This window comes from Amphiura filiformis, chromosome 8 (assembly GCF_039555335.1).
Source record: "Amphiura filiformis chromosome 8, Afil_fr2py, whole genome shotgun sequence".
NCBI classification, from domain to species: Eukaryota; Metazoa; Echinodermata; class Ophiuroidea; order Amphilepidida; family Amphiuridae; genus Amphiura; species Amphiura filiformis.
Genome location: NC_092635.1, coordinates 55,538,957 through 55,683,135, shown reverse-complemented (window position 1 = coordinate 55,683,135; position 144,179 = coordinate 55,538,957). Strand labels below are relative to the sequence as shown.

At 36.2% G+C, this 144,179-nt stretch overlaps 4 protein-coding genes and 2 pseudogenes across 4 annotated transcripts in view; 3 read left to right on the top strand and 3 right to left on the bottom strand.

Annotated features, from left to right (window-relative positions):
- LOC140159614 (membrane frizzled-related protein-like) overlaps positions 1–1,791 on the bottom strand; it is a 9,092-nt gene extending 7,301 nt beyond the window's left edge. Inside the window, exon 1 of the mRNA XM_072183107.1 lies at positions 1,766–1,791. Coding sequence (XP_072039208.1) covers positions 1,766–1,791 — 26 coding nt within the window. The remainder of the gene's footprint in view (positions 1–1,765) is intronic.
- A 25,894-nt stretch (positions 1,792–27,685) lies between these two features.
- On the top strand, positions 27,686–45,854 carry LOC140158312 (uncharacterized). The gene is made up of 8 exons (XM_072181414.1): positions 27,686–27,793; positions 34,537–34,694; positions 35,428–35,609; positions 38,363–38,566; positions 39,087–39,223; positions 40,681–40,841; positions 42,543–42,660; positions 45,586–45,854. Exons 1-8 carry the CDS (start codon positions 27,788–27,790, stop codon positions 45,844–45,846), a joined length of 1,227 nt encoding a protein of 408 aa, XP_072037515.1. The 5' UTR covers positions 27,686–27,787; the 3' UTR covers positions 45,847–45,854.
- A 25,980-nt stretch (positions 45,855–71,834) lies between these two features.
- On the bottom strand, positions 71,835–103,631 carry LOC140159245 (stomatin-like protein stl-1). The gene is made up of 9 exons (XM_072182654.1): positions 103,459–103,631; positions 82,810–82,959; positions 81,750–81,849; positions 81,151–81,209; positions 79,161–79,293; positions 77,466–77,618; positions 76,244–76,422; positions 74,767–74,895; positions 71,835–72,619 (listed from the first exon to the last, which is right to left on the bottom strand). Exons 1-9 carry the CDS (start codon positions 103,492–103,494, stop codon positions 72,416–72,418), a joined length of 1,143 nt encoding a protein of 380 aa, XP_072038755.1. The 5' UTR covers positions 103,495–103,631; the 3' UTR covers positions 71,835–72,415.
- LOC140159243 (dynein light chain 2, cytoplasmic pseudogene) lies at positions 92,063–98,549 on the top strand (annotated as a pseudogene).
- A 64-nt stretch (positions 103,632–103,695) lies between the features above and the next one.
- Positions 103,696–125,209, top strand: LOC140159244 (dynein axonemal assembly factor 4-like). Its single transcript, XM_072182653.1, has 11 exons — positions 103,696–103,919; positions 113,494–113,644; positions 114,520–114,653; positions 117,053–117,194; positions 118,439–118,507; positions 119,048–119,181; positions 119,970–120,070; positions 120,757–120,837; positions 121,687–121,759; positions 122,541–122,646; positions 123,039–125,209. Exons 1-11 carry the CDS (start codon positions 103,797–103,799, stop codon positions 123,149–123,151), a joined length of 1,227 nt encoding a protein of 408 aa, XP_072038754.1. The 5' UTR covers positions 103,696–103,796; the 3' UTR covers positions 123,152–125,209.
- Positions 125,210–127,065: 1,856 nt separating this feature from the next.
- LOC140159612 (uncharacterized) lies at positions 127,066–128,230 on the bottom strand (annotated as a pseudogene).
- Positions 128,231–144,179: the final 15,949 nt, after the last annotated feature.

Here is a 144,179-nt window from a genome sequence, read left to right as displayed (position 1 = left end):
GAAATCCTTTAAAAGATTTGTAATTCAATACGTCATTCTAAAAGACCCTTCAATTGCAAAATATTTACTTCCAGTAAAGATTACCCAAAATTCGCATTATAAGAACACTCAATAATGTCCACCAAATACTTCAAACTTACGGCAATTAAACTCGTCACTACCATCAAGACAATGAAAAGTATCATCACATCTTAATGACTGGTCCACACAACCTGTCAGCCGTACGCACCAAAAATCAGCGTTGTCACAAGAATCTGGTATATGTTGAAAAAATATAATTGTTTGATCGACAAATTATGCTCATGGTTATCAATTAGCGCCATATTACCATTCACTGTTGTTTGATGGTATGTAAACTGGAGTCATTTTTAAGAAAAGGTGAACACTGATGGCGCTTTTTATATTTAATCATGTTTTCATCTTTGCAAGGGGTTAACTGGTATAATGGTATTAAAAGAATTCCAAATAACAAGGGAGCTTTCAAAAACCAATATCTGTGATTAAATTAAAAATATATGTAAATAGCGCCCTCAATTTCCACACAAATATACAGTTTATATAGCTATTGGTATTGTCCTGGTCTAAAATTGAACATTATATAATGGTTTGTTAGAAAATTTAATAAATGATCACAACAAACAGCCGTGCATTTTATTGATCACGAAGTGGCAAGTTACATATTCATGGAAATCAGGGGGTCAAAGTAGAAAGAAGCATTCTCGTTGCGTTGCGACCCCTATTGAATTCTATTAACACCTTATTTCGAATAATAACACAAAAGAATACACTAATCGTTGGTCCTGTTAGTATCTTGATTCACTGTGGATTGACTCGACTCAGCCAAGTACAATACAGCTTGGTTGATTTCAATCTAGTATGGCCTAAGATACTAACATGACTAATAGGCAACTAAAAGTGTATATTTGCTGATTATTGTTCTTTGGGTAATACAAAATAAGATTCGGGTGGGTGTCAAATTGTCATCCCTGACAAATTCAGAGAAATTCAAGGACAAATATTATATAAGGTACATGTCCAAAACTGCTCAAATTGTGTTCAAACCCATACCAAAATATTCCTCTGGTCACTAAAATTCAGAAAACGTATAGTTTGCTGCTAGTCATCACAATTTTAGTTTTGAAAAGAGTTCTTCTCATATCAGTGAATTGAAATTGAATAAATCAAGCGCTATTCTATAATAATAGAAATTCTATTTCAATCCTAGTCCTATACTGAGCCAACCATTTCTAACACTACAAAGGGGAGAGGTTGTTGATATATTTTTGTTCTATATTCAAACGTCATTATTGTTATAGCATATGGGTATCCTCCATCCCAAATAAACACAAACAGGCCATGAAAATTTGATATCGCTATGACGTCATAATGTGCGCGCCCTCGCAAAATTGGTCAATTCTGGCCATGTAAAAAATGTATAGGTAAAATACAATTTTGCCATAAAATCACACTAACATACGAATATTCTGCTGAATATGAAAGAAAATATATATTTTATCCTTATTAATTACTAAAAATGAGCGCAAAGGATGGGTCTACATTTAGCCCAAGTCATTTGGGTGTTAATACAATCGTTTTAATATTGTGGACTTTGTACAACTCCTCGGCGTTTTCGTTACTACATTACATGCCCTGACATTTTTCTCATTCTTTTTGATGTCTTGAAAAGACACCGGTCACGTGTAAGTACTTTCGATGCTCTTCCCCGGCTCTTATTTCCAAGGAACTTAAAGGAAGTTAAACTTACCGCAGTTCTTTGTTATATTCAGACATTCCGGATAATTTCTGCACGTGATAACATTTCCTTGGCAAGTGTCTCCAGAACTGCAAATAAGCTCATTATCAGCGTTGTCACCGCATACAACTGAAAACCATCAATAACTATTGTTTGGGGAATGCTGTACTGATTTACTATGAAATTACATAATGATAAATTAGGTTGTACATTAAAGCTATAATTTAGACAAGCCAACAAATACTAATTGTCTTGATTCCGTCTTGTTTCTGAATAAAAATCAATTAATATTGAAAGATAAAAAATACTCTAAATATTAACAATTATCTATGTGTCAAACGCTGATGACGAAGAATGGATTCTCTGAAATTATTACCAGTTTTATGAAAAGGTATGAACAAATTATAAGTTCATCGTCTAATTTTAACATTGTACAATTATCAAATATTATATGAATGTTTATGAGTATAATGGTAAGAATAATTTCATGTGGTGAAATATGGACTGTTCCATTCAACGAGGCTTCACCTCCGACTCGTGTAAATATTCTTTCTATTCAACGAATAAAAACATTCAATATTTGTTTTATATTATTATATACTCATATACAAAGTCCTTTTCTTACACTTTTTAAATCACCAGGAAAACAAAATAGATTAAAAAAAAAATATAAACTGCATTTATTTTACTGTTTTTAGAAGCAACACCCACACCTATAATTAGCGAATCCAGTTGGTCACCGCGCCCCTGCCGCGTGCGATTGACCCGCAGGCTCGCTTTTGTCAGCGCAATGGAAAATTGAACTTATTTTAACAGAATACTTTTCAGGGCTGGTGAGGCACATCCGTCATCTGTATGGAAGTGTCCCTGGGTACAGACATTCTATTAGTGTGTTATAAGACTTTAACTCAGTGTCGTTCCATTAACTAAAGACTTCCCTTACCATCGCGTTGAATACGCGTGATAGTGGCGTGAAAACCGCTGAAAACTTTCAATTCATTACTCAAAAACTGAATCCATATTTGGCTTTCCTGAATAACCACGACAGAACCAGGTGAAATGAAGGACGAATAGCGAAATAAGATGGTTTCTTCCGAGATGTCGTCTCCGTGCCCAACCGTTAAGTTATCGTTTACGATATACGTAAAATCGTGTTCGGTGACGAAGTGGTGTATTTGGATGACGAAACTCCCCGTCTTGTTATCGGAGGAATCAAGTAACCAAATATAATCTGCGTTATCGGGATAGAATGCGGGGAAATTTGGAGAAGATATGTTGAATACATCTCCGTAGTTCATGTGTTCTTTTTGTATCACAGAGCCTAGATAAATAAAACGAAACGAAACAAACAAGACATTATGGTGAGAATAAACGTCCATGATCGTCACAAAATCAAATCTTCAAATAATTACATTTTCAAATTCCTTTCCCTGTACTTACATCTTCATTGGTGCTATTAAAAACATAAAAGAACGAATGATATGGATGCACACATGGATGAATGGTCGTGTTTGGTGGAATTTGTTTATTTTATTTAAGTAACATGTAAACATCTCAAAAAAGTATTTACCCCCTTTAAATAATGGCCATTATCAAAAACGGTTTATTGTAAATTGCGGTGGAAGCAGAATTAATTTCTGCTCATTTTGACACCTCATTTGATACGATAGCCCAGAAAACAATAAAACGCCGGTCAATTTAATGTAGTGAGGTCCAGATTTGAAAGTTGCACTTACAACAATACAAAAACACTAAGATATCATTACACAGATTTCCTTCCATTACACTGAATACAAATCAATAGAATTTACTGCAACTTTCAAATCTTGGGTTACATTGATTTAATGTACGATGTGACGTCAATATTTAGTCAACTTGCTACAAGTGAGGTGTCAAAATGTGCAGAAATAAATTCTGCTTCCAACGCATTTTACAGATTCGCAATACAATAGTCCGTTTTTGAATTATGACCATTATTTAAAGGGGTTAATTTCTTTTTTTGAGATGTTTATATGTATACATGTAGGAAAGAATGAACTTTGCAACGATTTCTCATTATTATTAAACCACCGTTCCCGCCACTGTTACGCTTACGCTTTCAAAATAATAAAAGTTACATTATCATACTAATGATACTTTAATTATTTGTCAAAATATTGAAGACAGTTTGACGGCTGTTATGTATAGATGTAATTATTGTTATTGCTATGCTATCGCTATATCTCGCCCAACATCTAACTGTTTTTCGTTTAGATTACGTCTCCGCATTTTGATAAAGAATATGCTGAATTGATTCGATAGCAAATATTTAACTGATGAGGAAGCAACCCATGATATTTTGTTATAGAAAAATCGTGGTCAAACAATTAGATATGCTACGAATGCTACAACAAAAATTAGGGAATGAAAACGGCAAGAATCAATTAATTCTGGAAAAAAAGAAATCACTCAATACCAAATTGCTTTGTTACAACACGTAATTATCCAGAAAGGTCCAAAAATAATTTAAAACACTTATTATGAAGTGAAAGCAGTAGGAGGTATCGTATAAGGGAAAAAATGAAATATTTTTTTAATTTGTCCTAAGAAATGTATATCTAAGTTTGTACTTGGTGAAAAAAAGGATGTTAATTTGTCAATGTTATGTTACGTGGCACACAGGGGTTGGGTTTGTAGGATCTAATGGCAAGTTTCCTGTTAAATCAGTTTATCAGATCTACCTATATATGTCACCATAGTCACAATACATCACTCTGTATTTCTTTATTTTAACCCCATTCGATGTTGTGTCACATGCATTTATGTGTTTAAATTTGTTAGGATAAGGATAATGAACTGAGTGCAATGCATTCGTCAAGATAATCGCACGCGCCGTGGAGTTATTGCATTTAGCTCGAGAGCCGATAGGCTCAAGAGCTAATGCAATAACTCCATGGCAAGTCTGATTATCTTGACGAATGCATTTGCACGAGTACATTATCCGTCATACACTTTGAGAGTAGGCCTATTAAAACAATAGGCAATATTAATTGCTGCATTCATTATATTAGTTTTAATATTAGGAAAATATCTTACATTTTAAAAAACACCGTTAGGACATTGACCAGCTACGTAGCATTTAACTGGTAAAGAAAATCAATCTAATCAAGTTAGCTATCAATGGTATCGATTGCGCCATACGTCATACTTTAGTAACTTATTCACGCATGGTTTGTAACCAATTGACTTTATGTTGTGATCATTTAGAGCACTGATTCACCTGGAAACGATCGATTTAGATGTCCGACTAGTACTACGGTGAATATCAACTGGACTTTATAGCTCTATAATTTGAACTTTAAAATCTACTTACATGTATATTAAAACACACGACATTGGGATTTAACAATTTGTTCAGTATTATCATAGGCCTTCAAACACATGTGTTTGAAGGCCTATGGTATTATAAAGCATGATCATGATATTATGCGCTAGTGTGTGTTTCCAGGCCCGGCTATGTTATTTTTTAGATATAGGCCTACATGTATTTCATTTGTAAAATGCTGAACATTTTGCAATGGTGTCATCTTGTATAATTATGATCCACCTGTTTTTGGCCCTTTTAATTAATAGAAGCTCGATTATTCTCATTTGATGTTTGATTTATTTGAGGTCATTAATCATAATTTATGACAATGATCTTTGCACGAGCAATTGCCCAATAGGGTGCAACTCTACTAGTCTTATTACAAGACTGCCCTACCCCAATCCTAAACCCTAACCCTAAACTCCGTAAACGAGGACTGGACTCAAGTCTAGCGAGTTGCACCCTATTTGGTAATTGTACCCTATTATAGAACACCGTTTGTAACTATACCATTTTAACACCACAGAATGTATATTCGTACTTTTTGATGGTATATATATCGAACAGACAATTTTATAGTTATGTGACCTCTGTGTCGAAAGCGCCACCTAACTCTACTAGGCCCTATATGGTTATGTGAAAGTAGTATTTCTAGTATTTGAGCGTGCACGTATTATCTAGAATCTATTGTTTAGCGTGCAGGTTTTAGATAATGCATTGTTTAGCGTGCAGGTTTATATAATTTGGGCTGTGAAGGGTAGTTCGCGAAAATAATGCACGGGAGAAGAATACATAACGATGAATAGAAACGGGCACTAGAAGTGTATTATGACATACTTCCATCGTTTTGGGTCTATCCTTTGGTTCCCTGCTGGTCAGTTGGAAAATAATTTTCTACTTTTTACATATACATCACTGCATAACAGAAACTATTCTTTTTCTGACAAAGAATTCTTTTCCTGACTCCATGATGCTAGACAAACAATTTGGTCCAAGTACAATTTGGCACAAAAATCGAAGCAACTATATATTTAGACGCCCTGTACAACTTTGCAAATTGACCCTGGCCCCTTTTATTTTAGGCACAATGGCAAACATAACTAGAGCAGCTGTGCTTCAAGAAGCACGAATATCAGGTGTCAGCTTTGTATGATATGCATGATAATTATTGTTGATGATATTTAATGTGGACAAGTGCAAGAAATGGAAGGATGTTTTTGACTTTTCCGTGCTCCCTTCGTAGCAAGGATGACATGCACCAAGTTAAAGGGTCTATTTCAACATTTCACCTTTGGTGCACGCTTTGCATTTTTTGTGGAATAAAAATTTTGTGTATGTCAGAGATATTGACATGCCTGTACTGAACGGAGTTGAGCACTTTTCGACCGATAGCTTGAGTGATGTATAAACGGAACTTTGTTATATTAGCCACATCTCTTATATTGGGTAATATTAATGAATGGGAAATTTAGCGAGCGTGTGAACACGACTATAAGGTACTTTGTAGAGATTGGGCTGCTGCGTGGTGTGGTGTCGTATTGGTGTATGTGGTGCATGGTGTTTGTGTCACAATTTCTGTGGGTGGGGGTGTGTGTGTGTGGGGGGTGGGGGGAATTGTGTGCTGGAACAATTTTCTATATGACTGGCTGTTTCTTGTGTTTTACAATGGGTAGTTGGTTTAGTTTATTTGTAATGTTTACACGTGTCCCAACTTACACCTAAATGGAATCTGCAAAATGTGTTGCATTTGTAGGAAACAGAGTAATTTTTGAATTAATGTCTTAATTACAACATTAAAATCCCATAGAATTCCACGTTAACCGGCCAAGATATAGTGCATTTTATTTTTTAAATTTTATAACATTGTTTTGATTTAAAATGGGCAGAAACCATTCTTGACAGTTATTACTCATAATACATTTCGTTATTTTTGGTAAACCAAATCCAAAATTAAACTTTGATGGAAATCGAACATTATAGCTATTAACTGACCTTAACTGATGATATTCATACCAGCATTTGTCACAGATGACACAAAGTCACAGGCCCAAATGGCATTAAATATATATATAATAATAAGACATAGGCCTATTATTACAATATAAAATGTATCAACCCGACATACAGTACTATTAGTAACACAATATTTTGCTATTATGTTAATGTTATGTTATGTTATGCTATGTTATGTCCAATATGTTACGCATTATGTGGTCACATATTATAGTATCTATATGATTTCATATTATTATAGGCCTATATTTGTTTTGTTTTTTTATTATTTCGTGTATATTAGAAATCTACCAAAAAAACGTTGACAACGTAAAGAAATCAGCAAGTTTAAAAAAACCCACCTCGGCTCACTTTTTGAAACTTGGTCCCATTTGTAAAAGGTACTGATTTAAACTTTATCATATTTATATCAATTTAAAACATTTCCAGAAGTGTTATGTATCTTTAATGTGCAGATGCGATATTAATTTATAAGCTTTCTGGAACGACCTGAAAGTTTATTATCTTGTTCTTGCATGATAAGCCAATATCTTTTTGTGTTTTGTTTTATAATAATCATGATTAATGATTGAATTAAACGAATAACAAGTAGGCTTGTTTGTAATCTTGTTGGAAACGCTGTATTCTGTTGAAATAAAATAAAAACACTGATTTGCTGTTGGTGTTCAAATGGGACCAAGTTTCAAAAAGTGAGCCGAGGTGGGTTTTTTAAACTTGCTGATTTCTTTACGTTGTCAACGTTTTTTGGTAGATTTCTTTTCTTTTTATGAATGTAGCCAAGCAGCTCCAAGCTTGGAAAGTCATCAGGTTACGAAGTGAACCATAAAACGAATAAAACGAAAAATGGATGTTTGAAGTTGCTATTCTTGATTCATGACAATAAATAATTAAACAAAACTTTATCAGTCGTTTATTTTTAAAACTTGCTCGTCACGCGTGACTGTAATGTTCAGAGGCGTACACAATGATCAATAAACATTTTAATATACTTTAATTATTCAAGGCTACGTAAATATGTAAAGAAAATGTAAATATGAACAACACACACCCAATGTTGACAATGCCAGAGAGACACACATAGAGTAAATCCGATTTAGGCCTACTTCATGTCGGAACTGGTAAATGCGCATATATTTAAGCCTATACTACGGAAGCGTCTAAATGCCCCAGATAATCGTGTTTTAATGTTTGTGGTTCTTTGTAGCCAATCTACTTGGCTATCCGAGTTTCGCGGTTTGTGGTTCTTTGTAGCCCTTCGGGGCAACCTAGTTGAATATTCCTATTAAGCGGCGGTTGTCGGCGATCTTTCGTGGTTTGTGGTTTTCATCAAGCCCTGCACTCTATCGGGAGCTAATTTATAGTTTAAGCTTGTTGAATATCCATATTTCGTGGTTTGTGGTTCTTTGTAGCCATGTGGGGCAATCTAGTTGCATATCCAAATTTCGCGGTTTGTGGTTCTTTATAGCCCTGCGGGGCAATCTAGTTGGTATCAATATTGAGCGGCAGTTGTTGTTGATCTTTCGCGGTTTGTGGTTCTTTATAATCGATAGGCCTGCGGGCAATCTAATTAGATATCCAAATTTCGCGGTTTGTGGCTCTTTGTAGCCCAGCGGGGCAATATAGTTGAATATCGTGGTTTGTGGTTTTAATTTCCCTCATCAAGCCCTGCCCTCTATCGGGAGCTAATTTATAGTCTAAGCTTGTTGGGTATCCGTATTTCGTGGTTTGTGATTCTTTATAATCGATAGGCCTGCGGGCAATCTAGTCTTTCGCGGTTTGTGGTTCTTTGTAATCTTTCGTGGTTTGTGGTTCTTTGTAGCCATGTGGGGCAATCTAGTTGCATATCCAAATTTCGCGGTTTGTGGTTCTTTATAGCCCTGCGGGGCAATCTAGTTGGTATCAATATTGAGCGGCAGTTGTTGTTGATCTTTCGCGGTTTGTGGTTCTTTATAATCGATAGGCCTGCGGGCAATCTAATTAGATATCCAAATTTCGCGGTTTGTGGCTCTTTGTAGCCCAGCGGGGCAATATAGTTGAATATCGTGTTTTGTGGTTTCAATTTCCCTCATCAAGTCCTGCTCTCTATCGGGAGCTAATTTGTAGTTTAAGCTTGTTGGATATCAATATTTCGTGGTTTGTGGTTCTTTGAAGCCCTGTGGGGCAATAGTTCCATATCCAAATTTCGCGGTTTGTGGTTCTTTATAGCCCTGCGGGGCAATCCACTTGGATATCAATATTGAGCGGCAGTTGTTGGCGATCTTTCGCGGTTTGTGGTCTTAATTTGTTGGATATCCATATTTCGCGGTTTGTAGTTCTTTATAATCGATAGGCCTGCGGGCAATCTGGTTGGATATCCAAATTTTGCGGTTTGTAGTTCTTTGTAGCCCTGCGGGGCAATCTAGTTGGATACCCCTATTAAGCGGCGGTTGTCGGCGATCTTTCGCGGTTTGTGATTTTAATTCCCTTATTAAGTCCTGCCCTGTATCGGGAGCTTAATCTATAGTTTAAGCTTGTTGGATATCCATATTTCGTGGAGTGTGATTCTTTGTAGCCCTGCGAGGCAACTTTGGATATCCAAATTTCAAGGTTTGTGGTTCTTTATAGCCCTGTGGGGAAATCTAGTTGGATATCAATATTCAGCGGCAGTTGTTGGCGATCTTTCGCGGTTTGTGATTTTAATTTATAATATTTATGTCAAATATAATTTCAGTCTGGGCTGTGAACAGAGCCACTAATAAATGTGTTTTAAATGACGAAGATGCCATGATAGTCAGGCATGGTGATAGCATCTGGATGGTGAAAGTAGGCCCTAGGCCTAGGCCTAAATGTGAATAAAAAATCAAACATGTTTGTTTGATGAAAAAAAATATAATATCACAATAGCAATGGATGTTCGAAATGGTGTTATTCTTGATTTACGACAATAAAATGATTAATAAAACATTTAAAAAAAAGTGGTGGGAAGTTTCGAACTTGAGCAAAAATTCATAAATGGATTAGAAGTCCATGGCTTTAACCACTTCGCCACGGGGACGTCCCGTTATTACGATGTGTGAAAGTGGCGTATTTATTAATATGAATATATGCTGTGGTCCGGAAAGAATAAAAGAATTGTGAAAAACTTGATTTTTTGGCGAATGGGGTCCAGAATTTGTATGTAGGGTATCCAGGAAAATGCCTGGGTATATTTGAAAGTGAATCTGAAAAATTAGTGCGACGGTGACAGCCATGTATGGCTGTAGCAGTGACGAAAGATTGTGGATATCAGTACAATTAGCTATGATTTGCCACTAATTTTGGCTATGAAATAGGCCTACCGCGTGAAATAAAGCAAGAATGTTTGTTTATCACAAATAATCGGATTGACTGTAAGATTGGTGTAACTTTTTGAAATAAAGAGTTATTAACATATGACACTTTGGACAGTAAATACGATTTAGTATGGTTTTAGATATACTTTGTACCCAACGAAAAATATCATAGAACAATAGCGTTTTGTTCCGTGTAAATATAGTCTCGCGGCGCATCTGTTTATTCTTCTTTATCAGTCGTTTTTTTAAAAACTTGCTGGTCATGCTACCGCTTGACTCTAATACGCCAATTTGGAACTCCTAATTTCAATTTGTTGATGAGAAGATCTTTCATTTGGTGTCAATTTATTACTAGTAATACAAACAATGTAGACTACCAGTAGCACTGTTTATAAATGTCAATTATTCCATAAGGAATTAGCCGCATTTATGAGGAACATTTACATGTTCTTTTTGCATGAATGCTTGAAAGGGACGACATTTTATTTTATATGAAAGGTTTAAAGAATTCCATTCCCCCAAATATATCGGGTAACCCTGCATTTAAGTTCAGCGGCTACTAATTAGGTAAAAGACGCTTTATAAATGTCGCTGTGTGTTATGCGGGTAGGGAGGGGTGCGTGTGTAGGATGCCCGGATCATCTCAAAGCTCCCATTTCATTATTTTTATTGATGATATCATGATACAAATACAATTTTCTCGCATAAGGATTCCTTTAGCAATGAATCGAGTAAAAGATTGAACTCTACTATTGAATAATACTAATAGCTAATGCACTGCACTAGAATAATTTTTGCCCAACCCTAATCCAAACCCTTGATAAAGCACATTTATTTGTAGACTGAGGATTAGATTGTAGTGATACAATATTATCGAAACAGAATGTTATAATAATACATTACCATACTAAGTCGGGTACCAAGAAGCATACTTACATGACACGATGCGAAGACAGGTCAACAAAAAACAAATATTTAGCGACACAAAACATCCCATGTTAATCGAAACAAGAAATGTCTTTAAAAAAGACAATGCCTCCAAGATACCAGTGGGCACCTTTTGTTATTAGTTAAGGAGACACTTATAATGCTAGCTTTAAGGTAACGCTATTGGATATAGATTTTGTCTGATTGAAATATGTGAGTCCATTCTCTCCTGATTACAAGACTGAAAATTTTATTTTAATCGGATATTCGGTTACCAAAATATATGGCCTGTCAAAATGGCGCGAAACCAAGAAGTTGGCAACAAATTTCTTTTATTTTTGATATGCAATGATGTCAGGTAGGCCTTATTTTCTAATTATATATGCAAGAATTGTACAAAGTAGAATGTTCAGATCGGCTACAAAATAAGATATAAAACGCATGAATGTTTTTTCCATGCAAATTTCCATTTGCATAATTAATTAGGGCCCTAATCAACTTTTCTAATAAGTGGCCCAAATTAATTATGCAAATTGAAATTTGCCAAAACGCAACCGTAATTTTGTAGTAGGTCTACAGTGTGTGTTCTACCCATGTACCATGCCTCGGTAGGCCTACTATAGCTCTTTTAATTGTATCTGAAATCTTTACTTTGCATAATTCATACATGTAATTAGAAAATCATCTGGCAACTGGACTTGTCAAAAATATAGAAAATAAAAAGAAAGTTGTTGCCAATTTTTTGTTTTGGGTTCGCACCATTTTGACAGGCCATATCTCCCGGGCCATATCTCAAGAACCGAATGTAATCTACAGGGCATAAGCTTTAACATATTATTTAAATAGAAAGAAAATCTAAATTTGTGCATTAGCCAATAGGGCCACGGTCACCTAAAGCCATCTTGCAATCTTGCAGATAATTCTGATGTATGAAAGAAGACCTTCAAACTTTCAGATATGAAGAGTTCCAGATGCAGGCAGCCGTTTCTGTTTTTTAAATGCATATATGCCTAAGTTGTATCAAGAGTCATTTCTCGTGGATTTTTTGACTGAAAATTACGATTGTAACGTTTCAGATTTTTTTAATGCTTGTTTATTATATTTTGTATTCAGGACTAAAATAATATTAATATTATTATATTTAGGGGGTCTTTTTATAGGTCATTACTCTTTTGTATGTGTAATTGAATAAAAATCAAAAACATTATTGTTTTGTTTTGTTTCCTTCATTTGTGCTTTGTCTTGCATCGAAAGGGCCAATATCAACACCTTGTTTGTAAGAAGTATTGTGTGCGGAAAGATGATTCTTGCATTTTATTTTTATTTTTATCTTAACAAACAAAAAGCAAATTTCTCAATCAAAGTCTTGAAACGGTCATGGGTATGCATGCAAAAATATTGCAACAGTACTCAGTAGAACATAAAACACAACCACGCATGGGAATTGGGGAAGCAAATACTTTAAAACGAATTATTCCGAATTATATCAACGCAATAAAATTGCAATACTTTAGTACATGTATTTGAACAGCAATGCCCGGGCAGCAATGAAGCCGGCCATAGGCGCGGCTAGGCGTATCATACCATACATTGCAGTTCAAATGCATCGGATCATGATTGTGGCCTAGTCGAGCCTAGCATGCATGCCAGTCGGTCTGCTGACTCGCCGTGGCACAAAAATACCTCCAATTTTGCACAAAACAATCCATGATGTCAAATTATCACATCCAAAGTGTCGCCATGAACGTCAGCTTCAACTTCTCCAGCCAAAGTTTTTGCATTAATAATCAGGTTTCATGTAATCATGAAATTAAACCTTGTTTGAGGTGTATTCCCATTGCCACAGCATAACGGTTTTCCAACTTGTCTTCAACGATAAAGCTGCTGATCACACCGAAGGCATTGAGGTGGTGTGGCTGCTGAAGAGCGCTGAGGCTACAACCTATAATTGAAGACCGAATTAAAAAAGACTAGTTTGCGTCTGACGTCATGACAAAGGCGCGCCGTGATTGGTTGCTGACCTGCGCAGTATGGCATTTTGGTCTGGTTTACAGGACGGCATACGCAAGCTAGTCTTTTTAATTCGGTCTTCAATTATACAACATATGAGTTTGAAAATATTCTAATGCATAATTCATTAACTTGATAGACCCACGCCATTGGCGCCACGTGCTAGGCGTTTCTAGAACCCTATAGAATAAGATTAATTTTAATGCTAATTTATTGCACATGCTGAGGAAGCGTGATTACCTTTTTGAACATTCGGAAATGGCGATAGGCGAATTTATGTATGGCGCAAAGAGGTGGGGGATATATATTGGGCTCTCGATATTGGGCGGAAATTAGAGTACTTGTCAGAATATAAATTTGTACAATCGGCCTACATGCCGCGCAATGTGCGGCATTTTAGGTGTAAATTTCAAAGCATACTACCTCCTGCGGAGGCAGAAAAAATCCATGTACAATTCAATCAGAAAATTGGATTTGTTGTTGAATACCGCGATAAAATGGAAATAACGAGTTGCACCCGACAAGCCATGCAATCTTTTATCATCATAGTCTCCGTCACAGCCAGTTCAGCTCAGTTCCTGCCGTTCCTAACCACATGAATTATGGGCTCGAGACTATTGTGCTCAATTGTCTGAGCCTTAGAGCATGCGCAAGATTTATGTTATTTTCGTAAATATTATGTTGTCGCTATCATCATCTGCTAGGCATTGCTGTGACGCTGTCTATACCTTTTTTTCTGTCAAACTAAAACTGCATTACCATGGAATTCAGTGAGAAATGTGAGATGTCAGAATGTACCTCAATGTGTCACTATATATATACACAGTCCTTTGCATTTATCATTCTGTTTATTAGCTTAACGGGTTTAGTCGACTGGTGAGTTTATCACGCACCCTGTCATACTTTTAACACATTGTTAATCAAACATTGTGTATTTTCAAGATCATATAAATATTTGAGTAATTGCATTAGCAAAAGGTAGCTTGAAACTTTACATGCATTAGCTGTATCCATCAACACCCGAACGTCTGACATCCGACTAAAGGAGTGGCCATATTCATAATCGATACTTAGGTGCTAACGGTCGATATAAGTATGGTGGTTCTGGAACCCCAAAGCTGAACCCTGGGCTTGAACCGGCTTTTGCATTTAGTAAAAGCATAGAATTTGTGGGTTTGGTAGTTAGTAAAAAATACTATGCCCCTTTAAGAAAAAGAAATGCGAATGCTCGATCCTTTATGATGAAAACTTGATGCCTAAAACAAAATTACGAATGCCCCTTTTACCAAAATGAGTCACATAATAAGTAAGTGACATTCACACTTGTATGCTGGACCAGAGTCCATAAAAACAAACAAAATAAAACCCAAAACGAATATGAATATTATAAAATAATATTAGCAATAACTGTCGGGAACGTTTTCAGGTCATTTTAAGCCAAAATAATCAGGTAAAATAAAAGAAAACCCAGTACTATCTCAACCGCTTAACTGTGGTGTTCTATGGATCTGTTTTGCTACAAGCGTTGTACCTTGGCTTAATCCATTTGGGTGTAAGTTGGGACACGTGTACATAAACATTACAAATAATGGCAACAAACGTTAACCAATTCATTTTAAAAAATCATACATCATCATGGCTTTTAATCAGTAGTGCCCGCGGGTGTGACGCTCGATTCCGCTCGATTTGTCTCTTCTTTTTTTAATTTCAATATCGTAAAAAGGTAACTATGTCTATGTGAATATTGTTGGATCAACAAAGTTACAGGCCATAGCATTTCTTGTGTCATTTTACCACAACAATCGTTGTTTGTGGTAGAATGACTTTCTTTATTAGTCTTTTATTGTGTTACAAGCTTAAAATAGGAAATAATATTAAAAATTTCAAGTAATATTGAATATTCTATACAAATAAACTGACGAATTAGATTATAGATTTGCCACTTTGTTGAACTCAGCGCTTGAAACAAAAATGTAAGTCTAGAGTGTACATGCCTATATGTATGATTGATTGTATGTGTTACTCACTAAAGTATTGTTAAACCATTCTTTTCTTTTGATTAAAAGACTTAGATATTGTTAACTTAATTAATCAGTGTGTTTTGTTGTGCATTCTGAAGTGAATTTGGGAAAAAGGTGTTTGGCCTTGATTAACAACTCGTAACAGTGTTTATGCAAGAGGAGAGTATGGGGTGTAAAATCCCCTGTTCTTCTCAAAGCTCGCATTTCATTACATCGCTGTTGATGATACTTTTTTTTTGTCTTTTGTATACTGTGACTATCAAGCATAAAGACTAGTTCAATCATTTCCATGATTATGCACTCTTTATTTTAACAACCAATCATTATACATAAAATAATAAAGAACAAGAGTAATATCTCAGCGTAATGCTCATAACTGGAACTGCAATAATGAAAGTAGGTATAATTTGCAGGGGTTTCACCTGCATCTTACCATAGACCATCGTATGCTTCCATGGGCTATGATCTTACGTTGTGAGCTACTGCCAACCGAGCAGCCGGTAGCCAAATTCTTGTTTCAAGCAATAATAGAATTACGGATTCGATCGACCTTTGATTGCGATGTTTTATTGAAAAACAATATTCAGCCTGTAGTCAGGCAAATAATGTGTTATGATTTTATTAGTAACTGGCATATAAAATACCAATTACAAAATGAAAGAACATGAGGTAGAGAAAAATGTTGTCATTGCAAACATTTCATAAAAAATAAAGTTCAACATTGAGTTTGATAAAATCAATAATAAAACTTTATTCTGCCAATATCGGAGTTTTTGTTTTGAAGAAAATTAAATTAAATAAATCCAGAATAGAACTATGCATGCGAGTATTTTGGGTGGGCTTTGGGGCGCAAGCCCCCCCCCGGGGTAAAAGCAGGGGGCGGTCAAAACGAAGAGGCGGTGGAAGAAGAAGGGGCGGCAAAAAAAGGGGGGAGGCGGAAGAAAAATGGGCGGAAAAAATGTGAAAGATTTTAAAAAATAGTGAAAAAATGGTACTATACATCAAAATATGTTGCTTTTAGGGCGCTAGCGCCTATAATCCTTTTTTTTTCTTTCTCTTCACTTTTTCAAACCACCGATAATAACGAAAAAAATTGGGGCAACCTTTTTGGGTTGTTGAGGAAGGGGCGGCAAAAATTGAATTTTCTTCAGCCCTGAAATATGGTTGGTCATAATAGATGAAAGAAAGAAACTAAAAACGACTATGGTCAATTAGATGTAGAGGCCTGTGAGGGATTCCAAATTCTGATGTTTCCCTTACAGGTTGCCTTCGATGGGCATGTGTCGAGGTGCTCGCTGTACAAAAGTTTCAATTTCCAATATAGAAGGGCCCCGCAGGGCAAGAAAGCAACAATGACCTTGACACCATGATAGAATATGCTACTTTGGTCAACTTTTACCCCATAATTTCCCTCGTTTTTGAGCCCTGGCCCCTATCGGGGGCTAATTGACAGTTTAAGTTTCTTGAGCTTTCTTGGATGTATACATATTTCGCGGTCAGTAGTTCTTTGAAGCCTTGCAGGGCAATCTAGTTGGATATCCAACTTGAGCGGTTATAGTGGTTCTATTCTTAACCTTTTTTTCTTTGTAGCCCTGCGTTGCAATCTAGTTGGATATCCAAATTTAGTGGTTAGTGGTTCACTCCAAGTATGTTCCAATATAGAAGGCCCCGCAGTGCAAGAAAGCCCAGTGACCTTGACACCATAGAAATGCGAGGACATCAAAATCATCCTCACTTTTTTTACTGTCCTCACATAGTACATAATAAGAATAATGCCCCCACTTATATTGATTTACAAATACAGGCATAAGTGCAAGGTTATGCATCTTACGTTGTTAATGTTGTGAGCAAACAGTACTTGGAGCCGAGCAGCGGTGTGGTAGCCAAATTCTCGTTTCAAGCAATAATAGCATTATGGATTGATCGTGTTTTGATTGCGATGTTTTATTGAAAAACAATATTCAGCATGATGTAGCCAGGCAAATAAATGCGTCTTGATTTTATTAGTAACTGGTATGTAAAATACCAATTATGAAAGAACACATGATGTAGATATCTCAAATGTTGTCATTGCAAACATAGCATAAAAATAAAGTTAAATGTTGATTTTGATAAAGTCGATAATAAAAATTTATTCTGCCAGTGCAGTATTGGGGTCTTTGATCATGTTGATTGAAAGAAAATTAAATAAAAGAAACCTGGAATAGAAATTGGACTATGTGCAGAAGATTTGCCGTGACATTCATACAAGAAGGAAAGCAATATATATTTCGTGAGTTTGAAACGGGTTATTTTTTCTGAGGTACCATACACATGATACAGTTGAGGCTTAACTGTTATTGCTGGCCACAGTATATCGAAGAAAGAAATTTAAAAAGACTATAGGCCATAGGTTTAAGTGGCAAGTTTTTCGTATCAAGGAAAACGGAAAAAGATTCACGGAAAAACAGTAGAACACGGAAAACCTTTCTCATTACATCACTTCCTTAGGGGAATTCCATTACATCATTTTTCCTTTACAACCTCAGGGGGTTTCCAAATATTCCAAATTAGATATGATTCAACTTGTTTTGCTCAATTTGAGAGGGGAATTCCCCCAAAGTGTCATCACTCATGTAACTTTGTAAACAAAGATAAATCATCAAATTAAATTACTGAGGGCACATCACACCCTCCCCCTTAAAAGAAGAAAGTTTGAATGTAATGAAAACGTTCTTAAATGTTTTCTTCTTTTACATCAACTTCAACATAATATTAACTTTGAGTGCTTAAACTCAATATACACAGTGACTACTTGTCACACAAGTTCCCTTTTAAAGAAATTTTTGTTTGTCAGTTTTTATGCAATTCTGGACATGGCATCAACCATTATATTGTCTTTTCCCTTAATATGTTTGATGTCCAGATTGTACTCTTGCAAGGTCAAACTCCACCTCACCAGTCTTTGGTTTTTGTTCTTCATCCTGTTGATGAAGGTGAGGGGATTGTGATCTGTGAAAACAAGCACCGGGTATACTGTGGTACCCAAATACACATCAAAATGTAGCAAGGCCAGACACTCCTTTTCAATTGTGGAGTAATTTCTCTGGTGCTTGTTGAATTTCCTTGAAAAGTAACATATAGGGTGGTCAATTTGATCTTCACCCTCTTGCATCACAACACCTCCACAGCCTATGTCACCGGCACAGGTGCAGTAAGTACTGGTGAACTCATGAGTATAGATTTGACTTTGTGAAAAGCAATTTCACACTGTTCTGACCAAATGAATTTTGCATCTTTCTTCAACAAATCAGTCAAAGGACTTGCTATCTCTGAAAAGTTTGGACAGAACTTTCTATAATAGCCAACCATTCCTAGAAATCTCATGAGTGCCTTCTTGTTTACAGGTGTGGGGTATTGCTCAATTGCTTCAACTTTGGCTTTGATAGGTTTCACCTGACCTTGACCTACAACATATCCTAAGTATGTGACTGTGGCATGGCAAAACTCACTTTTTACCAGATTGACTGTCAATTGTACTTCAGACAGCTTCTTAAACAATTGAGTTGTTCCATGTGTTGTTCCCAAGTTTGACTGTAAACAATCAAATCATCTACATATGCTTCACATCCCTCTATGTCTGCCACAATTTGATTTACCATTCTCTGAAATGTTGCTGGTGCATCTTTCAAACCGTATGGCATGACTTTGTATTGGTAAAGACCAAATGGTGTACAAAAAGCAGAAATCTCTTTGGCACGGTCTGTGAGTGGAACCTGCCAGTACCCTTTCAAAAGATCAAATTTGCTAACAAATTTTGCATTCCCAATTTTGTCTATGCAATCATCAATTCTTGGAATTGGGTACGAGTCTGTCTTTGAATGATTATTTGCAGCTCTCATGTCTGCGACCAATCTGTATGAACCATCAGGCTTGGGAACAAGTATACACGGTGAACTCCATTCACTACTACTTGGTTCTATGATATTGTAACGGGACCGAGCTTGCCCCTAATACTTTTGTAAACGACTGATGGAGAAGACTAACCTTCTAAACATACAAGTGGTAGCGTAGTATCAAAGACTAGAATTCTCCCCAAGATATGTTGAATCAGTGATGCATGAAATGAGAAGTAACAGGTAAAAATGAGACTTGACAATTCTGTTTTACATTTGCTTCTTTTGTTATATCTTGTATTGTTATTTTGCTTTCATATTTGTCTTATCACATCACAATTCATAAATACAAGTAAACACTGGTAAATACGCAATATCTGTTGTTGATCATGACGATATTTCCTTATTTCTCTGTTTTAAATCCAAATAAATTACCAATAAATGCTGCCGAACAGTACATACTATCTGCTTGAATAATCGAGAAGCATAAAAATACAATTTAATTAACAGAATCTCCCATCACATGACATAGTCATAGGTAGGCCAAGGCCTAGTAGGCCGACTACAGAGTATAGTATCCATGTCTGTACCCCTATACGAACTTGCCATGCAACAATGAATGCACACAAAATACAGTGCATAACTTTCCATTGGACTTGTGCATGTGTGCGGCAAGTCACTTGCACAATAGGCATAGGCGCTAGGCCAAAACACCGGAGTGCATAACCACCCGGGTGTTGCCAGTGCCACTATTGTGGTAGCCAAGCTGCCCCTAGCTCAATCTGAGCTCCAGAGTAGGGCGTATTTGCTTTGGTTGGCAGTGCTTACCTTCAAACTGAGTGAAGGTTTGGGTGGACTATTGTCCACCAAGCAATCTGATTAATTTGCGTCGTGCACGGCCTTTATATACTTTCCTGAACGCGTTCATGGAACCTTTGGCGGCTGCGTTCAAAGCGTAAGCTCCGTTACTATGGATATCGCGCAGTCACTCCGCGTCAGGCGCTCACTTTCGAAAAGATTTGAACATGACGAAATCAACAATTTAATAACTAGAACAATTGCTAAAGTGTTTTTAAATCAGGAATCAAACTGATGACCCCCTTTTTTTGACCATGTAAAACAGTAAAATACTCAAAAATATCTTAAAATTCTACATCCTTAAACAATTACATCTTAAATAATCCAAAGTTTGATCAACAAAAGTCGTTTTTAAGGAAATTTACAATTTTCAGGAAAACTTGTTTACGTGCCAGACGATTGATGGCCGGGAAGTTTCAAAATGGAAAATCTAAAATTCTGTAAACAACCGGGTAAACAACACAAGAAAAGCCTGAATTTTGCCCTGCATATTTACTCATAGACGGTATGTAATACCTTATTTTGTTCCTGACAAAATTATTTACACAATATTATAAGATCTCTGTACAACTTCTAGCAGAATAGTGAAATTTTGAAGCCAAATTCGAAGGTACGACATGACAAATTTCTCTGCCGTATTTTCAACCCACGGCAAAAACTGACGATCGACAGGTAAACAAATCCAAATATTTACAAAAATATACCTTGTGCAGAGCCATGCAATCATTTTTAAATGTATAATAACTATCAAAAACTACCACGAACACGTGAGCATCGTCACTGTTCTCTAAATATGAATTTGACAAGAGCTAAAATCGGCCATTGACAACACACGGGAGGTAAGCTTAAAAACAGGCCAAAAATCTGAAATCGCATTTTGGCTCTCCGTTTCAATATCATTGTCTAGCATATAATTGATCTCATTTTTGAGATGTTCCATTTTCAATGGATTGACTCTGTAAGGATGCTGCTTGATTGGTTTTGTATCACCAACATCTACATCATGAAATGCAGCATTTGTTCTACTTGGCGTATCAGGAAATATATTGTCAAATTGTGAATCAAATTTGCAATTTGACTTTGTTGATCTTGAGAAAGATGACCTACCTTTGAGTCCAAATTAGTGAGCACATCAGAATTGTTCAATTTTACATTATACTCTTTGTGCTCCAGCTCTTTATCCTGGTCAAATGTGACATCAGAATTGTCATCTTTACTCTTGTCTACATTGGCGATTTTGTCTACATCGGCATGTTTGTCTACATTATCAGCATGTTTTACTGTACACACAGGTTTTGGAATGCCACTGTCATTTCTTTCAGCTCTTGCGTCTACCAGGAGTCTTGATAATATAATCTACTTCACCCACTTTTGACTCTACCTCACATGGACCATGATATCTGGCTTGTAATGGGTGTCCTGGAATTGGAAACAGTACTAGAACTTTGTCACCTGGTTTGAACACTCTCTCTTTGGCATGTTTATCATACCACTGTTTCATTTTGGCCTGACCCTGTTTCAAGTTGTCTTTGGCGATATCAGTTGCTCTGTAAAGCCTATGCTTAAAATTGGAGACATAATCCAATAAATTGATATCTGATTTCTCATTGAGCCACTTTTCTTTCAACAACTTTAAGGGCCCGCGCACTGTGTGTCCAAACACTAACTCAAAAGGACTAAATCCCAAAGTTTCCTGAACAGCTTCCCTAGCAGCAAACAACAGCAATTAGTGTACTCCCTCATCCCAGTCCCTCTGAAATTCCAAACAGTATGTTCTGATCATGTTTTTCAAAGTTTGGTGGAACCTTTCTAGTGCACCTTTTGATTCTGGATGGTAAGCACTTGAGGTATACTGTTCTATACCTAATTGATACATGACCTGCTGAAATACTCCAGAAGTAAAGTTTGATCCTTGATCAGACTGTATGGACTTGGGTAGCCCCACAAATGTGAAGAACTTAGTTAAAGCTTTCACTATAGTCACTGCTTTAATATTTCTCAAGGGTATGGCTTCAAAGCGGGTTGACGCGCACATATAATAGTCAGAAGGTATTGATTACCTGACTTAGTCTTTGGTAGGGGGCCTACACAATCAATAATAACCCTACTAAATGGTACATCAAAGGCTGGAATTGGCTTTAATGGAGCAGGAGGTATTTTCTGATTTGGCTTCCCTACTACTTGGCATATGTGGCATGTTTTGCAATATTCAGAAACATCTTTTCTGAGAGTGGGCCACCAGAAATGTCTCAGAATTCTTTCATGAGTTTTCTTAACACCCAAATGCCCTGCCATGGGACTATCATGTGCTATGTTAATAACTTCAGTGTGGTAGACATTTGGTACCACAATTTGGTGCACTACCTTCCACTCTTCATCGGCAGCTGCATCAGGCGGGCGCCATTTTCTCATTAGCACATCATCTTGTTTGTAAAAACAGACAGAATTTTGTTCTACTTCTTCTAGGGTCAATGCCCTTTGATTGATTTCTTTGAGTTCTGGGTCATTTTGTTGCTCCATAATTAGCTTGTCATGACTTAATGAGTCTCTCAATGTTTCCCTAATTTGTTCATGCTCAGAGGCTGTGTCGTTTTGAGGGGTCTTTTTATCCCCTGGAGAAGGAAGTTTATCTTCTTTCTCATTCAACTTTGACACAAAAGTGGCTTCCAAATTGTAGCCTAAGTCATCAATTTGGTTGTCCTCAATTGTTTCTAATGAGGCCTTCTTACTCATTGCCCGTGTAACTGCACATGCAGGAAATATCTCCTTTTCCTCACTACTATCATACTTCCCCCCTGCCAAATCATTTCCTAGCAACATGGACCTCCCTTGACTGGCAACTCATGTCTAACTCCTATGGTTACCGGACCAGAAACCAGGTCAGATGTCAAGTTAATTTTGTGGAGAGGTACATTAAGTATTTCCATCCCAATACCCTGGATCAAAGCATTACCAGCTGAACTATCCTCATTAAAGGGCAAAGTTCCTTCCAGAATCATAGACCGTGCGCAACACGTATCTCGCACAATCTTAATGGGCTTTGGACTACCATTATCACCAAGTGATACTACTCCCTCTAACACAAATGGTTCAAATTCCTCACACACCTTGTCTGTGTCACCTCCCTTTTGTGGGAATTCTTGTTTTTTAATTTGACTGACTTGTTTCTTTGACTCAAGTGACACTGCACATCCTACAGAATTACTAGCAGTTTGCTGCTGTTTTTGTGCGTCTTGTTTGGCTTTTAAAGTCCGACACGTGGTCACTGTATGTCCTGGTTTCTTTATAGAAATTGCAAAATAATTGGGATTTAAATTCAGTCCCACCTGTTGGTCTGGTACCTGAACTCCATGGGGTCCCTCTACCACCAGCACTAGACCAGGATCTGTGATTAGACTGAGATCTCCCTTCTTGTGTACCACCCTGATTTGCTCTAGGTTGATTATGGCTGAACCTGTTTGAATAACTTCTGTTATGACTAAATCTACTCGCATTCAATTTGTGAGTTAAGCCATAGTCGTCCGCCATCGCCGCCAAAGCGTCACTTAGCGCCTTAATTTTGCTAGCGCTTTCATCCAAGTGGGTTTTAATGTCAGCGTGGACACATTTTTGAACTCTTCTATAAGAACCAATTGCTTGTTGGCCGATATCATCTTTGACTTCTTTTGAACCAAGCCACCTGTCAAACATTTGTTCTTTTTCTCTAGCAAATTCTACATGGGTTTGATCTGCTTGCTTTCTTGAATCTCTGAACTTTTGTCTGTATGCTTCAGGCACCAGTTCATAGGCCTTGAGAACTGCCTGTTTGACTTCATAATTATTACACTTCTCTATTGGTAGAGCTGAGTAAGTCTCCCTGGCCTTCCCTAAGTAGGGTCCAATGCTCTTTTTAGGCCATTTCAAATTTGTAGCTACCTTTTCAAAATGTTGAAAGTACTCGTCAACCTCTTTTTCTTTGAATTTAGGCACAAGCTTTACATACTTTGTAACATCAAATCCTGACTTTGACTTTGAGGAGAAACTTGATGAGTATTTGTCACCTAGTTTTGCTAACTTCTCTTGTTCAAGCTCAATTTCTTTTTCTTTCAAATGTGCTTCCATTTGTTTTTTTCCTTTTCTTCCATTTCCAATTTTTGGTGTTCAAGCGCCATCTTTTCGTGGCGTGCTTTGTCTTCCATTTCTAGTTTCTGTTTCTCCATATCTAATCTTTCTTGCTTTTCTTGTTTTTCATTTTCTAACTTGATAATTTCCAGTCTCTCTTTTTGGTCCATTTCTATTTCCATTTTCTTTTGGTCCATTTCCATTTTCTTCATTTCTAATTGAATTTCCAACTCTTTCAATTTAAATGCTGAGTCCCCACCAATTTCAGTTTCTACTTCAAGTTTCTCTTCCAAATAGGATTCATCAAAAATGTCCTCCCCGACCAAAACATCAATCAAGGCATTTTTGATTATTTGCTTTCTTGTAGCTTGCTTTACTTTCAAGTCATGTTTGGCAAATGCCAATAAATCAGGCTTCTTCAACTCATCAAAACTTCTCCCAATTTATAGTTTCAAGAAACTCTTCTGCTTTGAACTCTTCCACACTGTACTTTCACTTTCAAGACTCAGTATATTAATGTCAACTTTTTTACAGTGTATATCCCGGACGAGCCCCCAACTTTGTTACGAGTCGTACTTGACTCAAGGCCAAAATCACCTTTTACCCAAATTCACACGAATGCACAACACAACTACACTGATTGATTAAGCTAACAAAATCTAAGTCTTTAATTGAAAGCAAGTTATGATTGGTACAATATATGACAACAAATGTACATACACAATAATCAAATATAATCACTCTTTAACTATTTAGTACTTAGCCAGCATTCTTCTTCTTGGTGATCATAAAGTTCTTGCAATGTTCTGGACGACTGATGTAATATATCCTTATTCACTTGTCCTGCGAAAATCAGCGAAGTCCAGTGTACACTTGTATTTATAAATCCTTGCATATAAAATCCACACACGAAAATGGTGCTGCTTTCTCCCAAATACTAAACTCCTTGCGTCGTTCTCCAAACACGTTTATAACTCCTTGCACAGTTCTCCAAATACTAAACTCCTTGCGCAGTTCTCCAAATCTCTTTAACCCTTGCGCCGTTCTCCAATACTAAACTTGGTGCTATTTCCACCTTTCACACAATATCTTCAGGAAGCAGGACTGCGATGCAATTGTCCCCACTTATTTTGACAGTTGTGTTGCTCCTTTAACCAGACTTCAGCAAATCGGCAGAAGAATATATTTTCCTTTCTTGGAAGAAGTACGCTCTTTGACGTATTCTAGATCTTCTCCGACAACACTGGCAAATAGTAGTACTTTGACTACATAAAATATTTCTGGTTTGCAATTTCCTTTCTTTGAAGGAATTGGACTGTAAGCATATTAGCTAGCTAGCCCAGATCAACAATATAAACTGTGACAATAATTGTGTTACATTTTCTTATATATCAAGCAATGGGAAATCCCAAGTATTAATAGCCAAATGTGATCTTGGGAATTCCCAAGCCTTAATTATAACATTAACCTTTCTCATTACATCACTTCCTTAGGGGAATTTCATTACATCATTTTTCCTTTACAACCTCAGGGGGTTTCCAAATATTCCAAATTAGATATGATTCAACTTGTTTTGCTCAATTTGAGAGGGGAATTCCCCCAAAATGTCATCACTCATGTAACTTTGTAAACAAAGATAAATCATCAAATTAAATTACTGAGGGCACATCACAGTATGTAATAGAAAGAGCTGATGCAGTTCCATGACGTGATGAGATTAAAATAATTGAGACTAGAAATGTAAAAAAATGACTTGTGTATTTGAAAGATATAAAGATTCAGGACGTGGCGGGACTATCATAATTGTCGATAAAAATGCTAAATGTATAAATTATAATTATTATTCTGTATTAGGCCCGCCCTAAATGTTATCTTCAGTAGATAGCGAAAAAACCTGAAACATCAAAATTATATTAAAAGACTTTCCAAATTAATTGATACGTATTAATAATTGGATGACAAAAAAATATGCTAAATGCTAAATCTTTGGTACAGGCCTTCCACGGTATCTTCAGATCAGCAGATAGCAAAAAAATATGAATCACCCAAATTATACCAAAACAAATTCCTAAAACGCGTTCTGTGGTGCGCATTAATTAAGAAAATAGTGAATATTTAATTCTGCTATATAAAAAAAAGAGGCTAAAATGACGGCAGCTGATTCAAAAAAATGAAGTTCCACGACGTGATGAGGTTAAGATATAAATGCAAAAGGTGACATATAGTAAAAATATATTATGAAGATTCAGGACATGGCGGGGCTATCATTCATAATTATGCTAACCGTACATAGCTAGCCAACTCCCCGTGTTAATTGAACGGAGATTTGACCGAAAATATTGGTAACGGACCGCTCACTTCTGAAGGATGCCACAAAAAAACGGTACAAGCTACATTTAAAGTATTCTCTGAAATTCTAGAAAATATAGTTTTGTAACATGTCCTAAATTTTTAGCTAATTTGGGTGTTTGGAAGTATTCGCACTTTTGTGTTTTAGGAAGGATATGTAAACGACAGATAACACCAAAAAATATGAAGAAATTATTTCCAAACCGTGTTAAGTCAACAATCATTATGTTGCTCATTTTCAAGAATGCTGGTTAACAATAAGCAGACTATTGTCTCATTTCGTGAACAAAGGCCCACATACCATTGTTACCTTGCGTTTCCTTTATAATCGGTTACCCAACTGAAACTATGAGCTCATTGCGATATCGCACAGGTAAAACAAAAACATGTGTACAACCAGAGAAGATCTGGTTTAATCAGTTGAGCTGTTTTCAATGAGTGTTATCTTGGTTTAATAGCTTTTAATGGGGTTTAAGTCCTGCAAAGGTCGTGGTGAATTCTACTGTAAACATGAATGCATCATGGTTACATGAGATTCACGCCAACAGAGTCATATAGGCATATTAATAGCATACTGAGTTGAATAGACCAAATTGACGGCAACTGATAAAAACTCTCATACATCGGCAAAATGCCTCAGTTCCACCCAGCTCTTCACTTTATTTTCGGGATCAGCCCATACATAGGCTCCCGAGGCTCAGTCGCAAAATGTGAGATGAGAACCGGGGAATTTTCTACAAGGAAAAATTTTTTTAATCCATAGCCTAAATCATGTATAGAAGGGCTGCCGATGATCTTTTAAAATGAATTTGGTTTATTTTTTTTAACTGGCTTTTTAACAAAGGCACAGGGCGGGGGGATTTCTTTCGTTTTAGCTTATTATTTTGGCTTAAAATGGCTAGAAAAATTTCGTTTTACTAATATTATTTTATAATTATACATTTTGCCAAAGAAATTAAGAATAGGCCCGGAAATACGACGATACTCTCGAAGAGAGGAATGTACTCTACTCACCTGTAGAAGAAGAAGAAATATTTTTATTAATTGATAGCGACTGTATGCCGAGACTAACCTTTCTATTTTGCAGCTCGTGGTTTTGGTTTACAATCACAGCTCGTCATCAATCAGTTTTTGAACGTATTTTAAAATTTCAGAAGCAATTTAAGACTGAAATGTGCGTTTTTTGTTGAAGTTAAACTTAAAAAACGATATACAAGACATGCATGAAGGTTTGTAATTCTTAAAATTTAAAGAAACATATAACAAAGGGTTACACACTCATGATCACTGATTTATCAGCTGGTGATGTTCATGATATTTTTGTTTTGACTGTAAAAAGTGTAAGTGTACATTGTAAGCTTAAGGGGGTATTACACCCTTGGCCAATTTTGGGCCTATTTTTGCATTTTTATACGAACTGCGCTTTGCGTTTTGCGTGAAGATGCATGCTTTTGTGAATTTATGCGTGCGTAAGTTGGAACTTTATTGACTCGCGCAGTAACAAAAACCGAATAATTCCCGCCTAATAAGAGCCGATCATAGTATAGTAACTTAAGTAAGCTAAATTAAGTGGTACTACACCCCTCGCCCTGGCACCCCTGCCCAATTTTGTGCCTATTTTTGCATTTTTCTCAAAAATTATAGTGCATTGGTGACAAGTAAGATATGTATATTATAGGGGCAAGGACTACAACTACTGCACTGAAAATTCAGCAATTCAAGGCAAGTAGTATAGTAACTTATGGTCACGCGTCTTAGGCTAATGAAAGTCAATTCCCAGTTTCCCGTTACATTATTTTTCATGACTGTGTAGGTGACCATTTCATTATTCATTATTCATTATTTTATACCATTTCATTATTGCATCTGTTACAGGTGTAAACCAATAAATACCCATGTATACATGTGATAAATCACAGTTTGTAGTTTTACAGATGTAGTTTACAACCACATAAGGCCAAATAAAAAATAAAACATGTTTCACGTCCCCTCCCGCTTCCTTTTTTGAGGTTTCTTCATTTTTATTTTTATTTTTTGTTTTTCAGTTATAACTTTTCAAAAAATATGTCTAGGAAGTAGAGATGCTTTCTATAGACTTGCTAATATACAAGAAACACTTTTATAAGATTTTGTGATAGTTAGAGGGGGCCTATCTCTCAGAACAACAAATAAAAAGAGGCCTCCTCCTTTTTCCAGGCATTATTGTATATGCTAAAACAGCTCTAATTATGGGTATTTACAACGATTTTGCGATCAAAAATAAAAAGCCCCCTCTTTCTCCTTTTTTTCAAAAACCCGGATGTGAAACATGTTTTTGATTTTACTTGGCCTAAAGGTGATTGTAGCCTACAACTATTATCAAAAGTGTCACAATATTTTTTACGAGATGAGATCAGAGCAGATCAAAAACTGCGGACAGAGAATTGAGTAGGTATTCATTAATAATTCATTATTAACCATATACCGTATTGGTCCGAGTATAGTCCCACCCGTTTTTTATGTGAAAATTTTTCACAATTGGGGGTGGGATTATACTCAATTTCAAAAAAAAAAACATTTTTTTTTTTTTTAAGTTTATTTTTTCGGTGTTGGAGTGTCCCTGGACCTAGACCTAGATGCTAGGATCATTCATGGTTGACCTAAAAAAAAAAAAAAAATCCAAGATATTTTGTATTTTTAATATGAAAATTGATACTTTGTTTTCATGTCATACTCTATTAATGATTTCAAAATGCATTCAAATTCAATGCATTTTGAAATCATTACCAATAGAGTATGACATGAAAACAAATTATCAATTTTCATATTAAAATACAAAAATATCTTGAATTTTTTTTTTTTTAGGTCAACCAGGAATGATCCTAGCATCTAGGTCTAGGTCCAGGACACTCCAAAACCCAAAAAACTTATGAAAAAAAAAAACATTTTTTTTTTTTTTTTTTTTACAATTTCTGAATTTTTCTAAAAATGGGGAGGTGGGATTATACTCGAACGTGGGACTATACTCGGACGAATACGGTACTATGCTCCTACTGCAAAGAAAATCCCTGAAAATCAACAGAAAGAGATTTATGATATATTTAAAACCACAATTATTTATTTGTATGTTAAAGTTTGTTAGAATCAACATTTTATTCAAAATAATGAAATATTTGGCCAGCAATTGGTTTTGAGCGGAGTAGGGTAACAGGAAACTGGGTATCAACTTTCATTAGCCTTATGGTGGGACTACAAAATACCTGGTGGCGTTACATTTTTCTCTCCTCTTTCTGATTTAACTTGTTGTCACTAAGCTATTCTTGGTCCAATTGCATCAAGTTTGGGCTCATTATACAGCTTGATTATTCTCATTTTCAAATATGTTTCACAATTTGGAATTCAAATTCGTTTAATTAGTGAAAAATATTTAAATGTTAACGAAGGTAAACCTGGTGGATAAGTGGTAGAGGATAAGTGGTAGAGGAGTATGTACAATCTCTATGGCAAATGCTTTGAAGACATGATATCTTTTTGAATTTTAATTATATCATTGTCAAATTGTGTGCTATACTGTACATGCAAATCATACCTCAAATGAAAGCTTGTTTATTCATTATTCATATTCGGCTATTAATTTTATCTAATCGTGTTTACAAGAATTCACTGAGAACCGCAAGTCACAAGAACCACAATTTTTTTTATTCACTTACACACAAATGCCAAAATTTTCAATCACAACATGCGTTTTGGCTTTCAATTGTTGTATCTTGAGAATTATACACCCTAAGATAGAAAAAGTATACATTTTTGGACAGCTTTTTACCCCAGGAATCTAAATATGCAGTTAAAATAAATGTAGGATACACAATATATATTTTCAAAATTGTAATCAACATTTTGTGCATGAAGTTACGTGGTCGCATGTCATAAGTTGGGTATGCAAAAAGGGTGGAGGGATTACACTTTTCTGAAAATTGTGATACAAATTTGATTGGCTTTCCGTAACCCCATATCCTACAGCAGTGGTTGATACCTCATTTTAAGCCTAATTTTATACTCTTTCAATCTACTGAAGCATATAATTATACATTATTCAGTAAAAAAATCACATCAGTTGAAATGAAAAATGCCAGGGGTGGAGGAGCAGGCGGATGTGGAGCAGGCGGATGCGGGAGTGTGCAATAGGGCCTATGTGAAATTTCACATGTCAGCATGTCATAACTACTGGTTATTTTTTCAAATCTAGTGAGGGTTTGATATATTGACAGCTTTGAATGTTGAATTTGTACAACTAAAACAATTACTGACTACTTAAGGTGGTACTACACCCCCTGATAAATTTTGTGACTAATTTTGCATTTTTCTCAAAAAGTAACTACAAAATTACTACATTTTGTGTACACACTGGTAACAAAAGTTATGTATATTATTGGGGCAATCACTGAAATTTCAGTGATTCAAGACAAAGGGGTTCATTATATAAGTTAAAAAATGAGGTACATTCTAGCGGTACCTCTTTTATCATAAATAAAGTATACCGCTTGTCTCGAGTCACTGAAATTCCAGTGTAGTAACTTGATTCCTAATACTCCTATAATTTACATAACTTTTGTTACCAATGTGTTATTATTTTTTGAGAGAATGAGAGAAATAGTCACAAATTCATCAAGGGGTGTAGTACCACCTTAAATGGTTATAATGTTCCATTTTTTTAAAATTTTTAATGAAATCCTAGTTGAATTTCAGTATATTTAGCAACATGCTAATGTACATTTCTCTTCTTGATATTCATTTCCTTTTATAATAGAATAACCATCTCGCTAATTACTCGTAAAAAGGTCATTGACCTTCACAATGTAATTAACATACGTACAATTATTTTAAATAGTTCATTTGAAGCATTAATGTATTGAGACCATATCCTCCAAATCTGATGACATTCTTGCATAAAATAAACATTTTACAGTCATTTTTGTAATTGATGTCCGATTTGAGAAAAACGCATTTGAAAATTGAGATTTACATAGACACCTGTGTATTAATTAATTGGTAATTAAGCATTATCTCAAAAATTAAGCATGTGATAAGGTTAAAAATGGTGTTAATTATTAGATGTTGTCAATATACAACATATCCAAAAATACATTTTTTGTCATTTTTGACCATGTAATGGAAATTGTACCCAACTTATGACATGTGACCACGTATATTTTCGCACCCTGTATCACCACTTTGGTCAATCATAACATAGCAAAAGTATACATTTTATTAAAGCTCATAGTGTGGCCTGTCACAAAATTAGATTTCATTTGAGGTATTCCATACCAGTAGCAAATGCAATAAATAATCAATTTACTAGTAAAATTAAATTTTTTCATGATATCACCCTATATATTTTCTTACGCACCCTATATACCAACTTCAATTTTGCATAGTTGGATTCCTTGGAACATAAGCTTTCCAAAAATGTATAGTTTTGCTGGTGTGAGATGTATAGTTTTAGATATGTATCAATTTTAGTGAAAAGGAAGACAAACGATCAAAATCAGTGCTTGTAACGCAAATGTGCCCCACCATATGACACATGACCTTATTGATTTATTGATTAAATATCGGTTTTCCCTCATTTTTGAATGTAACTCCACAATTGTTGTCTGTGTTGAAATAAAATTTCCAGTGCAGTAGTTGTAGTCCTTGCCCCTATATAATATATATCTTACTTGTCACCAATGCACTATAATTTTTGAGAAAAATGCAAAAATAGGCACAAAATTGGGCAGGGGTGCCAGGGCGAGGGGTGTAGTACCCCTTAATTTAGCTTACTTAAGTTACTATACTATGATCGGCTCTTATTAGGCGGGAATTATTCGGTTTTTGTTACTGCGCAAGTCAATAAAGTTCCAACTTACGCACGCATAAATTCACAAAAGCATGCATCTTCACGCAAAACGCAAAGCGCAGTTCGTATAACTGCTGCGCCCAGCTGTGTGTACGCTGTTCTATTTCAATCCACGATGTTGCAAGTTGCAAGTTGAACCAAAATGAACTTGCACCAGCTATAGTTTTTGGCAAGGTTCTTCAGTGGTCTGGTCTGGTGATTTGGTTTGTGATTGTCACTGTTTACGTATAAAATATGGAAGTGGGGTTCTACTAAAAACTAGTACTAGTCCTATAATAATCATATATATATACAGTACCTATTCTGTTGGTCGGCATGACGTCACTTGTGATAGATAGCTTCTTCCCATTGGCAATGCCATTGGTCGCTTTTAACAAGATTTGGCCGTTCCATCTCGCCCCCTCGGACACGAAGGGCACACTTACCATTGCACTTAATGGGGCAAATCACAAAACATGTCATAAAATAAATGCCTCTTGATGAAACTATTCCAAATGTTCCATTTTTTATAGCGCATAAAATTATTTAGTTTACCATCAGTTTTATATTTTCCAATTGTGTATCATTTCACTCCAAATTGTGTGCCCAGTGCATGGACAGCCTTGTGGCCATAACTGCTTGCTTTCACTATCTCTTCCATAGGCACTCAGTGCACGATTTTTAGTGAAAATTGTAGCGAGCGTATTTTATTTTTTGGTTAAATGTTGTATGTTGTAACTTTAGGCCGAGGACACTGCACCTCACGCTCTGCGTTTAGCAGTGTCCTCATCCATCTCATTGACGTTTTTCATAAAAATAGTTGCTTTTTCCATTATATTATTGTATATAAAATACATCCTTATTGTAACTCATTGTATCATAATTATATTGTTGTATATGGATGGATGAAATAAATTGATTGATTGATTGAAAAGTTATAACTGAATTTAATAAAATAAAAAAACTGTGAAGTGGCTTAAAAGGAGAAAACGGAAGTGAACAAGAAACATGTTTTACTTTTTACTTGGCCTAATGCACAAAGTACATGGATAGGAAAATAATAACTGCCACATATGATCTGAGGAGAGTTCATACTTTTGAACGTAAATCTTGATATTATGCTGATCACTGTTTTACTTAGGCTCTGGCAGTGTCATTTTTGCGCCATTAATTATTCATGAGGTCTGCCAATTTTTCGTTGTCAAGTGACATCATTTTCAAGTAAGTCTATGTAAAGTTATTTTTTTCATTACTTCCTTGGTCTGTGCTGTGCACCAAGTGTACACAAGCAAAAACACAGAGGTGATAAACAATCATGCTGATTCGCTGATCAACGATCTTGACAATAAGATGGTTGATGCATTGGTCGTAGGCACGTAGAAGGGGGAGGAGACCTCTCACCTCGCCACTAAAACTAGAAGATTCTATGGAAGGATGTGGAAGAATAGACACCCCTACAAACAAAACATATTTCCTTAGCCAAGAGTGGGAAGGGGTTCTTCTGAGTATGGTCGCAGTTTATTAACACAGGGTGTCACCAATGTCCATTTGTGAGCATACCTACTTGCATATATACAGAGAAAAAATCCCTTTAGCCAATTTGTTTGCTCCCTTTCTTAATTTAATGAATTGTTACATATGGTTAGTTTATCTATATGGCCATGAGTTTGGAACTCGCATCTTTTGTGTACATCCTAACTTTTTAATGCATATACACCGTCAAAACTTTAAGTCAACATAAGTTCATAAATATTCACCCAACCATATAAAAAGTAGGTATTTTCTGAAGGGAAATTGTATGCGAATTGAAGGGAAATTGTATGCGAAATCTGTATATGCCATTTTAAAAAGTGTAGGAGCTAGTGTTTCAACTTAAAAGTTGTCAAGAATCAAAATGTCAAGAATCAAAAGTTGTCAAGAATCAAAATGTCCATGGATTTAAAACAAGTTTGACAGCTGATCAAAACAGCTGTCAAATGTTTACCTGGGAACCAAGGGAGAACAGTGCCAGTGCATTGATTGGTCACCCCAGGTTAAATAAGAAATAAATAAATAAATAAATAAATAAAAACATACTATTTTCACATTCAAGTTTGATGTTCTTGCACAATGCAGTTTCCAAATGTTGATACAATGTCTTCAAGTAAAACCGGATCAACTGGCCGTCGGAGACGATCAAGACGTCACATCACTCTGCCATCTGGAGAAGGGGCAGATAGCAGCCAAGATGAGTCATTGGAGGTGTTACAACCATTGGATGTGACTCAAATCAGGTACACTGAAATCAAACACTTGAAAGACATGCTCAGTGCAAACCATTTACAAATCACAAACATAATGATATGCCCATGCTTTGCAAACCATGCTGCTTTACAGATGCACATAAATACTCCACAAAAAGTAACTCAGCCATAAGCCCATTCGCTACTTGCACGGTTCCGCCATTATGCACTATGTGCGGGGAGAGCCTCGAACTGGCAGCATACATGAATGGGAATTGAACTAGTCATAACGTTCTGTGTAAGGTTACATAATTCTTCCTTTCATGTATGCTGCCAGTTCGAGGCTCTCCCCGCACATAGTGCATAATGGCGGAACTGCAAGTAGCTTAATAGCTTCAGAACTATTAAACACATTCACAAATGTTTTAACATAGAAAGAAAAAATAAAGATGGTTTATACACACACATATTAAAGAACAAAATCCATGACTTAAAGAACAAAATCCATGACTTTAAAGTTGCACTATAACATACATGTATTATGTACAACAATTAATGCATCATATGCATGGTTATTAAAATGCAAGCATTGTGGCATGTAAGATCCAACATTATCATTGCATTGAATTCAAATCAATACAATAGACTTAATATTACCCTTTTTTATCCTGTGCATCTCCAACCAGAGGGGTGTGTTATTGTTTCCCTTATTTGGAGTCTTAATGTTGAAAACTTCTATAAACTTGTGATATAAATCATAATTTTGTCCAATCTATAAAAACAGGGCCCAATTTGAGAAAACTCCTGGTAGACTACCCATTGCTATGACGCCAATGAGGACTCCAGCAAGGAATGGTAAAGTAACCGCCATTGATCCTCTACGAGACAGACTACAATCTGAAGATGATATCATCAATGGAGAGAAACAGATCAGTCCTGGATTGAAACAACTCAGGCAGACACCAGGTAAACATAATCTTTCCCCCAATTTTGAAGCTGGATAAAGTTGTACATTTAAATTACCGTACTCTTGCTTCTATTGAATAGTCGGGGACATGTTGTATTAGTATGCATTGCTAGCTGTTCAATAGAAGCAAAAGTAATTAAACATACAACTTTGAAACTCTTTGACCAAAAGACTTAAAAACCACTTAGAAATAACTTTTCTAGTTTCTTTAGTAGCAGTATTTCTGTGGTTTCCAATCATGAATAACAAGTAATTTAGGGTGTAATTTAAGGTTTTTTTCTTCACTTTGTAAGAAAAAAAAACCCCATTTTTTTGTTTTTGCATGTTTGAGGAAAATCACATTTTTTTTAAATCGAGGTGCCTTTTTTGGCTTCCAAAATCATGTTTTCCTTGGGAGCTTAAGGTAAACAGCTGACCACCAGAATCAGTGTCTCATAAATAGCCAGAAATTAATGTGCACTGTCATTTTTGGGCTATTCCAGTCAAAATCCATACCCCCCCTATGAAAGACATGACCTCAATCTTCCACACAGGGAATGTGAATTTCAAATGAGTTACCTGAATGGGCAACTCCATTTAAAGTCTACACCCGCTGATGTGCCAATTATAATCAACTTTATAATTCTAGATAATATCTCAATATTCCAAGCATTGCCAATTCACCCTGATGGTTTCCAAATGGAATCACCCATTCCTGTCCTAAATTTAAACTTAACTCCATATATGGGCAATATATTGCCTTTCTTACAGCATTGTTCAGTGCCTATGATTTATCAATATCCGTGATATAATGAGTACAGCCAATCAAAACAAAGATTTGATTTAGATCTCTTGGCAATTTTAAGTTTAATCCGCTTCTGCTCTACTGGCTATTCTTACCACGTCTCTGAGGTTACAGCCCACTAGTCCGAAGGCCCGCCAGTCCGAAGGTTCGCTAGTCCGAAGGTTCGCTAGTCCGAAGGTCCGCTAGTCCGAAGGTTCTCTATTCAATTCTAAATAAGGTCCGCTAGTCCGAATTTTTAACAAGGTTCGCTAGTCCGAATTTTAAATAAGGCTCGCTAGTCCGAATTATATATAAGGTTCGCTAGTCCGAATTTAAAATCATGTCCGCTAATTCAATTTGATTTAGGGTTCGCTAGTCCGAATTATAAATAAGGTTCGCTAGTCCGAATTTTAAATAAGGTCCGCTAGTCCGAATTTAAGAAAGAAAGAAAGAAAAAAAGAAAGAAAGAAAGAAAGAAAGGAAGGAAGGAAGGAAGGAAGGAAGAAAGGAAGAAAGAAAGAAAGAAGGAAAGAAAGAAAGAACTTGTTGTTGTTTTGAATTATTTCCATTACCATTGAGGCGATGGTGTATATTTGATTGCAATTTCATTCATTCTGCAAAACCTACATCAGTAATTTTTAAAAGGAATAAATATTCAAATACTTTAGAAAAACAGCATCTAGGCCTATACCATGTATACTTTTTGTGTCTTTAGAACATAAATATACAGTTTTCATCGATTTGGAAACTTATTGGGTTACTTGCATTGTTTCCTTTCTGAAAATGTATACTTTTATGTACTTGCCATCATTACTTTTAAAGAAACAATGCAAAACATGAACAATGTTGTGAACCTGTGTGCACAGGTAACACGCTATATTTGATCAAACACCTCCAATACATTTTGAGACCGGTGTATGGTGGCGCTGATCAGGTTCTTTAAAGAAAATTCAGACTAGCGGACCTTATTAAGAATTCGGACTAGCGGGCCTTATTTATCATTCAGACTAGCGAACCTTATATAAAATTCGGACTAGCGGACCTTATTTAAAATTCGGACTAGAGCACCTTTTTTTGATTCGGATTAGCGAACCTGATTAACAATTCGGGCTAGCGAACCTTTTAATAAATTCGGACTAGCGAACCTTCGGACTAGCGAACCTTCGGACTTTTTTTTTTCGGACTAGCAAACCTTTTTGCGAATTCGGACTAGCGACCGTCACGTCCTCCATTGAAATACGTGTTCGGACTAGTGAACCTTCGGACTAGCGAACCTTCGGACTAGCGGTCCTTCGGACTAGCGGGTACTCGCCGTCTCTGATTGGCTTAGCATGATATACTGTAATAGTGGTAATTTTCGCGAGGGTTTTATTTTCACAGATTTCACGAATGGATTCAGATTCAGATTAAATTTATTTCAAATTCGTGGCCCATAGGCCAAATTACATGAATTATTACATTTGCAATGTTTACATTAAAAGACATAAAAAATATACATGAAAACACCATAAAATTACTCAAAGAAATTAATTGCACTTGTTGAGGCAAAATCTCACAGTCACACAGCTCACACACTCCTACATCTTCTCCACACACACCTTACATACACACACACCCCTTACATACACTCACACCCGAACTATCAGCCCTCCATGTACACACCCCACACATACCACAGATGCACTAAAGAATTTAATTTAATAAAACAGCAATTAATAAATAACATAACAAAATATTGCACATAAATATTTGGACCAGCCAAATTATAAGGGACAAATTCAATGGAGTGCCATCCGCGAAATTAACACCTCGCGAATATGTATAATGTATTGCAAGTATAGGGCAAGACTAAGCAATCGCGAAAATAACAATGTCTCTCTCACTCCAATTCGCGAAAATAACTGTACGCGAAAATTACCACTTATACAGTAGTCCTCTTTGTAACCAATTTTATGTTTTTATGCAATAATTAATGATGGATCTTTACAGGTAGGGCTTTACAAAAACAAAAAATATTGGAGCAGAAATTTCATGCAGCTAAATCCAAAGTGAGCAGTGCAAATGTTGGGGGTGGCATCAGTGTTTGGCCCGAGATGGAAGATATGAGATTAACAAGCAAAGAAGTATGGGGACTGGTGTTGATTTGTATTGGTCTCACTGTTGGTGTTTATGTCGGCTTCCAGATCATTCATGGTGAGTATGCTATCAAAGGGGTGAGTAATCGTTGGGCAGGAAAAGCTTCCTATGTGTCATTGGCCCCTGAACATGTTTAAAGCAAAACTTTCTATGTAACCTCTTGAAAGTTTTGTTTTAAACATGTTCAAAGGCCACAAATACATAGGAGTTTTTCCTGTCCAACACCGGCATGCTATCAAAGGGATGGGATGGAGTTGCTGAAGGATGACATACTGGACTATTCCAGTTGAAATCCATGTACCCCCTATGGAAGACATGATCTTAATCTCCCACAAAGGGGTTGAAGATTTCAAATGGAGTCACCTATTCAGGTAACTCACTTGAAATCCACACTCCCTGTGTAGAAGATTTAGGTCATATATTCCATAGGGGGTGTATGGCTTTCAACTGGAATAGTCCAATAGTGAGTAAAACACAATTCACTTGGTTTTGTCAAGCAAAAATAAAAAAATGTATGATATTTTGAAGTTGTAGGATTTGTGTATTTATTGCTGTATTTTTGTCTTTTTGTAACCAGGTGCTCTCATGCTCCGTTTGGATCACTACAACCTTCTGTTGAAATCCTTCTCATCAAATCATGAAATAGACTCAAGAAATCAAGATAGTTTCAACACATCAGTACTACATTGGCATATGGAATTCACCAACCTCATGGTAAGCGGAACTCTATATCCAGTCAATCAGCAAGCCAATTGGCTATTTCTGTTGAAATCCATACACCCCCTATGGAACACATGGCTTAATCACCCACACAAGGGATGTAGATTTCAAATGGAGTTGCACATTCAGGGGAAACCCAACTGAAATTCACACTTCCTATGTGAAAGATTAAGGTCATGTCTTCCATAGGGGTGTGTGGATTTCAACTGGAATAGCCCAATAGATGCTAAGAGGGTGGGAATTCTGCCAGAAAATGCATATTCTTCTCTGAAGAGTGAAAGAAACTATTAAAAGGCACAGATTGATTTACCTTCCTGTTCCACAAGAAAAGTACTTTTAAGTCAAGTCTTTTTAGGTGCTATTTCCCTTTTAATCTGGACCAAATCCCCAGTGACTGGGTTTTGCCTCATCTTTCTTCTTCTTGTAGGGGTGCCATGTGTATGAATGTGTAATGTACAAATACGTTTCTCACATATTTAAAGGGGCACTCTGTGATCCACAGTCTAATCCCACCAATTTACTCCAAAAAAGTTTTCTTGCAAATTCTGTTGTTTGACGAAAGACATTGTCCAATTTGTATCAATTTGTATTTGCTGTGGATAGCCAATAATTACAACACAGTGACCTATGGAGCACAGCAATACATACAATTATGCATGATTCACAAATTCAATGTCTGAATCAACTGAAATTTTGGAAATAAGCATTTTTCTTGATTAGCTGTTGAACCATACTATGCTGCTCCAAGAAAGTATCCTTACACTTGGAAAAATAATCACAATTTCAAAACTGAACCATATTGGGGTAAATTTGTTTTTTTAATAGATTCTAATCCGGCACATTTTGACATCCCGTTGAATCCAATGTGACTTCAAGAAGCAAAGTTACAAGCATTTGATTCAAAAGTGACACACTGGCCTATTCAAAACTCCACAGACTAGACATCTGGTTTGAGAGTGGTAAATGGCTAATTTGTGTGTGCCTTTGATTTAAAACAAATTGAACAAAAGAAAACTGACTGAAACAAAAGAGCTGGCAAATAAAATGCAAGTTATAAAAAGTACAGAGAAGTAAAAACTGAAATAAATATTGCTTTAAATAAAGCTTCATTGAAGAAACTGTGTAGTCTCTTTGTTGCGCTTCTTTGAATCTTTTTGCGCCTCGTATAGGCCAATTTGTCACTTTTAAAACTGGACCTTCGTCTATTCAATTGCTTGTAACTTTACTTCTTGAGGTCACATTGGATTCAATGTGGTGTCATAATGTGTAGTATTAGATAGTGCATCTATTACAAAAACAAATTTATCCCAATATGGTTCAGTTTTGAAATTGTGATTATTTTTCCAAGTGTAAGGATACTTTCTTGGTGCAGTATATAAGAAAAGGATGCTAAAATCATAAAATATCCCTTGGGGTCATAATATGTCTTTTCTATGGCTATCATCTCACAGGATTCTATTCATCAAGATTTTGATGTTGATTGGTATGAAGTTCCGATGCAGTACCAGCTACTTGTGGTGCTCTATCTGGCTGGAATTGGAGTGCTGTTGTACTTTCTCATCGATAACATGTTTGCCAAAAATAAACTGACGCCTTGGAGAATCAAGAACTGGTAAGATGATAATGGGCTATTCAACTGAGCTCATACACCCCTATGGAAGACAAGACCTTAATCTCCCACACAAGGAGTGTGAATTTCAGATGGGATTACCTGAATGGATGACTCTATTTGAAATGTACATGGGTGTGTGTGAGATCAAAGTTATGTTTTCCATAGGGGGTGTATGGATTTCTGCTAGAATAACCCATTAAGGTAGAAACATCGGCTACGGTGTCATGCACAGATTTGGTTTAAAATGATACAGGATGTGTAGTTGGGTGAGAAAAACTTGCCTGCCAAGTTTTAATTTTTGCCAACAAAGCGTTTTTGAGTTATGCCATTTTTTATCATTAGAAAGCCCCATTGACTTTGCACATAAAGTGGTTTTGACACTAAGCCTCGCTCACTAAAATTGGTAAAAGTTTGAAAATGGATACTATGTTTAAATATTATTTTTCTCCTTTCTATCCCATTTATAGAACTGCTTTTTGGATCTTTTTATTACAAAAATGTTACCAAATAATATTAGTGACTTTTTTCCAATATATTGGTCAGTAATATAGGGATATTTGAAGGTAATGTTAGTACTTGCTCAAATTTTCTTGATTTGATCTAGAAACACTGAATGACCCAATTTCATAATTATTGTCTGAGCTAACCATAGGGCCAATTTTAACAAACAAGGTGTCATATGAAAGGTTATTAAATTTAGAAACTTTTCTCGCCAGCTTTTTTAATAAAGTGTTTCTATTTTAAGTTATGGGTGTTTCTAGATTTCCCTAATTTAAAAATAGAAAAAATGATTTTTCTCAAAAAATAAACACTTTATCCAAAAAATCTGGCGAGAGAATTTAGATATTAGGCTTATTAACCACCCCACAAACTATGGAGACCATATCACATTCCCTCTAGGCTAGCAATAATTATTAGTAGAAAAAATTAGGGAATTTTCAAAAAATAAAGAAAAACACAAGAATTGTTTAAATTTTCATGAAACATTAAAAATCAGTGGAGTAAAGACTTATCTTCAATTGGTTATATATTTGAAATGGATACATAATTCTGATTTGAAATAGTGGCTATTTTCCTGCATGGGTCTATTATCCGATGCTCCTACCTTAAGAACAAACAATTGAGTGATCAAATTAACACACAAACAAATATACACATCAATAAACAAACAAATTAAACACTTACATTGATCAAGTGAATCATTTCTGTTTTAGTTGGACATTTTAGTTAATTAACATGGGATAATGTTTTCAGAATATTTGTGGTATTTCTTAATCAGTATTATAAGTCGAAATGTTTGGATTTTTGTAATTCTCCTATATATAAAACAGTACTTTAGATGATTTATTACAACATTTCTAGGAGTGTTCCATTTATTTGTGAGTCAATGATAATGACAGTTTGTCAAGATACATATTTGACTATTGTTTGTTCTCAACTTTACAAAAATGTAGACAACTTAAAACAAGCACAGGGTAACAGACTCACTCTCTCAGTAACAGAGCCATGGGAATAAGCAGAGGGGCAGTGCCCCTCCAGAAAGCACCAACAACAAAAAATCAGCAAATTTTTAACAGATCATTTTTTACCTATAAAGAGCATTTACCCCCATTGGCCAACCTGCACAAGTACTGGATTATGTTCCTTTAGTTTGAACACCTGTTGCCACAATAATAACTCCAATGTTTTGCTTGATTCCAGGGTGTCCATATTAGTTGTGATAGGGTGCTGGAGTGTTCTAATTGTCGGACTTTTAGTGAAAGCACAGAGATTGGAATATCTGGTTGAAAGCAATGTCCACAGTCTTAGCAGGAAATTAGTAAGTACATGTATAGTTTCTTGCTGGAATTAGATAAGGGACAATGTATTTATTATAAACCAAGGCACAAAGTTGGAATATCATGATCATCTAGTAGCCAAGGCACAAAGATTGGAATACCATGGTCATCATGCTCACAATCTAACCCTAGAACTACGAAGGGGGTGTACCAACCCCCCTCAAGATTTTTTATCCGCCATAAAAAATGTGTGTGTTTACACCCAAACGACTTACTCATCGATCCATCCTTTGTGCTCATTTTACGGGGATAGAACTGGCCATCAAAAATGACCGGGGGAGGGGGTGAGGCCCACCATTGGTTTCTACAGTAAAATCAATGATATTTTGCTCTGGTAAAATTATTCCAAGAGCCACTGACTTCTACTAGTTAGGTTGAAATAGCCATTTCCTTTTATATTTAGGAAAAAATTCAGTGAAAATCGCATGTTCGTAGAATTTTATGCTGAAAAACAAATTTGCCTAGACTTTGGTATATAGCCAGAATTTCCCAACTTTGCATGGGCGCGCTCACATTATGACATCATAGCAACATTATGTGGGGAATGTTTGTATTTATTTTGGTATCACCGGATAGAGGAGACCCATAGCTCTTCATTGGTACCAAATATAACAGTATCTGACGTTTATAATTGAAAATTCGAGGGGAGTTGTAACAACTTTGTTGTAGTCCATGTTAGGCTAAAAAATCAGCTGATTGGCTTAATGTGATAAAAAATTAAGTTAGATAGGTCAGGATTCTCTGTGTTTGTAAAACACCACTATTGTTTTCAAATGCTAAATACACACAAGATATCATGAGATATTTAAAATGCATAGTGTATTGAAATTCTTGTTATCTTTAAACAGTCACCAACTACATGTACTTTATTCCACTTTTTGGGTTTTTTTGCGGCGTGCCGCACCCACCCTGTATTCTCTGACTATTGACCTACTTTTTCACATGCCGCAGTGTTGAGAAAATATTTGTGCCGGTTATATCCCAAACACCCACAGAGGTGATAGTTTACGGCGAGTTTTGTAATTATTACTTGATTTTGATATGTAAGTAATACGATAAAGTCGTCATAGGCAGTAATGTGTTTGTATTAAAAGAAATAACAAAAATAATTATTTAAGTAATAGAAATACTATTTGGAAATTGCAGATGTTTTTATTTGAACAGTACCAGTTCACCAGTTTTGCTAGTTTTCCTAATCTTTGGGCTAAATTAATAGCATCGTGAAAACCAAACAGTCAATTAATTTATGTCAACATTTCCTTGTTTGACATCGCATGCAAACATTATCTTATTTACATAATGGTTTTGACCTCGAGTCATGAGTGGTGATTCATTGTTTAGGCCAAGTAAAATAAATAACGTGTATATCGTCCCGCCCTCTCCGATTTTTGGAGATTTTCAAATATTTTAGTTATTTTTCCTATTTGCTTCCTTACTTTGTTTATAAAATTGTTGTGATGAAATGACATGTTTAGAAGTTCTTGGTTATCATTTATAAACACATTGCAAACACTTTCTTCAAGCTAGGGGTAGGGCTTTGGGGAAATAACAAAAATATTAGGGCCTCCCTGATTTTATGATGTGTTGACAAACATTTGCCATTGCAATTTTACACAGAAATGAATGGTAAAACAATAACACGATAACAAATAATAAGGACCTCCCTCACCAATTTTTGAAAAAGTCCGGACATATACATTTTTTTTTACTTGGCCTTAATTGGCATACTCCTCTAAATATTTTACCGCAAAGTCCTATGGTGGAGGGCTATTTTGTTGTGTAGTCCTACAAAGGTGGGTGACTAAAAAGTAGCCTGTTGGTACATGTTTTACCGTACAGTCCTATGGTGTGGGTTTTATTTTTTTATTTTGTTGTCCTAATACGATTACTCTTAGTTCGTTATTTATATAACTTCAAACACAAACCTTCTTAGTGATGTACCATTAGATTCTCAGGGTGGGGTAGGAAGTTTTTCAAAAAAAACAAAAAAACTTCACCCACTTCATGAGCAAAAAAAAAACTTTCCCCACCAACTATAAAAATAAAAAAAACTTTCCCCGACCCCAACTTCCTACCCCCCCTCTCAGTATCAAATGGTGCGTCCCTTAGTTTAATTCTTTCAATCAAAATTTCACTCCTCTGCTAATGATGACAAGTGATAATCGAAGTAATACTGCATATAGGCCAAAAACAAAAAATAAACATGTTTCACGCCCCTCCCTCCTTTTTGGAGGTTTCTTCAATTATATTTTTATATTTTGCAATTCAGTTATAACTTTTTAAAAATTATGTCTAGGGAGTTGAGATGCTTTCTATAGCCTTCTCAATATACAAGAAACAATTTGGAAGGTTTCGAGATCATTAGAGGGGGCCTACCCTCAGAACAACAAATAAAAAGAGGCCTCCTCCTTTTTGCAGGCATTATTGTGCACTCTAAAATAGCTCTAAATATGGGTATTTACATCGATTCTGCGATACAAAATAAAAAGGCCCCTCCTACTCCTTTTTTTCAAAAACCTGGACGTGAAACATGTTTTTTATTTTACTTGGACTTATCAATATGGAACTACACCTTTATCTTGACAATTCATTTGCTCGCCTCTATTCCTTTTAAAGGAATTTTTATTTATTGTGAACTTGACTTACTCATTCTTTCATTTCTCTTGACAATTTTTCATTTGCCCACCCTATTCCTTTTAAAGGAATTTTTATTAGAGCATAAACTGTATTTCAAATTTACACGAACTTTTTTGTCCCTCTTGATATAAATCAAAATATTCAGGGTTAGCAGTATATTTAGGGTAGGTCAGGTTAAGCCAGTCAAACAAGTATTTATTTAAGTATAAAAGGATATATATTGGTAAACACTTACGTCTATAGTATCTACCTTTTCTCTATCTCTCCAGAGTGACTTGGTTTTTGAGGACTTAGACCTGACAAAATATAACAACATACTTCTTCTATGGCGCACCTGCTGTCTGCCGCCTACAACTTTAGGAACACTTAGCATCATGGGTGTGTTCCAAGTGAGGGATGTGTCTTATTATGTACAGTACTACAGCTTGCCAGTGTTGACAGCATTATTGACACCTGTCATAAGACTTATAATAGCACTTAATGAAGTGTACGCTACACCGAAGCAGGCAAAGCTCAACATTTCCCAGTAGGATGTCAGCCTTATAACTCAACACCAAAGCTAAAAATGAACAGCTGCACTTTAAGATTATTAACTAATGTGTTCATGTATGGTACCACAAGTTGCGGATGGTAATATGTGACATGATCAAGGGGAATGAGTCAGATGTCGCTAATATTGTTTTTGAGATATTGGCAAAAACAGTGTTCAAATTCTTTTGTTTTATATTGTTTTTAGCCTTTGATAAATTGCTCATAACTTGTTAACCAGATGTGGGTGTGGTTTGATGGGGTTTGCATCAAAATGTATCATTCGTAAACTGCCAGAAAATGATGTAATAAACTTCTAATTGAAAATTGCCGACATGTGACTCATTGCCCTTGATCATGTCACATAATGGTTCATGAGTAGTAAACTATAATGTATTCATGTACTGTACCACAAGTTGCAGATGGTAATGTGCTTCATGAGTTGAGATACAGTTGCATTTTCTATTCAATTTTTCATTGACCCAATTTCAAAATAAGCTGAACAGTGCAGTGCACAGTGTTGACGACCTGTAAATAAATATTATTTTCCCTGCAATGAATCGCGTCTTAATACTCCGTTGGTGAGCGATGGGCGATTGGTATTTCACCGAACGCAAGAAAAGGAGCCCTATCTGATTGGCTAGAAACCGATCGCTAGATCGCTCAGTGATGAAGTACAAACTCAGATGTAGAGATGTATTCAATGCCATTTAAATCAATATTCTATTATTGACGCAAATAAAGAAAGTTCCATAGTGCCTCACTATGGTGCATTGTATTATAGATTTGTGATTTAAAATTCTATACAGCACGTGGATCTGAGCTGAATGGGCTTGGCTTGTTCTTTTCATATGATTACATTTCTCAAACAGTTGAATATATCATATTATTATTATTTATTATTTAAAATCATTTGCAGTAAAATATAAGTGTTTAAAGAAAACAGCAATTGCAGCTGAGTTTATTGAATTTCCAGCTAGTGTATTGAAAACAAAACCTGGGTTTTGCCTAACAACAAATCGAATTTTCTTGTAATGGCAACATCATATGGGCAGACCTGCCAACCTACAGAAGTCAGAAAGAGGGACATTGTGGCCAAAACCTTGTACATGTACACAAACCAGATACCGACAAATTCAAAGACTTGAGGTGTGCAATACATTCAAAATATAGGGAAGGTTTTGCAGGTCTAAATTTATCACAATAGACTAAAATGAATACTATAGCAAAATTTTAAAGTGAAATTTGCATCATTTTCTGCTGTTCTTTAATACATTGAATTTACCGTCACTGAAAATTTCAGAAAGCAGGACTGTCCCTCATTTTCACTTTGGAAAACCCCAAATGAGGGACAGTCCCTCAATATGAGGGACAGTTGGCAGGTCTGTATGGGGTACTGATCGTAAAAATGTGTATGAATGGAAACGCTGCGGTATCTCATATTGTGTAAGGGACACACCATTAGACTTCAAGGTGGGGGTTAGGAAAAAAACCACATGAGCAAAAAAAAACTTTCCCCACCAACACTAAAAAAAACCCTTCACCACTTAACTGTGTATAAATGCATGAAATTAAAAAAACAAAAACTTGGCGGCGGTGAAAAAAAGAAAATTTTCCCCCAATCCCAACTTCCAACCCTCCATTGAAGTAGCTGTTGAAGAACAAGTTGATTTGCCGTACTATCACAGCAATTTTTGATAGATATAGGGATGATGATGCTATGCAGTGTTGCTTATGCCTGTTATTGGACCCACAACAAATATGTTATGGCAAAGATGGTTGGTCTGCTGTCTGTCCGGAAGCACTTAAACCGCGTTCTCCAATGGATTGTGCCATATATAATATATGATTTCTGTCAAATTTTAATTTTATTCTTTGCTAAGTTTATGAAGTAATAATCATTAGTACTAGTATATAAATATTGACTGCTATGAGGGCGAGGTTAAAATTATAGGCCCAAGGTAATCAAAACCATGACTATGCCTCTAGCCGTAGCCGAGGGGCATATAGTCATGGTTTTGAGATCACCGCGGGTCTATAATTTTAACATGCCCCGAATAAAAAGCAGTCAATATTTGTTTTATATACCAAATCTTAAGATTCTTGTCATCTGTTTGGTTGACCGATTTTAAGAAGAGAAATTAATAGTTTCAATGCGAACGGCACAGATTACAATCTGCAATTTCCGCATAATTATAGCGTCCAAAAACATTAACGCATGCATAATATCGTTTTACACTTGGAACAAAGCACACACAGAACTATGCCATGGGAATAGTTACTTTTGCGGGCATAGTCAAAATTATGCCTGCGCTTTTAACCAATCAGATGGAGGGAATCTTTAGATGAGGTATATAATAACAACTTTCAGGACAACTGTCAGGAAGGTTTCAGATAATTTTAAGCTACATCTATGAGGTAAAATGAAAAAAAATGTTCTATGGAGCATTTTTTTAATAAGCAAAATTAATACATGTACAAGCACAATGAAATTAGGCTGATTCCAATAAGGTCTAAATTGGGACATATGTGTACAAATTACGAATATGCCAAAAAAGAAGTTTGAAGAAAATTCACCAAATTCATTTGAAAAGACAGTACTTTATGGCTTCAAGTAATTTGTTCTTACAAATTGCATGGGCAAACATGTGGGCCATGTGCTGTTAAAATATTTTTCCTTCATTATCTATCAAGAACAATAGAGGTTTCAATTAAACTAAATCTTGCGTTTAAGTTAAAGCCATATTGTAACATTTCCATAAAAAAAAGATTAGATCTCTTTTCCATAAAATGTTCGCTATTGTTAGATATGCCCCTTTTAATTTTGAGCTGAACAACTGAACCACTGATGACACAAATGCGTGCCACTCTGTCGGTTGTGCTATGGTACAATCAGTTGATGTGTGTATGACTGTTCTGCACGCCATGTACGTATTGTCTTATGAACATCGTATACGCATTCGAGGTACTCACAATAGCAAAACATATGTACCTTTGTCTCAAAATGCTAATCACTATTTTCAGTTCTTCATGGACATGTAAATACTGGGCTATTCCAGTTGAAATCCACACATCCCTAACATGCATGAACTTTATCTTCGGCCATACAGAGGTTGTAAATTTCAAATATAGAGTCACCCAGCCATATGATGTAACCCTATTTGAATTTCACACTCCCCAGTGTGGAAGATTATAATCTCATGTCTTTCATAGGACTCTATGGATTTCAACTGGAATAGCCCATTATAATGTTGAATAAACAAACATTGATAGCAGAAGGGACACAATACTTATTTACTTACTATTTTTGGACATAATTTATTGTCACATCACACAATGGGGGCCACCTTAATTACGAACTGTGTAATTCCAGTTATACTTTTGCTGGGATCACTGAATGGGAGAGGTCTGTTTTGGTCAAGGGGTAAAATTCTGAAGTTGGTCCACTTCCACCTTGAGTGAAAATTAGTGCACCGTATGTAATCCTGATATGATTCAAAATATGATGGAGGTCATTTCAAGGTCACCCAAATGTCAATGGGGTAGAATTTAAAAGGTTTTTCGCCAGCTCATTCGGAGCTGGTACCTGTTTCAGGTTTGGGGTCAGTTTACTCAAGAGATTATATTTTAGTGGTATTGGAATGATTTTTTTTTTTTACTTTTTGTGGTTAAATTTTTTTAAAAATATTTTAATTCGATTTGTTAGGAAAAGTAAGTATGTTTTGCCGTTTCAACGAACGAAAACGAGTGAGTATTACCAAAGTTATGTTTGAACTAATTAATTATGACTTTAAAAGTTTAAAGGCCTAAATGTAACAATAAAAGTTAATATATATAGCATCATATGTTCAGCAGAAGAACTTCTGACATCACCTATGATGTCATATCAGTGTCCTTGACCGGGGTCCTTACTCCTTGACCACTGAACAGCGTGATATCATGTTGATTACAGATCTATAGTATCAGAATCTCCATCATATCCCCGTATCATATCACAGATTCTCAACAATCTGTGATCATATGGACCATATTGATGTGAAAGTAGTTATCTATCATATCCTGTGTCGTTTTATGGATAAAAATGACTCAAAATGTTATTGAAATGGTTGTTATCATAAACATCAGTTTTGTCTTTTCAACGGGAAAAATCCGATGCAAAATAAAGTTTTTAGGGCCTAGCTATAATATGGGCATAATTTATGCATATAGTATTGAACAATGTACCCCATTTGACATGCACTTATAGATAAATAAATTGTCTTACTTTATTAATTTAATAACTTCTTTATTATAAATAAAATGACACATAACTATTTGATTCATAAAATTACATTCAACAAAATGATTGAAGAGGAAACACACAAGGCACTAGGCAGACTGTTATAGAATGGAGTATGTAAGATACCATGTCCATAGCTTCATGAGGAGTTTCCGACTAGCAATCAACATGATCAGCACATTCAGAAAAACACAGTTTAAGAGTGAAGATTGTAGTGAGTAACCAGTCCTTTATAAATGTGCTGGCCACTATCTATTATAATATAGTAGGCTTAAACTATACATTGCGAATTAATTAAGTTATTTTAAAATAAAATGTACATGTTAGTTAACTCAAACCGGCAGTGTATATATCGAAAGCAGTGAAATCGGACATTCCTAAGCGAAGATATTGAGTTCGTAAGTTCTGGTATTACAAAATTGGAAATTGAGATATCGTGGGTAAAAAGCTGAAAAGACAAAAAAAACAAACGACAACAACAACAACAACAACAACAAAACAAGCAGACCAGAACAATTTGGAGTACATGTAATGAATTAAAAGAGTTGACATGAGATTAGGAATTAATGTTTTCTGCTGTTTCAGTGTGCATGTTCTCATCGTTGATGGTTTGGTGGACTGTCATGTAGATGTAAGCGTGATCCTAAAAATGCCTTTCACATTGACCAAAACTAATTACAAGACCTCTTCTACATTGAGGCTGGCTTTCCCTTTTAAAGGGAATTTTTATTCTAATTTGAATGGAAATTAGTAAATGTGATGTTGATATGATTCAAAACATGGAGGTCATTTCAAGGTCAATTATTTTATCAGATTGTCATTAAACTTAGTGCCTACATTTTTCTCAAAAAAGACAAATTTGTTCGAAGTCACCAGATGTCATTTCAGGGTCGCGGCTGATTTTGTGGTTGTATAAGACTGCAACGTATCTATTTAAATTTTGCATACTAATTATGCAAGCTGCAAATAAACATATTTTAAACTAGAGCGGTTCTCGGGCTTCGCGGTTCTCTGCTTTGGTGGTTTGTTTTGGTACTGAATGGTACATGTGTTTGGGTGATCATTGATGGTGTTTGTGATTGATTGGTTTAGGTTGGGTGATGTATGTTTTGTTTCTGTTCAGAACCTTGTGGGGATTTGGCGAGTCGATGGGTGGGGGTAATTAGTTAAATGTTTGTAAGAAGGGAAAGTGAGAGGTTAGAGAGTTAAAATGAGGTAGACGGTAGAGGTTTGTAAAGGTTGAAGGGAAAACATAGGAGCATGGACACTTGGCCTGGTGAAATAGTTGTTGAATAGAAGTTGAATGTATAATGTTTGTTGATGAATGAGACTGATTTGACCGAATTAATTACACGTCTGTCTGCAGTGGATACTTTGAAGGAAGTGACGCCCGGGTTGCCAAAAGATTTCAGCCCGAATTGCGGGTCAAATAATCGAAAAGTCGCCCAATTTTTCTCTTTACCATTGGTTTCTATGGGACATGAAATGATCGGAAGTCGCGGGAGCCAATGTTGAAAAGTCGCCCAATTTTTTTCTTAACCATTGGTTTCTATGGGACAGGAAATTGTCAAAAGTCGCGGGGAAAATCTTCAAAAGTCGCCCAATTGGGCTACCAAATCGCGGGTTTGGCAATCCTCACTCACTGACGGGCGCATGTGACGCTTTCTTTGGCGTGGTGTAAACAAAAACATGGAATATAGCATAGGCGTGCGCAACATCATTTAAATTAATTATTATTTACCGATACAACATTGTAGGCGTTTCAATGTACAAAAACTTGTGTCATAGCGTTACGTAATCGCTATCATCATCATCAATTCGCTCAACACGATGAGTCATTCATCAAGTCAAGTACCAATTTCCTTGATGTGTTTATTATACAGGTTTGGGCAAAATCGATTTTTCTTTTATAATATCCCGTGGACGGCAATGCACAAAACGTACTACGCCATAATATAAATAAGGCTAAATAAAAATAAAATGATGTTTCCGGTAACATGCTCTGAAAAAATTGGGACGGAAGGAAGGAAAAAAAAATTATTTACACATACTGAAATTTCGATCCAATTTAACACTTGAAGGCTAGCCAATAGAAAAACAGTATGACTCGGGGTCTCAATCGCAAAAGCTCTTCTCATACTACACAAGTGTGTCGTACTGTGCAATATCATTTACCTACTCTCTGTCATTCACTGTTCTTGTCTATATATAAAAGCTTTTTCTGTTTGTGCAATTATAGAAAACTGCTACATACAATTTGGAAATTTATGCAATACAAAACACTAAACAGATAAAATAATATTTTGAAATGACCATAATTAGGGGTAGAAAAAGTAAGGAGTCCAAACTCCAAATGGACCCTCTTATCTTAAATCCAAAAAATAGAGGTCCATAACCAAACTTTTGGGATCCAAAAATAGTCAAATATAATATTAACTTGTAAACAGTTAATGACTTGAACGTGAAATCAATAAGTGTAAATCAAACCAATTTTTAAGTTTACCTGACTTGGGGATCAAATCTCGACAGAGGTTTCTTGCCAATACAACATTTTACTAATTTGACCTCAGATGACCCCTGGTGACCCCCAAATGACCTTACCAAAATATGGCTCTAAATGGTGACTGTATCCACCAAGTTTCATGCCCATATGACAGTTTTACTAATATGACCTCTGGTGACCCCAAAATGACCTTCAAAAATTTGGCTCTAAATGTTGACTGTACTAACCATGTTTCATGCCCATATGACAGTTTTAACTAATTTGACCTCAGATGATCTCTGGTGACCCCAAATGACCTTCAAAAATTTGGCTCTAAATGTAGACTGTATTAACCAAGTTTCATGCCCATATGACAGTTTTAACGAATTTGACCTCAGATGACCTCTGGTGACCCCAAATGATCTTCAAAAAATTTGGATCAAATGTAAACTGTACTTACCAAGTTTCACGTCCATATGACAGTTTTAACTAATTTGACCTCGGATGACATATGGTGACCCCGAAATGACCTTAAAAAATTTGGCTCTTAAATGTTCACTGTATTAACCAAGTTTCATGCCCATATAACAGTTTTATCTAATTTGACCTCAAATGACCTCTGGTGACCCGAAATGACCTTAAAAGAATTGGCTCTAAATGTTGACTGTCCTAACCAAGTTTCATGTCCATATGACAGTTTTAACTAATTTGACCTCTGGTGACCTCAAAATTACCTTCAACAAATTTGGCTCTAAATGTTGACTGTATTAACCAAGTTTCATGCCCATATGACAGTTTAACCTAATTGACCTCTGTTGACCCCGAAATGACCTTCAAAAAATGTGGCTCTAAATGTTGACTGTATTAACCAAGTTTCATGCCCATATGACAGTTTAACCTAATTTGACCTCAGATGACCTCTGTTGACCCCAGAAATGACCTTCAAAAAATTTGGCTCTAAATGTTGACTGTATTAACCAAGTTTCATGCCCATATGACAGTTTTAACTAATTTGACCTCAGATGACCTCTGGTGACCCCAAATGACCTTCAAAAAATTTGGCTCTAAATGTTGACTGTACTAACCAATTGTCATGCCCATATGTCAGTTTTTAATAATTTGACCTCAGATGACCTCTGGTGACCCCAAAATGACCTTCCAAAATTTTGGCTCTAAATATTGACTGTACCCACCAAGTATCATGCCAATGTGATGTGACAGTTTTTACTAATTTGACCTTTGGTGACCCCGAAATTACCCTCCACAAATTTGGCTCTAAATATTGAATCTACCCTATCAAGTTTCATGCCCATATGATAGTTTTGACTAATTTGACCTCAGATGACCCCTGGATGACCTTGACCCATTAACCAATACAAACTTGTTCTGTCTCGGGTCATGATGAACCCACCCACCAAAAAGTTTGGGTCAAATAATAATTGCCCTTGTAAAACAAACTGGGACATCCCCATACCCCCCATTTAACATGTGCTATTATCTGTATCATCCAAGTATCCTCATCTTCAATGCAACGTTCACTATTTATCGCTATGGAATTATATTTACATGTTGAAAAAGGTAGGCCTAGGGTTGAGTTTCTTGACGGGATAATATGCAGGCCTGGGCGAGCGGCATGAGAAAATAAATGTTGGTTAATCCTGAAATCTGCCAGGTTAGTTATTTTAATTTTTATTATATCGGTGCTGACAAAATGCACAACTTCCTCAACGTTTATAAATTGAAATGAACAGTCTTTTATTCATACTTGATAGGGGTTTATCGTTGAGTGTCTAGGACAAGATTACACAATTTTTCGGCCTACATCATTTTTAGCATTTTAACTTTTTTATTACTTGCTCTTTTTAATACGAGCTTTATGGGAATTAGTTCGACAACAACACCGATTTAATGAGCGTTAGGCCTTTGTCTTATAGTGTTAGGCCTACTTTTACCGTTTTATCAAACTTTTGCGGACACAGACAAAATACCCAGCAAACACAAAACGTTTTCGACATCATTCGCAAAAGGTTATAAAAGGTTGTCAGAAAACGTTTAAATGTCGGGTTATATAAAGGGTATATTAAGAGTATAAAACATTTTCATAACCTTAAAAACATTTTTGATAATCTACTGCTCAGCAAACAAAAATGTTTTACAGAAAACGTTTAAATGTCGGGTTATATAAAGGGTATAAAAACGTTTTAATAACATTCCAAAAACATTCTTGAAAACTTGATACAAAACATTCTAAACAGAATGTTATTTTGGGGTTGAAAAAATATTTGCGAAAAAATGTTTGCCCAAAATATTTTCAATAACGTTTTAAAAACGTTTTCATGACCTTTATATAACCCGACATTTAAATGTTATTAAAAGGTTTTGAAAAAACATTTTAAGAACATTTCTGTGTTTGCTGGGTTCAAACATTTTAACATAATGTTATTTAAGTATTGACACAATATTTGGCAAAAATGTTTGTAAAAATAGTTTACAATAACATTTTTTGAAAACATTGAAAAATATTGTTGTATTGTGTTTTCATACAAAACGTTTTAAAACGTTATCATGACCTTTATATAACCCGACATTTTAATGTTATTAAAACGTTTTAGCTAAACCAAAAGCCAAAATATAAGTTATTTAAAACGTTTTTAAAACGTTTTTGTGTTTGCTGGGTAGTTCAATAGTTTTTCAATAGTTGAAAGCCTACTTAATATTACGAGTCCTGCTGCACGCTGTTTTCATAAATAAAATAGTTGTGCATAGGCCTAGGCCTATATCTGAGACTAGTATACCTAAAAAAAAAGTTACAAAAAAAAAATTAGAAAAACATAATAATATTTTCAATAAGCTTACCTGTGCTGTGGCAATTTACAATACTTGGACGAAACACCAGATGAAACACGCTTTTGTAAATCCATACACTTTTATTTGAGAGCCATACCGATTCAATTACTTAAAACTGGAACCATAATATTAAAAATAAGTGTCAAAAACGAAAAACAGGGTGCCGAATTTTGAACCGCCGGCGAGTGGTTTCTTATGTAGCTGCGTGGTGAACGGGGAGATCCTAGTCTCGGACAACGTGCACAAACTTTTTTCGGCCGTAGAAAGAAATAAAAGTAAAAAACGAACCTTTTAAGTCTGGTCTTTCATGTTTTTTAAGAACATGTCCGCGAAACCCCGATGTTGATGAATATTGCTTGTCGCAAAGTGGACATTGGTATGTCTTCCGTGTTGTGGTTTGAGATGTTGTTGGTTTTTTATTTTCTTTCCCATCTTGTTGCGCCGAAGTTTCCTCATCACTGTCGCTGGTAACCCACTCATTTTCTGACCCTAAAACATCGTTCTCATCATTATCACTCCAATTATTTTCTCCGAGAACATCATCAAGATCTAAATCGTCCCAATTTATGAAAGCTTTCTCCATGTTTATCAGTGAGTAGCGCGAGTTGTTTACGTTAGATTGTCAATGAGTGAAATGACCCGGGGTCATTTAAAGGTCTCAGTTGATTGATCTACGCATGCGCACTTCGTCGCTCGGGCTATCAAGCGGAAATGAGCTGGTACTAGGTCAAGTGGATAGCGCTATTTACATAACAATGCCGCAACAGACCTTGCACACAGGGAAAGAATAGATCGATGCATTGCTTCCTATCAGCTCCTATCTCTTTAGGTATTAGTCTCAGGCCTATATCGCGATAAATATTATCTATCAATTCAACTGTATTTCTTTAATCATTGAATGGCAGAAAGTCGGGGGAAAATAAAATAATGTGATTTCCAACAACTTCATATCAGAATTTCGACACGGACGACTCTTGAAAATTTTTATTTTTTCCAAAAGTGGCATACATTATTTCATGTCAGAATTTCGACACGGACGACTCTTGAAAAATTTTATTTTTTCCAAAAGTGGCATAAATTATTTTTTTTTGCGGCACCAAAAAAGAGGGCGGGCGGGTTACCGGAAACCGAATTTTATTTGTAGTAGGCCTAACAAGATGAGTCATACATCATAGTTTATTGGTATCACATTGATACAACCTGATTGGTCCCCATATTTTACTGCTAGAAAGCCGATTGGTCAAAAAGCCACTTGAACATTTGCCCACACATTGATCAGCCACTTTGACCTTTTTATCACGACTTGATCACGCGCCACGATTAGTGACAAGTAGGTCTATTACTAGTAGGGATTTTACGATTTCAATATTACATTCGCATGGACGGTCATTTTTTTTACGGGGTCGCTAGGATTCTAGCGAGTAGATTTCTTGCAATATTTGGCTTATTTACCATCCAATTTATATCCTACAATGTACCTGTATATCATTAGCATATCAAGCGCGGCCCAACAAAAATAGTTTTTTGAGGATTCTGATCGTCACGCTGAAACACTTTTAAGGACACAATTTCCTCCGTTTTCCCAGCCATTTTGTTTACTCGTTGTTAACGACGTAACTGATTAGTCTCGACCCCAGAGTGCAACGTGGCTGTATCGCGAACATGACTTGAAGACAGAAACCGGCTGTAAAAGAGGTGGGTCATCTCGCGAGATCTTGTGACTTGCATCAGCCCGGCGACAGCTCGTTTTAAAAGTAATTAAAGTATGGAAGCCGCCATTACCCTGCCATCGCGTAGGCCTGGAACACTACCGCGATTTCTACCGGCTATATCGCGTCCGTGCTCTGCGTTCAAGTCATGAAAAATCGCGGCTTGCTGCATCCACCGTTAGACTTTTCAAGCCTGCTACAGTGCATTTTTTTCAAATGTTGAACAGGTTTTTGAATACTTTTAATTATATTTTTAGCGCATCCATGAACTTAATTTATCAAATGCATTAAATCAACCAACAATCCCGCTATCCGGGCCAAGATTTATACAAGAAAAATACTGTTTCAATCACGAAAATTAACCTAAATTTCTCGCATACACGTAAGACTTGGCGATAGTCTATTCAGATATTGTTGTCAAGCTCGAGGTGATTGACCCTAATGATTGACAGTTGGGAACGCGTACTGTGCGCGATCTGAACGCGTAGTCAAGGTAGCCGGGTTCTAAAGTGGGTGCTAAAACCTCAAATGGCGACCTCCATGCGTGTACCGGGGGTGCTAAAGTGGAACCAAAACAACAGCGGGAATCGTGTGTTAAATCGACATAGAAAAGAACAGGAGGGATCAGCGAAATTTACTGTCAGCCCTCTGCTTGCATTGTTTCATCTCGTAAGGTCGATGGCTCAAAAATTATCTTTGAAGTATCACAAATTCCAAGTGTAAGGTACTTGGATACATTAAACAGGATAATTATGATTTATAAATCAGATATGTGAGTACCAATTTTATATAAATTGACTCAATTGCAAAAAAAATGTTGCTCAGAGATCCCAACCCAGTGGGCACAATCGGGAAAAACTACGTTGTATGGACGTTGTAATAAGATCGGACGTCGGGCAACCAAATTCCAACGTTAACGCAAGTAATAATCTAGGACGTCAGTACACCTATTAGTGACGACGTCGCACAAACGTTGTGGTAATGTCGGCCGTAAGACGATCGTCGTACGACTTCAATACAACGTTGAGGCAACACTTCATTGCCGACATCAGTACAACTGACAATAAAGATGTTGCATTAACGTCACCTGTTGACTACCCTGCGACAGTTGTCGTACGACTTCAATATAACGCTGAGGCAACACTTCATTGCCGACATCAGTACAACTGACAATAAAGATGTTGCATTAACGCCACCTATTGACTACCCTCGACAGTTGTCGTGACGACTTCAATATAACGTTGAGGTAACACTTCATTGACGACATCGGTGCACCAATGATTGAAGACGCCGCAACAACGCTCTGCCGCACGATGGTTGTCGTATGACCTCAATACTAACGTTGAAGCAACACTTTATTGACGACATCGGTACAACTGCGATAAAGACGTTGTATTAAGGTCACATAATGACTGCCGTGCAATGGTTGTTGTACGATCTGCGTTGAGGTAACACTTCTTTGACGACATCGCCTGCCATACGCTGGTTGTCGATGACCTCAATACTAACGCTGAAGCACGGTAACACTTCATTGACGACATCGGTACGACCGACGATAAATATGTTGCATTTGGCTAGTATTGTCTTAAAATGACAGTTTCTTACGCCGAGATTGGGAACGTCGCACAAACCTTAATATGACGGTCAGAATGCCGTCCGCGATATCGGACCAACGTTGGTAAACAGCATGACAGTTGACAGGCCTACTGTTTCCAAGTCATCGGAATGGTCAAGTTGGTCCAAAATGTTCTATTTACTAGGCGTATTAAAGTGTAACATTAAATAAAGACTATAAAAGCCCACTAGATAAACTAATAATAATAATAGGCCCTAATAATGATGAGGATGATGATGATGTTGCAACTCATGATGATGATGATGTTGATGATGATGGTGATGATGATGATGATGATGATGATGATGGTGATGAATATAATGCTTAGTGATAATGTAATATATAAACCTAATAAATATATAATTATATTTATAATAACAATAAAACTTTGGAATTCAATCGTCAGTAAGATTTTTTATTTTAAAAAAGAAAGAAAAAATCAACAAATTTAGTAAATGTTATCAATATTTACAGTAAATTTGATCAATATCCTTTAAATTATTCACTTTAGCAGGTTTAGCCATCAAAATATTGCTTATATTAACTTAAAACACTTCATCGAATATGTAAACCCCGTTAGCTCAGTCAGTAGGGCATCAGTCTCATAATCCAAAGGTCATGGGTTCGAATCCCGGAAGGTACATCAAGGTAAGTGTTATGTATAAAATTAAGCTAGGAAATTTGCTTCCGTTGTAATATAGACAGTATTAAGTGTAAGACTCTGTGTAAGCAGAGTATATGCTACTAAATAATATTTTTCTTTCTTTTTTCATGATTTTTCGTCTCTTTGGGGTTACTTGCCAATGGTTGGATTAACGTTGGATTAATGGTTGGTTTAACGTTGGTCAATGGATGGATTAATAACATTGGCCCAACATCAACGATATTATGTTAGCCCAACGTCACAAATTACATCTTTATTAGGGTTGGGTCAATGTTGGATCGACGTTGGCTAACGTCTGCACAACGCTGAATGTGGACGTCGCACCAACGTTCTATTTTGGCATCAAAAAAACTTTCATATCCATCCTCCAGGCAACCGTCGTCCAACGTTAGATATTGACGTTGACACAACATAGTAGCAACCAATTGTGCCCACTGGGAATGACACACACAGTGGCATAAGCCAGTCTCTGTGTACAAACGGCGTACACGAGACTGGCAAGTCTATACCACATCGTTACGACTCTAAAAGCGACCGAGTCAATGGGGGGATATACTATCATGACTATTGGGCAACTTCCACTTGATTGGCCCTCAGCCAGTCTGACATAGAAGTATAAATTCGTAACCAATGGCAACGGTAGGCAAAACCGGCTATGCACGACTATGTGCACGACTATATGGACCAACCTCTGGTTGGATCGCACGGAATACAGAGTTGCCAATGCAGATTAATAAGGTATAATATTGGGTGACTTTGTGAACGTCCAACTAAATTAGTACAATTCTGAATACATCGTTAATAAAAATGTAGATGTCGACTACCATTCAAATTTAATAGGAAACATCATTAGCACACACTTGACATATCCTGAAAGTGTCACTGAAAAAAAATACTTCGTTTGTCTGCTTTTTTGTATACAAGAAACACATGAGACATCTGTTTGTGTGGACTTTGTGCAAGGAGCCCAAATCCCCACAATAAGCTGGGGAAATTTCTGTTACTTGCATGCAAGTAAAGAGATAAATATTTGATTGAGTTGTAGTAAATTATTTCTTTTATTATAATTACCTAGCTGGGGGTTTACACCCCCCAGCTAGGTATTGTAATCGTTCGGGTTCTTCCGCTGGCAACAAACCACTGTAATCTTCCCGTTTTCTTCCGCTGGCAACAAAGTGAAATTGCACATGTTTTTACCTAGCTGGGGGTTTACACCCACAGCTAGGTATTGTAATCGTTCGGTTCTTCCGCTGGCAACAAACCACTGTGAAACCCTGACTTGATGCTATGTAAGAATTATTTGACTTGTGAAGATACGGTTTGGCCTTTTTGAATCATTGTTTTTAGCTGAGGGTAGCAGCTCTAGTAATAAGTCACCATGTCTCTCCGTCTGTTAGTCCGTCCGTCCGTCCGTGTAGTAACAAACGCTAAAAAATGCTGTTACGCCTACATTGTTTGTCGCATGGCTATGATACTTGGTGAGGGGGAGGGCCTATAGTACCGGCGCCATAGTGGAAAAGAGTTTAGTCCCGAAATTTGGGAAAATGAGGGGAAATTGAGGGAAGTTAAGGGAAATTGAAGAGAATTAAGGGAAATTGGGATTTTTTTTGAAGAGAATGAAGGGAAATAGAAATTTTTTGTTCTTTTTTTTCCGAAATTTTTTTTTTGAAATTGTTTTTTTCCGAAATTATTTTTTTTCCGAATTTTTTTTTTTTTCCAAAATTTTTTTTTTTCCGAAAATTTTTTTTTTTTTGAAATTTTTTTTTTTCGATAAATTTTTTTTTTTTGAAATTTTTTTTTTGAAATTTTTTTTTCCGAAATTTTTTTTTTTTTTTTTTTTTTTTTTTTCCTAAATTTTTTTTTTTTCCGATTTTTTTTTTTTTCCAAATTTTTTTTTTTCCCGAATTTTTTTTATCAAACTCAGTGACAATAAACTTGATGAGAATAGTAACATTTTGGAATATTTTGCATGGATCAGGTCAAAGGTCAGCTGGGGTCAAATCTTCGAATTTCAATATCTGGACATCTGTAAGGGTACGGGGCTCAATCTCGGCGACAACCTCATGACCAGGGGAACATGTTGGAACATTTTGCAGGGGGCAGGTCAAAGGTCAGCTGGGGTCAAATCTTCGAATTTCAATATCTGGACATCTGTAAGGGTACGGGCTCAATCTCGGTGACAACCTCATGACCTGTGGAACATATTGGAACATTTTGCACGGTCAGCTCAAAAGACATCATTCTGGGGCCAAATCTTAGAATTGCGTTATCTGGACATCTGTAAGAGGTACAGGGCTCAAACTCGGTGACAACTCATGACCAGGGGTGAATTATGGAACATCTTGCAGGGGTCTAGTCAAAGGTCATCTGGGTCAAATCTTAGAATTGCATTTTCTGGACATCTGTGAGGAGTACCGACTCTAAACTCGGTGACAACAAGCCTCATGACAGGGGAACATTTTTGGAACATTTTGCAGGGGTCAGATACCTCCACAACACCAACATGCCCCAGCTAGGTTTGTGGTCTATGACCACCATTTGCCTCTAGTGTATTTTTGGGCCAGAGGCCTCTGTATACTGGAATAAAATCCCCTTTTGAGGAACGAAAGTATGATACACAAGTAATCAAACCAATTCAATGTCAATACTTTATTATAATCATGGTTCATAGGAAGTGAAAGTCTCTAGTAACACTTCCCTATCAGGGTTGACAAACTACACTTTGTGCACACAATTGGGCTGCTTTGGGCTATTTTTCAATTATGTTTCGGGTAGCTGATTTGTTTATGCAGATTTCAAACCAAATCAGCAGATTCCAAAGCTTTCCACTTTTTACTCAACAATTTACCTCTATTACACTTTCTATTAAGATCAGTGCAAGATTGTGATTCATTTATCTTAAAGCCATATTATATCATTTCCACAAAAAAATAGATTAGTATTTCTTTTCCATAAAATGTTGGCTTTAATTGTCCCCTTTTAATTTTGAGCTGAACAGCTGAGGTAAAGCAAATATTGGAATTTACTACCCTGCAATGTGTGTTATTGCATCGGTTGTTCTATGGTACAGTCCTTTGATGTGTATGATGACTCATGCACACCATGTACGTACTGTGCTACGAGATACATCAAATACGTGTTCGACTAATATTTCCATCATAATAATAAACCATCTTGTCAGACGGTTTATTCAACATCTTGGATTTTGACAAAACTACAGCACCTAAAGTCTTGATTTATGCAGGGTATCTTAGTTTACTAAAGTACACTACAATTGTGTAAAAAAACAGAATTTAAAAAATATTGAGGGCATCCTCCTCATCAAATGTTACAATATGGCTTTAAAGAAAAGCATTATCTTGCAATTCAGAATATCCTCTTTCAAAATGCCATACTATTACTGTCTGTTCAATTAGCTTAGATTCTTGAATTATTAAGGTATTTGAAAAAATAAAGACTTGTGGCCAAAGTCATCAAAGAAAAGTGTTAGCACAGCCTTAGACCTAACGTGATTTATTCTTTTCAAATTCCAAAGTTCAATTTAAAGCCCCATTTCTTTTCAATTTTGCCTCATTTTAGGCAGTTACTTGGGTCAACCGAAAGGGTTCGCGACCTTTTTACAAATCGAGTGGGACGGTCCATTCTCAACTTAGGGCATAGACCCTATCCAATTTAGCAAAACAATCTGTCCACCAATCTGTCCTGCCATTTCAATTGTTATACCGTTCCGGTTATTGGATAGGTTCTATAGGTGATGATGGTCCACCGGTTTTTGTTACACGAATTTATATGGCGCGATTACGTTTTATGCATAAATATTATTCTGAGCATTATTTTCCCTAAACAATTACATTAAAAATATGGATTTCGTTCTTCAACTGGTTTACAATGTAAATTGAGTTTTGTTTAATACCACCATTCCTTCCCAAGAATATCAGCATTCGCTTGACATTTTCAGATACAGTGACTTTACAAGAATTGTTTTCTGTAACCTGATTGTTTTAAATAATATTTTCTTGTACAAAAGTTCTTTTGTTTCACGGTTTTTTCAGTTTGTATTCAACAAACAAAACGAAATAACAAATTGAAAATAAATGTGTAGTTTTATAATAGGCCTATAGGCCTACACCTTCTCAGACCCATTCGCAGACCCATACGCACAATAAATAAATAAATAAATAAATAAATAAATAAATAAATAAATAAATAAATAAATAAATAAATAAATAAATAAATACGCAAGGAATGTATTTATATAAGCTGTGCCTATTTTAGAAAACCTTAGTTCATAAATAATAACGTATTGTTTCAACAGTAGGGTTTCAACACAAATTAGGCATACTGGCAAATATTTTGCTGGACAATACTTCCTGATGCGGATGGTCGAATAAATACTATCTCAGCGCATTGTGAGTTGACATTCGTCCCCATTGCTCTAAATGGATTGATTCAAAAAGTTTATGGTACCCGACGCTTCTACGGCTTTTTTTATAAAAATATCGCGAAAAGACCAAAATTGAAAAGAAATGGGGTTTTAAATTGAACTTTAGAATTTGAAAAGTATAAATCATGTTAGGTCTAAGGCTGTGCTAACACTTTTCTTTGATGACTTTGACCACAATGTTTTATTTTTTCAAATATCTTAAAAATTCAAGAATCTAAGCTAATTGAACAGACAGTACTATCTTATAACTGCAATTGTGGGATACCATTTGCCTGAGCAATTCTGGCAACCTTGTGCACAACTGGAAAATCCAAGGTGATAAAAATAGCATTCTTTTATTGGGTTTGGTATTAATCGGCAACTTTTGATAGAACGTTTCAAACACTTCACCAAATTTTCTTCATTTTGCTGCTGTGTAAGACACGTTCCTATACTCCAAATGGCTTTGGTACAACCACAGTGTGTATGTGTCATTGTGTACCTGCTGCTGGTGAATTTGATTTGCATTCAGCCCCAAAATGGGCAATCATCTGATATTGAAACTTCATGTTATCCACAAGGAAGTGTTGCTTGTAAAATGTGGAATCGTACTAATATGGATTGTAAAGGGAGAAGTCTAGTCTGTATACCACCATTACGGAATGCTGCTTCGATCAACTCACTTGATTTAAGCAAGAATAAACTAAGTGCTATTCCTGATTATGTATTTAGTGGACTTCACATGTTGCAACATTTGGATCTTTCTTACAACAATATAGCATCCGTACATGATGGTGCATTCACTGGACTTGATGAACTATTAACTCTGCAACTAGTTGACAATTCCATTCCTCATATACAGGCTAATGTATTTAGCAGCCTTCACAAGTTACAGCATATGTACCTTTCTTCCAACCATATATCAGCCTTACATGATGGTGCATTTACTGGACTTCATGAACTATTAACTCTGCTACTAGTTGGCAGCTCGATTTCCCACATACAGCCTAATGTCTTTAACGGTCTTCACAAGTTACAGGATATGGCGCTTTCTTCCAACCATATATCAACATTGCATGAAGGTACATTTTCTGGACTTCATGAGCTACTAAGTTTGGACTTGAGTTACAATTTAATATCCTTCATCAGTGACAAAACCTTCAGCACACTTGGCAAACTTACCTACTTGAATTTAGATGGAAACTTTTTACACACTGTAGATGGTGCACCCTTTCAGGATCTCATCTCACTCCAGACACTTCAAATTAGTTGGCAAAATGTAACAAGTCTTAGTACTTCATCACTTGTAGGGTTGCAAAACTTACAAATTCTGTGGATGTCATTTGATGATGGGTCTGATAATATTACTGGTACCCCTCTAGCCCCACTTTCATCTTTATATGAACTGTACATTGATGCAGAGATTTTCACTTCTCTGACCTATGACTGTCAAAATATTGGCAAGCTGTTATCTGGGCTACATAACCTGCAACACCTTGAAATCAGAGTTGGTGGATCCTGTCCTGAAATCATGTTTTGCTCTTCATATGAAAATCCCCATCACAATGACATGAACGTAAATCGTAAATGCAGCAGATTGCTTCTTTTAACATATCTTAAATTTCGCCAGGCATCATCAAATTCGACCAGTCTTCCAGCCTTCCATGTACTCAATAATCTTACTAGTCTCTACCTTGATCTTCGCATTGACATCTATACAGCCATAGAGGCTTTGAACTCACTAGATTCACCCCTTCAAAACCTAACCCTACATATGTCTGGCAAGGCTATCATCAACTTAAATTCAAACACATTTGAATCATGGGGAAATTGGAAGGTGTTATTGCAAACATTAACATTATATGCAGATGTGTATGTGTTTCAAGGTGCACCTTTTGAATGGTTTCATGAATTAAAAGTGTTATCTTTATTTGCATTCATCAATTCTGCTCCATCAACATTGTCTATTAATGTCTTCAAAGGTTTAATATGTTTAAATAATTTACTATTCAAACTTGTAACCACTGATTTGTCTTCAGCTGGTGCTCTGAATATATTCAGTAGCTATAACTCTCTAACAAAGGTGGATCTGTCCAACATTCAATTGAGTGGTGATTTTGAAAATATATGGGAACAGTTGTGTAACATTTCCTCACTTGAAACAATAGACTTATCATGGAATAACCTTAAGAGTAAACAAAAGATTTGGCCATGCTCTCCACCAAATTTGAAAAAATTAAATATAGGGTACCAAACAAGCATAGTTCAGCGTTTGGGGGCAAATATATGCCAGGTTGCACAATACATGGAATCTTTTGAGGCTTGGGATTCCACAATCACTTTCCAACAAACTAATTCTACTTGCCCATTTCTTGTGTATTTAGATTTTTCCGAGTGCTACCTGATGCAATATAATGAATATACTGAAATGCAATTACCTGTTTTAAAAAAGCTGCTCTTAACGAACCTTTTTTCTTACAATTCTGATATACTAAATATATTCAAAGCACCTAGATTGCAAACCCTTGATTTGAGTTACAATAGGATTGCCAATATTGATAATATACTTCTTACTTATTTCAGTAGATTAACAGTCCTGAAATTAAATAACAATCAACTAGTATCAGTGAGCAGTTTGCAACACTTAAGTAATATAAGAGAATTTTATCTTAATGACAATTCAATCAAAATTGTCCCAAAAGAAATTCTAACTCAATCAGGCCATCCTAACATGAGTATTTTTGATTGCAGTAACAATCCATTTCAATGTGATTGTAATGTGGAGGCGTTAAGGAATTGGGTACTGACAGATGACATGGTCCAAATTTTTGGTTATACAACATACACATGTTTCTCACCCGATTCAGAAAAAGATTATAGCATTACACAGGTAAATTTAGACTGTGAATCAACCTTATGGAAGTACATATCAATTGGCGTTACTTGCACTATAGTTCTAGTAATTACCATAATTTTGATAGTGCGTTATTGGTGGCACATCAAGTACACATTTTTCCTAGTATTCAACAGAAGAAGAATCCAACAACACCATCTCATTGAAAATGCTGAACGTATCAATGATGACGAGAATGACATTCCTCGATATGATGCCTATGTCCCTTATCATGTAGAAAGTGCTGATGATTGGGTACATGGTGAGCTTCTACCCAATATTGAGCAAGGAGAGGAACCTTTCAGACTTTTCCTAAGGTGTCGAGACATGCGTATTGGGAGAACAAAGTTGGATGAAATATCTCTTCACATGCAAAGAAGCCGCAAGGTTCTTGTTATACTCTCTCCGCAATTTTTTCAAGACAACTGGTGTCTGAAAGAACTAGACATGGCCCATTATAGAGTCCTGGAAGAGAATCGCAATGTAATGATTCTTATCATGCTGCAAGAGATTCCAAATAATAAAAAGACTCTGTTGTTTAGACAATTACTCTGTAAAGTACAGTGCCTAAAATGGCCAGGCGATGGATATGGACAGTATTTGTTTTGGAGACGCCTTCGAGAAGAACTTAAGAGGCCTGTGCCACTAGATCGCCGGTTTGCTAATTAATTTATTTTATGATTGTTCATATAATTTAAGAAGATTTAATGTTTGATGTACAAACATTGAATGTTTATGAGTACAATGGTAAGAATATTTTCTTAAGGTAAAATATGGACTGTTCCATTTAATATGGCTTTGCCGAGTTGAATAGAACAGTTCATATACCAAATGAAAATATTCTTTCCATTGAACAAATGAAAACATTCAATATTTGCTTTATATAACCCGTACATTAAATTTCTTCCACTAATTTATAAATCAACAGGAAAAAAAATATAGTGTATTTATGTTAGAAGCGACACCCACACCATTAATTGGCGAGTCGAGGTGGTCACTGTGCGTGCTATTGAAGACAAAGACAAAAAGACTAGTTTGTGTCTGATGTCACTGTCAATCAAATTCTCTACGATCCTTGATTGGTTAATTAGCGCGTAAAAGGAAGGTCAATTTATCTGGTGCTGATCGGAGAAAGGGAATAGCAGTGAATGGCGAAAAATTACGTACTTTTACAAGGCAAAAAAGCAACTTTTCTAGGCATTGTTGACATGGTGCCTTCGCGAAAGAAAGTTATAGTATAAATACCTAACTTTTGAGACGGTTTGTATGTTTGAAAGTGCAAAATTAACTATAAGGCGCCCGGTTTTACTGCCGTGTTCAGCAACTCATATCTTCACGACATTTGTAAACAAACCGTGCTCGACTTTGATTGACAGATGATGTCAGAAGCAAAGTAGTCTTTTTATCTTTGTCTTTCATTATATATGCTCGCGTTTGACTGCGTTGGCATGGTAGCATCATGTGAGTTCAATGGAAAATGGACTATTGCACTCACGCTGAGTAGTAAAATAATAACTTGTAAATAAATTGACCAATCAAATGATAAAGAATCTTTATATGAGTTATATAAAACAAATTATTTAGCCAAAATGCAGCTTGACTTTTCACACAAGATACAAATGGTTCAATATAAGAGAAAAGAATTTTTATGATTATCTCCAAAATTGAGCATTTTTACATAAATCTGACATCACAGTCATTGGATTCAAGTTGTTGTCATTCTGATTGTGTAGACTTTTATATACTTTAGACTAGAGTGGCAAGTTTTCCGTGATTTAAAACACCGAATTCCGCGATTTTCCGTGCGTGGTTTAAAAACTAAATTCCGCTAAAAATTGGGGTAAAAAGAAGTTACTTGCATTATGATCTTTTTAGTTGTTCTAAGTCTGATATCTTTGAAGACGGACTTCATTTTCATTATTTTTACCTCACATTCCGATTATTTTTTTCTTCATTTTTATTTTTCTCAAAGAAAAACATGTTTTCCGCGAATTTCTGTGTTTTCCGTTTTTTTCTTAAATTCTGTTGATTTGTCTGTTTTTCCGCAAAACTTGCCACTTTACTTTAGACCATTTTATTACGAGGCCCCAAACAGGGAGGCAAATAAGAAGTGAAATTCTTTTCATCTAGGTGGGCAGCTCCATTGTTGTTGCCCATACAGTTGAAAAGATCTCAAGTGCTATTTACCTGTCTGGCCCAAAACTTTCCATAATTTCAAGGTTGATACCAACCTTCAAATATCTGTCATGAACAAATCGCACAATACTACGACGTGACACCGCTCTCACATTCTTGTTTCAAATCCAAATAAAATGTGCACTATTTAGCAGCAGTTTTATTTAATGATTCATCAGGGTTTCACCAATAGCCAGAATACTATGCCATAGGGGTAGATACTAGATTGTAACTTGTTGTTTTGCACATGCCAAACATTTGGTTTGCAGGCAAGGATGTCCAGTTAAAAGTATTACATGATACTACGATGTGAAACCGCTTTCTATTCTTGTTTCAAATCCAGATGATGCACTATATTTAGCAACAGTTGAAGGTAGAATACCATTTCATATGTGACACGATCTGGTCCATGGGGGGCCAAAGGCAGCAAATTTGAAATTGAGATAAAGGCAAAAATATGGAATAAAAAACAATAAAATACATAAGAAATTAGACATAACAAAATGTCATAACTTTAGAACCAAAAATACTGTTTTCAGTATATAATAGCCTAATGTTTAGGTAATATTAATAGTAACTCAATTTTAAAAAATGCCTCCTTTGGCCCCCATGGAGTAGACTGTCACAAATTAAATGAGTATATTGTAACTTGTTGTTTTGCACATGCCAAATATTTGGTTTGTAGGCAAGGATGTCCAGTTGAGAAAGCATGTTCAAATTCTTGTTCAAAGGTAATGATCCAACAGAGTGTTGCTAGTGGTCCAAAAACTGAGCCATAGGGGTAGATTGTAACTTGTTTTTTCCACATGCCATTTGAGCATTTGGCTTGCAGGCAAGAATGTCTAGCTGAAATTTCCCATATGCCTTACATTTCACTTCCATTGTTTAACTTTAGTACACAAAAGAGAATCGATACGGTTGGACATATGATACCTCTTAGAAAACAAATTTGATTCTCCTAACATGTACATTTTCTCAACACAACAAATTGGTGCAATTCCTTTGTGATTTTTAAAAACATTCTTGATTTATTGTCACTAGGTGTTAGGAAACAATCAAAAATACAGCTGAAGCTCTATAAACACGAACTGATCCCCTCCCTTCCATCTGAAATGAAACCAAAATTGGAAAAGGTTCAAGAGCATTGGCCCTAGAGCATTGTCCAAAATAGGTAAGAGAATTAAGTATTATTAATCTCTTCCCAAAGTTTGTTCGGCTTATATAAGGCAGAAAAAATAAAGACTCATAACACTGTGTATTGATAAAGAATGGCATGCATGCTGTTGGGTGAAGTGCTTTATGCTAATTGTGCATTGCTTGATGAGTTACTGACGCACGCTTATATGTGAATTTACGCAAGCGTGAGTTGGAACTTTACTTAATTTCTACCTTATATAAGCCGAACAAACTTTAAATGCATAATGTGGAGTCAATGAGCCCGTCAATTGGTAATAATACCTGTACTGTACACATAATATAAAAGTTACTCCAAACAAATTCTGAGCTTATTAAACTTAATCTGTGTTGGTAGACATCATAATTCATAATTTTTCATCTCAACACAAGATCAGACGAACCAAATTATTTTGAAACGGGTGTGAAGGAGACCATATACATCAGGGGAAAACCAACCATCACTCAACCATGACAGGCCCGATACCAATTACCAAGAGTGTACGATTAAGTGGTAGGGTCAAGTGTCCAACAGGTCACCGATTCCAAATTTTGGTTGTCAGTCTCCCGATGATGGTCAAAGTTATGACTGAAAATTTGAGGTTCATCTAATCTTGTGTTGTAAAATCCTAAATTGTTGACAGCACTGGCAATCCCTCCTTGCCTGATAAAATATATATGTGACCAGCTCCAACAAAACCCGGAACAAGTCGCCAGGGATGTTTTTGAGTTATAGGCCTTTAAAGATGACATTCCCATTAAAAAAAAAATCAAATTTTGGAATTATTGATTTCATGGTATTTGACCTTGGGACTGAGTGGACTTGGAAGTACTTATTAAAAAGAGGTTGATTTAATCAATAATTGACAGTTGAACTATGATAATCCCTATTCAATCCTGTGTAAAGCAGGAAACTAATTAGCTCATTATAAGATTAGCAAAAATATCAAGGTATCATTTACAAAATTATCCATATCTTGAAAAGTATTGATGCTATGTATATAATTTTGGTATCATTTTGAAGCTTATTGTCCTGTGCTTACATTTTTATTCAAATCATAAAATGTCAAAAATGCGACTTGTTTTGTCAGAACGGGTCACATAATTATTTGCTCATAGAGCTCCACTGTTCCTTTTGTTTGTTAAGTTAACTTTGATATCTTTTAAAATATTTCAAATAAGGAACATGATCAAGCCAAATAATTTGTTTGTCAAGTGATTTTGGGATATTAACAGAGTTCAATTTACGTATTTTATGCATCATGATAATAAGCTTATCTCAAGAACAATAAGTCAAAATTTTCAGAATGTTCAGCTTATAATTAAAGGGATGTTGCCTTACATGACTCATTTTGTCTGTTTACATAATAATCACATGATTTATTCTAAAATGAGATTTTCTGAACAATTGGCTATTCCAGTTGAAATCCATACGCCCTTGTGAATTTCAAATGGGGTTACCTGAATAGGTCACCCTATTTGAAATCTAAACCCCGTATGTGGGAGATTAAGGTCATGTCTTCCATAGGAGGGTGTATGGATTTCATGTGGAATAGTCCAATACATATATGAACCCTTCCTGATTTTCTGAAAACTTTCAGTCAGCTTTCAGTACGAGGCAATCACACTCGGCAATTTACTTGAACGTAAATTTACTATATCTTGGTGTAGATTATTCATCCAGTAGGGCAAAACATTACCACAGACGCCTGATGAAGTCTGGTGGTTTCAGACGCAACGTAGCAAAGTGATCAGAGTTGCAAATTTTAGTTCCAGTATTAGATTTAATTTACAAAATAATGTAAATTTACAATCTTTGAACATGATAGCCATATAGTGGTTCTTTGGATAAAGTCTTTGTACCACATCCACAATATAAAAACGCTTGACACTATGGGAATAAGGTAGTGTGTGTCAAAAAACTAATGGGCTATTCCAGTTCAAGTGGAAGTCATGACCTTTTTTTAAATAATCTTCCACATTGGGAGTGTCAATTTCAAGTGGGTTTACTTGAATGTGTGACTCCACTTGAAATTTACACACTTGAACTCTTCTTGATTTTCTAAAAACTTATATGCATTTCCAGTTAGAAGCAAACACTTAGCAATTTACTTGAATGTTATATATACATATAACTGATCTTTAGACATGATAGCCATATATTCCTTTTTGGTGGTCCTTTGAGTTATGATCTGTGTACTACATCCACATCAACCGCTTGATACTATCTGAGTAAAGTAGTGCGTTTCAAAACACTAGCGTATGAATATCAGACAACAAAGAAGAAGTTTACAGGTGCATTTTATCATTCCTATTTGTCATCTTCTGTTTTTTGTAAATGTTTTCTTAAATCATTCTCCCTTCGGTTGAGTTTCTTTTGAAAGTCTTCATGTAATTTGTCCATGACCATCTCTCCTTCTGTGAATTTTTCTTCAGTCGGATGGGCTTCGCTGGAAGCTGCTAATGCTGCTTGGGCATTTTGTTGTGTGGTCATATTGCCATATATAGCCATTGCCTGAAAGGAAATTCAAAAATATGAATTTAGGAGACTTGTTGCCATATACGTACACCCATACTTATCCATACCATTGCATGCTTACAGCGGTTACCGCTTGTACTTTCTATACTTGGAAGAATAAGACCTCTCAATGGTTTAATATCAAGTCAAAATCATGCTTTTGTTGTTAACTTTCAACATGAAATAGTATAGATCAGTATACAATGTTGGATTGCCAAAAGATGTTCTTTAAAATATATATATATTTTTTTTTTTGTAATATGTTTGTAATGGATGAATATAAACTGAAACTGAGCCAGATATGTGGACTTCCTACAGCTAACATATGGGGAAAAACAACATAAAACAAGCAAATCATACGAAAGAAAACTAAGTAAAACATGTCTCTTTCCGACAATAAAGCTTTCACTGTACTTAATGTGTATTTATGTTAAGGCTGGGTGCAGTCGGTACCCACCTGTCCCTAAGGTAGCCAGGCTCACATCTCACACTATAGGTGGCGCTATTCGTCCATAGGGAAGTGGAATGTGCCTGTACGGTCCAAAAATGGCTTTACTGTGGGGCTCAATGGAAAAAATTACTAAAAAATTAATTTTGACAACCAAAACCTAAGTGATGTTGACTTATGTTGGTACTGGGATAATAATGGATTCATAAACTATCACATAGTGCAATCCATGTTCCACCAAGTCGACACTCGATTTAGCTCAAAAGCAATTTGTGTGTAAATCAAGACCATCCAAAACAGCTTTCTTACAGTAAAGAATAGGAGGTCATCTGGGGTCACATACAGTAGTGTACATTGTACATGTGCCTGCTGTCACAATTTCACACACAAAATTTTGGACAATTTGGTGACACTATTTTTGTCTGTAACTTCAAAAGTATATGCACTAGAAACATGATTGACCCCTTATTGTTTAGGTAATTTGATTCTCTTTCAAATGAAAGAACTTTCAGCTAAAAATACTAAACTTCAAAATTTTATGAACATACCTACCTAAGGTGCATTTCTGGAATGGGGTACCCAAAGGTCATTATTTAATATGTTTGCAAGGTTGCTCTGGACAAATTGTCCAGACTAAGTTTGTGTGAAAAGTTCAATGGCACCAGAGTTCAATTCTTAAGATCAAAACATGTCATACAAACCTGAAAGCTATTATTTACATTAGATATTTGCAGGTAACAATTTTCACTAAATACCACTGTAACTCACACACGACTGTTAGGAGAGTGGAGACCATTTATAAAACTCTCCAATTGCAAATTTTGCACTCCATTTTTATTTGATTATGGTACTGGTACATATGGTACCCACCCGTAAATTACACATAGGGTCTCTGGGCACAAAATTACCCAAAAATCCTGGCCTTCATTTATGTTATACTAGGGCACTCTACCAATTTTACCATCCTGTTAGGCCAAAAAAAAAAAGGTTTGTCTCAAAGCTCACAAGAAATTTAAAAACAAATGCGAAATGAGATTTTTTTTAAATTTTTTATGCCCGACTTTTTTCATGGTATTTTGAGAAAAAAGTCTGATTTTCGCCAATTTTTTCTGGAAAAACTATAAAAAATTTTGAAATAAAAAATTTCCGCATTTGTTTTTTGTCAAATCGTGGGATTTTACAAACGCGCGCGCAAGCTTTGAGACGAACCTTCTTTTTTTTTTGGCCTTAGCACAAAAAGCTACCTTTATTTCTAACTTTGTTACAATATTAAGTCTGGTGTAATAATAGTTTCTGAGAGGATTCCTGGAGCATCTCACTCACTGAAAAAATTCCAATATTCCTGTCTTACGAGCAACATCAGATAATATTTTTGGATACTCCTCATATGCAATTTAGATACTTCCAACATTTGCACACAACTTCTTTGCATTACCATAGCATTATGTTTTGTGTCAACAATGTAAGCACCCAAGATTTGAAATTACTTACTACTCAAGGTCGGTAAAAATTAGTAGGATTTAATCTTTCCCTAGAAGTTCTTTTCAGAGTTTTGGGACTCTAGCGAATGTCATCCTCACAGCAAGAAGATGCTCTGCAGATGGCACTCGCTAAAGTACCAATAGCTCAGCCCTCTGTAAAGGCCCAGGGAAAGATTAAATCCTACTCAACATAAGCACCTGTTTGCATATCTTACCTGGCCTACCATACTACTTATATCCCCTGTGTTGGATGGTAACAACACGGTGTTGCCAGTTTTAGCTAAATTACTGAAAGCTGCCACATACTGCTCTGCTACGTTTAGAGATGCTGCATTCCCACCGTACTGTAAAAAGACAAAAATTCAAGCATCTATTACAATATGATAGCAGAAGAATAATGACAAGGGTGACAAGAAATAATGTGGTTGAGAAGTTGTTATATGTGACCATCCACCACAACTGAGCCCGGATGTCGCCACTGCCACTTTTGAGATAGGCTCCATTGAACTTAACAATAAACAATAGGAAACAAAGGATTTATTGACTGTTTTATTGATTTTTCACTACTTAAATGTCAAGTACTATAGACATGATATACATCATTTTAAAGCTAATTTCAAGCAGAATATTTTGGTTGAATATCTCAAAAATGATGATTGGCGACTTCAGGGCTCAGTTGTGCTGGATGGTCACATATTTTGTACGGTATGCTTCACTGTAGCCCTTCACTCTTGTTGTTCATAAGCTGCTGTGAATCACTGATTGGCCCATGTGGTGTTCTTATAGTGCCTAGGAGCCTATGAAAGTTTTTGACCTGTGTCAGTCCTCATGGGCTATATTGTTTACTCTAGCACTTCATATTAAAATGTATCTCATCTCAAAGATTCAGAAAAAGTATAGTTTGACCTATATGTGACATACATGTACTGTTCTTGATTTAAAGGTAAAAGGATGTTTCATTACCTAGGAAACATCCCAAATACATGTAGGTCATGGTAATTGGCCCTATAGGCTGCAATAGGTGTTGACCTTTATTCTCATATTTTGGCAGTAACAAAGCATTCTGGACAGGACAAGAAGAAGACACAACCAGCAATTTCAAGTTGACACTACCAATCTTGCACAAACTCATTCTTCCCAAGGTTTATTAAGGAGTGGAATAACCTACCACAACCTTGCATCAACCAGCATTCCAAAACCACAGAGCATAACCCGTAACTCCCCTTGTGATCACCCACACCTGCGGAATCCTATGGTGCACATATTTCTAATCCAAAACTTAAGGCACTTCCCAAGGTTCTATTTCAGCCTGCATTGTCTAGTTAATTCTTGAAAATTAACTATCACAAATTTGACACAACTTGACTTATCTAGCATGCACCATGAAATAATTCCCCCATTGTTTTTAGTATTTAAACGCCACATCTTCACTGATCCCCTCTGTTGCATCCCAGGTTGTATCGTAATGTGGGCATGATCCCTGGCCACACAACGGCACAGTTTTATGGCTCTGACAAACACCCGAGCAAAGATATTGGTAATTGGGATCACTGTCCATAATAGGGCTAGATAGCTCAGATGATAAAGCACTGGTCTCGCAAACAAGAGGTAGCCGGTTCGAATCCCACTTCAGGGTTTTCTTTAATTTTTGTTCCCATTCTTCATGAAATTTTTTTACTTGACTCTCCTCACCTGTTCTCCAATAGCACCTGCTACTCTTATAAGAGCATCTGCTTTAGCATTGGCTTTAGCTATAATAGCGTTGGCTTCTCCTTCTGCTCTGTTAATTTGTTCTGTCCTGATGGCTTCTGAGCTTAAGATCTGTGCTCTCTTCTTTCCCTCTGCTACATTGATTTCTGACTCTCTGATACCTGTGTGTAAAAGATAAAGAAATAATTGCAATCATATTTAACACATACTTCAAAGGCATCATTAAAGGGGCATGGTCCAATTATTTTCATGTTCTGTCTAGCTTGCATTGAGGCCGTTAAAACATTAGGTGTCCAAATTTTGATTTGTACAAGCTACAAGCGTGCCCAGTGTTCCACCTTGGCCTATTGCAAGAATTGCTTGAAGTACCTACAATATAGATATTTCAAGTATATGATTCTATGCTTCTCTTACCTTCAGATTCTAAAGGGGCATTTCATGTTCTGTCTTCTATCTTACATTGAGGCCATTAAAACATTAGGTGTCCAAATTTTGTATTGTACAAACAAGTGTGCCGAGTGTTCCACCTTGGCCTATTTCAAGAATTGCTTGAAGTACCTACAATGTAGATATTTCAAGTATATGATTCTATGCTTCTCTTACCTTCAGATTCTAAAGGGGCATGGTCCAATTTTTTCATGTTCTGTCTTCTATCTTACATTGAGGCTGTTAAAACATTAGGTTACCAAATTTTGTATTGTACAAGCTACAAGCGGGCCGAGTGTTCCACCTTGGCCTATTGCAAGAATTGATTCAAATACCTACAATATAGATATTTCAAGTAAACTAAGCCAAAAAAGAAACTTATAATTTTATAACAACTTAAAATCGTTGAACAGATGATAATTTACAAAACGGTGCTGCTTTCTGCTTTTCACACTTTCTTTAAGAAACAGGTCTTTTTTTCCACACTATTCCACTTACTCTTTGGGAATAATCATCTGTGCAAGGACCTTGTTCACATTCTCACAGATTTCTTGTGCTGGGTGCCAATTATTGGACAGTGAATGTGGTCCAGTAAGCTGCTCCACGTCAGTACATTTTGCTGTTGTGACAGTTGATCAACTGCTTGGCTACTAACATGTGTTTAGAGTAGAGTATTAAAGTAATCCTGTGTGTAATTTTGGTTCATTTTGATGGACAGGATTTTAAAAAGTTTCTATTTTGGCTTAGTATATATGAGTCTATGCTTGTAATCACTTACCTTCAGATTCTAATACAACGGCTCTCTTCTTTCTCTCAGCTTCAACCTGCATCTGCATAGCATCTTGTACTCTCTTTGGCAACCCAATATCTTTGATTTCATAACGTAAACACTGGATACCCCATGGACCTTGGGCAGCATTGTTGATAGCCTCTGCAATCAAAACAAATGGAGAAATATTATATGAAAAAAGATTCTTCCATGCCTGAACACAGATCGCTGCAAGTCCCAATTCTCCTCATCTGTTTCTGATGTTGATACATAGGTGTCAATGCAGGAAAGGCTTGTCATACATAATAAATTACCAGAGTTCATGGATATGTCATCGTCATCAATGCATGCTCTGGTGTTCATGCTCAACACTGACATATAGCACTGATGAAATACTAATGTGTGTGAATAATGTTGGATATAACATTGACAACAATAAGTAGGTCCTGGGTATCTCTACCAGCAGTCAGTCTGTACCATCATTTATTCCCCAAGGTAATATATAGGCGTAACAATAGATGCAGCTTGCGGGTTATCCAAGGGTGAAAATAAGAAATAACAGGGGCTCCTTTTTACACAAAATGGCCCCTGGTTCACTTCATTCAACATGGAACCAGGGGCCACTTCTAATCACCAAGGGGTCAACATTTGTCCTGGATAAGTTCATCATGCATTTATGGCTATGGAATTGAATTTTTGAGTTTAGTGACCAGGGGCCAGTTTCTGAGGGTGGTGCAATAATTATGTGTACCCCGGGGTGAATTATAGGGGGGCAAAGATTTTTGGCAGGCCAAAGGGGGGGGGCAAGCATTTTTGGCAGGTCGAAAGGGGGGGTCAAGCGATTTTTGGCAGGTCGAAAGGGGGGGGCAAGCAATTTTTGGCACAGATATTTTGGGCACCGTTTCTATATTACGCCCTAAAAAGGCGTGAGGAAAACGTTACTGAACACGTTCAAATATGCAAAATTTCCTGCTCGCTCGCTTCGCATTATATGTTAAGACAATTTAAGGTTTTAAATTCGGTTCCCAAAATCTTACATGTGTAAGGGGGGCAAAAGATTTTTGGCACGTCAAAGGGGGGCAAAGATTTTTGTACGTCGTCGAAAGGGGGGGGCAAAGGTTTTTAGCACGGCCAAAGGGGGGCAAGCGATTTTTGGCAGACCATTTGAGAATTCACCCCCGGGGTACACATAATTATTGCACCACCCCTGAAGAAAAGTGTCCCATGGTGAGCTTAAAATTTAGATCGGACCAGGGGCCATTTCAGGGTTTCTGGGGGCTAAACGGCTCCCGTCTCCCACTTATTTTCACCCTTGGGGTTATCCCATTTCCTTTGTTATTGCAATACTCATATTGTGGGAAGAATTTCAGTTAAATTATCTTCTGGAGGACAAACCCAGGATCCACATATGTGTATATCCATATCGAAACAATGCAGTTGTCGGCTTCTACATCTCTCTTACATAATTAGTTGGGAATAAATACCAGACTCATCTCAAGTGGAGGTCACTTCAAATCATCCCCAAGTTAGGAGTACAGCTAGAACATTCCTAAACCATAAGACACATGGATGATTTGAATCTGGTTCTAATTATTATGTAAAAAGAGACACATGTAGAAGCCGCCAAGTGCATCTTTTTGATATATGGATGTGCACACATTATGGCAATGGCTGTATTGAATCTCCGTCCCTGGATACACTCACCTACAATAGACACATTGAGTGATTCTCTCTCTTTGAACACAAGGTCTAGCGCTATTTTACCAATTTCCGATCTCATAGTAGTCTGTGCTAACTGTGTCACTGCATATTCTGCATCTTCCACACCGTAACTGGCCTACAATGAGAAACAAGAAAAAGGGTGGTAAGAAGTTGCACATCATTTTATGGAAACTACATTAATTGTTGTGGTTTATCCTTCTTTTACAGGTAAATGTAAAGAACTGTTTTCAACAGTTCAGGTCATATATGCAATACTATTTTACCAATGTTTTTTAAAGTCTTGCCATCTGTCGCAAATCGATCATGTTTAAAATATTGTCTTTTCATTGTTAGAGCTATGATCTTTGCATATAGGCCTTTAGGCCAAAAAAAAAAAAGTTGTTTGCTTGCCCTCGTCCGACCGACCGTCTCGGCAGTCCCGACCGTAGAACTTTTTTTTTTTTTTTTTTAGTTTTTTTGTGTGCAATTTTCCCCAAAAATGGCATGTATTTTTCGTCTGAAAAACCGATGATGTAAAAGAAACGTTGTAAAATACCATATCCTGCATGTTTACGTGTCCGGCTGTACCTGACTGTCGGGTTCCGCAATTTCGTATACCACCTCAGCGTCTAAGCTCTAATACAATTTGCTATCCACCTGCACATTTCGGACGGCGCATCTAGGGATGAGTTTATTTACAGGCAAAATATAACCGTGCATATCGTGCAAGAATGGATACAATATAGCAGATGTTAAAATATGGTAAAAGTAGATAAAATTTGAAAACAGTTGTACCAGATATTCATTTCTTGTTTATAAATATTTAGATTCATGCTTTTGTTCGTATCGACTAGGAAGTAACATTGCACTATTTTTTTCAACATGTTTGTTGAGGCTACTTTTATTAAGAGCACAAATCGCTCGGTATAAATATGATTTCACTTTAAACATGGCGGACACAACACGAGTAGCGCTAGCTGTACAGGTGAAGCAAGGGACCGAACAGAACACTACATGTAGGAGAATTGTACACTTCATTAAACGTGGGCCTACATGTAGAAGAGCTACAATTGTTTAAGGTGCAAGTGGCGAGCACAGATGCTGGACCATGGCGTGATGTTGCTGCTACGGAAATGCTTGAACCATTAATTGCATTCGCCGATTCGGTATTCGCCATGTCTGTTTCTGGGAAGCGGAAAAAAAAAAACCAAAAAAAAACCGACCGACTCAATTTTTAAAATCCATTCGAGGGCAAGCAAACAATTTTTTTTTGGCCTTATTAAAACTGTTTATTGTGATAATTTTATTCCACAGAGCTCTTGAGAGACAAACAGCAAGACCACTGCAAAACTGGCTGTTGTAACACCAGAGAGCCAGCTCAAGTGGTAATGATTCAGCACTGTACATGCATTTGAAAGCCATCGGAAACCAATCTGACATTAAAAGCTGTAATTTTGGATCATGAATCTTGCTGGTTTGAACGCAGTGTCAAGAAGCCACCTGGGTGAGGGCTGACCAACCATCCCTCAACCCCAGTGGATTGGTCAGGACAAAATTCCAATATGGCTGGGACATAGCCATAAAGTTACGGACATTCCTCACTGAATGATATCAATCACATTATCTCCAAGAAATGACCTGAAGCCAACATTTACCTACACAAAAAAAAGATTATAATTGTGTGTTGTTACTTTCGCAGTAGCAGCTTGGAATGTGAAAGGGTGAAAAATAAATGTAGCACAACAATTTCCACTTTTACAGTAATAGTTCATAGATCAGGGGTGTGAGAGGTCACAGACCAAAAAAGAGGAAAATTACTGAAAAAACACTGAAAAACAGCGTAAAATCAGGTTAAAAACCCCAAATATGAGCTGAAAATAAAAGAAAATGCGTAATTTTGCTAACCAAAAACGAGGAAATCAGCTGAAAAGAGGAACTCTCACACCCCTGATAGATGTACTATTATGATTGGTAGTAAAAGGGAACAACTTACTTTATATGGGTCTGTAATCCTGAGGTACAGTACTCCATCAATTCTTAAAGTTACATTATCTGCAAGGAAAAGGCAGAAAGAAGTTACTGACTGAAAAATTAAAATATTAGATAAATAATTCAATGCACGCATCATTCAACATGTAGGTAAAAATGCAAGTACATGTGTGTTGTCCACTCACCAAACAACAATATTCTTGTATGATTGATGCAGATGAGGTTGATGTGGTTGATGAGACAGATTAAGTAGGTTTTCAAAGTGGGTGCATAATACTTGTGAAATATTACATCATGTGTCGTTCATGCCATTCATCATGGAGGAAGAGACATATTTTGGGCACAACATGTGACACACAGAATGCAAACAACGACACACTTGGGATCTAAGCTTGCCGGGGGTAGAGCAATATTTGCCCTCCATGAGCGACACACAAACATGGCAGAGTCTGTAATCTTTGGTTCTACCTCGTTGGACTGGCTGCATGTACTTGCTTCCAGGAGTATATTAATTGTTTTAAGTCATGACTCAGTTTTTGTGTCCAAGAAGTTATTTCAAGAAACTGGAAATGAAAACTTTCTTGTTGGTTCCGAGTTACTTACCAACAGTAATAGCGCTTTGTTCTGGGATAGCAATTGCAATTTCTTTTAAACTCTGGATGTGTTTGATGCTATCCAAAACAGGCATACAAAAGTTCAGACCCTAGAAATGAAAAATAAAATGATGCAATGATCATTAGTTAGTCAATGATAATATAATTGTATGAAGGTAGTCAAGGTACCAGTACATAAACCAGTGTACAAACAGAGTACTAAACTCCTCAACAAAAGTTTTGAATGTTTGTTCAAGCATCTTTATCTCAAATTATTTGTGACATGTTCATATCGTGTTGCATATCAATGGATAGATACTTTATTTCCCTTTTCAATGACCCCACATTTGAAACAATCACCTTGTGAATGTAGTGGGGTCTCAAACAGAATGTGCCAAATTGACCATTATTCTGTGCTCAAACACCATAGTCACAAATCTCAATAGCGGGTGATAAAACCATACACAGCCACAACAACCAAGCACCTCCTCCTCATGCTGCTCACCATTCTGGTCACACGTTACTGTGGGATGATATTCCATTCTTTAACCAGGATTCGTCGCAGGTCATTCAATGTGGTTGCATTGGCTTCTCTAGCTGGCACACACAGCACGACCAAGCTGGTCCCACAAGTGTTCAATCGGGTTGAGGTCTGGGCTGATGGCAGGCCATTCCATTTTCTCTCCTCCCATATTCTGTAGGTAGTCATTGACTACCCTAGCTCTGTGGGGGCAGGCGTTGTCATCTTGGAGTATTAGGTCCCAGATTGTGAAGATATGGGACTGCAGCTTGCTGCAGAGAATTTATGGTCAATTTGGCACATTCTGTTTGAGACCCGCGAGTGATGAGCGAGCTGATACATGCATTGTAGGCACTGGACTAAAATTTTCTTTGTTTTACCTCACTTGTTTGGCTAGAAATTAAAAGAGGACAATGTAGTCAGTAGCTATCAGTGAAAACTAACATTTAAATAGGAATCTATTCTTTATGCAAATCACCCATTATTGCTTTAAATCTTTCATCTCATCATTATAATTTTGATCATCACACTCATTTAAGTATGTACTTACAGGTTGTAGCACTCTGTGGAATTTTCCCATGCGTTCTATCACCCATGCTTCTTGCTGTGGGACAAACAATACCACTGTGTTGACTTTGGCTGAGCTGTGACGAACTTGGTATGATGTCAGTGTACTAGCTGGAGACCGGGACAGTATACGCTAAAAATGAAATGATACAAAAAAAAAAAAACATACTATAAAAGTTTTGACTTTGGGCGAGGTGTAACAAACTTGGCATGATATCAGTATACTAGCTGGAGACTGTGACAAGAGCTTCAACAGCCTTGCTTGCATCTTGCAGCGGCACTTCAAATCCGGGTGTAACAGTAATAGATGGAGCAAAGGCCTGGATGTCCTGCCGACTGAATGTATACGACATTATGTTGAAATTGCTCTGTCATGTCTGTTATAACAATACCTTTAAAATATAATATATATCAAGTTGAGATGCTACACTTTATTTGGTTAGTGGCACTTTAACTTAATTCAATTTTAATGTGGCACTTCACATAATCTATTTGAGAATGCCCGTTTTAGAATATAACTGATGAAGCCGGGTTAGCTCAAAACCAATTCTTTTGTGTTTACTTATTTTCATTAAACCAGAAAATCCAAGGAATAAGGATATACAAGGATGTCTGAATTTTCTCAAATATTTTTTTTAATTACATTTTAATATTTTTTGTCTCATTATCTTTTATTCAACTTTTCAAGATTTAAATAAAATGAAAATGAAGACTAAGATTATTTTTCTTTTCAACAATTTCTAGATCAGTGGGGATCATCATGCTAGCCTTGAGATAGTGTTTGGCTTGCACAAAGTGTTACTAATAATAATTTTGTTTTTGTCTCTTTTCAAATGTTCAATGCTCGGTAGATTTGGAACTTCAGCGCTTTTCAAGCTCTGTGGGCTTGAAATTGATTTCTGACAAGAGACTTATTTATGACTTGGCATGTTGAATTTAGAAATAGACCTTTTCATATCAAAGTTTTCCGAAGTGATGACCCAGTTTTTAAAAACAGGTCATCATACGCAGTTCTTGGGCGCACACTTACGCCAGTTGTGCATTGTGTCAATGCACGCAGTTGAGGAGCGTTTATGTGTATTTACGCGGACGTGTAAAGACACTCGCGTCCATGTGATTATTTTGCAAACATTTCCGATGCCGATTCACACAATATGAAAAGGTCTATTGAGGTGGGTAGGATCTTTGGTAGGTATGAAGGTGTACCTCGGGAAGCAAGATTTTGTAGAATTTGCAACTTGGGTTTACATGAAGTTGAAGACCGGGTGTAGCTGAACCTGCAAATGCCTATCTATGGTTCTAATGTAAATCTTCATGATTGATCAGGGGGCAATTATTTTTAAAAGAAGATCTTATTTCAACCCCTACATGTACATGGATATATAGTAATTAGTAAGGTGTATTTTGTAATTGTTGCAAACTACGGGAGAATGTCAATGCTTTTTTTAACCAATCATTAGTCAGATATTCATGATCTTAATACGCAAAAAACTATCCAAATTAATTTGTTACAAACTACCGTAGATTCACCACTGAGATATCAGCCAATTAATTCACTCGCCTATTGACTTGTTGCCTTAGTTGCAACCTTCATGCTTCACTGAACTGCATCTTTGATAAATTGTCAATAACATAATACCAACTCGATGATAATACAGAGTGTCCCAATAAAAACAGAACCCTCATTATGCCCTTTTTTTCTCCTATTTTTGAAAAATTGATCAAATGCATTTTGGTATGTAACAAAACCTTAAGGGATCTAAAATGAGCGTTTATTATGCGTTTTATTTTTTGTGGGACATGAGAGCACCTCAGACCTATCGAATTGCATTCTGAATCTGAAGCATGTCTTTCTGATATCAAATAATTTTCATTTTTGAAAATCACAATATAATACAAATTTTATGACAAATTATAAAAATTTGATATTTTTCAAATTTTTGATATATAACAGTCCTCGAAGTAAATTATATAAATCTAATGACATATTCTTAAAGTGTATGTAGCAGGGAGAGGAAAAGCCGACGGTCAATTGAAAATTTTGACCTTTCATATTGAAGATATGGATTTTTTTCCCAAAAAGACCTAATTTTTTTTTTGGTGTTTTGGGAAAAAAATCCATATCTTCAATAATGAAAGGTCAAAATTTTCAATTGATCGTCGGCTTTTCATTCCACCTACATACACTTTAAGTATAAATCATCAGATTTATAAAGTTTACTTCAAGTACTGTTAAATATCAAAAATATCAATTTTAATGATTTGCCATAAAATGTGTATTAAATTGCGAATTTCAAAAATCAAAATTATTTGATATCAGAATGACATTCTTCGTATTCAGAATGCAATTCGATATGTCTGATGTGCTCTAATGTCCCAAAATAAATACTGTCCAAACGCTTCATACCCCAGCCCTTAAATTGTTAGCTTTAATATACCAAAACAATTATTTCAATCGGCTCACAATTTTTAAAGACATCCCCTCTGTAAGAAATGTACCTGCTTTTCACTCTGTCCATGGATGAGGTTTGGCTACATCAAAGATTAAACCGAAACACATGGTTAATGACATGGATATATAATAACTTTAGGCTTTGGAACGCATTTACTATGAGCGAGGATCACCAGCTAGCCTCCAACATCTTCACAACCGTATTACTGCTGCATTCGCAAGTTTACGGTGCACAAGGAGGGTATAGGCAATCCAATTGATGCAATGAGGACCAGGGCTGAAACCTGTATTCGTCAAGGAGGCAACCAGGTAGAGAACAAAGAAAGAAGCACAGTAAAATCTCTTTACAAGAACCAAGGACATACCAAACAGCCCTTTTCAGGCTACCTTTTATACCAAAAAGAGAAAATGACATGTTATGAATAAAAATAAAGCAAGAAATATCATAGTAAGGAAGTAAGAAACATAAACAAAAAGGCATAAATAACCAGGAAAAAATAAGTTTAGTTGCAAGTATAGCAAGAGAAGTCCCATCCCACATCCATTTTGCCAACAAGTTAATGACACTTAACACATTCCATAGCCCAAAGGCCCACTGGTAAAGACCATTCCCTAAATAAAGTTCGTTATTTTATAAAGTTATCATTGAGGAATGCCTGATGTTCATGCATGGTACATGTACTCTTCTTCAATTTTTGAAGTAGCCAAACCTCCTCCGTGGACAGAATGAGAAACAGGTACATTTCTTCAAAAGTTGTGAGACCAATTGAAACATTTCTTTTGGTTTATTAAAGCTAACGAAATAACGGTTTCTTTACATACCAAAATATATTTGATGAACTGTTCGAAAATAGAAGAAAAAGAGGGCACAATGAGGGTTCTGTTTTTTTGGGACACCCTGTACATTATGTAGTATTTTGAAATAAAAATACATTTTGATCAGTAACCCACACATGCAGCTGCACACAATAAAGCAAGAGTTAAGAAATAGGTGCTGAAGTCATAGAATTATTTTCAAGTAAATTACTGCAATTGGTGAGTAATAATTGTTTACTTTTTATAACTGATATTTATGATCATTTTGATGGAGTTATTCAAACTATATATAGCAGTCATAAATGCACATAGGCCTATACTGACAACTTTAACTTTTCAATTATCTTGGAAACGAATTTAGCCTGCATACACTTGTTGAAATCATTTGTGAGTGTATGCAACGCATGGGGTAACACAAAAACAGGTTAACACAATTTCGATATTATGTTATTTTTGATAATATTGTGTTTATTTACAGCATTTATTTTCAGTACCTGTATGTACAGTAAAACAACATTTGACAATCTTTTGAACGGTAATTAGTACCGGTACACATATTATTTTAGTTAAAATTTGGCTGTCTTTTATTTTTCAATTGCAGATAAAAACCCCCAACCAATCAAGATGACTGATCGCCAAGCAGTTATTAAGAACGCCGACATGAGCGAAGACATGCAGCAGGATGCTGTTGACTGCGCAACTCAAGCATTGGAAACATTCAACACTGAGAAGGACATTGCTTCTTATATCAAAAAGGAATTCGACAAAAAATACAACCCAACATGGCATTGCATCGCCGGCAGGAATTTTGGCAGTGATGTGACATACGAGACCAATCATTTCATATATTTCTATCTGGGAGACCTAATGGTGCTCCTCTTCAAATCAGCATAAACTTTCTTTTTTTAGACTTAATAATCTGAGCTACATTGTGTATTGTGCTTTCTTATTGGAAGTGAACATATATTTCATCTTGAAAGCTCTCTCAAGTTTGGGGAATTGGTATTTAAAACTGTAGCCACCACCACCTCAGTTTGGTCATGTCTACATCCATGACAAACTCTCATGGCTCGAGCAGCTTCACAGACATTGACTACATATAATGAAATCATCAGGTTGTACCATGATCAACACGTACATTGATATAATGACACTTTTGAAGTCATGACCATCACTGATAAATAGTCATTTTATAAAATGTGGTCGATCATGATAGTAAATGTGAATTGTGAAAATAGATGTTTGTTGCAAATGTATCACCAGCTCTTAAAAGCCTAGATGCCATCAAGCTAAATGAGTCCGATGTCAATTAAAATCAAAATTCAGTTTTCAATTTCATTACCTGAACCATTCTCAAAGCTATATTTTGCTAAAAACTCCCATCATAATTAGACTTGTATTTTCCAGAGACATGGCAATTTTAGTGTTTCTCAGTCAAATAATACACTGTACAAGGTGGTCCAAAAAGAACTTTACCCAATTTGAAAGGTTACTGTCTTGGAGTTTAGAGCAGCTATTCTCAAAAGTGTTATATATTCTAAATATGTCTTTCTATAAAGGATATGTGGTGAAACAATTAGAGAAAAATAAGCTTAAGTAACAAAATGATAGCAGTTTTACATCAGAGGGTCCAAAATCAATTTGTCCACACATAATTCAATTGGATGATGCGATAGACAACAGTTTTGCTTGAGGGCATGAATTTTGGTAAAAACACTCGGATTGGCAGTCAAAATTTTACATGCATGAATGAATTACAATCTAAGATCTTAATCCGCACTAGTCATGCTAGATAAAACAATGTACCACTACCTGACATTATCATGAACATTATTTATTAATATTACAATTACACAATATCATTGGTTTCACCGGGTGCAATTTTTAATTTGAAATTTTTGCATTTTGTGACTGCGCAAATTTCTAGACAAGATTTCAAGGTGTCAATTTACAACACAAGACAGGACTTTTTGGGAGAAGTATACTTAGAACAGGGAGTTTTTTGGATGTGCTGCATGAATTTGAATTTGTTTCCAGAATGTGAGAATCCCACCCAAAGGAACCATAAGTAGAAGTAACTATAGACCTACTATCATGATTATAATGTTGAATATGTAAATAATAATACTCCAGAGTAAGTTATAGATGCAACAGTGTGCCTCTCATACCACGAATGACATTTCAAATTAGAGTATTTGATGAAAAAATTATTCAAAAATAAATTGTTTTGTTAATTCCACAATGCTTTGTCAATGACAGTGGTGAAGTTCAGTACCGGTACATTATTGTATCCAGCATGAATAGTGAAGATTAAAATCTTGGATTGTAATTCATTCATGCATGTAAACATTTATCGCTTTCACAAGCAGAGGGTGTTTACCAATTATATACATGCCTAACGCAATGTTGGGGTAAATCTGATATCCCACTGAATTGCGGGTGGACAAAGTGATTTTCGACCCTCTGACGTAAAACTATTGTCATTTTGTTAAGAGGATTTGGGAAACCTGTGGACTTATTTAGAAGTTTTAGGACCTTCATAGTAAACTTTGAAAAATAAAAGTTATCTTGTTATCTTTAGTGTGCAAAAGTATAATTTGTGTTTACCTCATTCATTAATCGTCTAGAACTAGAAATGTTGCGGTTTTCATGCAGCGCATCAAATGAGATGCCTCCAGTCCACCATGGGGCCATTTAAATTCATTATAAAGATCTTAAAATACATGTACAACAGCTAAATGTCAAACTGTATACAAATGTAAGTGGTAAACAAACAAACATAATATTTGAATTCCCTCCAGAACATGTTTAACACTGCTTGTACACCTATAAAAACAATATTGTGGTACGATGTTACACACTGCACTTCCATATGAAAAATAACACTTGATACAGCAGTTTTAAAGGTGGGTAACCTGATTGACAACCTCATCCCCCCACTTTACCCCATCAAAATGCAGATTTTGATATCAGGTGAAAGCTCATATTTTTCTCATTTTAACATACTGAAATTGGGAGGTCCAAATCGGTATATTTCCAGAGAAATCATAAAAAACTGTTGAATTAGTCTCAAATATGGTATCTCACATTTGAGATTATTTCAGCAATTTGTTGATCATATCTTCGGAAATAAACCGATTTGGAACCCTTAATTTAAGTAGTATGTTAAAATAAGAAAAATATGATCTCTCATTTGATATCAATTTATTACATGATCATGATGATTATCATTAATAAAAACACTGTAGACTACCAAAATCACGCTGTATAAAATGTCAGTAATTCCATAAGGAATTAGTCACATTTACAAGGATCATTGCACAGCCGCCATCGGCGCTGTGCATTGTTTTTACCGTGTTCTTCTTTCTTCTGTCAACATTTTGCAGACCCCCCCTCTTGAAATTTACAAATTGCTCTAGCTCCGACATACTTTCATGGATTTCAACCAAACTTAGACACACTCATCACTGGCACTTGCTACAAATGTCACATGATCAATTTCCGGTCAAAGATCATCCACTTCGGTCAATGACCAAAACGTGATTTTCACTAAAAATGCTTCTTCTTCCACATATTACATAGCATCGTGACGTCACTTGCACACATGCATCATCTATATCCAATGTCTAAAAATTGGAATCAAAGGTCATTAAGGGGTCACTTCGGTAAAAGTCTGAAAAATTTGTAAAAATATTCAAAAAATCACTGTCTTTACAAATTACATAGCAGTGAGTCACCATTAGCACACATGCATTGCTAGTGCTACTAGCCAGGGTCTTTAGTATACCTACAGTTTTGGGGTCAAAGGTCATTAAGGGGTTACTTCCGGTCAAAAACCAAAATTATCAAAAATGTTTAAAAAAATTTTATCTCAAAATAAAAACAAACCAGAGTAATATAACCATCATACATGAATTAGCTATAGTGTTACCTGATGTATGGGTGGTATTTTTTATTTTGGGGGTCAAAGGTCATTAAAGGGTCACTTCCTGTTTTTAGCTAAATAACTTCAAGAATTTTTATCTCAACAATTAAACATAGTAGAATTTTTTAATTAAAATTTGAACAATACATTTTGTCGGTGTACATAAGGTTTTATTTTCATTGAGGTCAAAGGTCATTAAGGGGGTCAAAAGGTCAATCATAAATTTTAAAAAAATCAAAATCCATGTATAAGTTCCGATTAAGCTGGAATTTACCAGGAATATTCCTTATGACATCCTAAGCACTATGTAATATTTTTGCGGGGTCAAAGGTAATTAAGGGATCACTTCCGTTCTCACAGATTCATTTGTCACTGCTGGCTGTGCATGCTCGCGGTCGCAGGCGAACGCAATCAGATCTCGTTTACATGTTCTTTTTGCATGAATGTTTGAAAGGGACAACATTTTATGTTATAGGTAAGTTTTAAAGAATTCGATTTTCCAAATATATCAGGTCATTCCTATTAACATTTTACTAAAGTGCTAAAAACTTTAAAATTTAATATGAAAATTGAAAAATAAATTGAATTACGAACTGATCTCAGAAAGTGAGAATGGAGGCAGCCGTGAAACATATGAATTTTTTGTATGTGGCCCAAATAAATTAAATTGTTTTATGTGGCCTAAATATTGAACATTTGCAAAAAGGTCACCCTGGATGGATACCATAATCCCACACCACTTTCAGTTCACAAGTTCTTTGAAAGTTTCCATAGTATAATTTGAAATGCTCATGTGAGACTGAGACCAGATTTAAAAAAAATTTTCAGCCTATTTACAAGTTGACCTCAAATGACCTTTGACCTCAGTATATGACCTTGAACACCACCGGTACATGAAGGCACCCATAGTGCAGCTACGACCCTAGTTTGGTTGCATTATTGGGTTTAAACTATTGATATGAGGTCAAATTTGAACCAAACAAAAGTCTTAAATAATGGTATTTTACAAGTTGACTTCAAATGGCCTTTGACCTCAGTATATGACCTTAGCTAAAGAGATACAATTGTCAGAATTGAGGCTCAAAGAACTGGAGCCAATCCAAATATGGGTCTTAAAGAACTGCCATAGAGCCTCAAAAAGAGACCCTTAACCACCGCACATACCCGTACCACCTTTACATGTGAGTGCCCCTTCCCCCCAGGAAATGCCTGTGGTTCCCATGGAAATCTTCGATCATCACCAGTGGCAATTATTTTCAAAAGAAGATCTTAAATTTCAACCCCTCCGGTGGGGGGGGGGGGCACTCCAACTTTGGAGGTGACGCGTATGTAGGGCTGTTAAGACCCCCTTTTTCAGCATCGCCGTCACCCAAAGACCCCATATTTTTCAATTTGATCTGTCATCCAAAGACCCTTACAAGTTCAATTTGAACAGAAACTTTCATTTATCACTGATTTTGTTACTTATTTTGAAAAAACAAACAAAGAAATTTGAAGCCATTTAGAAGTAGAAATTCGATTTTCGAGGTTTCTGTGGCGCTGTTTTGGTTCTCACCCAAAGATTCCATTTAAAAAAAGGTCATGTTCTCACCCATTGACCCCATATTTTTTACACTTTGCTCTCACTGAATGCCAAAAATCATGCTCTCACCCATTGACCCCATATTTTTTACATTTTGCTCTCACCGAATGCCCCTTAGCGTGAAAGTGCCAGCCCTACACCTATATCCATTTCAAATTGATGTGCCCCGGGACATGGATATACATGTAGTAATTAGTACATGTAGTATGTAAGGCTTTATTTATAATTGTTGCAAACTACCGGAGAATGTCAATGCTTTTTTTAAACCAATCGTTAGTCAGATATTCATGATTGCCAATGAGATGGGCAAAACATTATCCCAATTAATTTGTTACAAACTACCGTAGATTCACCACTGAGATATCAGCCAATCAATTCACTCGCCTATTGACTTGTTGCCTTGGTTGCAACCTTCATGCTTCACTGAACTGCATCTTTGATTCAATAACATATTTTTACATTATGTAGTATTTTGAAATGAAAGCACATTTTGATCAGTAACCCACACATGCAGCTGCACACAATAACACATACATTGTAGGTGCTGAAGTCGTAGACTTATTTTCAAGTAAATTACTGCAATTGGTGAGTAAAGATTGTTTACTTTTTATAATAAACTGATATATTTATTAAAGGGATCTATTATCTTGATCATTTATTGATGGAGTTAATCAAACTAGTGGTCAAACATGCATAGGCCTACCATGAAAACAGTAATTTTCAATTATCTTGGAAGTTTTGTGAGCCGCGATCGTACAACTTCTTTTAAAGAAGGTTTTTTTCTTCATTTTTCATTTTATGTCACAAACTTTTTGCCTCAAAATATTACTGACGAACAGGAAAACAATTTTAACACGCCCGATCATATCTGCTGATGTTCGTGTCATCATCCTCAGCGTCTCCTCTCTACTATTTGCGAGCCATGCATGTTCATCACTATATCGAGAACGGCACATTTAGTATTAGTTTCTCAATATACATGTACATGTAAGGCCTACATGTATAATAGCAAATATGGTATATTAAATAAAAATACAAAAATTTTGATGTGTTATAGTGTCTTTAAATATTTTACAAATACTATTGACAGTGTTTGGGGTTTGATGAACAAAAAAAAAAAACTTTTCCCGACCGATAGACCCAATTTCTGAAAGTGATCTGAGAACAAGCAAACCTTATTTATTGGATCAACCCAACTATTGCCAAGAAAATCAAACTCTACTTTTGGCAAGAAATATTTTGGCAGATAGTGCACATTTTATGGTGCTCTTGCATAAAAAGTCCACTTACATGTATTTTAAATACATTGACTGTGGGAACTAAGGGGCTGTGCAATAATTATCAGCCCCGGGGATAAAATTTCGAACAGCTCGCCAAAATCGCTTCCCCCCCTCGCCCGCCAAAAAAACGCTTGCCCCCCCCTCAGCCTGCCAAAAATTCTTTGCCCCCTTGAACATGCCAAATTTTTGGGATCCTAAATTCCAAACTTTAAATGGTCTAGATGTATGTTGCGAGCGCAGCGATCAGGAAAATTTGCATATTTAAGCGTTTCCCTACCGTTTTCCTAAGCCTTTTAGAGCGTTTTATTAAAAAGCGCCCGTAAATGCGTGCAAAATCGGTTGCCCCCCCCTTGGCTTGCCAAAATTGCTTGCCCCCCTTCGGCTCACCAAAATTTCTTGCCCCCCAATTTTACCCTCCCCTAGGGCTCATAATTATTGCACAGTCCCTAAAATATATTACATTTACAAAAGTAACCAGGCCTAGATGTACCATCTGTTTCGGAACAGTAACTCAAAATCTGTGCATCAAATTTTCAAACCAAGATCAAGATAGCAAGTCCAGTTTAAGAGCCAGTCTCCCTTATTATGTACATGAATAAGGGGGGTTGTGATACAAAAAAAAATAGAATTGTCTCTAAAAAATAATTTTGGTACATATTAGCACCAACAACTCACATGTAAAATATGGCGTGCACAGCGACCTCGTTCAGCTTAAAAAATTCTTGAAATTTCAGCCTCTCTGAGCCTTACTTGCAAATGGTAAACTTTGGAGGTGCATAACATCGTGCGCCATCATCATCCCAACCTGCATTTTGCATTTTTTTAAAGTACCAAATGGCTACATTACAAAAACCAAGAAAAAAAATTGGGATCTTGATGGCGCACAAAATCAGCAAATCCAATGATTTGATGAAAAGCGCCCTACTGCAAACTTTAAAGCATCATAACGGGCTGCGCCATCAAGATCCCAAGTCCGAACAAGTTTGAAATTAAAGACCTCAATGACAAGTTTCATTTTTCAGCAAAAATGTTTTGGGATTTCGTTGGCGCACCGAGTTAACAGAGGTCAAAGGTCAAAATTTCCTATTTTCGCACATATTTGGATGCCTGTATTATCGCGCGCCAACGTCACCTGACTCTCCGAATAGCATTTCATCAAAGAAGAGGTAATTCTCTGCAAGAACTGAAAAAATTAGCTTGGGATCTCTTGATCTTCATATTTTTCAGATTTTTTGAAAATGGACTTAGCCTCAATTTTGAGGTCAATTTGACCTCTTTCCCACTCGAACAATGACGCGCAGCACAATGTGGGCTTTTTACTGCATCACAAAAAGATGCGCCAACAAGATCCCAATTTTATTTGTCATCGTCTAGCTTCTTTGGCGACCAGTAGATAAAACACAAGCAACGGCTAATTGGGATCACGTGGGCACACTAATATAAAAGAGGTCAAAGGTCAAGCTTTGTGCCAAAGTGATGCATATTTGCCTATGTGCAGCATGAAAGTGGAACTTTGATCCGCAATAAAAATGTGCGCCAACAAGATCCCATCTTACTTTTTGGATGATTGGATAAAGGGGCTTATGTATAACTGATAACAAGTAAAAAAAAAGTGGGATCATGCGAGCACTAATTCAATAGAGGTCAAAGTTCATACTTTGTGCCGAATTGGCATTATTTTGCCTATGTGCAGCACAAAAGTGGAACTTTGACCCAATAATAAAAAATAAGCGCCAACAAGATCCCATCTTACTTTTTGGATGATTGGATAAAGGGGCTTATGTATAACTAATAACAAGTAAAAAAAGTGGGATCATGTGGTAAGCACTAATTCAATAGAGGTCAAAGTTCATACTTTGTGCCAAATTTTTTTTTTCACTGGGGATCAACAGACATGTCTCATAGAAACTTGTGTGAGTGCATTTCAGATGATGCTGATTCCATCATGGTAGTTGGTGAGAGTAAAAAAATTTTGTCAAAATACTTAGTCATATTTTGCAAAATTTGAGTGAAAGGTTGCTGAATTCGCAACTTTAGGCTAAAAATCTGTTAATTTTGTATGAAGTATGAACTTTGACCTCTATTGAATTAGTGCGCCCACATGATCCCACTTTTTTTTTACTTGTTATTAGTTATACATAAGCCCCTTTATCCAATCATCCAAAAAGTAAGATGGGATCTTGTTGGCGCATTACTTTTATTATGGTCAAAGTTCTACTTTTGTGCTGCACATAGGCAAAGTAATGCCAATTCGGCACAAAGTATGAACTTTGACCTCTATTGAATTAGTGCGCCCACATGATCCCACTTTTTTTTTACTTGTTATCAGTTATACATAAGCCCCTTTATCCAATCATCCAAAAAGTAAGATGGGATCTTGTTGGCGCACATTTTTATTGCGGGTCAAAGTTCCACTTTCGTGCTCCACATAGGCAAATATGCATCACTTTGGCACAAAGCTTGACCTTTGACCTCTTTTATATTAGTGCGCCCACATGATCCCAATTAGCTGTTGCTTATTTTTTGTCTACTGGTCGCCAAAGAAGCTAGACGATGAAAAATAAAATTGGGATCTTGTTGGCGCATCTTTTTGTGATGCAGTAAAAAGCCCACATTGTGCAGCGAGTGGGAAAAAGAGGTCAAATTGACCTCCAAAATGAGGCTAAGTCCATTTTCAAAAAAATCAGAAAAATATGAAGATCAAGAGATCCCAAGCTAATTTTTTCAGTTCTTGCAGAGAATTAACTCTTCTTTGATGAAATGCTATTCGGAGAGTCAGGTGACGTTATGCTAATAATACAGGCGTGCAAATATGTGCGAAAATAGGAAATTTTGACCTTTGACCTCTGTTAACTCGGTGCGCCAATGAAATCCCAAAAAATTTTTGCTGAAAAATGAAACTTGCCATGGAGGTCTTTAATTTCAAACTTGTTTGGACTTGGGATCTTAATGGCGCAGCCCGTTATGATGCTTTGAAGTTTGCACGAGGGCGCTTTTCATCAAATCATTGGATTTGCTGATTTTGTGCGCCATCAAGATCCCAATTATTTTTCTTGGTTTTTGTAATGTAACCATTTGGTACTTTCAAAAAATGCAAAATGCAGGTTGGGATGATGATGGCGCATGATGTTATGCACCTCCAAAGTTTACCATTTGCAAGTAAGGCTCAGAGAGGCTGAAATTTCAAGAATTTTTTCAAGTTGAACGAGGGCGCTGTGCACGCTCATATTTTACATGTGAGTTGTTGGTGCTAATATGTACCAAAATTATTTTTTAGAGACAATTCTATTTTTTTTTGTATCGCAAATCCGTACATAATAAGGGAGACTGCCTCTTAATATTAACCTCATCTATGACACTAATCAATCATGCAGAGTTTGTCAGTGTATTTTGACTTGGAAGCTAGTCAAAGCTTGTAAGTAACGGTAGGTTAAGTATAAAACTAGAATTACACGGTTCGTAATTAAGGTGGCCCCACAAATGGTGTGCAAATACAAATAATTTAAATGCAAATAACATGACAGCACATCAGGCCACTATATACTTTTACCATGCCAAGTTTGAAGTTGATCAGTTATTACATGCAAGTTGCAGAGTGGTTTTATGAAAACAAAATATGCAAATAAACTCATTAATATTCATAAATATGCAAATAACACAACACAAAACTGTACAGCACATCAGACTACCATACTATCACAATACCAAGATAGAAGTTGATCGGTTATTGCGTTTAAGCTGCAGAGCGAATTCATGAAAATGTTGGGAAAATGTGCAAATAAGCTCATTAATATTCATGAATATGCAAATAACATGACACAAAACTATACTGCATATATATTCTATCACCATACCAAGTATTAAGTTGGTCGGCTATTGCGTTTGAGCTGAGGAGTGGGATTTTGCTTCTGCCCGGACAGCCAAACAATCAAACAGAAATAGGCAAACAATTGGATGATAACATAAGCCCCACATGTTTACATGTGGGGGGACAAAAATACAACCAAAAAGTGGGTTTTGTTCTGGGGTGCCCACACAGCAGGGATATGTTTAATCTATTTATTTGGCGGGCTGATTTTTGAATCAAATTGACCATTTGGTTAGAGAATGTCAACATTTTTAGCTACCTTTCCATTTTACAAAAACGGCCGCTCTTTAGTCAAAAAACATAGGCCTACCATTTTGGGAAACCATTTTCCCCTTGATTTTCTGTTTGTTTTGTTTAAAGGTCTGTGACCCGATCGACAGCATCATCCCCCCGATTTTTCTCATTGTTGATGAGTTTTTGGTATCATTTAATAGATTATATTTTTCTCATTACCATCCTGAAATTTGACAATCCAATTTGATGTATTTTCGAAGAAATCAAGAAACAAACAGGCTATACTGGTAGCCACCTTCGACATTCTGGGTAGGAAAAAATGATTCCGTGAATAAGAGCCGTTTTACTCCCATGCCAATTCGCACAAACGGAAATAGTCCGAAATAATGAGGGCACTATAATGATAAACGCTTAAAACAAAAAAAAAGAAATACATAAGGGATGAAATAAATACAAAACAAGACCTTATCTTGTTAAGTATGATACGAGGAATATGAAAAAAAATATGAGAAAAAATGTCCCCCACTATAAAATTAATTAATTAATTAATTAAAAATATTATAAAAAAAACCCATTTTTTCATTAAAACAAATCCTAAAATAAAAGATAAGTGTAAAATGTACGTGATGATAATGTACAAAATTAAAAGGAAATGTATCAGGGTCAAATTAAAATAAAAAGAATGAGATATTTTTGAATGATGAGCGTACAGCGTAGTGGTATGGCGAAGCACTCGACGGGAGTGTTGTTTCTGGATGCCGGACCACAATGCAATTCATGCGTACCAACGTATTGGCTTAGTAATTGTGCTAATTATTCACTTTTACGCTGAAAATGTTCTCGTTTTCTCACATAGATGCATAAAGGGGACAATATTTGAAATTGTATGTAAGTTTGAAGACAATCCATATCCTAAACTGATAGGGTTACCCCCCTTTAACACAAGACTATGTATTTAAGTTACAATTTGGCTGGCTTTTATATTTCAATTGCAGATACAAACCCCCAACCAATCAAGATGACTGAACGCAAAGCAGTTGTGAAGAATGCCGACATGAGCGAAGAAATGCAACAAGATGCTATTGACTGCGCAACTACAGCAATGGAGAAATTCAACATTGAGAAGGACATCGGTGCTTATATCAAGAAGGAATTCGACAAGAAATACAACCCAACATGGCATAGCATTGTGGGCAGGAATTTTGGCAGTTATGTGACACATGAGACCAAACATTTCATCTACTTTTATCTGGGACAAGTAGCGGTACTCCTCTTCAAATCAGGATAAACTTTTTTTAAAGACTTTTACCAATCTGTGCTATTGTGCTTTATTATTGGAAGTGAACATATATTTCATCTTGAAAGCTCTCTCAAGTTTGGGAAATTGGTATTTAAAACTGTAGCCACCACATCAATTCGGACATGTCTACATCCATGATGAACTCTCATGGCTCTAGCAGCTTCGCAGACATTGACTATGAAATCATCATGTTATCATACATGTATGTATATGCATGATCGACATGTACATTGACATAATGACACTTTTGAAGTCATGACCATCACTGATGACTCTCTCTTCTCATTTTCTATATAGACAATATTGCCACTCACTCATAAATGAAACTCTCTTCTCATTTTCAAAAGACTCTTGAAATGCCATTTGTTTAATGTTGCCTATGGACTGTAATTTTATTTGGTTTAAGTGTTTATCAGCGCCTTAGTACAATTGTTTGGTTTTAGGCGCTATATAAATTTCAGTTGTATTATTGTGTATTGTATTGATGATAAAATGGTCATTTTACAAAATGTGGTCGCTCATGATAGTAAATGTTAATTGTGAAAATAGATGTCTCTTGCAAATGCATAACCAGCTTTTGAAAGCCTATGCCATCTAGCTTCATTTTTTTTTTTTTTTTTTTTTACATTATAGACCCTAAATTTCTTGTTATTCAAGGTTGGAACCTGAGAAAAACTGCTATTTAAAAAAAATTAACTAAAAGTTCTGAGGTTTTTATTCGAAGCTGGATAAAGTTGTACATTTTAATTACTACATTGCTTCTATTGAAGAGCCAGCCTGGACATATTGAATTAACATGCATTGCTAGCTGTTCAATAGAAGCAAAAGTAATTGAAATGTACAACTTTATCCAGCTTTCAATAAAAACCTCAGAACTTTTAGTTATAATTCTTTTTTTTTTAATGCATCCAGGATGAGATGTGAAATATTGCCACTCACTCATAAAAAGTTACATGTAGTCCAGTAGATCAGATTACAATCCTTTTGCTCGGATTTAAGACTATTCTAAAGCCTCCATTTCTCCGTTTTACAAAATCAAAATTCCGTTTTGCAATTTTGCCATTTTCCGTGATTTTCCGTTTTACTCATAAATCCCTATAAAAACACCTTACAAAGCAAAATGACAACATGAACTTGTTAGTTATTTGTCCTACCTTACTGAAGTTTACCTTCAACATTGCCATTGAAGTATAACATAAGTAATTCATTGGTATGTTTTTCATCACAGTATCACTAGGCTTAGAGAAAAAAAGCAATAAATAGACAAAAAATGCGAGATGGCAACTTCAAAATGCGAGAAAAAGCGAGATTTATGCCCAAAAATTGGCGAAAATCAAAAAAGTTTAAAAAATTGAGTGAGGGCAGTATTTCATTGACTCCATACCCCTGAGTGATGCCAAAACAAAGCATGGAAATTGCCGACCGGACTATCAAAAATACACAAATTTTGTCCTCATAAATCAGCTTAAGGGGTACTACACCCCTGGCCAATTTTTATTTTGCATTTTTCTCAAAATTATAGCACATTGGTGACAAGTAAGATATGTATATTATAGGGCAAGGACTTCAACTACTGTACTGAAAATTCAGCAACTCAAAGCAAGTAGTTATTGATTTATTGATCAAATAGTGGTTTTCCTCATTTTTGACTGTAACTCCACAACTGTTGTCTGTGCTGAAATAAAATTTCCAGTGCAGTAGTTGTAGTCCTTGCCCCTGCCATAATAATACATATCTTACTTGTCCCCATTGTGCTATAATTTTTGAGAAAAATGCAAAAATAGGCAAAAAATTGGCCAGGGGTGTAGTACCCCCTTAAAAGGTCAATATACTGCAAGGTTTGAGTAGTAAATAAAGAATATTACTTGTGTTGTTGCTTGAATGTGCCAGAAAATGGACTGTTTTGTACATTCAGGCTGGAAAATCAGGTCAAACTTTAGCTTTTTTAGTTGCAATGGTTGTCGAATTCTGCAACCTTTCGCCACAGAAATAGATTTTCGTGGTAGAAATGAATCTTTTAAAAGCGAGAAAAGCACTAAAAGCAAGATTCACGGCGAGAAAAGCAAATTTTTGGATAGTTTTAAATATGTTTTCAAGAAAATTCTTACTTTTCTGTCAATTTTAAGCTTACTTTTTCAGAATTTTTCATTTTCGATTTTCCGTGCTCAAATTCCAATTTCCGTGATTTTTTCCCGTTTTCCGTATCGCGGAGGAATGGAGGCGTTAGACTATTCTTGATCAAGAAATAAAGACATGATGATCTAAAAACCCAAGGAAGATGCATACATATTCAAAAGTTGCAGTTTGCTAAATTGCTCTGAAGTGCAACTTTTGATTTCATTCCTTCCTTGGGATTTAGATCTCTGTTTCTTTAAATCCTCAACCAATTTCACCAATTGAGGTCCTAAATCAGAGTTAATGGGTACAGGTACTGGCTGCTTGTTTTAATTTTGACATAATTATTTGTAAAAGATACATGGGGGTTAACATAACTACTGGTACCTTAATTCGTTTACAGTCTGTATTATAATCTCATTCTCTTTACAGCAAAAATATATGTTTAGAATGTGAATAATTATATGTGAAACCAAACACATACACCGTCTTCAATGAACTGAAGACATATGCAAAAGATGTAAAAACAAAATGAAATAATTTATGTCATTAAATGTTGAAATACTTGAACTGTGTCTTAACTCTGAACTTCATGTGTAAAGTGTGATAAAAATATCTATATAAATAGGGTCACATTTCTTTTCATGTTTGAATTTGACCTGCTGCCACAAAATGACCTTTGACCTTAGTGTGACCTTGAACACCACCAATACTGTACATAAAAGTTCCCATGCATAATGAAGTTACTGTATGGCCCAAGTTTGATATAAAATTGAATCGATTGAGCCCATATTTATTGGTAGATATGAGTTTTAAATTACTGTTGGACGAGACGCATATTGGACGAGACATACGTAGTCGATTCCATGGTGAGACCAATATTAGGCGTAAAGCATTCAATTTTATCATTTTTATGATCCAAATATTTATGTTCAGTATTTCAGTAGCACTGGCATTTCACTTTATCAGGGTCAGTTTTCTGAGGGAGCAAAGAAAGAAAATCCATGTGGGCAACATTTTGGTCCTGTGTTACTGTGAAAATTGTACGCAAAGTGCGCATTTTTTTCAATTGTACATTATTTTAGCCTAAAATTAAGGTTACATGTTGTGGCCAGGACAATTTCCAATTGGAGGGTTAGGGTAAAGTTTCTTTGGCTTAATTAGCAAAAATTATTCTAAACATCTTGATCTGGAAAATCGTCCTTCTTTTAATACCCTGGTTGAATAGCCAGACACCCTTGAAAATGCATTGAATTTGAATGCATTTTGAATACAAATTTTCATATTAAAAACACAAACTATCATGCATTTTTTTTTTAGGTCAACCATGAATGATCCTAGCATTAGGTCTCAGGTCCTGGGACACTACAAAACCAAAAAAAAAAAAAAACTCGGGCACCCTGAACTCATGTCGTGGAGATGACGTCACACTGACGGCATCTATAGAAAGAATTCAAAACATGGCGACGATAACTGTCAAAAGTCTGGTCTTCTACATCCTCAAATGTGCTCAAAATTTACGAAAATGCACCAAATATGTTTTGTTTAATAAGTCTTATCTTCACGTGAGGAATGGTAGGAAGTGGTATTTATGAGAAAAAGTGGTATTTTATGTGTACCCTGGAAAGGTAGACATCTCAGACCTTCAAACGGAGAAGGACAGTGGAAATCGTAGTGATAATGACGGAGTACCTCAGGCTACATGTACCTCCACGGGTGCCCCGCTTTTTGCAATAGTACGGAAGTCATGACTCTATATGGTGAGGAAGGAGCCAATACAAAATAGGGCTAGGGCTAGTCCGAATAATCAGACCCAAAACAAAATATTAATTTATGACATGATCGTGTTCTGGGTCTGAACTGTTTCCGTTCAAAATCGAAATCTTGATTGATGCCAAATTGGCCAAAAGAAGCACATGGTCCTACTTCATAATCATAGTTTTTTAATCCCCTATTCATGTTGCGTGAATCAATCTATTGTGGACCATCCTCCTTGATACTTGAGTATTTGGACAAGCGGAACAGTTTTGACAGGCCTTGTCTACCTCTGTTCCTGCTGTTTGTAAACAAACGAGGACTCTGTCCTCCTCGCCGAATACGAAAGGCAGCGTATTACTATAGTACGGCACTAGGCTAGGGCCATTGATGTGTTGGGCTATCGGCGCGTATAACTACTACTATAGAAAAATTATCAAATTCGTGGACATCGTGGAACATTCAACTACGCTTGTTACTCCGCGACTAATCATGCTAACTACACGCGCTGCATAACGCTACTCTCACGCGTCCATATTAGCGAGGCTATCTGCGCATAACTGCTTACTACGCACAGCCACGCAAAGAGTATGTTCCACGCATGCACGATGTCCACGAATTTGATAATTTTTCTATAGGACATGTACATATATGATGTAGGAGGCAGGGGAGGAGACCTCACCACTGCGGCTGCGCCTGTCTACGCGTCACATGATCGCCGATCACCCATAGTACGAGGAACCCATACCGTAGTAGCTCTGCACAGATAGGGCGTCACCAATAACGAAAATGTCATACCGATAAATGATGTGTCTGTTTGCCTGTTTTTCTGACTCGTCCTCGACCACTAGAGAAATTCAGATCAGCACACTGCAAAGTGCAATCATGTCAGTGTCAATGACAAGTCAATTCTGTGTCAATCCATGAATGACCATGCCATCAGATCAGTTTCGGTAAATCCCATAACCCTTTGCGAGTACACCTGAGAATTCATCATTTTACGTCACGCCGACTTGCAATGCGCACTTTATTGCGCAGTAACGATGTTCGATAAACGATGTGCGCATCGACGCAGAACGGCGTGATTTAAAATGACGAAGTTCTCAGGTGTACTGCAAGGGGTTGGGATTTACCGAAAAGGTGAATTGAGTGTTGCGTTGTGTCGCACACAAACAACTCATCAAGTTCAACTGCATTCTCATTCTGAACATGGAAGTACTAGAACTTCCATGTTCTGAATCATGCCATGGAATTCTGCTATTTTGCATGTCACTAAATTTGTATAAATTATGTAGTCAAACATACCTCAGCGGTTCGCAAGTTCCTCAGAGAGGCCAACATATTTATTTGTAGATAGATCTTCGGAATATTAAACTTTGGAGCTGGCGTACATGTATTTCAATGACGTTCTTCTATGCCGAATTATACAGAGCGTAAGCTTCCTTCGTGCCTTACGTGAGCATGAACCAAAATGGAACCTATCTATCCAGTACACGAACTGTGATTGGCTCATCTCTGTTACGACTTTTGTGATTCGCCAGAATTGGTCATGTGAGGAGTGTATCAATTTTGACCAGAGCAGGAAAGTGATGAAATTGTCTGTCTGATCGTTGTGATTTCTTCAACAAATTTAGAGTTTCATCATGCCTATCACAGTAAAAGACTACTCTTGGGATGAGACAGAAAGTACGGTCCATGTGACGGTCCCGTTGAAAGGGGTTAAACCAAATAAAGCGGATATATTTTCTACAGATGAATATTTAAAGGTAAAAAAGTACATATTGAACAAGATTTCAATTTTATTTTACGTACAAAAATGTACATGCATGACTGATTGACTGGCAGTGGCATGCATGCATGATTCAAGGGGGGAAAGCCTTAAAAATGAAATTAAACAGTGCAGTCACAAGTCATGTTCACCCACTCCTTAGGCTTAACTCTATCTGAAATTGCCCCTGCAGGGCCAGGGGTATTGCAGGTTTACGTTAATACCATGGTTACAATTCATGCAATCTGACATTTGGCGCGTGAAAGTCGATTCCGAGTTTATCGTCCCCCGCCCGCGTCACTTTTTGGAAACCAAAAATACCCACGTCACTTTTTCAAAAATGCCGAAATAATTCATTATTTTCAAAGTATCAGTGTTTTCACCAGTTTGAGCAAAATTTGGATACATATATTTTGTTTGTAAAACATATAAATTCATAACTTGGAAGCAAAACCAGGCTCTTTTCTAACTTTTCTAGTCCCTACCCATATAAAAACATGTTTATAAATCACATGCATGAGTTTGGCTTTAAATCAACATGCATTTTAGGTCAATAATGAAATCTGATGTAAATGAAAAATGAAAAAGTCACCTCACTAATACACATGTCACTTGTATGACCCACCCCATGACCCCCGGAAGTGGTGAGTCACTTTACAAAGGTGCGTTGGATTTAATTATACCATGACCCACATGTGCGTCTAAACAATGACGGACATTTGCCGACAATGACTGAGCCACTCGTCAAAATTGTGACGCACATGTTAAGGATTATGACTGTCCTCATGACGCAAATTTGACTCACCATTTAGGTATTTTGACTGACACTGATGCACCTAACCATTGACGCACCTAGGTAAAGTGACTGACACTGACGCACCCCTCGGGGTATGTTGTGACGCACATATTGAGTAAATGACCGTACCCTGCGTCACTAATTGGTTGGTAAATGACCCAACCATGACGCACATCCCCCGGGGGTCCTAGGGTGGGTCATACAAGTGACATGTGTATAAACCTGGAAAAAAAAGTGATGATTGTTTTTTGCCGACTCTATATATGCAATTCACCATAATTTATTATCACACAATTACTCAATTAGACACAAACACTGCTTAATTATTTGTTTGCTTTAATAATTTGTATTTTTATAACTTAAGATGGGTTCTTTGTATGTTTTTGTGTATAATTAATGTTTTGATTATTTAATGTACAATTAAGGTGGTACATTGTTTTCAGGCCTCTTGGCCTTGTGATGTACCTGCCTTCATCAATACTTGTTAATGTGCAATAATTTAATTTACCTCTGCTGTTACATTGTATGCTTTTAATATGAGATTGATGAAAAATAAAAGATTGATTGATTGATTGATGATAAACTCGGAGTTGACTTTCATGGGCCTTAAGGGGGTACTACACCCCTGCCAAAATTTGTGCCTATTTTTACAAGCCGACGACGGATGTCGGCTTGTTCTGTCTCTTCTCAATTCTTACAAGCCGACGACGGAACGTCGGCTTGTTCTGTCTTCTTCCAATTCTTAAGTTAGGCGGGCAGCCTAACTTATTTCTTTCTTGCCATTTCCTCTTTCTTTCTTCTTTCTTCTTTCTCACAATTTGCTACTACTTCCACATCCTTGATCGGATTTCGACCAAACTCAGTCACAAGCAGTATTGGGTAGCTGGCTACAAAAGTTATGGGTTGTTTAACGTCAGAGGTCATCCAAGGGGTCACAGGGGTCAAAAAAGGTCATCTTAACCGAAAATACTCCAATTGAGCTGAAATTTATATGCAATGATCCTTATGACATTCTAAACATGTTAAAAATATTAAAAAATTTATTTAAGGTCATTAAGGGGTCATAAAGGGATCAAAGGTCAAGTTTTTCAAAATGCTTCAATTGAGCTGAAATTTAAATGCAATGATCCTTATGACATCCTAAACATTTTAAAATATTTTTAAATTCATTTAAGGTCATTAAGGGTCATAAAGGGGTCAAAGGTCAAGTTATTTAAAATGCTCCAATTGAGCTGAAATTTAAATGCAATGATCCTTATGACATTCTAAACATTTTGAAAATATTTCAAAATTCATTTAAGGTCATTAAGGGGTCATAAATGGGTCAAAGGTCAAGTTTTTTTAAATGCTCCAATTGAGCTGAAATTTAAATGCAATGATCCTTATGACATTCTCAACATGTTTTAAATATTTTGAAATTCATTTAAGATCATTAAGGGGGTCATGCAAAGGTCAAAAGTCAATTTTTCAAAATGCCAGCTTTCCACGATCAAGGTAGGCTATATTAAAACGGCCATTAATGAAAATTTAAAAAAATCATTATTATTAAAATTAATCTTATCCAGCACAGTATTGCTGCTTGATCAGATCATCACAGTCATCCGCCTAACTTCCCTTGTGCCCTTGCAAAGGGCACAGTTGCTCTAGTTTCTTTCTTACCTAGCCGGGACACCGGCTAGGTCTTGTGATGCTATCGGATCTTTCTTCTTTCTGGCAACAAATTTCAAAATGCTTCTTCTCCTACATGTTACATCCTACAATGACGTCACTTGCACATATGCATCGGCTATATCCAGTGTCTATAGGATATTCACAAATTTGGGGTCAAAGGTCATTAAGGGGTCATTTCCGGTAAAACCAAATATCTTCAAAATGCTTCTTCTCCTACATGTTACATCCTACAATGACGTCACTTGCACATATGCATCGGCTATATCCAGTGCCTATAAATTATTCACAGAATTTGGGTCAAAGGTCATTAAGGGGGTCATTTCCGGTCTGAAAGCTAAAAATATTCAAAAAATCACTGTCTTTACAAATTACATAGCAGAGTGTTGTCATTAGCACACATGCATTGCTACCAACCAGGGTCTTTGGGGTGTCTACAGTTTTGGGGTCAAAGGTCATTAAGGGGTCGCTTCCGGTCAAAAACCAAAAATCATCAAATATGTTCATTTTTTTTTATCTCAAAACGTAAACAGACCAGAGTTGCATAAACTTCATATATGCATTAGTGTTACCCGATGTGTACACAGTATTTTTATTTTTTTGGTCAAAGGTCATTTACACGTCATTTCCGGTTTTAAACTAAATAACTTCAAGAATTTTTATCTCCATAACTAAGCATAGTAGATTTTTTTAATTTAAACTGTAACAATACATTTTTGCGGTGTGTGTGAGGTTTTTTTTATATTGGGGTCAAAGGTCATTAAGGAGGTCAAAACGTCAAATTTGCAAAAAAATGTGTAAAATTACGGAAAAGTAGCTGTATCTCAGCCTATGGAAGACGGATAAAGCCCCTACATGCTACAGTGATGCACCATTAATGGTGTGAGATGTCAATAATAGCCGGTCAAAGGTCAAATTTTAAGTTAAGACTGGCATTTCCGGCACCGGCTAGGTCCAGATCTGTAACCAGATCTAGTTCTTTCTTTCTTCTGGCAACCAATCAACTGCATCTAGCTCCGCAAGGGATTGACAGATTTCAACCAAACTTGACCCAAAAGACCACTGGGCTAGGCTAAACCTTCCATTTGACTTTGACCTTGCTGTGACCTTTGACCTAGCTATAATGGTCAAAAATGTGATTTCACAAAAAATGCTACTCCTTCCACAAATTACATGCAATGATCATGTGACTCATGCATATGAATCAACATGTGGCAGTGCTTAAAACTTACCAAAAATAATTGAGGTCAAAGGTCATTAAGGGGTCATTTCCGGTAAAAGTCTAAAAAATATTCAAAAAAATCACTGTCTTTACAAATTACATAGCAGAGAGTCGCCATTAGCACACATGCATTGCTACTAGCCAGGGCCTTTAGGATGCCTACAGTTTTGGGGTCAAAGGTCATTAAGGGGTTACTTCCGGTCAAAAACCAAAATGTTCAAAAAATTTTTATCTCAAAATGTAAACAGACCAGAGTAATATAACCACTATACATGAATCAGTGTTACCTGATGTATGCATGGTATTTTTATTTTGGGGGTCAAAGGTCATTAAGGGGTCACTTCCTGTTTTTAGCTAAATAACTTTAAGAATTTTTATCTCAACAACTAAACATAGTAGAATTTTTAAATTAAAATTGGAACAATGCATTTTGTTGGTGTACATAAGGTTTTTTTTTTTTTTTGAGGTCAAAGGTCACTAAGGGGGTCAAAAGGTTAATCAAAAATTTAAAAAAAATTAAAATCCATGTATAAGTTCCGATTAAGCTAAAATTCACCAGGAATATTTCTTATGACATCCTAAGCACAATGTACGAGCAGTTGACCCCATCCGTGATCCAGGGGTCAAGTTATAGGGTCAAAGTTCAAGAGTCGGCGTGTACCCGTTCTATGAAACGGCGGTTTCTAGTTTCTTCTTTCTTCTGGCAACTCGTGACATTTTGCGTGACTTGCCACGTTTCGCCCTAGCTCTCTTATGCTTCGACAGATTTCAACCATACTTGAGCCAAATGACCACTGGACTAGGCCAAACCTTACATTTGACTTTGACCTGACTGTGACCTTTGACCTTGACCTTATGGTCAAAAATGTTGATTTCACAAAAATGCTACTCCTTCCACAAATTACATGCAATGATCATGTGACTCATGCATATGAATCAACATGTGGCAGTGCTTAAAACCTATCAAAAGAATTGAGGTCAAAGGTCATTAAGGGGTCATTTCCGTCAAAGTCTGAAAAATTTGTAAAAATATTCAAAAAATCACTGTCTGTACAAATTACATAGCAGAGAGTCGCCATTAACACACATGCATTGCTATTAGCCAGGGTATTTAGGATGTCTACAGTTTTGGGGTCAAATGTCATTAAGGGGTTACTTCCGGTCAAAAACAAAAATTGTCAAAAAAGTTCAAAAAAATTTTATCACAAAAGATAAACAGACCAGAATAATATAACCATCACACATGAATCAGTGTTCCCTGATGTATGCATGGTATTTTTATTGTGGGGGTCAAAGGTCATTAAGGGGTCACTTCCTGTTTTTAGCTAAATAATTTTAAGAATTTTTATCTCAACAACTAAACATAGTAGAATTTTTAAATTAAAAATGGAACAATGCATTTTGTCGGTGTACGTAATGTTTTTTTTCCATTGAAGTCAAAGGTCATTAAGGGGGTCAAAAGGTCAATCAAAATTTTCAAAAATCAAAATCCATGTATAAGTTCCGATTAAGCTGAAATTCACCAGGAATATTTCTTATGACATCCTAAGCACAATGTAAGAGCAGTTGACCCCATCCGTAACCCAGGGGTCAAGTTATAGGGGTCAAATTATGCTTGTATTCAGCGCCTGTTGATTTCTTCTGGCAACTCGTGACATTTTATGTGACTTGCCACGTTTCGCCTAGCTCTCTTATGCTTCGACAGATTTCAACCATACTTGAGCCAAATGACCACTGGACTAGGCCAAACCTTACATTTGACTTTGACCTGACTGTGACCTTTGACCTTGACCTTATGGTCAAAAATGAAAAAAAAAAAAAAAATGCTACTCCTTCCACAAATTACATGCAATGATCATGTGACTCATGCATATGAATCAACATGTGGCAGTGCTTAAAACTTCCTAAAAAGAATTGAGGTCAAAGGTCATTAAGGGGTCATTTCGGTCAAAATCTGAAAAATTTGTAAAAAATATTCAAAAATCACTGTCTGTACAAATTACATAGCAGAGAGACGCCATTAACACACATGCATTGCTATTAGCCAGGGTCTTTAGGATGCCTACAGTTTTGGGGTCAAAGGTCATTAAGGGGTTACTTCGTCAAAAACTAAAATTATCAAAAATGTTCAAAACATTTTTATTTCAAAATGTAAACAGACCAGAATAATATAACCAACATACATGAATTAGTGTTCCCTGATGTATGCATGGTATTTTTATTTTGGGGGTCAAAGGTCATTAAGGGGTCACTTCCTGTTTTTAGCTGAATAACTTCAAGAATTTTTATCTCAAGAACTGAACATGTTAGAATTTTTTAGTTAAAATTGGAACAATGCATTTTGTCGGTGTACATAAGTTTTTTTTTCATTGAGGTCAAAGGTCATTAAGGGGGTCAAAAGGTCAATCAAAAATTTAAAAAAATCAAAATCCATGTTTAAGTTCCGATTAAGCTGAAATTCACCAGGAATATTTCTTTTGACATCCTAAGCATAGTGCAAGAGCAGTTGACCACATCCGTAATCCAGGGGTCAAGTTATAGGGGTCAAATTGCGGCTTGTATTCAGCGTCTGTTGACTCTAGTTGCATTTTTCTTTAAAATTATAGCGCATTGGGGGACAAGTAAGATATGTATACAGGGGCAAGGACTACAACTACTTTACTGTAAATTTTATTTCAGCACAGACAACAGTTGGGGTTACAGTCAAAAATGAGGGAAACCCAATATTTGATCAATAACTACTTGCTTTGAGTTGCTGAATTTTCAGTACAGTAGTTGTAGTTCTTGCCCCTATAATACATATCTTACTTGTCACCAATGTGCTATAATTTTTGAGAAAAATGCAAAAATAGGCATAAAATTGACCAGGGGTGTAGTACCCCCTTAAGATAGCCAAGTGTAATACCGTACTGACTCGAGTATAGTCACACCCCGTTTTTGGGTGAACATTTTTCAAAATTGGGGGGTGGGACTATTTATAGTTAGGTGAAAAAGTTCAATTTGGTGACCACTCTCTGGCTACATGTAGTAAGGTTTGACGATTGATTCGACTTCTATGGACCATTTAGAAAAAAATTAGCCACCATCATGTCCCTCATGAAAATCCCGGCATTTTTCGCTAGAGGCCAAAATCCAAAATGGCACGCCACCATTTTGAAAATTTAAGTTTTGAACCAGAGCACCTGGGTAAATATGAGTTCATAATGTCAAAGTAATGTCAAATTTGAAATCCTTGTGGTCGACTTATCCAAAAAAGTGTCTTTGTACACGGTTTTGGGTCCTCTTGTTCAAAACTAAATTTTTCAAGATGGTGCCGGCCACCATCTTGGATTTCTGGGTGAAAATGATGCCGTAATGTCAAACTAATGTCAGAATCGGAATCCTTGTACTCGACTTATCCGAAAAAGTGTCTTTGTGCATGATTATAGGTGCTCTGGTTCAAAACTTAAATTTTCAAAATGGTGGCGGCCATTTTGGATTTTGGCCTCTAGCTTAAAAATGCCGGGATTTTCGCGAGGGACATGGTGGCTATTTTTTTCTAAATGGTCCATAGAAGTCGAATCAATCGTCAAACCTTACTAGCCAGAGAGTGGTCACCAAATTGAACTTTTTCACCTTTAGAACTATATACTAGAATTTCAAAAAAAAAAAAAAAAAATCAAATTCAATGCATTTTTATATCATTAATAGAGTATGACATGAAAACAAAATATCAATTTTCATATTAAAAACACAAAACTTCATTCATTTTTTTTTTTAGGTCAACCATGAATGATCCTAGCATTTAGGTCTAGGTCCAGGGACACTACAAACCCGAAAAACTAAATAACCTAACCCCAACCCCCTGAGGGCTTTTTGGCGACGGGAAGGGAAAGAAGGAAAGAATAAAGAGAGAAAAGAAGGAAAGAAGTTGTTTGCTCTGGGTGGGATTCGAACCCGAGACCCTCGCATGCCAAGCACTCGGTCGGCGACACTTTGCCACGGGTCTTGGGCTTCACTGGCCAGCGAAACCGTGCCTATATATCACTTAGGGCGATTGCGTCATCACACCACGTGGGATGCATGCACGAACAGCGCATATACCAAGTAGTATTTTGTAGTATTCAGGCGGGTTAGGGTTAAGGAAGCCTATACTGAGTTTCGATAGTGGTAACCTAACCCTAACCCCCTGAGGGCTTTTTGGCGACGGAAAGGGAAAGAAGGAAAGAATAAAGAGAGAAAAGAAGGAAAGAAGTTGTTTGCTCTGGGTGGGATTCGAACCCGAGACACCTCGCATGCCAAGCACTCAGTCGGCGACACTTTGCCACAGGTCTTGGGCTTCGCTGGCCAGCGAAAGCGTGCCTATATATCACTTAGGGCGATTGCGTCATCACACCACGTGGGATGCATGCACGAACAGCGCATATACCAAGTAGTATTTTGTAGTATTCAGGCGGGTTAGGGTTAAATTAAATTTTTTTTTTTCCAATTTCTGAAATTTTTCGAAAGTTTGGGTGTGGGACTATACTCGAAGCAGGGATGGAATTTTGGCGGGAGTCCGAGAGTCGACTCTCGCAGAGACTACCGTAAAAGTCCTATTACGAGAGTCCATGTGACTCTTCAAGCTGGAAATGATCGGCTCAGCGAACTTACGCTTAAGTTCAACACCTTAAAACTCAAAGCCTGCAAAATATAAAGGAAAAGTCGCCAAAGATGCAATGACATGGAAGTGAGAGTATGATGACACATTAAAAACTTAACTTTGTTAGTTTATTTGTTAGTTTGTTTGTTTGAATGCATTTTACGTAGGCCTACATATTATACCTTTTGGACTCCCGCAAGATTGTACAACGAGAATCCATTTACGGGAATCCATGGACTCTCGGAAAATTCTCTTGCGAGAATCCACTTGGACTCCTGTGGCACTTTACGAAATTCCACCCCTGTCGAAGGTGGGACTATACTCGCATCAGTACGGTAATAATCACTTTCAACTTTCTTTATTGTATTTATTGTTTTGAGCAAATAATCTTGAGAACCATACTTAATATATTGCTATATCTTGAGAACCATACAAGATTTTCAAAATACTGATTTTGTAATAATTTGTATGGAAAATACTTATTTTGAGGTTTGAAAATACCGGAATGTGTTTTTTCGAAGTTGGCAGCCCTGTACAAAATAGACTACATGTAGACATCTTTGCTGTCCTAGCAATAGCATTGTGATCATAGCAGTATGTAGCGTTAGAGTGTACTGATATTGATTTGAGTTGTTCAGCATGGAGAGTCGTATCCTGAAAGTGAAGATATTCGGGGTTGAAACCCATGGTCGAGCTCCGAGAAGACCTGCACAGCTGCACTGGATGGTTTTTACATCAAACCAACAAAAGCCAATCATTATATTAAAAGACATTGTTGTGGAAATATTTTCCTGTATGAAACCACGCATCACTAACGCCAAAATTGCAGAATTAGCCGTCTTAGTTAATGCAGAAAGCAGAATCAGGTGCAGAATTCAACAGTTTTGGCTACCGCGGTACTTGCTTTGTTTTAAAAACACATGTTTTGAAAGAACAACTTGAAAATAAAAGACAACACAACTCAAGATATTGGCTGTATGTGATTTATTTCTTTAAACAGTCATACAGCGCGTTGTACATCACAGTATCAAAATGCATAACAGCCACCTTGACAAGCATAATTTCACAATTTTATATAATTTATTTGAAAAAATATTTAAAAAACACCCACATTCCGCATTAGGTTTTAAAGACTGTTGAGCTTTGAGACAAACAATTTAAAAATTAATATAGCCTAAATGCATTTTTTATTTATTATTATTCACATTGAACATCGTACATACACATTGTTATGCATATTTTTTTTGTGTGTGTGCTTATCTCAGGTAAACTATCCACCATATTTGTTTGAAGTTGTCTTATACCAAACAGTAGATGATGCTAAAAGCACAGCTCAAGTTGGGGGAGGAGCAGTTGTTTTCTCATTACATAAGAAAGAACCTGGTGTGTGGTCAAGGTTAACTTCAACACAATCAGGTAAATGTAATAGGCTATATATCCAGTTGAAATCCTTATACCCTATATGGAAAACATTACCTGAATCTTTGACACAGGGGGTGAAGATTTCAAATGGAGCCACATATTCAGGTAATTCCATTTGAAATTCACACTCCCTGTGTGGAAGATTAAGAAGTGCATGGATTTCAACTGGAATAGCTCATGCAGGGATTCGAAGAAGGTTTGTGAACAGTTGATGCAATCAATAAGCGGATAAGCCTGTTCCCAACATTATTTGCAAAAGGTTAGAAAAGGTTGCCTGAACATGATGTTTAAATGCCAGGGGTCCATTTCACTAAACTTTACGAAGCTTCGTAAGTCTCGAAAATCACTCGTAACTTACGACGAGTCGTAAGTTCCATTTCACTAAACTTACTTACGAACGGTATACCCTTCGTAAGTAATAGGGATTTACTACAGGGACCCTTCGTAAAGTTACGTCTAGTATTGGGTATTCGTAACTTTACGAACGGTTACTTGAGTTACGAAGGGTTAAAGGTTTAGTGAAATAGACCCCTGGTTATATAAAGTGTTCAGAATATTTAAATGACATTCAAAAATATTTTTGAAAACTAACTTCATGCAAAACATTCAAAAGTGTTGACAAAAAATATTTTGCAATAAATGTTTGCAATAAAATTTTGACAACATGTTGTTGTAGTGCATTTTCCTACAAAACATTTTGAAATAGATTTCAAATCAAGTCACCTATTTTATTAAACTTAATTTGAAATTCACACTCATGGCTATAAGGGTGTGGATTTTAACTGGAATAGCCAAATCCATACATTATGACTGGTTTCCATGGAAGCGACGTTAATTGGTTATTGTTTTTATTTTGAATTCTATGACAGATGATAAAGAGCTGATGAAAAGCAAAAGACAGCAAGCCATTGAAGTTGCACACAAAAGAGCTAAAAGGGAACAAGAAGAAAAGGCCAAAGCTAAGAGAGAACAAGAAAGATATACCCTGCAACAACAAATGAAGGTATTATTGTCATAAACACAACACAAAAAGAAAGTCCTCACTCCAATGACCTGTCATAAGTCTAAACCTGATCATATTACGACAATTTAATTGATACCAATCAGTGAATTTTGAAAAAAGCAGGTGTGCTACAAATCGCACTCCTGGAAATAGTCAGGCGAGCTACATGTGTGCTGTTAATTGCACTCGATAAGGATTTTAGGTGTGCTATCATTTGCACTCGGTAAGGTGGGCTATTTGAATTATTGCACTTGATATTCAGATAAGAAGCATTTTATGCAAATTTCCCAGTACTGCCCCACGCACCCACTGCATGACATCACGTGCACAGAACTGACGAATCGTAAATGCGTGGGATCGGTGAAATTTTTGTAAATTTTGGTAAGAAACACCTCGTGCATATTGTCTGTCTCCGTTGAAAAACTGGATCCTCCGCAGTAAAATCCACCATGACCACTTGAAATAAGCTTCCAGCAAAGTCAGAAAAAATATACCATGTTCAACAAAAAATTATAACTAGGCCGGCAAAAAACGCAATTTTTTGAAGTAAAAAACGAGATCCTAAATTTTGAAAAGCGAGATTTCCCCCGAAAAATGGCACAAGAAGCTTTAAAAACGCCCGAAAATACGAAAATGCAAAAAAAAAAAAAAATCCAAAATGATGCCTGCCCTCTGTTGTTCAGATTAGGTCAGTTTAAATATAAACAAGACTCACTGAACTGCCGGCGTGAGTCGAAGAAAAAGTGACCAAAATTTGACCTTGAATTATGTTTTATAGCCAAAATATTACAGTAATTCGATAAATATAATGATATTTGGCCTAAACTTGAACTCATTTGAAATGAAATGTCATTTTTTATTTAGTAAAGTATGACTTTTCCACTCGTCCATTAAAGCTTGCAATGCTGCTGAATTCTGCACTTTGGCTAAAATGGACGAACTTTTATGGCATAAAGCAACATTTTTACAGTAAGTGCACTGCTTGGAAACAAGGTGCGCTTATAAATCGCGACTCGGTAAAGTGATTTACAGGTGAGCTCTATCTGCTGATCGCACTCATGCTACTTTTAAAATGCATTGACTGTGATACTATACTGTTGTGTGTGCATAAACTTGTTTGTTTCAATTTGATACCCAATTTGCTTCCAAAAGCTGTAAATTTACAAAAATTTATACCAATAAATGAAATTGTTGACATTTTCAAAAGTTGCAAATTAACAGGAGCATGCAGAGATAAATTGCAAAGCTTATCATGACCCAAAACGATCGATATCGATCGCACCAGCCAAGACGATCTATCCCTTGTTGGGTTAATCATGCATCTCAAATTAACATTGAATAAACCGCGCTCTGTACAGGGTACTTTAGATAGTCGACATGCTTAGGCTCATAACGGGCAAGCAAGCTTGACCATGCCTCTCAGTTTCTCTTGATTCTTTTGATTTGCAACTTTTGAAAACACATCAAATGTCAAACGCAATTTAGAGCTTCTGCATACAACCGTATCAATCAAATTGTTATCACATGGTCAGGATTAGATTTATGATGGCTCATTGGAGTGAGGACTTTCTTTTTGTGTTGTGTTTATTTTTTGAAGAAATAAAAAAAAAAATCATGGGATAAGAGAAAAGCATTTTCACAGCAAATGAAATTTTCACCAGAAAATTCTTCAACTGATCTATTAATTAACTTAGTATAGCTTTCTGTGTCAATCTGCTGTCTTTTTTGTGCTGCCAGATTAGCTGCAAGAACCACTTTGCAATTTGTTTTGAACCACTGTATTTTTTCTGTTAATCCTTTTTTGTAGATTGTACTTCCTGGTCTATTCAGTTTTCCAAGTATAAAATCTTCATCCTTCATCTTCATCTTCATTTCTTTAATTGCATATTGTTAGTTTTAACCAAATGAAATAATAAGGTCTTTTACTGGTTTCATACATGTACTTTCTGCCGCTTGCCACTTTATCATGGAGCTGAGGCAGCGGCATGGCTATGAAAGCCAATGTTACTGCTCAGCACTGCCAAAAATTATTTCCTGTTCTCATACATCAGAGCAGCGCCAATACCGAGTTGACTTGAATTCAACTTCTAGCGATCTGCCACTTTGGGCAAAGCGGTGGAATGATCAATATATCGACTTGCCACTGGTCACCACTAGTGTTTCTGGTGGAACTGCACAGTGAAGCAAAATCATCATCAAATCAGCAATATCCAGCAAATGGCAGGAAAGTATGAAACCAGCATAAGTCAGTTTGGAAATGGAGAAGCCCCATACAGTCATTTAATAGATTGATTGCCAGGCACTGCAGCAGGCTTGTAAAATTTGCTTTCCAATAATTTTTCTATACATGTTGTTGCATTACATGTTGCTATAGAAAATCTAAATTTTTCTGTTGTCAGATTGAAGGAGAAGAAAAAAGAAGAATAGAAGAAACAAAAGAAGCAGAAAGAAGGAAGGCAACTGAAGATTTAGAGAACTGGAATGAATCCAAGTTAAATGAGCAGCAAGCGACAACTGCCGATGTAACACAACCACCAAAAGGTATCAAGTCATGGGTGATTTAATACAAGTTTCAAATTGTTGTATTCTTAGTTACCTTGCTAATGGGCTGTTCCATTTAAAATTCACACTACCCCTGTGGAAGATGTTAGAGCATGAATTTCAATGGATTGTAACAGACCCTTCCTGTGGCCCTGTTACCACCTAGCATTAGCCCAGAGAAGATATCTTACACTTCCCATAATGCATTTATCCCATTTTCGGTTTTCATATGCTGATTTGCTATCTAGTGCAACATGCGTCAATAGCGACGAAATGTACCTTGCTGAACAAAGCACCTCCAGATCTTTCAAAATGTGTTTATACTTGACTATCGACCAATTCTCTAAAAGAAAAAAGGAACCTGTTCAAAGTTATGAAAGTGTCATTGGATGAAATGAGGTGATATATCATGTTGCAAAGGATTCTGGGAAGGGTAAGATATCTCCTCTGGCATAATACCATGTAATGTGTCACATAATGTGGTTCATTCTGACATGAGTATCACACCCACAGAGGAGTAAGATAAGACAGAGCGCGTACCACCAGTCAAAGTCTCCGCCTCATCCGATAATGAGGGCCGATTGTTCCATGAAATGCGACAGGCGAGACTGCTACGCAATTACACAGATTTTCATGGTCTATCGCGTCATCGCGAAAGCACGCAACGCAATGCACACGCAGCGCTGGCGTGATTGTTTGACACAGCACGATCGAACAATCGGCCTTCATGAATATGCGAGAACTGGTACCATACAATACACGGGGACTTTGACTGGTGGTACGCACTCTGTCTTATCTTACTCCTCTGTGATCGCACCTGCTCAAATTTACCCAGAGGTCACCAGGTCATTTGTAAGCTGCTCCAACAAAAATTTGCAGATTAGTTTTGACACTACATTTTAAGTTGAAAATTAAGCAATATTCATAGGAAGAGTGAAGGACAAACCCCTTCCAATTTTCACCAAAACTGCCTGTCCAAAATTTGACCTTGAAGACAAAAACCAGACGTCTGCCCCTTGTAGGGGTTCAGTCAGTTCAAATAGCTATTGCTATAGCTTTGATTTATTTGTCTGGTCTTGTTTTGGTTCAAAGAGCTTTTTCAAGTATTATATTCAGAATTTAGTATATGTTACAGGCATTAATTCTGTCTGTCCTAGGAGTAAACTGCCTCTCCAAAATGACAGGTGGCTAGCTAACACCCTGATAGTGATTGATGTTATGAAAATTTTACTTTGTTCTTACAGATCCAAGTTGCATCTTCAACAATGATGATGGTGATTTGCCGGAGGTTAAAAATTCACAGTCTGGCACCTGTAGGTATTTTATAGATGAAGTATTTTATAGCAATTGTATTGAGAAAGTTTTCTTAGAATTGAAAATAAGCAAAGAATGAAGGTGATAAACTTGCCTGTAAATGAAGTGTTAATGATTTTGCTCCATCTTGGTACAAGGTTATCCAATATAACTCGCATCAGATATGTTTTAAAACTTTTTTTCATGGTAAAAAGTATGCTTTTTAACTTCGTAAATTTGTTATAAGTCAAATTGTGTAAGATCTTACAGTATCTGTCATAAGTTTGTGTTTTTATACTTGGAAGTGTACCCAGTCTCCACAGTAACTTGAGAATTAACTTGAAAAGTGATGAAAAATTCATAGTTATACTGAATTTTCTCAAGTTGTCTTGGGTTCACATACTTAACATATTCTACAACCTAATGGATTAAAGTAAGATTTTTGTTGTTTGCCTATTTCCGTAGAATTGAAGATCCAACTGAGGTGTAATGTTCTGAATTGCTGATTTTCTGGTGTGGATATTTAACTGAATTTTGTGTTTCAAAATCTTCATCTGTAGCTACAGTGTCGACACAGAGGAATGAGGACGATTTACCCCCAGCTCCAAGGTTAAGAGGCAACATTGCAGTGACCTTTACCCCACGTGTCTTCCCCACACCTATGAGAGAGTCTAAGGCAGCAGAAGAGGAAGAGGTAAGCAGTGTTGTATGCATCAGTCAGGGAAATGTTTTTCGGGATGGACAAAATGCCTAACACTTTTGTGTTGATATATTATGGGCCTTACATCAAGAACCCAAAACATTTTGAAATATTATGCAATTATATGCTTCCTTGATTGATCTCCTATAAGATCATTGTTTCAACGTCTCTTCCTATACCTTTGTACAGGAGCATTGTTAATCGGTGATGAATCCACAGTCCAGTAGCATATACGAGAACATGTTACGCGTGAGGGCGTAAAATTTGTCATGCCTGGAACTTATGCATAAACACTCTCTTAGTTTGGAAGTAGCAGCTCTATTCTTTTGCTGAGAAATCAGAGAAATCACAGATCTTCTTGTCAGGTTGAGTCAATAACAAATGGACATTCAGAATGAAAGAATCATGCAAATTAGACGATCTTTAACTTGTTTTTGTTGTTGAAAGGAATTCAATCATGTTTCACCATTGTTCATCACCGATTAACAACTCACGTCTGGCAAGTCTACTTGTTTTACGTCACTAGCTGCCCTCTCGAAGTAAATCATGCGGACGCATCATTGTTAATCGGTGATGAATAACGGTGAAACATGATTGAATCCTTAAATGAATATCAAAAAGTACACTGAGGTGACTTAGATAAATGGCTAAAACTAGAAAAATATGACTTCTACTATCCCACTTGCCTTTCGGTCAGTCGGTCACCGGTTGTGAACATACTATGCAGGCAAGCAACACATTTTTAGTTGAATCAATAAGTGATTTATTGCTTGTCTTTGCAGTGGCTAAGAAAGCAAGCAGAAGCCAGGAAACCAGTGGATATAGATGATCCTGATTTGACTGAGGAGGAAAAGAACCCACAATGGCTCAAGGAAAAGGGAGAGTGAGTAACATAACAATTGGGCTATTCCATTTAAAATCCACACTACCCCTGTGGAAGATTTTGGAAATATCCTCCACAGGGGGAGTATGTTTGTCACATATAATTAGTCTGGGTTAATCAATTTGAAACCCATACTCCTCTGTATTATAGCTTTACCTATATCTTCCACAACTGGAGTGAGTATTTCAAATGGAAGTTACCCAACTGTCTATTCTATTTGAAACTCATACTCCCTCTGTGGAAGATATTTTCAAAATCTTCCGCAGGGGTAATGTGGATTTTAAATGGTCAGCATATCAGTTCGGGTGCACTTGTAATTCACAGACGTCTCTGATTTCAAAGACGGGTCAGTGATTTCACATACGGGGATCTGTGATATCACATACGTTGAGCTTTGTTGACAGCTGGGCACTCGATGCAGCACATCAGAACAAAGCCGAGTGTATTTAGAATAAGCTTTCCTATGTTTAGCAAATATCTACCTGTGCAAAAATTATATCTATTCTGTGCAAATTCTGAGAAATGGTCCCAGAAAACACTTAGATTGCAATGGCCAAAATCAAATGTTTTGAAGTAAAAATTAAGTGAATTGAGTTTTGGGGGATAAAATTGAATATACACATAATACTACAAATGCAAAATTTCCAGAGTAATGTATAATGAATCTTGTATTTTTTATATTTCAGTGGATTCTTCAAATCAGGGAATTTCTTGGCTGCTGTCAATGCATACAACATGGCTGCTAGACTCAATGGCAAACTTCCATCGTATCCTTTCATTGAACTTATTTGGCTTTATCACAGAATTAGAGAATGAGAAAATCGGGGGTATTCGGGTCCTTGCGGACAGTGTGCGGAGAACGAAAACATTTCTGCGTCCATCTGAAAGATCAAGTACGACTCTCAAATGTGCCCATCATCCATGTCGCGCTTGCATGACAACAATTGCCTCAAGCACATTTTTGCTCCATGCCTGTATCAAGATGGCGGTCGAGTCCTGGTTCTCCTTCTCTACGTTTGGAGCTAATTGAAAGGTCCAATTTTAACCATTATTATGTTTTGATGAATCCAAGTGTGTGATTATATTGGATCCCGAACATAATAATGATAAAATTGGATGCTTAACGCCCAATATTTATTGGTCTCGTTATGAGTTTTAAAATATTGGACTTGACTACGTCTCATCCAATATTTTTAAAAACTCATAGCGAGACCAATAAATATGGGCTCAATCGATCTAATTTTATATCAACAATGTGTCTCATGAAAAGCTAATAAATTTAGAAAATTCTCTCACCAGCATTTTTAATTTATAAGTGTTTCTATTTCAAGTTTTGTAGTATCCGTATGACCTACCTCAAACATTTTCTTCTGCTCCCTTTTGCAATGTTACAAAAATGTTTTTTTATTTGCTGGGATGTTAGATAGCCCATTGATCGAATATGGACTTATATACCCAGTAAGATCAAGTTCAACAAAGGCCTGGATAAGGAGATATGTTTCATGCAGCAAAACAGCAATATATTTGTTATTAAAAAAGTAGTGCAGTTCTTTTTTTGAGATCATCAGGACTATAAACATTTATCCGTGCAAGTTCCTTAACATTTTCCTTCTCAGTGTCTATTCAAATCGAGCAGCTTGTCATCTTAAACTTCGCAACTTTATGAAATGTATAGAGGACGGTTCAAAGGTACAATTTACGGACAGAGAAATACTTCTACTTTGTGTGAGAATAAATGAAAGCAAGCTATATAAAGTGAAATTTTGACTTTATTTCATTAGAGTTAGTTTGTGTGTATCACTCAAATTGTGTATAACTCCAAATTAGTAAGTGACAGTTGATAAAGCAATGGGCTATTCCAAGTGGAAGCCATACACACCTATGGAAGAAATCACTATAATTTCTCATACAGAGGGTGTAGAGCCACCCATTTAGATAATCCCATTTGAAATCCACTCTCCCTGTGTGGAAGATTAAAATCATGTCTAACATAGGTGGTGTATGGAATTCAACTGGAATAGCCCAATATTGATTGTTACCATAAAGAACTGATCTGTTAAACTCTTTGATGTCAGGCGTAGAGTTATTCTTGAGCTTGATAGATTTCTGGATATACAATGTACAGCCTGTTGATGTGTAATTTTATCTAAAAAGAACCAATTTCCTATCTCGCTGTAAAATTGGCTATTCATTCGAAATCTATAAACTCCTATAAAAGACATGATCTACATCTTCCACAGAGGTCATAGATTTAAAATGGAGTCACCCATTGAGGTAACTCCATTTGCAATTCACACTCCCTGTGTGACAGATTAAGATGATGTCTTCCATAAGGGGTGTATGGATTTCAACTGGAATAACCTAATGCTGTCAACAAAGGTCAAGATTTGATCAAATCATGCTTATCTTGATTTGTGATTTGTCAAAATGAAAGTAATTTTCAATCTTTAATATCTCATTTTGTTGCCAGGCTCTTGAACTTTTAACCCCACCAGTTCCAGCTAATGCAATGTCAAGGGTCAGATGTCATATAAGGAGAGGCACAGCATTTTGTGAACTTGAATTATATGCAGAAGGTGAGTAAGACACAATAGAATGAAACATGTACAATTGAATCGTAAATACCCTATTTGTTCTCTGCTAACACATACATGCCAACTAGCTTGGTTTTACCAGATTTCATTTAAAAAAAAAAAGATAAATAGGGGAGTAGTGCGAACTGAATGTGCAAAATCTGGTGTTTTTTTTCAAGCAGTTAAAACCAAGCACAGCAGCAAAGGATCATGTTTTTTGGAAATGTTCCAACAATGCTCTTCCGTCATGCTAGCGGCACGGTTCGTAGGAAGTGATCTGATTATGATATTCAGTCCACAAGGCACTTTCAGCAAGTCAAATGTATGTGTAGGTTAACAAGACTGTTCTGGAATAAAACATCTAAAATGATCATTATATATTTTACTTCCCTTAGGTTTACAAGATTATGAAGCAGCTCTCAAGCTAGACCCCAAGAATGAGAAGTTAAAGGCAGATGCAGATAGAATAAGACAGGTTGTACAGGGAACACTACCAGAATTAGATTGATGTCATAGATGGCAAGATGTGAATAGTACTACAGCTAGTAGGTTTGTGTTGGCGACCTAACAGCAACCTCTACCAGACATGTACTATGTGTGTGAGTTGAAGCTGCAACTAAATATTTGTTCAAATCATTTTGATGATTTTGTTGAACATTTAAAAGATGAGCGCATAAAAGGCCATGAAATGAGCTGATCAAATTGCAAAGAATATGCATTGCAACGAGATGGCTGTTTCTGGGCTTTCTTGCTTTTTGGCGCTATTTCTATGTCATTACAACTGTGGAAATGTTATATATTATTCAATGCATTTCTGTGTCATATGCTACCACTAGTTGGAAATGCATGAAGAATTGTTGAAAGATTTCAGATAGCTGCATTTGTTCTGTGAACAAAATAAGGAGGTCAGATACAAATGACAGTAAACCATAATGTATTATAAAGATAATACATGTACATTTAGAGTTATGGGCCTAGATTTCGACGAGAATCACAGAATCGATTCTCATAATGATTCTGGTAAGATTCGGTTGCGAGAATCAACTTCAAAATCATTGTATCATAGGGTAAGTGCAGCAACTATGATGGATTTTGATTCTTGCAAACCAAGACAAAATCTAGGCCCTGGAGTTTACATCTGTGCAATTTGCAATACATTCCAACCATACTTGATTCAGGGACTTGCATATTTGATGCAAGAAGATTGACCAAACCAAAGCGATTAGACTAGGAGAATGTGGACTCTGCCATGTTTTGTGTGTCGTTCATGGAGAGGACAATTCGTTATAGTGTACCTCCAGCAAATTAGCATTTGTAAGTGTGCACTTGTTTTGCAATATGCATATAATGTGTTGTGCTGATCATGCACACACTTATCTCTATAATGTATAATCTTCAGCATTCATGATTTATTTAAAAAGATGCAGATTTTTGTATGATTTCCTTCATCAAAAAAGCTGGAGGTGCACAGCTTCAGTCCCCATGCATGATAATCCACTATGGCGAATTTCCAATATCATTACAATTGTACATACACTACCAGATTATTATTGCTGCTGCCCCCAGAGGTACACTGCCATGCAGCTACTTCATTGGTACTTCAAAGTAGATGTGTGGGTACTCTAGAATAGACACATTGGAATCACACGTACAGTACACACACTGCAACTGAACTGGTGCTGCACTGGTTCTCTATAGAGTAGCCACAAAGAAGCTGGGCAACAGTGTACCTCTGGGGGTAGCAACAATAGGAATCTTGGAGTGTTATAGGAGACCATACATACAGATATGGATGGGTAAAAGTGATTCATGTGCATGCAGTAAAAGTACTTAATCAGTTATCCAAAGATATGAACCTCTACCTATGTAATGACTTCCAAATTTGAAGTGTCTAAAGCAGGAAACCTCATTGTGTATGCTTGAAGCCAGGAAGAAAGAAGGTAAAGGTAGGAGATATGTGCAATGTATTAACAATGATTTTATTATGTATATTTGGTATTATTTTATTTATTTAAACATTCCATGTAAAAATTGCTTCCATTTGATGATATATGCTCTGAGCTGTCCCAATAAGTTGTGAATTAAATACTCACAAGTAAACACAAGGGTACATAATAACATGTTATACCTCATGCACACCCTTTGTTGCTGCATATGCACTTGCATCAGTTGGACCTGTGTCATCATATTTCAAATCAAAATGTAATAAAGCTCACCAATTTGGTACTGAACAGAGTATATATCAGTTAATATATTTGCTGATCTCATCAAAAAATTATCCAAAGAAATCTGATCCGTCCTGCAGTAAATTGATCTTCCGTCCATTTGTTAGAAATGCCTTTATTTGCGACAGGAGCATCAAAATGTCCATGCATTTAAAAACGTGTTTTCTTTAATTGTATTATCGTACAGTTTGTCACTATATTGTATATGATAAAGAGCAGTATGAGCTGTGATGAATATACCATATATAGGGATATGAAGTTCCCTGTTAAGCATGTTAAGAAAGTCCAGTTATGTGTGCTACGACCTGTGTATGAAGATTTTGTGCTCAAACTACATTTTTACAGATCAAGCTAGCAGTGATATATTTATTTGCTCAATATAATTATCATGCAGTCTTACCAAGTTTGATGTGAAAGTCTACAAATTAAAATAAAATGCTTGGTGATATTCACTCAACCAATTAATTTTTTATTTACTTTGACACATCACAGTGCAATGTCAGCTTAGAATTTGTGATTTTAAATTTAGTTTGTATGAAATATAGTAGTCTTTATTTTGTTAAAGTGAAGCGGGGCACGGATGACCAACAAAATAGTGTGTGTGCATGTTTCCTATCACTATATGGTATATTCGTCCCAGGTATGAGTGTGAGAATAGTATCTGTAATGTTCTTTTGCTTTCTTAGCAAAATTATAATTTGTTAATGAGAAATAATGACAACATCTTCCTCAGAGTTGATTAAAAAAATTTCAATTCAAAAAGGTTAATATGCAAGTTCAAAACGTCTAAAGTCACAGGGTCATTTGTGACATACCAACTTCCAGGAGGCTATTTCAGTTGAAATTCATACTCCCCTATGGAGGACATGACCTTCATCTTCCATACAGGGAGTGTGAATTTCAAATGGGGTTACCTGAATGGGTGACTCCATTTGAAATCTACACCCACTGTGTGGGAGATTAAGATCATGTCTTCCGTAGGGTGAATGCATTTTAACTGGTATATCCCTATTTCTAATGCATTTTTATTACAGTTTGTTATGCATTTTAAAGATAAGTAAATATTCTTCAAACATAATAATGATAAAATGGGATGATTTGTTTCACCAAATACACAAATTTATTGGTCTTGCTATGAGTCTTAAAATATTGAACTCAGTTACGTTTCGTCCAATATTTTAAAAAAGCATACCTGATGAATGATTTATATATTCAAGAATTGATCCCTACATAGTTATAGACTATAACTTACAGTACCACTGGCAGAGAAATTGGGCTGATGAAAGCCTAGGCTAAGCTTTGAGGCTGAGACTAAGTTTGTGATTTCTGAAAAGAAATGGAATAAACCTACCTTTCTAGCGTCACGCAATGCAAATTGCAAGAACATAATCAGAAAGTTGGTTTAGTTTCATTCTGCATGTCGTGTGCAACTTTGGTAAGCTTATTACTGGCGTAATTTCTTGAATTCCTTCTCATGCATTAAAACACTGGCTGTCATCTTTTTTCTACTTCAATTTCTAAAACAAATAATTTTTGAGTTAGAAATCCACTTTCTGCATGATTTTTATCCCGCATGCAGTTTATTCACCTAACTCATGGTGAGTGTGGTGCCTAATTGAGTGCTTTAACATGTGACCAGCAGTCCAGCATAGCATGATTTGAATGTATTTTCTGTCAGTCCCACATAAGTTTCCTCGTTCATGATGTCATGACGGGTGGCAGTAGATTGATAAATCATGCCAGTAGTGAGGCATTTGCCATCTAGTGGGCACTGCCAAATAGCTCTGCAATTGCAACCATCATTTTTACTATTTTTGCCAGTTTGTTTGATTGATTTCACAATTAAAGATTTATTATGGGCAGGGCAGATATTAATATCATTTGAATGTTGGGCATACAGCTATATATCCAAGAGATTAAAGAATTCATTTCCGATATGGTAGCTACAATGTCACTATAGGGGGATTGAACCAAGTTATGTTACAACTACGTGGTCTCTTGTTTTGTTTATCCTGTTGTTTATGAGGAGTGTAATTGAAATTATAAGTGTACCCGGTTTTTTTTTTCAAAGCTTCCTGATGATTCATTGAAAGTCGCTTCATTTGATGAGATACTTGAGAGTCTTTTGTTGATGCTTTCTGGTAGTGGATTTGCCATGGATTCATAGAAATTTACAACCAAGTCGATGGTCCTATGGTGACTGGTTTCCTCCCTTGTTTTTGTTTCAGAGTTTTGTTGATAGCTTTTCTGTTGATGCGGAGTGTTTTACTGGCATACCTCTGCAACCGTTCTCTCTTCAAAATGTTCAGGGCAGTAGGAATATACTACTTCCGTCTCTTGTTTTTTGCTTCTTTTGACATTTTTTTTAGCCAGTTCAGCATCAAGACATCGTTTCTTATGTTCGGCTATAAATTTCCTGAAGTGTGAATGCTCCAGTGCTTCAACCTTTTGCGGTGATTTTGTGTTAAGCATTCAAGTTTCAGCTTCCTCAACTTCAGCCTTAATTCCTTAGCCTGTTGCTCAAACGATGCGGCCTGTCTGAACTGATTCGAATTTGCTACTCTTTCCTTGCCTTTTCCTAAAAAATCAATTTGAGTCTCCAAAGTTTCTATTTCTGCAGTGATTTCTTCCATTCGCTAATCTCTTGCAGACTCCTTACAGTACGTTCTGTTCTTCTGCTTAATATGGCCAAACGCTTTGCTCCTGTTTTTTTTTTTTTTCATGTGCGTAACTATATCCGCTGTCACGTACAATCTCCCTTGCCTTTTCCAAGAGAAGTCCTCTATTGGTGAGCAAGCTTGGGGTTTCCTTTACCAGCCCAATGGCAGCTGCATTAATCTTGACCCGGTACTTATTAAGCTTTTTTCCGTCTTTCCCAAATATCTTGGCTTTTTCTTCCAGCTCGACATCAATGACAGGTACTGGGACGACAGGAGCTTTGCGACTGATTGAAAGCTTTCCTCCCGCAAACGATAACGTGGATTGACCAACCAATGATGGACCCAGCTCTTCAGCAGACGTCAATGCCACTTCTAATATTGGACTTTCATCTTGGTCCCCACTACCTTTAGATTGAAGTTTTGATCCAGACTGAATGGAGGCTGCAGATACAAATCTGAGGAGAACTTTATCATTCTCTACGTAGTCATGTTCTGTTTCATCAAAAAACTCCTCAAATCCCTTGGCATAAACTTTGGATAAATCCTTGGACATATTTTGGCTGCTTCTCTTTCCACCTCTCCTATTGTTCTGGCCCGAATTGGCTTTTTGATAACCTCTTTGCCATCCACTTCAATTATTGCCAGGACTCATGGTGCAAACATGTAATGTATTAAAAGTTCTGTACGAGGCAGATGCCGCATGATGCATTGCCTTTTTCAATTAAAAACAATATGCAAATATCGATGATTGCATCATCATACATAAGAAAAAAGAAAAAACATGATCAACTGGCATTTAAAAAAAGTCACGGGTGGATGTATGCTGAGCCAAAGATTTATTATAAAGACCGGAACAAATGCCCCATTGAACTAGGCCATGCATGTATTCTCAAAATCACGGTGGTATAGGCCCCCTATAACAGTTTTTAATCTGGCCTATACAATATTGGGGGATAGGCCTATACTTTAATATTGACCTATAGCCTACTCGAGTTTGTTGACAGGGTGTTCCACTGAGATCAGGGGCGTCGACTGGTGTCCGTCATTGTTTAGACGCACATGTGGGTCATGGTATAGTTAAATCCGACGCACGTTTGACAAGTGACGCACCACCCCCGGGGGTCATAGGGTGGGTCATACAAGTGACACGTGTATAACATCACAATGATCACTTTCCCAAGTGTCCCACCTGCAGAAGATGCTTCCTCTACTCTACTACGCAATGATGGTGACATCAAGCAGTGTCTTGAAGACATGATATGCTTTTTCCCAATAATATCACAATAATCTCTTTCCCAAGTGTCGCACCTGCAGAAGACGCTTTCTCTACTCTACTATGCAATGATGGTGACATCAAGCAGTGTCTTGCAGACATGCTTTTTCCCAATAACATCACAATAATCTCTTTCCCAAGTGTTGCACCTGAAGAAGACGCTTCCTCTACTCTACTAGGCAATGATGGTGACATCAAGCAGTGTCTTGAAGACAGGGTACAGTGACTTAAGATAAAATTGCAGAAGCCCAAGTCAGCTACATAAAGAAGTTATCTTCCTGGGATACACAGATAGTGGATGCAAAGAAGATCATTAGCACACGCGTAGTTCAAACAGGCCATTGATCGTCGTGAAGAATCATTGGTGAAACTTGATGAATTTACTGCTTGGCAACAGACATCTTACGAAGGTGCAAATGCTGATTTTAGTCGTGAACTAATGGAAATGAGTAGCTTTTGCGATCGGGTGGAACAGCAACTTACAGAAGCTTAAAAGAGGCAAATGACACAAAATCTTGATAAATGTCTGGATGGAGATGTTGGAAGAGCTCGAGATTATTGATGACAGCGATCAAGGAGCAACCAACGGAGCCAAATGGATGGCTAAGTTCAACCCAGATCGTAAAGACACAGTACATGCTAGTAATTATATATGCATTAATATGAGTTGTGAAAATTGACAATAAGTTAGTATAAAATATTATTGAGCTGGTACATTGGTACATATGAAGTTAATATTTAATAAAATTTAAAACATTAATTCTCTTCGGCTGACAGGATGCAGACTGGTATCCTGCAGGCTGATGTTGGCTCTGCCGGTAACCCTGTCCACTGAAAACTTCATCCGCAGGTTCATCGATAAATCGAAGTTCAGAGTTGATGGCTGGTCGCAGGGTTCTAGCTAGTAGAATTTAAGTGCCGGGGGATGTGCCCCCCTCAGATGTTAGAGATTTTTGAAAAAATGACCCTCAAATGACGCTATTTGGTGCATCAAAATACATCAATCACCACAAATGTTCTCTCACGGCCGCCGGGCAATATTTACAAGTGTTGCAACTTACAATAATATGTTCAGTCAATGTGAATAAAAATCACTGTCAGAATTAATAATTATCGGGGTTATAGATTCTTAAAAATCCTGTAAATTTGTCAAAACTTACACTCAAAATCGTCATTTAGTTCCACTTTACAAATCCCGGCCATTTCGTCATTTTTCTCTCATTTTTATTTCGTTTGGGGAAACAACGTACATTCTAGAAAAACAACATGCTGTCTCATTGCGCTAAGTTACCTGCTAATCTTTCACACAATCATTCATAGTTGACATGCACGCTAGACTTTTCAAAATCAAGGTTTTCTTGTTAATGCCTGCGTAAGAGGCAAGCAGCATTGCCATCCCATAATTTTCATCCGGGCCTGTGATTTACTAGACTCAGTCAACAGCTGAGTAAAGCAATGCTAGCATTCTGTGAATCTGTATGGTGTGTTAGGGCTATGTGCGTGGAGTCTAGTAGGGGAATCCCACAAGGTATTCCCCGCTACGTCATTACAAATAAATTATGATAATTCTGCACAGCAACAGCGATCGTGTTTTCATTTTTTTGGGAAAACAAATGAAGCAAACCTTGGTATATTTTCACTCATTGTGAGAAATTATGTGAACATTCAATGTGATGTGTGAAATAAAAAATGTTAGTAATTTATAGTTGTATAATACAATGGGATTGTTATTTTTTTGTTTCAGACTTGTATTACTATTAACATTGTATCAAAGTTTATTTTTGCATGTTTCTGTGAATGTTAATAAAATAAATTACTACCTACATGAAATGAAAGTGTTAGTGCTTTATATTATTATTATTGTTGAGTGTATTAGTACATAATTAACTTTTATCTAGAAAACTTACCTGTATAATCCTGATTCCTGTATTTAGACAAGTGCAACTTTGTATCTCCTCTCTTTCTTCTGTGCCCATAATTTGACAGCTTCAGCATATGGAAATTTGTCTGGAGCGGGTCCGTTAATGTTCAGTGGCAGCAGACAGTCCAGAGTTTCCTCTTTTAATCTGTTCCTTGTGCTAGTTTTTACTAACTTCATTTGGGAAAACTCCCGCTTGTAGTCAGCAGTATGGGGGGGAAGTGTTTTGTAAATGTTTGCAAGCTTTTGCATGTTTGGGAACCCCTTAGCTGCTGGGAGTAACAGGGTATCTACATAGCTGCATTCGCTGGATCCAGGAGGACGAGGAGGCAGTAGAATGTTGATATAATGTTTCATATCTTCAATTTCCGTATTAACCGCTTCAGGATCTAGGCCGAACTGAAGACTTAACATGCTTGCCGATTTCTTCACTTGTGCTTCTTTCTCTGGGTTTGACACGTAGCTTGATTTGTCAGAAAACACAGTAAAGGCGGTCATTACCTCTGTTTGCTGGAACCTATCACTAATGTTTTGCTATGTATGGCTTCTTTATACTTCTGTCAAAGGTCAGTAACTCGGCTTCCAATTCTGTATCTGTCATGTCAATCTTGATGCCCTTGCTTTTCAAATTGCCTATCATTTCTTTGAATGTTTCATTGTACGATGGTTTCTCCATCTTGCTTTCCAGTGCCTTCAGCGTTGCTTCTTGATTTGATGATATCTGCACAAAGTCTACTGATTGTGTCTGGAATAAGCAACTAAGTCTGTTAATTGTGGGTAGAACATCACACAGTACCAAGCAAAATGGCTATAAAATTGGGTTTTCTCATCATATGGTACAGACCAGCTCTCTCTAGGCTCATCAGGACGCTAGGGATTATTTTTTTAAATCCCAGTACACATTTTCCCAATGCTAGCCATCTGGTAGGACTTGGATTCTGAACTTTCCCTATTGCAGTATCGCCATCTACCTCCAAAGTTTCAGTGAGAAGTTGCTGTACAGCAGTCAGTCCAGAAGTTCTGACAGCACTCCGTGAATAAAATTCGTGGAGTTTGCTTAAGTTTTTCTTAAATCTTACAATAGCAGGAAAAGTGTTGCAGATTTGGAGGCTGCCAGATTAAGTTTGTGGGCCGCACAATGTTGCCCTACAGCTTTCACAATCTTGTCACGACCACCTTCAGTTTGCTTCAAAATCTGAGTATCGATGATTTTTTGACTACCCGTTGTTTTTCCCTACCATGACCGCAGCACCATCAGTTCCCAGTCCAACTAAATTTTCAATTGGTAATTCACTGGACTCTATGTACTTTGTAACAAGATCGTGTATCTTGTCAGCATTTAAAGTTAATGCTAGTTCAGTGTTCGCATCAGCAATTTCCCCATATTCATCTCGGAGGTTGTCAACATCAACAGCCAGACAATCTAGGATTTTCATGAACTTTGCGACTACTTGGCCATTTTAATCAACATATCGAGCACGGATGACCATCTGTTCAATTGTAGCAACATCCGTTGTTTCATCAAACATGAGCGAGTAATATTCAACTTTACGCAAGTCTTTCAGAATGTCATTCTCAACTACTTCACTAAGGCAGACCAGAAAATCATGTATGGAGGTTTCAGATGTGTATGTGGCATTATCTCCCCTGTAAATTTTACCTTTAATGTCAAGTCCAAGCTGAGTCAAAAGATCAAGCAACTTTTCGAAGTTTGTTGTATGGGCAATGTTATTTTTGGCTAAGAAGTAGAGGCACTGGAAGGCTTTCATCATGCTGTTTTTGCTGATTTCCTTTGGTTTTGTTAACATGTCACCCACATGTTGAGAGATCTCACGTTCCAACTGAAGGCCAACAAGAGTCCTTGTGTGAAACTGTTTTTTCGTGATCAGTGATACTGTCTAACCGAACTCGAGTGCATCCAGTTTTATTCCATTTGTCACGTCCGAATGGCAACTTGTTGAAATCCTGGCAATATTTGCAGAACATGGACTGCGAGGCAATGTCATAGATTAACCAAGGGCGTCCAGTTTTCCATTTGGAATCAAATTTAGATGCATGCTTTGTTTCTTAGCCACGTTAGCTGCTGAATCACTGAGGGAATTTGCCGATGATGAACACGGCTGAACATCGCCAGACAAGCCGCTAGCACTGGCACTATCCATACTCGCGTTGCTGGGCCCTGCAGCTGTGGAAATGTCACTTGGTTCGGCAGGATTGCTCCTTTCCTCACTCCTGTTCTGCTTTCCCCCAAAGAAGTCTTCAAGTTTACGTTGTTGTGCCATGATAAAATCCTCAAATTTCGCGGCAGAATTTAAAATCCAGTTTCAAAGCCCACTGTTACTATTAAGTGCAAACAATAATTGTCAAAAATGTCAATATCCCGGGGTCAATACGTGCGCGCTTGCAACATGGTTTAGTTAACCTTTTACAAAATCATTATTGTAAGCTTAACATGACCCGATATTTTGCCGCGAGCATGTGTTGCCATGGGGAAGGCTAGAGGCTACGCTATCCCATAATTTCAATCCGGGCTCCCAACAATACGAGCTAGACGTTCTCAAAGCTTCGTGATGGGATGGAGGTTTTATGATGTGATGGCTACGAATGCGTAACAGGTCAGGTTAAATAAATAAAAATAAATAAAATAGGGGATTCTCTGCTACGTCATTTCACATCCGGGCTCGTAACAATACGAGCTATACTTTCAATCGCAATCAGCGGCTGATTTGTACGAAGAAAATGAGAAATATCTGTCTGATTTCTTTAATTATTTGTTTAAGATTTGCAAAATGGTGCAAAACTTCGACTTTGTAAGTTGAAATACGATCGAATTGGTACATTTTCAGCCTAATTTAAGTTCATATTGCATAAAATTTGTGCCGGGCGGCACACCCAATTTGAACAATCGAGCCGGGCGGAAAATTGCTGTACCGGGCGGTACCGCCCGGCGCCGCCCACCGTGGCTAGAACCCTGGCTGGTCGCCCTGCAGACGGTGCTCAAGAGGTACAACTGGTATAGTGGTGTTGAAGTGCAGACTGGTTTGCCTTTGAAGCTGGTGGGAGGAAAGAGTGTTGAATGATGGAATAGGTAACAATGGTGCTCTAGGCCTGGTTGGTGCCTCTTGGGGTCTGGATGAAAGAGACAGTCACCGCTGCAAGCAAATAATTGATTATCGATTGCTCAGAAATTTGAAAAAAAAAATTGAAAACATAAAATTTTTCAGTTTAAACTTTTAAGTACACAGACTAATGAATTTAGAATTCACGAAAACTTGAATTTAGCATTTTAAAAATATGTCATGGTTCAGACCAACCTTAACTTCTGTCTTAACTTGACCTTTGACAAAGAAGCCATCAGCAGCATGTTTGTCATTTCTTACTCTACTTTAACTTTGGGCATATGTCATTATTTACATGTGAATTGACCAAACCTTGGCTCATGTCAAGTTTGGTAAGATTTAGTTTCCCTGATTTTGACCTGGAAAATTTTGCCTACAATTGAATTACCTGAAATTTGGACATTTTTTAGCCACATGTCCTTCCTGATGGCAGGAATAGTACTCAGTAGGTCTCTTTTGCTCTCCTGTCCATCCCGATGGGCGAGTATTATTGGACTGACTTTGCTGATCTTGATAAGGTCTCACTCTCACTTGCATTTTGCATCCTCCTATGGACTTGGGTAGAGAGTTGCTGTGAGTCTTTCATGTGCTCTTTCTTGCAGTGCATTTTTCACAGCCTGCTCTATGAGAGCTGAAGGGCTTTCTTCTACGTCTACTTGTGCTACTACATCAATGCAGTGTATTTTCTTAGTTTATGACACTCTTTTCTTCTAGTATTTCGAAAGGAATTACATCATTTACTGCATCATGTAGTGTCTTGTGTTTCCTATGATACATCACATTGATAGCTGCCATCTTCTGAGCCTGTGTGTAGTTGACTGGACATTGTGTTCCAATCCATTTTTCATCACATTCATTCGTAATTCCGGATTATGGATTGCTTGTAAGAAATATTTCTTGGCCAATTTCTCTTGTATGATTAAAGAATCTTCAGGGTGAGACAATTGAACTAATCTGTAGACATTGTGGGCCAGTTTGGGCAATGATTCATCTGGCTGTCTCACTTTCTTCTCCAACAGCGCTTCAAACATTTCGGACTTCCCATCAGTTCCAAACATTTCATCTAAATACGCCATTGAACTATATAGCGTATAGTGTAAATCACCTAGAATACTCTGGGCAATGCCACACAAACTTATGCCCAACCATGTAGGATTTTGGACCTCGTTCCAACCATTGAACCTAGCTACCATTTCAAAATACACAAGATAATCAGGCCAAGAAGTAGTTCCTTGCTTAGCAGTGCCTTCCAGTTGGTAGATCTGGTATGGAAACCATGGGGGCCAGTTTTGTGATAGTCTCATCTTTCTTGGTTTCTTGGTTTTTTTCCTTGAAAAAGAAAGGTAGCATCTCTTTCTGTATGTTACACCATGTATGAAAAAAAAAAACACTTTTATTAAAATCATAATTTTATTAAAATCATGAAAAACTGGTCCTTCCGCCTATAGAACGAGGTTTTTTTGTCTCCAGGATCTGATTAAAAAATAACATTATTAAACATTCATCAATCTATAGTTCAAAATCATTCATAGTGTCTTTTTTGGCAGCCATGATTATTATCAGCAATTTGACTATAAAGTGTAGTACTCACCCTGTAAAATATCTTTCTTTGCTTGTCTAGTTTTGGCCTCACACTGCATGTGAATTTTGTAAGCACACAACCATCTGTAACATAAATCAATATATAAATTTAAGGAAAAAAAATCAAGAAAAAAATTCAGGTACTTGTACATTGTTTAATGTATGATGCCTGCATACTGGAGGTCAAATGGATTGCTCACTTACAAGTACAGTTTTCACTTCATATAAATCATATATATTATATGGTATATTTTATTTGTTTATTTTGGAGATGGAAGAAATTTACAGTAAGGCGACGAAAAAAAGAAATCCTGTTCTACCGGCGGACGGACCTTTCAATGAAATGACCAAAAAATATAACTAAAATCTTTAAATAATTTGCAATTTGAGAAGATACAAAAAAAAAATGTGTTCCTGAAATTTCTGAAATTTGGGTCGGCATTCATTTGTACAGGAAAAAATTTTCCCCCAATTTGTTCAAAATCTGGGTCAGTCGGGCCTGTAGAACAGGGTTTTCTTTTTTCGTCGCCTTATATCACAATTTTTCTTTCATTATCAACAGCACATTGTACGTTTTGAAAATTATTATATAAATGCATTTAATTTTGCTCTGAATGAAAATACAGCAAATACCTTTTGAGCTTCCTAAGCTCATCCCAGCTCCATCCCATCTGGGTTTTTAGGCTAATTCATGGCCACTGGGGATTCTAATTTTCAGGAGGCCGTATTCTACCATCATCTCCTTTAGCTCCTCATTCGTTTTGCCTTTAAGTAGCGCTGCAAGCTGGAATGTGGCGGTCTCTGCATCATCTTTCGTTGGACTGCTGATTTCTTGGATATCTTGTTCCAGCCTCTTACTTCTGTCCCTCACTGTTTGTTGACTCGCCTTATTGCTCGCGACTTTAGGCTTTACCACCTTTTTCAGCACAAATTTCTGCAAATAATTTAGAAACAATTCTATTTTACCTGCTGGTAAATATATAGATGTAACCACTCCAGTATAATCAGGGAGGGGCTAGTTAGTACCGGTACTTGAATTTTTAAAAACTTCCTATGCATGATTCAATGAAAGAAATGGATTCTAGTATATAGCAATCATTACGAGAATCGATTCTGTGATTCTGGTCGAATCCATTATTTTTTTGACAATTTTTCTGCCATATCTTCAGAAGATAGCAGAATTTTGCTCTGCCGAGGATCAAACCGGGGACCTCCTCCACAAGAAGCAAAGATCTTAACAGAATGCAAAGATGGTGGCGAATCGGATTGTGTCAAATATCGGAGTCTGAGCCGATGTACCTCTTTAGCTATTGTGACTAAAGCACTAGAATATACATCTTTATCCATTCTGGTTTACCTCCTGTTTATGGATCAACTGATTGATGTGCCGCTCTTGTAGATTAGTTGCTTCCTAAACATTTCATCATTCATTCATTTCATTTCATTTTATTAAAAAAGCATCGTGGCCCTAAGGCCAAATTGAGCATTTTTTACATTAATTAAAAGACATCAAAATATTACAAAATTACAAATACAAAATATATAAACAACAAATTTAAATTCAAATAATGCAAGACAAAATCATCTGTAGCAGAACAACAATCACTTTTTAACCATTTATTAAAAGCAGCATCTTTCATAAGAAAAAATCATATGATTTTTTTATTATAATTAAATAATCCAAGCCCAAGCTATGAAATTTCCTGCTGATATTTCAATCCATTATGTTAGAAAAGCTAAATAGGATAAGTTTGCAGACTAAGGTAGGAGATGTGCTACTTTGGTGTGTGGGGGTGTAATTCTACTTTTTAAACATACTAACATATCAAGTTAATTTATTATCTTTTCTAGTTTTAAAATGTTGAGAAAATTGCAACTTGACATTCAGCGGTATAATACAGTCTCATGTGTAGTGATGGTGACTGGTCTTCCAAGACGAAGGATGTCTTAAAGTCTCTCCTTGCCATGTTTGAACTCAGGAAACCACTTTGATTACATGTTATATGAAGGAACATCCTTCCTGAATGTTTTTGTGAATCCAAGCGAGGTAGTGGATAACACTGCATCATGGCTAATTTAAATCTTGTGTCTAATCGGAGTTCTACCTTACATGCAAGTAATCTTCTATCTTATTCTTGATATTTCTGGAAATAGAACAGAGACAAAATACTTAGCAGTAATTTGGCAGTCAGCGGTATAATACAGTCTCGTGTGTAGTGATGGTGACTGATCTTCCGAGACGGAGGATGTCTTAAAGTCTCTCCTTGTCACATTCTGATCTTGTGATGTCTCTACATCGACACACTGTTTGACCGAAAGTTTGAAGTTTCTTGATAGCAAATCGTCACTGGATGAATAATTGTCCTGATGGTAGCCATGTCGATACCAGTCGATTTGTAAATGACTCCATTCTTCTTTGAAGTACAAGCTCCTGGGCCATAAACGGTGCTGATTTTCCGAAAAGTCGGTTTCTTCATTTGCCCGAATGGTGCACAATGACTTATTCTAATCCAAGTAATTTCCCTGATTTGAGAGTTAAACTTAACAGAAATCAATTTAAAATCCTTGGAGAAATGATGATTAATTCACCATTTTTCCATGCTTAGCAACAATTTTGACAGTTGTTTGGATGTAAACTCATTGGAAAAGGGCTTTCTGCATAGACTCAGTGGTCACATGTACTTTTCAACCAATCAGGTACACCTTTAGTACCGAATGTTTATACCTAAGTAGTCCCATAAAAATGGCTCTCATTGGTTAATCTTTATGTTTATGACATCAAACTTTGGATTCCCCGCTTTTCGGGGATACCCAACATGACAAGGTCAGAGCTGATAATTTTTTATGTATAGGCATGGACATTCTGTAGTAATTCAAAGACTTCAAGCAAGTTTTACAGGATTTTGGAAATATTTCTGTTGAACTACGGTCAGAAAATTTATTTTTTTAAATATTTCTTGTTACTTTACCATTCTTGCTAGGCACATAGTGGGTGTAGTCATAAAGTGTCCTTTCACTAGGAAGGTTGATAAATCCAGAGTCCTTCATTATTTGCTATGCTTTTGAGGATTTCTATTTCAGAGCCCATTTTACAATTAGCAGGTGCCAACACATAGAACATTTATAAGTTGGTTGTATTTTATTTGTTCATCCCAGAATATCCACTGTTGATGATATTATTTGGAATAAGGGTCATTATTTCTCAATTCACCCAATGGGAAACACCTCACCCCCTTTAAATTTGTTCAAAATTGGTATACATGGTTATTTTGGCTGGCAAAGCTCAAATTTCAAATTTTAGCTTAATCGGACGTACGGTTTTCGCGCTATGCCCCGCCCATTTTTTGTGATTTCGGCGAAAAATGGCGCGCACATCAATATTGTCGCGGCCATATCTCCGTAACTGTAGGTCCTATTGAGCTGAAATTGGTGTCATTATTTAGCTAATCTCTTAAAGAATCCAAATCATTTAGTATGTAGGAGTAAGAGAAAATTTGTGACCTTTTTTTCTGTACTTTGACCTTGAATTTGACCTTGTTGCCCACGTCAACGCGAGGCGAATGTGCGTTGGAATTATACCCCCATATGTTGTCTACAAAATATCAAAAAATTGGAGGGGTAATATTTTTTGTTTTTTTGCTAGGCTCTCACAAAGCAAGCATGCAGGTGAAAACATATGTATTTAATGCATGTACATATAGGCCTATATACAATTGGCCTATATTATAATAGTATCATGTGTACAATATACTGAGCCTACATACAAAATTACAGTTTCCCTGGCTGAAATTTGATACACTTTTGATACACCACTTTTGATACGTATGAAAAATGTATGAAATAAAAGGCTTTGAATTGGAACCCTCATTTCATACACTTTTATGTATCAAAACTGTATCAAATTAACATTGCATACACATTTTATACATATCAAAAGTGTATCAAATGCCAAGATAATGTATCAAAAAGTATCAAATGAAATGTATCCTTTCATTTCATACATATTTGATACATAATTATATCAAAAGTGTATCAAATAAGTAACTGTATCAAATCAGGGTTCCAATTTAAACTGTATCAAATTAGCGTTCAAATTTTTATCCTTTCATTTCATACACATTTCATACATAATTTATATCAAAAGTGTATCGAATATGTTACTGTATCAAATGAGGGTTCCAATTTAAACTGTATCAAATTAGCATTGAAATTTTTATCCTTTCATTTCATACACATTTCATACATAATTTTTATCAAAAGTGTATTGAATATGTTACTGTATCAAATCAGGGTTCCAATTTAAACTGTATCAAATTAGCGTTCAAATTTTTATCCTTTCATTTCATACACATTTCATACATCATTTATATCAAAAGTGTATCGAATATGTTACTGTATCAAATGAGGGTTCCAATTTAAACTGTATCAAATTAGCATTGAAATTTTTATCCTTTCATTTCATACACATTTCATACATAATTTATATCAAAAGTGTATTGAATATGTTACTGTATCAAATGAGGGTTCCAATTTAAACTGTATCAAATTTTTGTTGAAAATTTTATCCTTTCATTTCATACACATTTCATACATAATTTATATCAAAAGTGTATCGAATATGTTACTGTATCAAATGAGGGTTCCAATTTAAACTGTATCAAATTTATGTTCAAATTTTTATCCTTTCATTTCATACACATTTCATACATAATTTATATCAAAAGTGTATCGAATATGTTACTGTATCAAATGAGGGTTCCAATTTAAACTGTATCAAATTTATGTTCAAATTTTTATCCTTTCATTTCATACATATTTCATACATAATTATATCAAAAGTGTATGAAATATGTAACTGTATCAAATCAGCGTTCCAATTTAAACTATCAAATTAACATTCAAATTTTTATCCTTTCATTTCATACACATTTCATACATAATTTATATCAAAAGTGTATCGAATATGTTACTGTATCAAATCAGGGTTCCAATTTAAACTGTATCAAATTTATGTTCAAATTTTTATCCTTTCATTTCATACACATTTCATACATCATTTATATCAAAAGTGTATCGAATATGTTACTGTATCAAATGAGGGTTCCAATTTAAACTGTATCAAATTTATGTTCAAATTTTTATCCTTTCATTTCATACACATTTCATACATAATTTATATCAAAAGTGTATCGAATATGTTACTGTATCAAATGAGGGTTCCAATTTAAACTGTATCAAATTTATGCTCAAATTTTTTTTTGTCATTTCATACATATTTCATACATAATTATATCAAAAGTGTATGAAATATGTAACTGTATCAAATGAGCGTTCCTAATTTAAACTGTATCAAATTAGCGTTCAAATTTTTATCCTTTCATTTCATACACATTTCATACATAATTTATATCAAAAGTGTATCGAATATGTTACTGTATCAAATGAGGGTTCCAATTTAAACTGTATCAAATTTGCGTTCAAATTTTTTTTTTGTCATTTCATACATATTTCATACATAATTATATCAAAAGTGTATGAAATATGTAACTGTATCAAATCAGCGTTCCAATTTAAACTGTATCAAATTAGCGCTCAAATTTTTATCCTTTCATTTCATACACATTTCATACATCATTTATATCAAAAGTGTATCGAATATGTTACTGTATCAAATGAGGGTTCCAATTTAAACTGTATCAAATTAGCATTGAAATTTTTATCCTTTCATTTCATACACATTTCATACATAATTTATATCAAAAGTGTATTGAATATGTTACTGTATCAAATGAGGGTTCCAATTTAAACTGTATCAAATTTGCGTTCAAATTTTTATCCTTTCATTTCATACACATTTCATACATAATTTATATCAAAAGTGTATCGAATATGTTACTGTATCAAATGAGGGTTCCAATTTAAACTGTATCAAATTTATGTTCAAATTTTTATCCTTTCATTTCATACACATTTCATACATAATTTTTATCAAAAGTGTATCGAATTTGTTACTGTATCAAATGAGGGTTCCAATTTAAACTGTATCAAATTTGCATTCAAATTTTTATCCTTTCATTTCATACATATTTCATACATAATTATATCAAAAGTGTATGAAATATGTAACTGTATCAAATCAGCGTTCCAATTTAAACTATCAAATTAACATTCAAATTTTTATCCTTTCATTTCATACACATTTCATACATAATTTATATCAAAAGTGTATCGAATATGTTACTGTATCAAATCAGGGTTCCAATTTAAACTGTATCAAATTTGCGTTCAAATTTTTATCCTTTCATTTCATACACATTTCATACATCATTTATATCAAAAGTGTATCGAATATGTTACTGTATCAAATGAGGGCTCCAATTTAAACTGTATCAAATTACCATTCAAATTTTTATCCTTTCATTTCATACACATTTCATACATAATTTATATCAAAAGTGTATCGAATATGTTACTGTATCAAATGAGGGTTCCAATTTAAACTGTATCAAATTTATGTTCAAATTTTTTTTTTTTTTTCATTTCATACATATTTCATACATAATTATATCAAAAGTGTATGAAATATGTAACTGTATCAAATCAGCGTTCCAATTTAAACTGTATCAAATTAGCGTTCAAATTTTATCCTTTCATTTCATACACATTTCATACATAATTATATCAAAAGTGTATGAAATATATAACTATCAAATCAGGGTTCCAATTTAAACTGTATCAAATTAGCGTTGAAATTTTTATCCTTTCATTTCATACACATTTCATACATAATTTATATCAAAAGTGTATCGAATATGTTACTGTATCAAATCAGCGTTCCAATTTAAACTGTATCAAATTAGCGTTGAAATTTTGATCCTTTCATTTCATACACATTTCATACATAATTATATCAAAAGTGTATCAAATATGTCACTGTATGAAATCAGCGTGCCAATTTAAACTGTATCAAATTAGCATTGAAATTCTTATCCTTTCATTTTATACACATTTTATACATAATTATATCAAAAGTGTATCAAATATGTCACTGTATCAAATCAGCGTTCCAATTCTAATGCTGGCCAGCTGGACCGCCCTATTTTTGATACATGCCATTTGATACACCTTTGATATAGTTTTTGATACACTTTTGATACAGTTTTTATACACTTTTGATAGTTTTTTGATACACTTTTGATAGTTTTTTGATACACTTTTGATACAGTTTTTTATACACTTTTGATACAGTTTTTCAAACAGTTTTTATACACTTTTGATACAGTTTTTCAAATTTCAAAATTGGTCCAATCAAGCTCAAATTCAACAAGAATTATCCGTACATGATCTAAAAATATTTGCAAACATTAATGACCCCAAAGTGAAGGGGTCAAAGGTCAAATTTTGAAATTAGTCTAATCAAGCTCAAATTCAACACTGCCCTCTACTGCTAATGCTGACCTCTAGCATTTTCCCCCATCACGGAGCAGCTCAATGCACTTTCCCCTATCAACGTTCAAAATTACAACGCAATAGGATAAATGTGTGAGAAAGTCTTGCAAAAAAAGCAAAACCCAACCAAAATGGAACATACATACATCAGAAGGCCTGCTTGGAATGCAGTGCTTGTCACTGAAGTTGTTACCCTCAATAAAAGAGACAAAAAAGGCTACCAATAACATCTACTATACAGGCATGTGCTATATTCATGCTTAATACATATACATTGAGGCCCTATATATAATATATAGTAAGCTTACCTTATCAGAACAAAGTCAGATATTTCCTCTTTAATCACAGTCCCTGATTACAACTACATTGTAACCTAATGTGCAGTCTACAAGCATGTTTGTATCGTCATCATGATAAATAAAACACCATAATTTGCTCTAAAATACAGTACATTTCCAAATGCAAATCCTGGTGTTAACTGCATACATGCCACATGGGCAAATTTGAAAATGATGAGTCATTATCTAGACATGTGATCAGTTATTGATACAGTTTTGATACACTACAAAAGGTCAGTTTATGAAAGCCCAATTTGATACACTTTTGATATACCTCTAGCCACCCAAAATAAACTAAGTCCAATTTAATACGCTTTTGATACACTAAAAACAGGCAAAGTCCAATTTAATACACTTTTGATACACTGTATGCAGCCAGAATTTGACTAAGTCCAATTTGATACACTTTTGATATACCTCTAGACACCAAAAATTAACTAAGTTCAATTTGATACACTTTACATACACTAAAAAACAGGCAAAGTCCAATTTAATACACTTTTGATACACTGTATGCAGCCAGAATTTGACTAAGTCCAATTTGATACACTTTTGATATACATCTAGCACCAAAAAGTTCACTTTGATACACTTTACATACACTGAAAAACTGCAAAGTTCAATTTGATACACTTTTGATACACCACAAGCATGGCCAAAATTAACTAAGTTCAAATTTGATACACTTTTGATACATTTTTGATACAGTTAGGTGGTATTTGATACAGTTTTGATACCTTATATTTTCAGTTGATACATTTTCAATACACCCTTTGTATATCAAAACTGTATTAAATTGCTGTTTGATACAGTTTTAATACACTTTGATACACTTTTGATACACTTCTTGCTGTATAGAATTTCTGCTAGGGTTTTCAACCACATGCTTGCTTTATGAAAGCCTAGTAAGAAAACAAAAAATATTACCCCTCCAATTTTTTGATATTATGTAGACAACATATGGAGGTGTAAT

Coding starts and splice junctions, on each gene's coding strand:
- LOC140158312 (XM_072181414.1), top strand. Junction 38,567..39,086: donor CGGCTTCCAGATCATTCATG/GTGAGTATGCTA, acceptor TTTTGTAACCAG/GTGCTCTCATGCTCCGTTTG. Junction 39,224..40,680: donor TGGAATTCACCAACCTCATG/GTAAGCGGAACT, acceptor ATCATCTCACAG/GATTCTATTCATCAAGATTT.
- LOC140159244 (XM_072182653.1), top strand. CDS start 103,797: ATGCCTATCACAGTAAAAGACTACTCTTGGGATGAGACAGAAAGTACG. Junction 103,920..113,493: donor CTACAGATGAATATTTAAAG/GTAAAAAAGTAC, acceptor TGCTTATCTCAG/GTAAACTATCCACCATATTT. Junction 118,508..119,047: donor AAATTCACAGTCTGGCACCT/GTAGGTATTTTA, acceptor CTTCATCTGTAG/CTACAGTGTCGACACAGAGG.
- LOC140159245 (XM_072182654.1), bottom strand. CDS start 103,494: ATGTTGGCCTCTCTGAGGAACTTGCGAACCGCTGAG. Junction 81,850..82,809: donor TCCACAGAGTGCTACAACCT/GTAAGTACATAC, acceptor TTTCATTTCTAG/GGTCTGAACTTTTGTATGCC. Junction 77,619..79,160: donor ACTCAATGTGTCTATTGTAG/GTGAGTGTATCC, acceptor TTTTGATTGCAG/AGGCTATCAACAATGCTGCC.